Source organism: Amblyomma americanum, chromosome 2 (genome assembly GCF_052857255.1).
Source record: "Amblyomma americanum isolate KBUSLIRL-KWMA chromosome 2, ASM5285725v1, whole genome shotgun sequence".
NCBI lineage: Eukaryota > Metazoa > Arthropoda > Arachnida > Ixodida > Ixodidae > Amblyomma > Amblyomma americanum.
In genome coordinates this window covers 125,245,233-125,389,411 of record NC_135498.1, presented here as the reverse complement: position 1 = coordinate 125,389,411, position 144,179 = coordinate 125,245,233, and the positions used below count along the sequence as shown (strand labels likewise).

At 46.3% G+C, this 144,179-nt stretch overlaps 2 protein-coding genes across 4 annotated transcripts; one reads left to right on the top strand and one right to left on the bottom strand.

The window, feature by feature from the left end:
• Positions 1-23,928: 23,928 nt before the first annotated feature.
• LOC144121798 (2-Hydroxyacid oxidase 1-like) lies at positions 23,929-99,247 on the bottom strand. 3 transcript variants are annotated; one of them, XM_077655195.1, is made up of 10 exons: positions 98,948-99,247; positions 82,369-82,526; positions 76,349-76,604; positions 73,530-73,699; positions 69,826-69,917; positions 67,616-67,774; positions 65,532-65,601; positions 29,762-29,897; positions 26,241-26,418; positions 23,929-24,114 (listed from the first exon to the last, which is right to left on the bottom strand). In XM_077655195.1, exons 1-10 carry the CDS (start codon positions 99,130-99,132, stop codon positions 23,944-23,946), a joined length of 1,575 nt encoding a protein of 524 aa, XP_077511321.1. In that variant the 5' UTR covers positions 99,133-99,247; the 3' UTR covers positions 23,929-23,943. The 3 variants fall into 3 exon arrangements, with proteins under 3 accessions (XP_077511321.1, XP_077511322.1, XP_077511323.1); XM_077655196.1 differs by lacking the exon at positions 26,241-26,418 and having other exon boundaries at positions 23,988-24,114; positions 98,948-99,244; XM_077655197.1 differs by lacking the exons at positions 23,929-24,114; positions 26,241-26,418; positions 29,762-29,897 and adding an exon at positions 53,196-53,325 and having other exon boundaries at positions 98,948-99,243.
• Positions 99,248-103,722: 4,475 nt separating this feature from the next.
• Positions 103,723-141,120, top strand: LOC144119059 (uncharacterized). Its single transcript, XM_077651785.1, has 7 exons — positions 103,723-103,913; positions 110,464-110,683; positions 114,950-115,124; positions 116,645-116,835; positions 129,069-129,238; positions 133,764-134,194; positions 140,227-141,120. Exons 1-7 carry the CDS (start codon positions 103,783-103,785, stop codon positions 140,685-140,687), a joined length of 1,779 nt encoding a protein of 592 aa, XP_077507911.1. The 5' UTR covers positions 103,723-103,782; the 3' UTR covers positions 140,688-141,120.
• Positions 141,121-144,179: the final 3,059 nt, after the last annotated feature.

The window sequence follows — 144,179 nt, the reverse complement described above, 5'->3', positions numbered from 1 at the left end:
ACGTTCATCAGCAACTTACTACCTTCATCGGCTGCCTGGCACACACGTAATGTTCGGAAAAGTGTTCGAACTCAGAGAGAACAAAATAAATTAGCAAAAAATTCGCAACCTTCAAAAAATTATTGGACGCATATTCAGTAATAAATTTCACACTATGTTGTTGCAAGTAACAATACAAAATATCTGCTTACATAGCTAATATGATAACAGTTACGCTTAGCGATTTATGAATTGGAAATATTTATTTTAGGCGAGAAAAATTTTGAAGTTGAATGCCATCGCCGCCGGTGATCGCTGCCCCATAATGCCACGGCACTTCACGACACGATTGCGGCGCTGCTCGAAATCCTAACCACACCGGAGCGGTAGCCTAGTGCTTTGAGCTTCCGCCTCGCGTGCGGGAGGTGTGGGGTTCGATCCCCAATGTCGCCGGGTGCCCACCGCCGCCGGTGATATAATATGGGTAAACTCATTCCCACGGCCTGGTGCTCTGCTTCTTGAGGGTGAAATGCTTGAGAAATGGGTCCTTTTTGCCACCTAGAGTAAAAGAAAAATACCATCTTGTGTCATGGCCATCTTTGTCCACAGATACCTTTGCGCCATAAAAATTTATCACCAACAATATGTGCTTGCGTATTGGTTGCACTCCAGTCCACACACGCACACGCACACGCACACGCGCACGCGCACACGCACACGCACGCGCACACACACACACACACACACACACACACACACACACACACACACACACACACACACACACACACACACACACACACACACACACACACACACGTGCGCGCGCGTATATGACACAGCCCGGCGGAACGCTGTACAACGAATAGTTGCACCCCTATTTTGATAAGAAACTCTGGGAAGGCATGCAATTGAAGTTGCATATGTCGTCGGTTTGAATCCCTGCAGCAAGCTGGCCTCCAAATTGACTAGCACATGGAAGCTGTATGCAACGAGAGATCTTACGACACCACCCGGAACGCTTTACTACAAACGGTTACGTCCCATTTTCCGTACGATTGTCGTGAAAACTGGCGCCAAAGTGAGGTCGGCCGGTGGCGGGTTTAAATAGACAAACTACATGTGTAAGGGCGTCTGAAGTGGCGGTGCTGGGCTTGCTGTGTGCGTCATGTGGCCACCTCATGACGTCGCCCTGGTTCTTTTGCCACCGCTGGGATTTTCTCTGCCATCTGCGAGTACACGCGCGCACGCCGCCGGCTTTTCTCGTAATGGGACTAGTAATGCATTAAGAAGTGACCAGATGTACTGCGCGAACGCGGGAACACGGTGCCTGCATTCCGTCGTGTTTACTAAGCCCCGCAGGACAAGACCGGAAGCGTGTACTGACGCAAAACTCCAATCTTCATTTAATCAGGATGGAAGCAACCTTTTTCTGCGGCTCTCAGGATGCACTTTATTTAAGGAAAGAGCACAACACTGCATGTGCCTCTATAGCAGTCGCCACAACATGTCATGCAATGCAGTGGCATTACGGGACAACAGTCATTGGCAAAGATGGCATTCAAGTTACTTCTGGCAGTGCAATAGAGAACCATAAATTTTCTGGCCAAAATCGAGGAATACCGAGCTTGAACTCTAGTACGTACTGTGTTTATAGCGTCAAATTACCCTGATAGATGCTGAACGCATCTTCGCGCGTTGCTTACCTGCTGAAGATGTCGGAGCACCTGGGAGCGGAACTGGTCTTCAGACACCTCCTCCTCCCCTTTAGGATCTGTGATGCTTCCTTCGTTGTCAGCGAGCTGCTCGCAAGATCTTTCCGACGACTGCCCTAACGAGGTCAAACTTATACTCTTCTGTGTTGACGAGTAAGGCTTCTCCTGGCGGTCTGCAACAGAGTGCCCTTATTCTGTTAAGTTTTGCTTTCATGAACGAGTCCATTTTTGAGTTTATTATTTTTCTTTCCTTCTTTCCGGAAGAAAAACTCTTAAATAAAACGAGTATTTCAGATATATAAAGTTATGCAGGGTGGCACCATAGACAGGCTATTTCAAGCATCATGAGTAATGATGTGTCAGGTTAGCTGTAAGATAGTATATTCTTCATTACATTGGAATAAAAAGGCGGTAATTTTAAAACACAGTGTAGTAGCAAAATAAATATATCGGAGATCGAAAACTTTTCAGACAAAATGAAAAGAACAAACAATACCCATGTGGAAGATTTGCTACCCGTTTTTTCCTATGGTTCGAGTGTTTCTGCAACGGTGTGCATTGGACGGCAGAAGGAAGCCTTGGAGGGTGGTTTAGACGCATTTCAATCGGTTACAAACGCACTTGTAAACAAAAATAATGTTGGTCAAGTGATTTAGCTTGTATCATTAAACAATCCGAGAAAATATGACCACTATGACCACGAGCCACCCCCGGCACACATGTCAGCGAAGAGGAAAATGAGCACCAACGAATAGAAATGACGCTCAAAAGTACACAAACTTTATGAAAATTGTTTTATTTCCTTAATTAAACACCGGGAAAGCAATGCCTCAATCTTTTTGTTGTTGTTTTTTTTTGCATTTTGCGCTTAACGATCAGCCCCGTCAGTCCCAACGCCAGTGGTGTCTATCGCGAGTGGCGCTTGTCGGCTTAATTTCATGCTTTTTAATCGCGGCGTTTAAACATGATCTCGATCTAGAACGTACGTACAAGGTCCAAGCAGAACGAGTGCTATATGTTGTTTGTACAAACCCAATTTCATTGCAAATGCAAACATTTTCAGTTTCTACTTTGTACTGTAGATACTAGTCCCGCCCTTTTCCATATTTTTCACGACATTCCATGCATCACCTTCGTGCCTCAAAACGAAACATTTTCCTTTTTTCTACTTCGCGCCTGCCCCGCGTTCGTTGTTCAGGCTGTTCACGGACGAAGACAGGGTTATACCGGGTGACATGTGCACACCGCCTGCCCACTGTTCCACATGCTGTCGGCTTTTGTGTAGAGCGTTTAATTACAAAACTGCTATGCTGGCAGGAAAGCATTCCGGCATTGAGGGGTCGTGCAGCGTGTCATTTCGGTGAGATTTTTCTATTTACAAACGCGGTCGTTAACATTTCTGACGCGAACACGCATACGCAAGACTTAAAACGAGACCTTCATCGGTGCAAAACAAAGCACTTCATGAACACAGTGAAAAAAACGTCTGCACAAACCGAATGCCGAAGTCGCCGATGGCGATTTTTCTGCCGAAGGGCTGCCGAATTGCTGTACAGCCGCGTCCGAAGCTCGGTACTGCAGTGGTAACTTGTCAGTAGGCTGCAAATGCGCATGCATCTCAGTCCTATTTGTCCCAAGGCAACGCACTGAAACACATCCTGATCTGCCACACTTGGACCTAATCTTAATATGTTAAATATTCACGGGGTGCTTGTCTTCGGCAAAGCATACTGCGAATGAATTTAGCGCTTGCCGCGAACCACCGTCGCATGGAGCGTTGTTTTGTAAACGTTCTGAGGCTGATCGCGAATCGCGCTGTCAAGCTCATTATTAGCCTACCTACGCCCACTGAAGGATAAAGGCTTATCGCAATGACTTCCCCTTAAACCTCTTCTGCGCTAGATGCGACCACCTCATCCCAAAATACTTCGTAATCTAATCTGCTCAAATTCATTCTGCTGCCCCTTATTAGTTTCCTTTCTTGAATCCACTCAGCTAGCCTTAATGGCCATCAGCTGCTTTCTCTTCGTACTTCGTTAATAATTGGTTTTTGGTGGAAAGGAAATGGCGCAGTATCTGTCACATATATCGTTGGACACCTGAACCGCGCCGTAAGGGAAGGGATAAAGGAGGGAGTGAAAGAAGAGAGGAACAAATAGGTCCGTAGTGGAGGGCTCCGGAATAATTTCGACCACCTGGGGATCTTTAACGTGCACTGACATCACACAGCACACGGGCGCCTTAGCGTTTTTCCTCCATAAAAACGCAGCCGCCGCGGTCGGGTTCGAACCCAGGAATTCCGTCCCTGCGCATGCCCGTCTTCTTGATCTCAGCTAGGATGTCATAAACTCCTCTTTGTTCCCTGGCCAAGTCTGCTCTCTTCTTGTCCCTTAACGTTAAAGCTACAATTTTCTTGCGAGAGCTCGCTGCTTTCTTCGCAACTTCATTTTAGCCCTTTTCGATAGGCTCCGTCTTATCTGGTTCGATCGTTTTTTTTTTGCTACCTATGCACTTATCTGGGGCGCCATCAAAAGAAGAGCAGCCCTGGACTTTGTGTTAAACTTTCGATGAGCATAACGAGTGTTCACTGGTAAAACGAAAGATACAGTGCGCTTTTATGTGCGCGCCGAATACAGCTCTATATCAACGAGAGCATGCCGCGTTTTATAGCACTAGACAACTTTACTTAGGCTATGCAGTAAGCCTGCGCAAACTAATGTACATGCGCCGAACACTGCGTATCTAACCGGGTCTTGAGCGAATACATGTGATGGAAACGAAAGAATGCATGCAGTTACGATACGTTGCTGGTTGTATTTACAATCTGCCGGAACCTTGCGAGCTTATTTCGGACCAAATACAACTTCGCCGTTGCATTCCTTGGCCCAATAGCTCCTCAGAAGGGACGATCGTCTTTATTATCAGCCTCTGACCCATATGTCCAGGTATAATTAAGAGTTTTCTTTGCTTTTTACATAATCTGAACATTTTGAAGCAGTTAAGCCTAAGCATATGCGTCGTACGCTGTCGTCATAGCAATGCCAAGTGGCGAAGCCCTGTTTCACTGTTTCGTAAGCTATCGCTTCTTGCTTTATTTAATAGTAATCTTGCTTTAACAGAAGGATGTCTCGTTACGCAGTCACAGTTGTCATCACTGGTTGCATAAGCGCTTCTTCAGCCCAGCGCTGGAGCGCAATGGCTTATCACACTAGGGACCGCGATATCGCCAACGTACGTCCTTTAAGAGGCACTACAACAAGCACAATAAAAAAGTCACACATGGGAGTATTGTGCATGCACACTTGCAGCGTACGCTAAATTTTAAGTGCCTAGTAGCAGATCTGCTGAGAGCGCTCTAGGCTTGGATGCACAAGTACAAATGGAAGGTTGTCAATGCTGACTGCAGTTTACGAGCAAAGAATAGGCACTGGCAAGCTTCTTTTCATAACTTTACCGTTGGACTTGATAAAGCCCATTTGTGTGCGCGGCTGCGATGGAAGCATTTTGTTTTCTTAACAAAAAACTGAACAATGAAACTGCCCTAGTTACACACGCTCCGTTGTCTAGTTACTAGTGGCTGTGCACAAAGTTCGCTGGAAAGAAATGCACATGTTATGGGGTCAGAAAGTTACATCGTTGTGATGGCAGCGGCTGTCCCAGCTTGTGAAGGCAGGTTGCTACAATTAGAAAGCGTACTCGACCTGCACTATACGTAGGTTATTTTAACGATGAAAGCAGGTATCTAAACTCATGCTGCAAATTTGTCGCGCAACTCAAACCACTAAGGCTATGCCCCGTGCTTAAAGAGGCATCGCGATGTATTCCTCTGTTCCCATTAATCTAATTAATTGTATTCTTTGTGAGTTCGTACAACCAGGGTAAAACGCATATACTGAAATCAGAGCTGGCAAACGAACGTCATTATCATTATAAAAATCAAAATAACAATAACAGATAAAAGCGCATTTCACTCGCCCAGTTCGCTCAACAATGCTGAGATTCGGTGCTACCAATCGGAACAGCGCCTTGCACACATGCAGCGGAAGCTTGCATGCAATCGTTGCCTTGCCGGGGCATTCCATAGCCACGCATTTTGACGGTGTTGTCAATACTTGAATACTCCGTACACAGGGAAGGGGTGACGAACTCAACAAGGGAAGCTCCCCAATGTTTCTTTGTTAATAGCTGAAAACACAGCGCAAGGCACAACGACGAAAAGACGGAAGCAGTGAGAGACACTCACGGGCTTTTCTGTGTCTTTCACTGTTTCCGTCCTGTATCGTTTTGCCTTGCGCTATATTTTCACCATGCAGAAACATCTAGCCCGTCAACTCGCTCTTTTTGGTATATGACTGAAAAGCTAACGCCGGTCCCCCCTCCCAGCTTCGCCTCCTTTCTCCTGTCGTCCGGCGGTTTTCTTCACACTTCTGGGCAAGGTATGTCGAACAAGTGGGCCTGCATGGAGGCTCCCGATATCGACGGCTTTTCATTTTTTCCCTCTCTCCTTGGTGTTATTTGCACAGCTGTCCCCTCCACTAAGCGTTCAATCGAATCTGGAAGTGTCGTATACCCAACGTTATTCTTATTATTTTTACTTAGCTTTCACTTCTCCTTTTCGGATTTTCTGGGTGTACCAAAATATAACAACACTCAAAGACTTAATATTTTCTATCTCTTTCGTGAGTGCGAAGGAACCAGGTAGGCCCAAACTGGACACCAAACCAATTGCAAACGCAACTCCCAGTCTCTATGCCAGCTCATTTCCACTGCCGATTATCGCCGCGGCGTTGGAACACCATCAGCTTGAAACGAGCATTTCTGAAGATAATTAACTTTTAAATATTACGGTTTCGTTGATCTCATGGGACCTTCAGGCATCATAATGTCCCTTACATTGCGTTTTGAAGAATGAAAATCTCATGCTTGACTTACGTCGCAGGCGCCCATTAATAGTACTTACTTTGATTTTGTCGCTTCATGAGCGCTGCGGGTCATAATGGTCGCTGATATGCGGTGCGATTGGGTCTTCAAGTTGCATTGAGGGGAAATTTAGGTTGGCCTACATTGACTGAATACCGCTTTGTGAGAAAAGGAGGCAACTTTCTCTCAAAGCAGCGGTTCCAAGTTAGAAAAGAACAATGAAAAGGTAGAGCTATCGTCACCGCACGCCGTTTGTTGTAATACTCTATCCATGACGTCGGTGCTTTTCCTTCTCGGATTTCTGAGGCCAGATCACGCCATCACCAACATCCTGCCTGTAATATACAAGTTCTTTTCATTATGAACATTACAAGTTTATCCAAGTTATTGAAAATGTTACACATTTTGGTGCAAATCTGACAGGAAGATAGGCGTCTTTTGCTGGGAACGAGGATCAAGAGGGACAAACTTACAAAGAAAATTATGAAGGGCAGTTAAGACGGCTTCCGTGGTTTGGTTGCGAAAGTAGTCAATTTTTCATTTCAATATTATTTGTTTATATTTTTTCTCATTCTTTCTAATGACACCGGTTCACGAGCATACAGTCGTAAGGCAACGCATATACTAGGCTAACATTTGTTGCCAAGAACCAACGCGGATTTGTGATCATTGGCTTGTGTGCTCGCCTCGCAAGTCGAATATCCTGGGTTCGATTCGCCTTACTTTTAGAAGAAATTTTATTTCTATTTGATACCGCGCTGACGTTATCTGGGATTTCTGATACCACCACTGCTGGTCAACGCCCGACAACTTCAGGTTTCGTAGCTTATAAGCCCTGTAATGCTTTTACATATAAATAGATGGATATCCCCTGTTTAAGATCCCAGTACCGCTCTTGTGCTATAACATACCCGTTACAGCACAACGTTATAGCGCTTAAGCGATTGAGGCTATGAAAGTTCGCAGTGGAGGACTCCGGATAATTTTGACTACGTGCGATTCCTTAACATGCACTGACATCGCACAGCACGCGGACCTCTAACATTTCGCATCCATCAGATTGCGACCACTGCGGCCGGGATCGAACCCTCCTCTTTCGCGTCAGCAGCGGAGCACCATAACCGATCAGCCACCGCGGATTTTACTAGAAACTGCATGGTGTCACAGGGGGACGTGCTTGCATCCTTCTGTGATAGAACGTATATCACGCATTTTGTGCTTCCGCTCAGTTTCTTCTCGAACTCTGAGATTAGGTTCACGTGAATGAATGGAAATGACTATGAAACCAGGTAGCAAAATATACCAGTGCCGAAATGCAAAACAGTAGTGCATTAGATGCCTCAGTCTGAAATGAAGCGCATAACAGACTGGGAAAATGCAGGAATAGGGCTTCAGAGCCTTCAGTTATTTCACTCTAGAATGCAGGCCTTAATAACGCATTGAGGTTTACTTTAGTGCGGCATCAAGGTGCAGGTTTCTAAGGAGCAAGAGAGAGAGAGGTAGAGAGATTATGTTCCTCAAGTTGGCATCACTGATGAAAGTGTCAAGCAAGTCCACCGTTTATCGAAATAAAAGCATATCGCGTAGCAGTCATGCATTAAGAAATCCTTACAGCAATCGTGGGGGAGGCAGGCGACAGTGCCGGTGAGCTGCAGCCAGAGTGGACGTGTTCGCGCCGCTTCTGGACCACGTGACCCTGGAACACTTCGAGCGACACCTCGTCCCCAACGACGCTGAGCACTCGGGCGTCCTCTTCCAGGAGCCCAACGGACATCGAAGGCCGGCCATCGCTGCTGCTTGCGGCACTGCGGTTGGAGTCATGGTTTTCACCATGGAATGCACATGAAACCCGCATTGCGTATGTTTAGTGCGAATATAAAAATAAGGCAACGCCACCTGGTTTTCCTCTTCGCTCTTAGTTACATTTCACCTATGTGAGCCTCAAAATGATTTCTTGCTTTCACTTCGATGTTTTCATTTTTCATGCTGACTGGTTTAAGCTCCTTATACGAAGTTATACCTCCATTCGCTACGTGATGACGACTCACCATGCCAAATGCAGGGTTAAAGTAATCTTCGGGGTTTCTTTTAGAAATTTATGTAGAAAGGCACCGTCATTAGTCTCAGCTAACTCAAAGATATCGCACAATTGATAGTTCTGCTCTTTGTCTATTTGATGTCATTGTCCGGTGAAGAAATTCGATTTGCTGCGCATGTCCTGTGAGCCGTACTTGGAAAGCGCCTCGTTCAATAAAGCACAGTTGCTAATTCAGTCGTACCACTGCGGTGGCCTAGTGGCTTGAGCACCCGCCTCGCGTGCTGGAGGTGCGGGGTTCGATCCCCAGTGCCGCCGGGTACCCACCGGTGACAAAATGGTGGGTACAAGCTTTCCCCTACATGGTGTTCGGCTTATCTGGCGTGAAATGCTTGGAAAGTGCGTCTTTCGCCCTACCTTGTGCAATGAAAGCTACCTTGTGCCATGGCACTCTTTGGCCAAAGCAGCCCTTGCGCCATAAAAATTCATTATCTTAATCAGTTCAGTTGTAGGTGTGGGCATTCCTCCTCTTTTCCCTCGTCTGCTTTTGACTGTTTTTTCACCTAACTGTGTACCAACTGGCCCAGATCTGAACTCTATTGCAGAACTCTGAGTTGCTGCTCTCTTGGTGGTCAAGTGAAGGCAATATATCTAGAGATTTCAATAAAAAGTGGATTGCACACGGGAAGCTAAGTCCAATTTTATCCGCTCATTTCTGCTTTTCATGCCACGGCGTAACGAATCCCTTTTTTTAATGCATGGTGCACCTGGCCTTACGCACAGTCGAAATGGTGAATAATTGGCAAAAATGCATGCAGCAGGTGCGGCTTTCACAACGTGCATTTTCTTCTTAGTATATTACCGCTACCCTCGCCTGCCATTTACTCTGGAAAAAAGTCGATGCGGCAATTGCGGTTAGCAGATTGTAACATGCATTTGTCTTCACGAGAAAACCGTTTTATTTAGGCTTACGCTCCATGCAGCAGAAACCTTATACATGTTCCACCTTTCAGTACCTTCCTTATGAGGAGAACAGCACTGGTAAACAAAAGAACACATTACTCTAAAAGCGATCAAGAGATCATCGAAAGAGCTCTGCTTGATCCAGAAAACCAAAAGAGGAAAACGAGAACCAAAAAGAACAGCGCCTGTGTCAGCGTCCGTCTTTCTTGTCTGTGTTCCTACTACGCTGTAGTCATGAGTATGATGAAACAACAAGGCAGGTACTGTGTATTAAGTAAGTTCATTTCTAGTTCTGCTGGCCCTACTTTTCCTTTTCATCCGCGGCATCTTGTTCCCCACATAGCGGTTGGGCTGCGCAGATCCAGAACGTATGGCAGTCGTCGCAAGCTGCTACCTTCCCATGTCCTTATGTTCTGTGGCGGATTAGTTCCGTCTGTAGGTCGGGGCCACCCGTACCTGCAAGCTCCTGCGACCCGAGTGGCAACAGCAAGCATGCCAGTGCAAGGATCACCTTCGCCTACTTCTCAACTGCTCTCACAGCTGTGAGTGGCGCTGGCATGAATTACCCGCTCCATCGACAGGGCCACCGAGCTCCTGTGATAAGAGATAATACGAAAGCTGCGGCAAGGCCATCCATCAAAGGCGACGCCTTAGAAAAATGCAGTGCACACTGCTGATGATGTGCAGTTGCTAGCAGAAGTGCAGCACCTCCTCAACCATTGTCCAAAATTTGCCGCGGAGCCAAGAAAGAACGCCACTGAGCAGCTCGCGATGGGGAAACAAATATCAAGGCTGGCCCCTACAACTTAGGCCAAAAAGTGCGTCTCGGAAGGTGTTGACGTTTTGTTGCGTCGCCTTGGTCACGCAAGAGACTTTCTGTTTAATAAGATTGTTGCATGTAAAAAAACTGTGCCTTTGTTTAGGCCTGTCTTTCTTGTCCTTGTTGCTACTGCGCTGTAATCATCAGTATGATAAACCAACAAGCCAGCCACTGCGTATTAGCCAAAAGAGGCGACCAAGATTGCTCAGCAATCGCTGCAGACGACTGGATAATGTGTGAAGCACCGCATTCTTCCGCGTAAAGAGTCTGAAGCCTCACTGAAGTAGATTTGGTTTGGTTTGGTTTATGAGGGTTTAACGTCCCAAAGCGACTCAGGCTATGAGGGACGCCGTAGTGAAGGGCTCCGGAAATTTCGACCACCTGGGGTACTTTCACGTGCGCTGACATCGCACAGCACACGGGCCTCTAGAATTTCGCCTCCATCGAAATTCGACCGCCGTGGCCGGGATCGAACCCGCGTCTTTCGGGCCAGCAGCCTAGCGCCATAGCCACTGAGCCACCGCGGCGGCCCTCCTCACTGAAGTAGAAATTCATGAATAAAACACTATAAATTAGCACTGTACATGACTCGAACTAGGTTAGAGCACAAATATACCAGGGCGCTTTAACTTCGGCCAAGACATATGATTCGCTTATATCCCACATTACACTATCGGCGAGCTCGATTCCGCAGCAAAACCTCTTGGCCTGAAGTATGGGTACAGAACAACCAGTAAGAACTATTACCTTTTCATTCCATTTCACACTTTCCCATTGGTTCCTGTGCGCAGTGACGTACATCATAGAAGACATCTCGCTGGTAGTGAAAGGCCCATGGTGCCACTTACCTTTCAAAAACCAGTCTCGAGCCCATGTCATACTGGATAACAGGCGCCAACCACCCCCCCCCCCTTCCCCCAAATATGGACCACGATAGTCGTCTGACACGTCTGACAAGAGTTATCGCTGCCAACCACGTCTCGCGAAAGAAACTGGTCATTGTTTGTGCGACGAATTGGCACAGCGAGGTGCATGTGGCTCAGCCTCACCGGATGCGGTGGCATGAGTCTGACTAGCGGCGGTGCCGTGACCAGGCGGTTTTGTGTGATGGGTCACTTGTTTTCCCACCTACTTCCAATTCGATTCGTAAGTATGACGTCAAAGCCAAATCAAATAGAAAATGGAAGAGATCGTTATAGAATACGGCTCCTGGTTTTTCCCTCTATTGGTTTTTATTTTGGGCTTCGACCTTTGAGAAAATTTTCGGTTTCAGCAGCTGCAAGTGCCTCACTAAATCGCTATCCAGTACGATGATGTTAGCTGTAAGCCTGCGGCGTTCTCTGCTTACTATCCGCGCTTAGGGTAGAGTAGCCGCAGAAGTCTTTTTCTCTTGTGATTTTCGGATTGCCTGGTCTATGTGATAGTGGCATAGTGAAAGGAAGAAGGAGGGAGTCGGTGTGATACTGATACCTAAGAGTAATTTGAGCCTATAACGCATTCGTTTGGGCGCAACAAATGTAATGTGTTTAGCAACTGAACCGTGCCTATGACCGCTGTTCTCATTGTACCTTTATAGGATGCCCACAAAGTATTCCACGAGAAGTTCGTGTAGCTCTGTAACTATGGTGCCGGCACTGAATGCCGCGAGTCGACGTATTTATTACGGTGACGCCCCGCGAGAAATCTGACGCTTCGTGAAGTATACCTTTATGGCCTTGGAATTAACGTAGCGGGTATCCAGTGCAACAACCTTGAAGGATCTAATATAGAGTTAATCTAAAACGCACTCTCTACAAAGATCCTCACCCTCACGAGTTTAAGAGAGTAGGCTTTTGGACGACTCGGTCAGTCATTATCAACAAAGGGTAAAGCGCACACAGAAGGACGAGAATGGTACCCAACCAATGCCGCGCTTGTGCTGTACCCTTGCCATCTTTGTTTTTATGTGCACAGTAGCCTTTGTCGGTGACCCTAGGAGATATTCGAAGCGCTTTCTGAAAAAGTTAAGATGTAAACAGTAGCAGTTGGTGTTCATTCTGTAGCTCCAATGATCTTAAAGCTGGATGTCCATATCTTTCTTGCTGCTGTATTCACCTCATTGTCTCACAGTGTACGTAAACTGTAGGAAATTTGAATCTTTCATTTCCTACATTGTTAACACATGCTCCCGGTGTAGCTCTGCTCAGAAATTGCAAGCATACGATTTTCATAGCTGCGCCTATTCTGTGCACCAGGAACTAATTTGAACTCAGAAAAACTGTACACTCTGCTCAGAAGACAACCGTACTGCAGCGCAATGTTCAGGGCGAATCGTGCAGTCATCCGTATTGGCACAGGCATTCACGCGACCCAGGCTGACCACACAGCTATGCATCCTCGCTCTTGGACACACTGTCGTGATTAGCGTAAACCACGCCCCACTGTGTTCGCCAGTGTATAAATGAAGTCAATAGCCTCTGGATCCAAAGAAAGCATAATGGAATGTTTATGTTTGAGAAGTGCAAAATTACGTGAATATATTTAACAATCTATCCGAAAATAGAAAGGCAGGAAGCAGCACCTTAGCTCAGCTGGCAACGCACTACACGCAACATCTAGATGTCGCGTATTTTCCTACACTAACCATCATCCTCCTGACTGCTGTCTACGGCAAAACAAAAACATCTGCCATATTCTGTCTTGCTCCAGAAGCGTTCTCCTTAATCTTCGCAGTTTTTCTGTTATTTTGTGTCCATCTGACAGCAGACTTCTGCCGCCACCGGCTGCGCTTTCGTTGAATCCACTTCGTTACCCTCAACGAGCAACGGTAAATTTTGCCTTCGGATTTGATGCCCTGCCCATTGCCATTCTTTACGATTTCGACTACGATATTAATTATTAACGCCTGTTTGGTCCCGACCCACTCTGCTCACTTCATGCCTTTTAACCGTACAACTACTGTTTTCGTTTCCGTAGCTTGCCTTGTTGCCCTAAATATGAATTCAACCCTTGTCGCTAGCCTCCATGTTTTTACCATTTGGTGAGTACCGTTAAGATAGAGCTGTTATATACTTCCGTTTTGAAGGATACAGGTAAGCTGTGATCTGTGATATCAGGGTTCGCCAAATCTACTTTAGCACAATCTCATTCATTTAACTATTTCACTGTAATGGTCCGCATCGGCGGCCACTGCGTTGTAGGCTTCGGGTCACGCGGCCCACGGCGCCGACGACGGCGGCAGAGAGGGCAACCCTCCGGCGCTCGGTAACTAAACAACACCCGCAAGACATTACTGAACGAAGACGCCCCGCGCTGGGGGCACAGGGAACATGAGGAAAGAACCGAGACAAAATTGGAGGGGACACTTAGGCTCCGCCTTTAGGACGAAACGCGATACTGTTAATCAGTTAATGCCCATATATGCAGAATTTGCCATTACCAACTTCACATAAATGTCCCTGGGAGTCCTCATACCACTCCTGACACAGTCGTGCAGTGGTTAAACGATGCGCCACTGCCCTGCGATGGCATGTGCTGCCACCGGTGGCTCGTGCGACCCAAGTCGCTTTTCCCTTCCAGCCTCTCGCAATGAGTCATTAATTTAACTGCTACCTCCCAGGGTGGTTTGTTCCCTCACAATCCGGTGGGTTGGTTTTGATGACCCCATCAGGTCACGCGACCTAGGTTGCTTCTCCAGAGTGGCCGTTGAGCCCCCCTACGCCAGCCTATTTATCGCTCACAATGCCGGCAACCCCGACAACGCCGACGCCGGATTATCGGCGTAATGAGGCCTTTAACGCTATCATGTTAATAAAGGTGGTGATGGTGGGGGTGGTGGTGGATTATTATGGCGGCCGGGCATATGGGCATGTGTGCCCAAAGAGCGGCAAGGCCCAATATATTTTTATTCTACACAGGGTGGGGTCCAAGGCCCATTTTCCAAGAATTTCAACCTCAATAAGCCGAGCACCAGGCCAGGAGAAAGCTTGTACTCATTGTAACACCGGTGGGTACCCGGTGGCAATGGGGATCGAACCCCGCACCTCCCGCATGCGCTGTGGATGCTCAACCCCTTAGCCACCGCTGCGGTGTATTAAAGAGCTTTCTTACTGACGCACCAAATGTGTCGTTCTCTGCACACGCTGCATGCATGGTAAGAATACATTGTGGCGGAGGTGGAAACACCCCTGAAAGTAGCGCCAGCAGATGGCCCAGGTTTTGGACTGCGGTCGCCATATTCGAGCTTCCAGTGCAAGCCTCCTGAGAAATTTTGTATTAGAAGACAAAGTGAGCGGCCACAATGGAAGCTGCGTTTCGAACGTTTTCGAGTCGTCAGCGAGGTCCCCGATGACTCGCTAGTGGCGTGCACGCACTGGTCTACTTCATGGGGGTAAAGCAGACAATGTTCTGCTCGCCTTCAAGTTAAAAGAGGATCAGAAGAGGTCATACGACGATGTGCAGCTGCTGTTTGAGAAGCACTTCGTTTTTCGTGGAATTATCTACGAACAGGCTACGCTGTTCAGAAGAGAAAAGAAGGAGGCAAAAATAGTATAAAAGTTCCCAACGGAGTTGCATAAACTTGCAGAGCTACGCGACTGCGGCGGCTGCACGACGACATGAGGCGACCAAATCGTTCCAGGCATCAGAAACCACAAGCTGTCGGAAAAAATGGAGCTGTATGCATAGTTGACGCACGAAAAGGATACAACCATGGCACTCCAGTGAGGAGTGGCGAAGACACAAGCTGCAGTTTTATACAGAAATATTGAGAAACGGTGGACAGATTCGCCAAAACTCACAAACTAGCTGGTTCATCAGACAAGAGAAAGACATATCTTGCTCATGAAAAGGTGCTCCTTTCCTGAGGCTACGAAGAGCATACAGAAGGATGGTGTCCGGTGGAGAAGGCCGCCTGCAACAAGTTGCGCAAGAGAAAGCAACACTACTCCCGATTGCGCAAAGGAGAAAATGCAGTGCACGAAATCGTCACCAGAAAAGGTGCACTTTTTGTAGCCATTTCATCCGACACCCGAGAGGAGTGGATAACTACAATGGATGTTCACGCCAGATCAGTCAAGTTTAAAGTAGCCACAGCGGCACACGTGGTGGCAGACAACCAAAAAGAGTACTGAGAGGACCGGATCAGCAGCAGCTCAGTATTCTTGGCGTGATGGAAGCAGATATATCATATGCGACAAGACGTCAGAAGCCTACATCTACGTCGTGGGTAGTCTTGAAGTCCTCCTTTTGTGAAGGGAAGCGAGGGAAAGTAGGTATCGGCAGTCTTCTTGCAAAAGTCAGCATCAGCAGGAGCGTAACAGGCAAACCAACATGTGAGCTCCCAATGCTTTTCACTTGTTTTGGTAACGTAAACTTTGCATACAAGATCAAGCTAAAGAAAGCTGCTGAATGTTTCTCACTGAAGACTTTCTGTAGTGTACATGCCGCTTGCGTCAAAGACTAAACCAAAGCTGCGGGAAATGATCAAGCGTGATGTCATCGAGTCATTTGATGGGCCAACAGAACGGTGCTTTGGTATGGTTATCGCGCAAACGCCTAAAGGAGAAGAACTCATATGCGTTGTCCTCACAGAAGTAAGCAAGTTTGTACGGAGAGAAGTTCACCCTCTTCTGGTAAGTGAACATGTACTCAAGCAACTTGCTGGAGCCCGTCAAATTTTGAAACTTGACGCCAACTCAGGATTCAGGCAGTTCGATCTAGCAGTCGAGTTACGGAACCTCATGACCTTTATCACGCCATTCGGGAGATTCGGGTTTAAGAGGCTTTCATTTGTCATTAGTTCTCCATCTGAATTCTTCCAAAAGACGATGTCACAGTTCCTAGACGGAATAGAAGACGTAGTGTGTAACATGGACGATATCCTGATTTATGGCAGGACTTATGCACATGACAATGCCCGACTAAAAAAATGTTTTTAGTTATTGCAGAGCAAAGGTATTTTGTTGAAGAAAGACAAATGCGAGTTCAGCATACAATAAGTAAAGTTCTTGGGACACATAGCAGACCGCCAAGGAATCAAGCCTAGCCCAGCTAAAGTGCAAGGAGCAGTGAACATGAAGCGTTCTTCGAACACTCACGAACTGAGAAGCTTTTTTGGGAAGCGCAAATTACCTGATGAAGTCGGTTTTGAAATGATCCAGAACAGACTAACCGACAGTGCAGTTCTGGCATTCTTTCACCAAGAGACAAGCATGCAGTGGACTTTGCAGATGCATCATCCTCTGGACTGGCAGATGATCTGCGACAAAAGCAGGAAGATGGAGGGTACCAACCGATCGCGTGTGCCTCTCCGTCTTTGTCAGAGAGAGAGAAAGGAGGCGCGCACATATAAAAAAAGGTCCTGCAGTAGCCTCGGCATGTGAGAGGTTCCGGGAGTAGGTCACCTGCCTTTACCTAAAAATCGAAACCGACCACAAACTTTTGATGCCCATTTTTAAGACCAATAATCTGGTGACATTACCCCTCGATTACAGAGAATGAAGACCCGCATTGTGCGTTTTTCATACGATATAGCGCATGTCCCTGGCAATGATCGCGTCGCCGCTGACACGCTGTCTCGACGACCACTGGAATGTAGAGGCTACTCGCAGCACAGATAAGACATTGCAGTTCATAGCGGACTGCTAATGAAATCATATAGGATCATCATTCCGCAAGTAATCTGCAAAGAGATCCTCGACAGGATTCCCCAGGCCATCAGGAAATTCTCAAGTGCCGAGCAATAGCTCCCGAGCCTGTCTGGTGGCCGGGATATCAACCCGAATTGAACAACTCGTCCGCCAGCGTACACAGTGTATTAATTAAGGATCCGACATACAGGCATCAGCCACTCATGCCATCCGAATTTCCTGAGTGGCCGTGGGAGGAAGTAGCCATGAGTTGGGTCCACTGTAGAGGAAGAGGTTACCTCCTGGTCACCTACTACTATTCCCGCTAACCAGCAATTGCCCTACTCTCGAAGATGAGTGCGGCCGAAGTCATCAACATCAATATCATCAACCTGACTGCACCCAGTTCAGGGCAAAGGCCTATCCCATGTCTCTGCAATTAACTCTTTCCTTTGCCAGCTGCGCCCAACTTATGCCTGCAACCTTCTTTATCTCATCCGCCCACCTAACCTTCTGCCGCCACCTACTACGCTTGCCTTCTATTTAAATCCACTCCGAAGTGAATCGGAGATGACTAAGGTGTCTTCCATATTTAAACCAAATTTTATCCCCTCTGTTTCCAATCCAACAACACGGAGAGTAGAGTACTACAGAGATCGCGTCTCCCTGCATCGCACCTCTCCTGATTGGTATTTTACAACTTTGCCTTTGGAGGACCGCGGTCACTGTGCAACCGCTAAGCACATTTTCCAGCAAGTTTTTGCAAGTTTCAGGTACGCCACAGATTGTCAGCCACTGCTTATGCACAGGGTAGCAAGATTTCTAGGACAACGTAACGCTCATCTTTCAACAAATGTCCAGCCTCTCGATTCTAGCAGCCCCGAACCCGGGGACCAGGGTAAAGTATGCACAGTCACCAAAACAGGTTCTGGCCACCTTGATGTAGTACCTGTCCACTGCAGTTACAACTTGTTTTCACTTAAACCAAGTAACTTTAGTCCGCATCACTATTAAAAAACCTATGCTTCCTGAAATTTCAATTATCAGTGCCCGTTACGGAACCCCAGGTGGTCGAAATTTCCAGAGCCGTTAACTACGGCGTCCCTCATAGCCTGAGTCGCTTTGGGACGTTAAACCCACTAAACCAAACCAAACCAAATTACAATGACCCTTAGCTTAGTTTTACAAGCACACTCTTGTCTAAAGTGTTCGGCCCCCACGGTCTTTTCTGAGCGTCATAGGAAGGCCTTTGAAAGGATAGAACAGGGATTCTTTTTACATCAAAAATTTTCAACTTTACGCCTGTTTTGGATGCTCTATGCACCGGGCGAAACAAGACTTTTGAGAATACTGAAAATTTCTGAAGAGCGGCCTGCCTTCACGAATACGTCCTCGTTTTACACTTATCTTATCGCCAATATAATCTTGAAGACAGTAGAGCTTGAAAGGCAGGGAAGAAGCGGAGTGATAGACATTTGCTTTATTTCTTTATGTCGCTCGGTTTTAAGTGCTGTACTTTTCGTGACGAAGTACCCACAAGCACAAACAACAAGCTATATCGTCAATTAAATATTGCCCACAAATCCAAGAAAACGCAGACCATTTAATAGAGCATGCCATGGTTAATAAAAGTGAGCGACGGAGTGTCTATCCTAAGTACCTCACCTGAATTCGGTCGCGGCCAATTCCGAGGCCCGTTTCCTTGCGGCGGTCACGCGATTCTGCCAGTATCGGCGCCACTCCTCACGGGACCTGGAGGCAGGACCCAGTGCGTTCAGCAGGCTGGTCATCTCAGACCAGAGCCGCTGCCGAGTCTCGGGCCGCAACTCGTTGGTGTCTCGCCCCAAGCCTGTGTGGACGCACAGGAAGTCCAGCATGACCGCCCACTGCTCAGCGCTACAGTAGCCGCTGTCATTTGAGTACAGCTGATGAGGCAATTGAGGAGGCAATTTGCTTTCTTTGTTGTGCCCTAACTCGGACATTGTCGCCACCTTTCTAGCTTCGTCTTCGTCGCTGCTCTTGGGAGCCTGTTTGCTCTTTTTCACAGTTGCTGTGCTGCTTGGAGGGTACTCGCTCAATGTGACAGTCTGCTTTCCTGGCCTTAAAAGAGAACAGTTAAACACAAGAGGGAAGCAACGCATAGCGCGCATGCACAAACTGGGAACAGAAATTTTATTCCGGGGTACATACATGTACCGGCATTTCAAGTGAAAGCATAATTCCGAAGCACAGTCACGGCTTCATCTTTGCTATATAGACAAGTACAATCCGTTTCATGCCCCACTGACCCGACTGTTATGCTACATTTTTTTTTAGTTTTTCAAGAGTTCCTTTTCTTGTCACGAAAGCGTAACATACGTGCCGCTTACACATGACCCTCCTTTCCCCGATTCCATGCAGTAAGCTTCCTAGCACTCTCTTATTAGCTTCTCTCTCGATTATGGCGCAACTGCACTCTAATAGAAGCAAAGTGCGAATTTGTCACATCTGGCGCAATGAGATGAAGCGTGCAAGGGGAATCTGGCGCAAGGGGATGGAACGTGCGACTTCTTCGATTTCCGGAAAATGCAAGGTGCCAGTTTTATTTTTATCAGGCTTTCAAGAATGGCGCATTGTGGGACGCGCCGTTTAGATGGAATCAGAGTTCATTTTGACCAGCTGTAGTTCCTCACCTTTGCGACAAATCCACAGTACACGGGCGCTTTTGCAGTCGGCACACAGCCGCCGCAGCCGGGTTTCCAACTAGATATTCCTCGCTAAGAAAAAAAACGCACATTTCAACTACGCCATATTGGCGAATAGTCAGATGCTAGGAACAAGAAAATGTTCTTGGTGAAGTTTACTTCTAAGCAGCATATCGAGCTACACATCCTTCAGTGATGCCAGAAACCCAATACGTTAAAGATGTCAGAGAACCAGAAAATGATCGCAGTGTTTTAATGTTATATTGCTTCTGAATGATTAGATTGAAGCTGTTCCAGGGCTCAAAGTAGAAATAAGTTAGCTAAGTCTCATCACACTGGTGACAGCGTAACATCCTCTAGTTGCTGGCATATTTCGTCACACACAACATTGAGGCATGCTACTTTTCGATAACGGACATAGGTAGGTCGTCGTCCCATGTCAACTCGTTGGTATCGCTGACGGCGCTGCTGTCTTCGTTGCTCCATGTGACTTCACTTACGCCACGCTGCGGTAGCGCTCTCTCAGTTGCCTCGGTGGCGTTGGGGGCTGGGACAGTCACTGGTTCCGTCGGCGGCGCATCTCCCCCTCCACCGGCTGCGCCGCTGAAGTAGGAGGCGCCCGACACTAGCACGGCGAGGCTGATGAGGACGCACATGAAGAAAGAAGCCGCCGCTGCCTGGTGGCCGGGTTGACTGAGATCCAGTCAGTCTTTGCCGGGAGGCGAGTCATCGCGCCGGCGATTGCCAGCGTCAATGCCCACGTCTGGTAGCGGGGCAATACCATTTGCCGAAGGTGCCTTCGGTGACCCACGCACTATGCTCCGTAGCGCTTTGTCGTTGTTCTTGTTGTTGCCCTCCAGAGGATAATGGCGCGCAGGTTGTGCCGCCATTCTGTCTGTGGTGCGCTCTGCCTTGGTCTTCTGTTTCTTCCTGAGAAGGTGAACCCGCGTGATGAACATTGCCTCAGCATTCTTTGAAGAAATCGAAGTTCCATTTCTAGATCTGAAGGGGAATAAGGGAAGAAGAAAAAAATACCTTTATTATACGCGCCCAGAATTTATAGAACTTAGTGTATGCTCTTCCCCCGCTCTTTGCATTCCATGCCCAAGTGACGGAAGCTAGCAGTCAATGAAACCAAGGAGCATAGGTTTTTTTTTCTAAACCTTTTTCCTTCCTTTGTCTGCTAAAGTGAAACGAGATCCTACTGTACATTTCCAATCATTGCTTGGCTTGCCCGGCTCGGCTCAGTCCACCCCGTTTAGTTTCGTAAGAGCCTCACCGTGGTGGCTCTGTGACTTTTTTGTTCGGCTACTGATTGCAAAGTCAAGAGCTCGAACCCCGTCTAGGTGGCCGAATTTCAATGCAAGAAAAATAGAAAAACGATGGTTTTTCGTGCGATGTCAGTAAACTTCAACGAATACTATAGGTGGTCTAAATAAATCCAGAGCCCTGCACTATGGCGTCCCACATAGCCTGTGCGTCGCTTCTGGACCCTAAGCTACCAATTTACAATTTACTTTCCTAGGCAATGTAGCTTTCGCAAAGCTTTCTAGAAGACAATTGGGTGCTACACTATATCAAAAGAATTCATCGGCCCGCGGATGGACAAGCTTTTGTGAAACGACTGCTGTGCAGACGTTGATTGCGTTCGACGGCGGTTTCGCTTCCATGGAGACATGGTCGTATGCCACGATTCTTATGCGCTCTCAGCAGCATCCCCCAGACATGTTCGCAATAAGGCTTTCGGTTTCTGAATTTGCGAAAGCCTCATCAGCCAATTTTAGCACTTTTGCAGCGAAAGCTAAACTTGGCTAGAAAAATTGGCTGTTAAGGCTAGTCAGCGGCGCATTTCGGGCAAGCTTCGCTAGTCACTACTGCGCAAGCGCCACTAGTTGACCAAGCCGCAGGTGTTCGGCCTCATCGCCGCACCTTTCCTCAAAACCAAGTTTTCACGGTGCGCAAGCCGTGCTCGAAGAAACTCGAGCTTCAGCACCGCAAGTCTCTGCGCGTGTGCCTAGGCCTGCCCAAAAACTCGCAGAGCGCCGCAACGCTGGTCGAGGTTGGAGCGTGGCCACTTGAGCTCCAAGCAGCGCGCAGGGCACTGAATCAAATCGACCGGCTTCACCGCGCACCGGACGGCGGCTCGCTGCTGCAGCGTATGCGCTCACACCCGCGCTCACGAATGGGCGCGGCGCTGCTCGAGTATGAGCAGTTGACACAAGGCCCACCCCTCTACGGCTCCTGCGCACCCTGGCCGGCTGCCTCGGAGGTACAGCGAGAGATCGTCAGCATTGCGGGAAAGCGGAGCACATCCCTCTGTTCTGTGCAGCAGCTGGCCAGAGCCGTCATACACGAGGAGAGGACCATCTCCACGTGTACACCGACGGCTCAGTGGCCATCGACAGCTGCTCCCTTGCAGCGGCGGCTACCGTCGCCGCCCTGCGTCTGCACAGCCAGCAACACGCAACTTTCCTGGGCTCCTCCAACACGGCGGAGTTGATGGGGATCCGGCTCGGGCTGGACCTGCTGCTCACCCTCGGCCCTGCGCCACCCAGGAGTGCTCTGCTGTGCGACGTTCTCTGAAGCCTCCGGCGTTCTCTGAAGCCTCCGAGAACACTTTGCTACGGGTGGCAGGCGACGCACTGAAGCGAGAAAAGTTTTTTTTTTCCACTTGTAAGGGAAAGGAGGAAGAGATCAGCAAGTGGATATCATGAGAACAACCCAGAGGGTGGCTATCACGGACGGAGGAGTTTTTGACGCTGGCGAAGGAATGCGCAGCAGCAATTCGCAGCAGATATCAGACAAGCGTGCCCTTACCAGACACCACCCTTCGGTTGAAGTATAAAGAACTACAGAAAATAAGTCTGCAATGAAAGGGAAAGTAAAAAATGAGTGTGATGTGTCGCGTCATGCGAGGTAGAATTAAAGTCCAATGCAACACGTTTCCTACGGATCGGCCCTCCGACTGCCTGTCATTCTTTTTCATTGTCATGCAAACTAGAGGCATGAAAATTCTTGCGCTTATAATTTCGGCTTGTGATAGCATATGTGCTCAGTCATGCTACTTCGCACAATAATTATATGTCATGAGTCGTGACTATATAGGCTACTCATACTTTGTACAAACTCTATACACCTTACATTAGTTGTAAAGTGCTGAGTCATTATACGTTGCGAATAATTGTAGGGGACGCTCAAGCTCTGCCTTAAAACTACAAAGCGAAAGCGCAATGAGTTAATTCCCATATATGCAGAAGGTCATTCTCTACTTTATATTCATGGATACATGAATGTCACCATGCCTGTCCTGGCGCAGTGCTCAAGCGTTTAAGCGATGCGCCACTGCCCGGTGATTAGAGGTGCTCTCAGTTTGATTTTTCTGAGCGACCAATAATTGATTTATCTTCCGGATAATTTCAACCACCTGGGGCTCTTTAACACGCACTGACATTGCACAGTATAATGGCCTCTAACATTCCACCTCCATCGAAATGCTAGAGGCCCCGGTACTGTGCGACTTGAAGTGTTGTTTTCTGAAAAAATTATTTCTGGGGCCCTTTTTGTCTGTACCGTTAATTATTGAACTGTATTATTTTTGCACGTAACTCAATGATGAATATATGGTGGTCTCCAGAGGCACAGCAAGGTGCATTGCGCACCTTTTTGCGTTGACAACCGTTCAGTAGAGAACAACACATTTGCTCTCAATACCGAACATTTACAAGCGGCATTTTCGTGGTGTCGGACAAATCAGCGCTACGGTGCTGAGTTGGACCCGCGTTACAAATAGCGTACGCTACCAAGTTGCAATTCAGCCTGTAGGCACGCTGGCGCTTGAAAGCGCATGGAGACACACGCTGCGGTTAATGCCTGAGGAAGACAAGTAGAAAACACTTGGCATTATATGTTCTTACAAAATTGTCTGCCATCTCATTATTTAAATATAGAGTTAGGCATAATTCGTCTTGCTAACTGAGTAACTGGAACACCCTTCCACAACCTGTTATGGAAAATCTGTTGCCCAATTTGATGCCACCGCTCGACTTTAATCTCATTATATCGCATGTATATTGAGGCCTGGGTTCATTCTGTAAAGGCTAGTTTTATTGTCAAAATTTGTCGCATCTTTATCAAGGCCAACGTTCTATGTCAGTGTCCTCGCTCTCGTATTAAGTTTTCCAATGATAGCAAAATTGCGGAGGCCTTGTCTGATGAGTTTTCACTGGTCGACCCTAGTCGCTGAGACGTTCTGCGTTGAAGACGAGTGAACCATGATGCCACCGGATCCTTGGTGTCGGTTCCGAAGGCCATCGTGGTAGCTGATGGCTTCCGAGAGAGGTGTGGGGCTTTCGCTTCCGACAGATGTGTCTTTTCTTGTCACTTTTGACTGCTGCGTGACGTAAAGCGAAGAAGTGATTCAGGCATAGAACGTAAAGAATTTTAGTGCGCGTGGTGCTGGTTTTAATGCCAATTTTTATCGCGATATATAATTCTCAAAATAATAAACATCGTTATAAGCTGCAGTGCTACATGTGGAAGCCACTGTTGATTTATTCCTCTCTTTTCATATCCGAGACAAATATTGTGATTGCATCTTAATCGTCTAATGAGCCAACGTTCAAAAGTACGGAGCGCATCAAGCGCTCGGCAAACTGCTCAGTCGAGCATGAGAGGCCGCGTTGGTTCTCATGCATACGCGAAGGAGAAGGAAAGATTTTATTCGAGGCCAGCACTAAATCTATTCGTGCTACTGACCAGAATACTACAGCTAATATGCGCTTTGCGAAATCACCATTTCTATATTGCAAAGCAATGCGTGATTGAATGGAGCGTCCAGCGTCAACTGGAACTATCTCCTCTGGCATATGGCGACTGCGTCCCGAGCAAAGAACGAGTATGTTGTGGCACAGCATGACAAATAGCACGGGATGGTACGGTACGGTATGGTATATTGTGGTATATGGTATGACGTGGTATGGTATAGTATGATATGTTATCATGTAGTATGGTAAGGTATGGTATAGTATGATGTTATGGTATGGTATGGTAATCAGAGTTTAACATTTCTTTGTTCATCGCAGGCTTCGATGTTCATCACAGCAAGTTTCTACAGCCGTGTGCGTTTGGGCTAGCATCGTCTGCTGACTCCGCGGTCGGACACTATTTTGGTGATAGCCGAGCCGGCGTGTGAAGTTATTTGAACTTCCCAAAACACGGTCTGCAATCAGCTGACTCACATATGAACCGCCGCTGTATGCTCTATAGAGTTAAACCAGCGGGAACTGCGGTCTACTGTGCTAGGACCCACGTCTTATAGAGAACCTTTGAAGTGTCCTGGAGGTGATAGATTGCCGCAGCGCACGAAGAATTTTCTCGTTTGTTTTGTAAATATAAACGGTTCTACCATAACTTTTCCTTCAAAAACCTCTCAGCGTATTGTTGAACTTAACTATAATGCAAAATTCTGGATGTAAATTTCACTTACACAAAACACAGTGTCTCGCAATGGACGTTGTTGTGTTAACGTCTTTTTTATATTCTTCTCCTATTCCCTACCGGTGACCGCAGGGAACTTAACGGTTGCCTCCCGCCATTTCCTCTGGTGTGGTGCTTAAGCACAGGTTGTCCCGTTTAGTGGAAATTTTCTAATGTATTCTCTTCCATGTGACCGAAACATACATCCACCACGTCTACTGTCGGCGTTGTATCGTGACATCCATGTTAAGGACGCTAACGATGCAGTATAGCATTTTTTTTTGCACTCCATCAGGCTTTTCTTCCTAAGAAGAAATGCAATTAGGCATAACCACCGCGAAGCTCAGCAGTATGCTAGGAAAATCTAGAGTCTTAGTGACGTTCCGTCACATTCATAATCACCGCCTTTATAAGCTCCACATACAAGAATTTGAAGGAGACTCACCTGTACTTCTTCACAGCTTTTGAGTACGAGAAAAAATATTACAGGTCAAATTTTTAGCATTGCGTACATGTGAAGTTAAGTTGCGTTTTAATTAATTTGAATTTCGAAATACTAAATCGAGTACAAGGCTGCCAACTTCTGCGGTGAGCGAGGAGCTTGATGGAGTTTAAAGCACTGCCCAGCGTCATGTGAGTGCGAGGGCCATAGTATTCCACACGTGCTAGAAGCGCAGGAAATATGAGCGCTCCTCCCTCTCTCTGGGCCTGCTCGTTGGTTCGCGAAAATCGAACCTGTGGTGCAGTCATATTTTTGCTTTACACTTCGCCATCATTTCACACCGAATGCGCAGAGTTCTCGGGGCTAAGCCTACCGTGGTATCGTGCTCGAGACCCTGAAGAATGCCAAAGGAGAATGGGGTGGCGTAGTACTGAGAAAATTGTTTATATACTCCAGTTTCGCGTGGATGACCGCAGCCCCCTCCCTCAGCATGACCGGACTGACCTGGCGCTTTTGCCCTCACTGCTTCATATTTTCTGCCCTTGTTTCTCATATGGACGTTTGGTGAACGAGCGGTAACTTAACGCTGAAGTACATACGTGGCTCGTTCCAAAGACGAAGCACACGGCGGCTCCTACCAGCAGTGCGACCACGATGGAGGATACGACGAAGTTTTTTCTCTCGAACCGGTGTTTAAAGCCGGCAAAGTGAGCCTCTGGGTCACCGTTGTTTTCGCAGCCACTAAGCGGGCTATTCATCCTCAGCACGTACACGATGCTGCGGGATGGAGGAAACAGCGCATAAGCACAACTTTAGTGCGAAACGCGGAAGCGTTTCACACACGCTCGCTATGGCATGGATACTTCGTAACAAAATAATCACTCTGTAAGCCGCTCGATCACTCATCCCGCTGTGTTCGGGGCCTACAGCAGCCCTCTTCTGATTCCGCGGTATACTTTGAAGCTGTTATTAGGACGTAAGCCTTTCTTGGCTGATGAGTGGCGTGGACGGAACTTGTGCACAGAATTTGTAGACAGAGGCTGTACGCAAAAGTGTGCGCACGAACTCTCAGTCATAAGTTGTATGGGAATTAAAATGAAATACAAAAAATGACTAAGCAACAGTTGATAAGCAACATATATCTAATGAAATTTAGAAAAATAAAGACAAAAAGTAAGAAAACAAAACATCATAAATATAAATAAATCAATAAAGCAGAACTGAAAATAAAAAATTTTGCAAACAATAAAAATTGAAACAATACATTTTAAAAATTGAACAATAAATATGAAAAATCTACGGAGAAAGAGAGGTAAGGGAAAGGCTTTCGCATTACTGCTCTTAAGCAGATTTAAGTGTAACCCTGTAATTTTTTTAGAAAAAGCTTTGAAGCGACAGCAGAATTGCAGATGGCATACATTGGGGCCCGGCGCCAACGCTATGTTGAATCTAAGGCTGCACATTGGGCCTTTATATAAAGCCAATAGCACCACACCACTTCCATTCACTTCACGTCACCATTATCATTGGCTAAATTATGTCCACTTCAAGACAAAGTCCGCTCTCATTATCCAACCTTGCGCACCCTTTAAGTAATAATGGTATAAAATTACAAAAATCTGAAAATTAGGTGAGGATGTTGGCGGCCGCGGCACACGCTAATAACTTTGGCACTCGACACATGCCGCGGGCAGAAATATAGCTACGCAGAGAGCATGCTGAGCAGAAGTACAGACAGGGGCAATAGCAATAAAAAGACGGAAGAGGTTTATTCACTGCGTACAAAAATACAAAAACTGAACAAGTTTGTCTCTCTGGCCCTCGTATGCGAGTGTCCAGGCAGTCTTTTAAGCATCTGCGCGCGCGCGAGCGGATCGCGGAAATGACACCATGAATGAACGCTTCTGCAACCTTTGTCCGTAAAGTTTCAAGACTAAATTATTTTCTTGTCTAGAAATAATTCCTCAAATCAAATGTTGGTGCGTATGTGTAGCACCATCTTTTCTGTCTAACGTCAGTTATGTTAATTGCTGTGGCACCAACTAGATGGCATTACATGTAGAAAAATACATTGTCACTAGTCGTCTGCGCATTCTACTGTGAGTGGATGTGGAGATATGGACGTCCACCTCGAGCAGCGTGTAAGCATAAAATTTTGTGAAGCTCGGCAGGACAGCCACACAGACGTATGAGCTCCTTCGTGACGCTTACGGCAAAGACATATTATCGCGGGCGCGAGTTTTCGAGTGGCACGCGAGGTTCGTTTCGAAAAGAACGTCGGTGGAAGACGAAAAAAGGCAGAGGCGCTTTTCAACCTGACGGAATGAAAACAACGTGGCTCAATCAGGGAAATCGTACAGCAAGACTGCACCATTACAATCCGCATGCTATCAGATGCTCTCGACATCAGTAAGACAGCATGCCACCAAATTTTTAGTGAGAACTTGGGGAAACAAAAGCTGAATGTCAGACTTGTGCCATACTCCCTCACTCCCTTGTTCTCCGAGGCAGAGAAGGATGCTGCATTCGTCGACACCATCATCGCTAAAGACAAAATATGGTGTTTTCAAAACGTTCCTCAAACAAAGAGGCAGAGCGCCGATTGGCGGTCCACAAGCTCTCCGGTGTCGAGAAAGATGCGGCGACAGAAAACTAAAACAAAGACGATGCTGATAGATTTTCTTGATGCCAAAGCTGTCATACACCACGAGTTCGTCCCACGAGGGCAGAAGGTGAATCAGGAGTTTTATATCCGCGTGCTGCAACACATGAATGATGCACTGCAACGCCGTCGCCCTGACTTATGGGCGTCTGGACAATAGAGCCTGCACCACGATAACGCAAGGCCGCACACTGCTCTCAGCGTAACAAAATTTCTCGCCAAGCACAGCACTACTGTACTTCTCCATCCGCCATACTCGCCTGACTTCTCCCCATGCGATTTTTTCTTCTCTCCTCGTGTGAAGAGAGCCCTAAAAGGTCGCTGGATGGGGAGCGTGGAGGCCATTCAAGACGCCACGACAAAGGAGCTGATAGCCCTGCCAAAAGAAGCGCTTTCCAACTTTTTCCAAGACCTCAAGAAGCGTTGGAAGCTGTTTATGGACTGCAATGGAGACTATTTCGAATGGCTGGTGCACACATTATTTCAATGTTACACTCATTTTTTTTAATGGACTCAATCTCGGAACCTTACGGACAAAGGTTGTATGATGTCCTAAATATTCACCCACTCCCTATTGAAGCACACGGCTCCCTGTACGTCTTGAAAGACGCAAGATATAATTTCGTTCAATTGGTATATGCAATACTCCACTGCCCACGTTCTTCAACCTCCGTCAAGGTTGATTCGAACATAGCTCTATACGTTTTCGCTTCCACTCCCCAAAAGCTAGTTTCCTAAGCGCACTTTCGTGCACATGTGTCCGTCTGGCCCATTTTTTTCCTAACTATCGACATGCCTTTTTTACGGTTAGACAACCTTGGGACGGATGCACAGAATCGGGATGAGTGCCGTCGGCTTTCTTTCATGCTGGCTATAAAAAAGCCCAGGAAATCTGCACAAACGCTTCTAGCATGCGCGACTTACGCCGCGGGCCGCGCAGATCTAAACATTCATAATTACGTGGAAACGTGGAATCTCCGGTACATCACACTGATTTTCTGTGGCCGTCAGATATATTTGGTGTAAGCGCACGCAGCATATTGTAGGCCATACTCTTCAAAGATAATCACAATGTTCGCGCAGAATCGCTCAAAACTCTCCTCTCTAGTTTTCTTAAAATTGCAAGTTTAAGATTCCCCTTTACGTTTGCGGTGTTCGCTACTGACAGCCAACAAACAGCGCTAAATGTTGATGTCCAGGAATTCTTCTCATGCCATGCCGTTACTAGCCCCCCCCCCCCCCCCCCCCGTTCAAAACTGCTTACTATGTCATCAGCTTAGTCATGTAGGTAGCCGTGCTTCGGCCTTTATCACACTAGTCACAAAGCGCGAAACATGTCTGGCTCTGCGTCAATGCCAGCTCTTCCATTCAAGGCTTTGTTATTATTTAGGCGCGGCATTGATTTCCATCTGAGCACCGTGTATCGAAGTCAGAAAGAAATGCTTGTGCAGTGCATACCTGTCGCTATTTGCAGTCTTGCGCTCGTTGCGAATCCAAAGGCGAAGAAAATTCATTGCCATGCTGCTGGACTCCGGCACAAGAGGTGACCTCTTCTTCTTTCCTCTCACCTCGCATTCATGTTCCTCGCGGTGAACTACAGCAAAAAAAAAACGAATAGAATAGACGAGATGAAATAACCGTAGCGTTTTTGTAACTGTGCCTTGTTTTAGTCGCTTCGAAAGATTATTTTCTTTTGTCGCTCCTGAACTACACGAATCATCCTGGCAATGGTTACAAGATTTAAACTGAAACATTTATGCTCTCTAGCTTTTTCAGGTGCTCAGAAAATTCCGCAGTCATCGGATATCCTACACACCAGGGGATCTCTGGATGACTGGGGTGTGTGGCAATCAGTGTTCCGGTATTTGTGGTCGCCTCATTTTTTTGTTTTTCCTTCGTCATGCATGAAACCAAAAAAATGACCTAATGTGCTAGCTACGCTCTCAATTTTTAGATTTCCATGCGCTACGGCAGTAGCGGAAAACTGCACGAATATTGTTTTTTCGATCACGTGACCAAGAAAAAGACTAATGTGACGAGGCCGTGCAATTCCTCCTCGAGTCGTCGTCCTCAAAGGATAAATGGCGCGTACCCGCTACGGGGCATTGTCCAATACATAGGTGGCAACTGGCAGATGCTCAAAAGCGTCTTTTTTCTCAAGAATGCATGTAAGCTTCGCGTTTGTATTCCTTGCATTTCTCCGCCCCTGTTTAATCTGCTGACAATTTCCGAGAGCAAAACGTCGTCATTGTGGAAATACGTGGGCGCAAACTGAACGAGCCACGAAGAAAAAGAAGACACAGGACACGCGTGGTATTTGAACTGGTTTATTGGGAAATAGCCCGTTTCCTTAAACACAGCAACCAAAGTCCAAAAAAAACGTGATGGTAATCAGTTCTACACAAAAGCAAAAACAAAATTCAGATTTCCGGACATATTCTATTTCTTGTTTTGTTAGCGGTATCGATGGCCTGCTTACACAATTACCATACGATGCGATCTAGAATGCTTCCATCACCTCTCGTGAGTTGACGCGGATGACGAAACAAAACTTATGTACCCTTAAAATAAAGGCCGGCAGTTCCTGCATACCCGGCCGTGCTCAGCTACTCCCAACGAACAATCGTTCTTAGGCTCTCTAAGGCGGACGTTAGAACACCGTCCGGTCTGGCTTATATATAATAGTCCACACGAGAAGGCAATTTTGTAGACCACATCAGACTGAAACTGCACAAACTTTATTCTCTGTTTGAGCTTGCAGGTTCGGGAGTCATCATTAACCTTTTCTATCTTTTTTTGCACAAGAAGACATAATCTATCTAATCTTATCGGCGCGGAAAGGACTACATTGGCATCATATCTTTTTGCCACATGCTAGAACTAGCCCAACTTTCCATCTTATTGTACAACATTGTCAGACACAACTGTCTAGCTATGCTCCTTATCTTTGCTTGCCATCCTGCCTCTGAGGACCTGCCTTACCTCATTCGGCACCCTGTGCGAACCCCTGCCAATGCGCCCCCCGCCCCCCCCCCCTACCCCTGGCCGTCAAACTCATCTTTTTTTATGTTTACCTTTTCTCTATTGCTTCTTTTTGTTGTTTTTCAGGAAGACGCCTAATATTAAAACAAAATTGTTTTTGACAGTTCATTAACGCAGGCTGTGTATTTCGATGGCTGAACCCTGAAGGGAGACAGCGAATCAATTTTGCCAAGCAGAGGTCGTCACCATGTCGCCGCCCTAGGTCCCAAAAGGTCACAGACTGCTAATATTAATAGAAGATAATGCGCTTTAGAAACAAGTACGCAAATGGGCTTATCATTCAAAACTAAATTCAGTTGCATTGCCAGACAACCTCAGTTTCCTTCAATAAGCTTGCGCGCGCGTACGAAGAGTAAATATTGACGTTCTGATTTAAACCTTTATAAAATCCAGCTAATATAGACGCACAAATAGGATGGACACCAATGCCACACGCGCTATAGCTATTCCAAGACAAATATCACCAATTAGATCATTGCAATAAAGGGGCCAATAAAGTGCCCATTCAGTAACGAACACTCGCATCGAGCTAGCTCTCTACTTATCCAGCGCAGTCGGTTGTTGCCACTGCAGTACTCGAAAGGCCTTGAATTAACATACTGGCAAAGCACACAGATGTGCGCACGCGCATGCACACACGCACACACGCACGCACACGCCCGCATGTAGGCAATATTAGATGGCGCAGAACAACGCACTTTGCGCACGAGCAACTTGGCCGGCGTACTACGCGTTCGCCTTCCAGCACTGACGACATTGCCAGCCAAGAAAGGAGACACCTGAGGCAAAAAAGAAGCATCAACTTCGGTCATTTGATGAGCTATATCAATCCGTGCTTCTTATTTATAATGTACGAGAAAACGAGGTGCTCCTCAATGAAAAATTGTGGAAGTCAGTTTTACAGAAAGAGCAAGAACGCTATTTTTCGCTAAAGAATAAAAAAATCAATCTGCTGAAAACGGAAATTACCATAAGCACCTGAACATAACCACGAACATTACTGCTCCTTAAAAGTACAACTTAAAAAGCTTAATAAATTACAAGCTTGCAACTAATAAATATCAAAGGTTTAGTCTTTCAAACAACGACTTTACTTCGCTGCACTGTGATATGACTGTTAAACACAGAAAGCAAGCGGAAGGAAAACTTAACTCAGTTATCGCAACGGAGACTTGCGGGCTTTTAAAACTGCGAATTGAGCTCCTCCTTCGGACATATTGATGGTAGATGCAACTTTGGTTTCAGCGGACAAAATTGCCAAAGATTACAGCCTCTGATCTGTCATAGTCAATCTTAGATATCTAAGTTATTAATTTTAGTTTAGATAAACTTCTCTCCGCTCTCGACGGGGAAGGAGGAAATGCCAGGAGTACCCTAAGTTACACACGTGTTTAGGAAGTTATCATCAGAGTTTTGATTTAATATAAACTTCACAATGACAGGAGTGCTGCAATCAAAAGGCAACGGGCTGCTTGAGTACAAAAGTTTGTCACTAAGGTATTTATCATTTATGAAACCACTTTTTTTGTGCTTAAGAGCACGATGAAGGTCATGGCACACACTAGCAAACGCTGCTCCTTCTGGATGTTTTGTGAAGTTGTAGAGGAAATTCCACTAATTCAAGTGTGGCCTCATGTGCATGAATCATTCTTTGATTGACATCTTTACAGTGTCCACCGTTTCATGGTGGTGGTAGTGGGTTTTTTTATTAAAATAATAGTAAAAAGGAAGGAATACATTTTTGCTAGCCCCGGCATCTGCCTTCGATACTGAAGCACCTGGGCTGGGGCAGCGGAAATAAACGATAGCAGGCAGAATGGAGAATTGGAATGAAAGAGGTGAAGGAACAGGAAGAGAGGATAAGGGGAGAAGTAATATATACAAATTATTACACAATAAGAAATGTGTCCAGGTAGTGCGCATGATTAGTTCATAAAGGAGATATTAAAGCACACGCGCACAGCACTGTGTTAGCTACAACTGGAGTGGGGCGTCCAGTTATTAATCATGGAAGAAATTATCTTTACTGTTACGTCTTTAGTTGCTTCCCCTTCACCTTCGTAGCTGAATTGCCGTTTCTTCCGCCTCAACCGTGTATATCGTCTCCTGTCGGCGTCAGTGCCTATGCCTTCAGCAAGTGGCTTGCATGTCGTCAAAGACTTTTGTTGCGACAGCAACACTACGCCAGCCAGGCAGCCAGCTCGGCTCGTCGCATGGTCGCACTTCAGCCGCATGCGGTGGTGTTGCCTAGCAGAGCCGCAGCCACGCTCCAACAGACGGCGCCGCCGTCGACGCCGCTGCCGTCGCCGCTCGCTCCACCAGATGTGCTGCGCTGGGGTAGAGGGAGAGCAGGTGTCGCCTCGCGGGGTGTATATATATATATATATATATATATATATATATATATATATATATATATATATATATATATATATATATATATATATATATGCGCTTCGCCTCAGTGGATTCTAGTCGTTATGGAGAGCGCGAAAGAGAGACAACAACGAAAGATCGAAGCGCGGAAGAGACAACGCGCTCAAGAGACTGCAGAAGAACGCGCCGCACGACTCGAGAAGCGTCGTACCGAAGATGCGGCTGGAAGTCGTGCCACGTCCCGGAGTGACTGTTCAACTTCCGAAGAGACCGGTTTGAGTTCTCGAGAGCGTCGGAATGTGACGCTGAGTAGACAACGTGCCGAGGAAACGAAGCTTTCGCAATTCAACTAAGGCTAGCCAGAGCTAAACCACAGCCAATTTTCGTATCCAACGTAATAATGATAATAATTGGTTTTGGGGGGAAAGGAAATGGCGCAGTATCTGTCTCGTATATCATTGGACACCTGAACCGCGCCGTAAGGGAAGGGATAAAGGAGGGAGTGAATGAAGAAATGAAGAATGAGGTCCCGTAGTGGAGGGCTCCGGAATAATTTCGACCACCTGGGGATCTTTAACGTGCACTGACATCGCACAGCACACGGGCGCCTTAGCGTTCCAACGCCTCAATAGCTGGTAATTGGTAATTGGTTTTTGAGGAAAGGATATGGTCCAGTATCTCTCTCACATATCGGCGGACACCTGCATCGCGCCGTATGGGACAGGATAAAGGAGGGAGTGAAAGAAGGAAGGAAGAAAGAGGTGCCGTAGTGGAGGGCTCCGGAATAATTTCGACCACCTGGGGATCTTTAACGTGCACTGACATCGCACAGCACATGGGTGCCTTAGCATTTCGCCACCATCGAAACGCAGCCACCGCAATATCTGAAAATATATTCTGAGCATTCTCTTATCAGCTGTGTATTTGCGACAATGTCAGTTGTTTTGCGCAGCATGCTCTTGCTGGTGGCGGTAACCTGAAGCCGGATGTCCTACCAAATAACTGTGGCTATAAGAAACCTGAGGTATGTGAGCTGTCCGGCCATACTTCGTGCTTCGTGGCTCACACCGGCTACTGCCTACTGAGACTCAGCCACTTCAAGAACGGCGTCGTAGAGCTCAGCTGTCTGGTAACAAACGGGCTTCAGGCTTTTAACACTGCATTCACTCCCAGCGGGTGTCACCAGCAGGTTTTAAAGTAAGCCCTGCAACATGATGTCTAAGGGTCTTCCAGCGCTGAACAGAGAACGAAAACGACGTATAAGTCCTTTGAAGAATGCCAAAAAGAGTGACAGATTCTCTTGAAGTTGCTGCAGTGCCCTCATCGACAAGATTAATTGCATGACATCCGCATAGAGCAAAGATTATTTGGGATTCAGATTATCTGGAGTTCAAGAACTCTTGCTTGCACCCCTTGTTTTTTCCCTTCATGTATGCGCCGTTGTCGTAGTCTTGGCCACGACAATCTTCAACTGTGATCCCAAACTTTTTCAGCGCTGATAGAGCAGTTTCAGTAAGGCCCACTCCAGTGATGTCGCTCGCTGCTCTAAACCCGATGAAATGTTCTTGGATGTGAACCATGCCTTTAGTTGTGTCCAGGAAGCGAACTACAATAGACACGTAGTAGACATGCCTATTACAAGTTGTAATAGACATGCGAACGTTAATAGTGTGGCTGATGTCAGGAGTCCAATCCAAAATTACAGAAGAGTATTCTGTAGCATTCAAACTTTTTGTGATGTGCTTCACCACATGTGTTGCTTTCATGTCAATAATTTTATTCAGAATTATTTTTCCGCAATAGTGATCTGTCACATCTCGACACAGCACACCCCTCCTGTGCTCTTTCATGATCTCGTCGCATTCACCAAGAAGCTCCACTAATGCCACAAAGCTTCCACTGTTTTCTGTGAAAAGCCAGTCTGAGGCGGCGATGTGGTATGGTAAAGATTGGGTCCCATATTTAGTTCGGCGATAACGTTCAGTTCATGAATTATTTTGACTTGTGTTATGGATTTGATTGCTAATTCAAGGTTCAATATTTTAAGAGAATAATCATTATGCGTGCGTCATATCGATAAACCAAATTTGTGGTGTGCCGGGCTTGTGGTGGTGCCTAAGAAGGATGGAAAGTATCGTCTTGTGCTGACCTGACCCGGCTGCACCATGTGATTCTCAGGGAAGGCCACATCCTGGCAACCTTTGAACAAGTGTTTGGTCTCCTCGCTGATGCAGCTGTTTTTTCGAAGCTGGACGCGACTCCAAGCTTGCACCAAGTCCAGCTGTCGGCGGACTCGAAGGAACTGACAACTTCCATCAGCCCTTTCAGTCGCAATTGTTTTCGCCGACTACCCTTCGGCATCACCTCCGCCCCGGTGTATTTTCAAATACGCATAGCTGGAACTTTCGAAAGTCAGAATGATTATCTTAAATTATTAATGATATCCTTGTCTTTGGACGTACCCAGCAGCACCATGATGCACGACACAAGCAAGAGTTGACTCGTCTTGCAACTGCAGGCATCACCTTAAACGAAGACAAGTGATGCTTTGGGGTCTTCCAAGCTCCATTTTTGAGCGTCATTGTCAAGGCATCAAACCAGATCTAGGCAAGGTTGAATCTGTCCATACCATGGCGCCTTCAAAGACATTGCATGCGTCCGAAGTTTACTCGCGATGGGAAATCATCTTGCCAGCTTAATGCCACATGTCTCGGAAATCACTGCACCGATACGCACCCTTCAAACAAGAACAGTTGTACTTGACAGCTTGAACAGGAAGCAGCATTCACAAAAATCAATGAACTTCTGATATCCGACAGTTTCTTGGCCAAGCACCATCGATCTTACGCTACAAACTTCTCTGGTGATGCAAGCTCTTATGGACTTGGAGCAGTCCTGTTACAAACACAACCGTCTGACGAATGCAGGCCAGTAGCCTTTGTGTTGTGACAGTGCGCTGCGCGTCTCCGGAGGACCGCTATCTCTGGCGACATCTTCCATTTATGGGACCCCAAAGGCGCTTTAAGAACTGACTGTACGGCGCCAGGAATCGTCGGGTGTCGGGGGCTAAGACTCATAGCGGTCAAGGCCGACAGCCAAGCCGTCATCTTTTTTCCCACGCCAACAAGCATTCAACTGGTCAAGCACACACCCGCAAGAGTGACTGTGGCAACGGCCGAAGGAGAAAGGCCCAATCCGGTGCACTGTAAAAAATGTGTGCAAAATTAGATATTTTGCCGAAAATTTCATTTTCCGCACAAAAATCTGTTAGCGGCCAAGAACAGAATCCTGTTACACGAATAAAAAAGAAATTTTCTGTTCTTACAGTAGCTGCACCCGAAGTACCTGTCACGTGGCCCTCCGCTTTAGAAAAAATTGGTTTCAAATGCATGCAACTTATTGTAATTCAGTTTCTATATTTGTGCGCTGAAACAGCGAGCATAGGCAATTTTTCGCGTGGATTAATGTGCATTTTCTATTGTGCGGCCCTTTGCTTTGCTGAGGTCCTGGTCTCTTCAAGATGGTTGCCGTCGTGCAGACGCACAGCGCGTGCGTTTTCTGCACGGTTTTACCGACCGTACTGTTTGCGAAAGAAGGTACGCGGTGCCAATTTCTCCTACTTGATATGGACAATGTTCTAGACTACTTTTGCGAATGACTTGTGGACAGATGGTACTGCATACACCGTCGCCGGACACTCAACAGCACTTAGCAACTGAAAATATACCCTTATCAAACGGCGCTGCTTCCTTGTTGTCGAAGTAAACCCCAATCATTAGCCATCGCTACACCGCCTTGCCTAGCAAAAATATTTCTCCAGTTAAGTCAGTAATATGAAGCAGAGCGTGCATATGGCATGAAAAAAAAAACCAAATCAATTCGAATACATAACTCGAAGCGACAGGTAACTACTTTTTAAGGCAGTAGCATCACCAACCAAAATGCATGCCTAGCATCTTGACGGGTGCCATATATCTGACCAGGGAGCGCGCGGAGCGGGATCCCACTACTGGCGGACGTTTCCAAAGTTCTTCTCAAACTTCTTACGCTACCGTTCGTCGTACACTGTTGCGGGTAGTGTCATGCAGTTTCTCGTTGCATATAGTGTACATCTATTTCTCAGGTTGGAGGATAGCGCCCAGCAAGGATTCGTACCGCAGCCTTATGTTTCTGCGATGTTTTGCTCTCCCCGACCTTGAATATTGGTTTTTGCTGAACGGAAAAGGCGCATTAACTGTCTCACGTATCTCGGTGGACACCCAAACCGCACCGTATGAAAGGAATAATGGAGGGCCTGAAATAAAAAAAGGACGAAAGAGATGCCGTAGTGGAGGACTCCGGAATAATTTCGACCACCTGGAGATCTTTAACGCGCACTTCCATCGCCCAATACACGGGCGCCTTTTAAAGTGAAAGCTTTACTAGCCTATAGCGGCGCCGATTTCGCTGTGTCTGCACGAATGACCTTGAAGCGGCCTCAATTAATTAAAAAACAAGAAAATGGTGCTGTAGGTGGGAATCATGACAGTCATGTGTCATGACAGTCATGTTTAGCTATGGCAAGCTATGCATGTCATGGCAGTGCTGGCAAATAATGCTGAGACTTGATAGTCATGTTTGGTGACGGCAAGTCCCGTTCATCATGCAGAGTCAGGTTTGGCACCGCATGTCATTCTCAGTAGTGGCAGCCCTGGTAAATCAGCCATGACAGTCATGTTAGTCATATTGAGTCGTGTAGGGTCGAGGCAAGTTCTCGCAGTCGTGGTAAATCATGCTGATTCATGAGAGTCATGTTTAGTCGCTGCAAGTCATGGGAAATCATATTTTATATTTTTTGTAATTGCAAGTTATGCTAAATCAGGTTAGTGCAAGTCATATTAATCTTGGTCCGTCCCGCAAATAATTGTAAATCACGCTTAGTGCTGAAGCTAATGTTCAGCAAAGGCAAGCCATGCATATCATGGTAGTCCTGGCAAATAATGATGAGTCATGATTGTCATATTTGGTCATGGTATATAGTGTTAATAATACTGAGTCCGGTTTAACCTGGGAAAGTCATGCTAAGTAACAGGAAACCATGATGAGGCTTGACAGCCATGTTTAGCCATGTTTGCAAATCATGATAATTGTGGAAGTCCTGGAAAATTATACTGAGCTGTGATAGCTGCGATTGGTGTGAATCTAAGTGAGTTATGTTGAGTCAGGACAAGTTGTGACAGTCATCGCAAATCATGTTTTACTAAGTCATGGCAATCATGATAAGGTATGTTTAGTCATGCTGAATCATGATTCTCATGCTACGCACTTTATAGACTGGCCTCATCAAGGCTAGACCGGTGGCCGCAATTACTGCTGCAGAGAACGGGTTTTCGGCTGGGTCGAACCCTCAGTGCTGGCGCTCTAAAACAACCGGCGCAGTATGGCACACTGACTGAAGACTGCTTTCCTGCAACTCAGCTTCGGACCCCCAGTCGCTGTCGCTCTGTGAAGTGTACGCCACAGCAAAGCAGGAGTCGTGCACTCCAGCGCTGTAGTAGACGTTAAGTACCTCCCCTAGTTCCCTGTGCGCTTGCGCGGCTTCGCTTCAATGCGCGGCAGCGCCGTACACACAGGCGCTCCGCAGGCGCGGCCACGCTGAGCCTTGGTCGCACATATTTTGGATGGTCCTATACATGAACTATGGTTTATGACTATGAGAAACGCCGCAGTGAAGGGCACCGGAAATATCGACCACCTGGGGTTCTTTAACGTGCACTGACATCGCACAGTACACGGGCCTGTAGAATGTACATGAACTGTGTACAACCAACAAAATGCTTAATACGACACACCTAAGCAACCAAGCGCAACAACCACAGGGCACATTACTTGTACATAATAATACTACACACTTAAGCAAGGACGCACTAAAACAAGGTAATGAAGAACATAATACTAGGAGTTGTTGCCACTCTGGTTCAAATCTAGTCTGAGCATAAAATTTCTTTAGTTGAACAATCATTCTGCTGAAGTGGTCTCTTGTAGAAACAATACGTTCACAATGTCCGTTCATCATGCGCGTTTTCCTGAGGCTGTGTAGCCCAATCAGAAAGAACATGTCTGAAGTTCACCAACCAATGATAGTGCAGTGAGATACCGCACCGAATGCGATGTCAAAAAGTCTTTTTTTCTTCTTTGTCTGTTGCAAGCTATCCCAAAAGTGCATTGCATCTCTACAATCGATCAAACAATCACGACTCTTCGACTCTTCGAAGTGAATGAAGGCGAGTTTAGTGAATGCACAGATGTATAAGAAACGTATCTTCGAGGTATGCACTGAGGCGTGCATGAAAAATTGCATTAAGAGCATGAAAATTACAGAGTTCCCAATTAAGGGAGTAGCGAAGTACGTTTCCGGTGAATTTCCTCCGTGCATGGCGTGCGGCCGTAGTACCATCATGCGGCGCCCACTGAAGCCCCAACAGACGATGTACGGCGATGGTCCAGCAGTTGGCGCGCATGTAGTGAAAGCACCCTATAGTGGAGAGCAGCTGGGCTGGTTTATCCAAGGCATTGGGGTTTAAGGACAGTGAAGGGAAAGTAGATTTTAAGCGGGTAGAAGTAACCAAGCGTTTGTTATTTGATTGGTGGCTAAAATCAAGAGGAGTAAAATTTTTTAAGTCATGGCTAGATGGCTTGAGCCACCGCCAGATTTAAAGGGTTCAGCCTTATCCATCAATCCACAGTGAATACACAACGCGTCTAATGAATGCATAGTCTAGTGAATGAACGCATCTTCGATTCATTACGGAGGCGTTCATGAACGAGTGACATGGGCGGGAATGAAGACACAGGCTCTTCGACGAACTCCGATGCTGGCAGTTGTCCTGAACGCACTTAACGTTACGAACGCTAAGCTGCGTCTAGTGGCTAGATAAACCACAGCTTTCGCTCCCTAAGCAAGTTCAACAGTAATTAAAGCACCGTTAATTTTGAAGCGAAAAGCTCCCTACGCCAGCTTTTCGAGCCATAAGCGGGGCCGCAAGTTTGACCTTTGAATTTAGCTAGAGGTGAAACAAGGAAATGACGCCTGTCTCACTTATCTCGGGGAACACCCGAAATGCGCCCGTAAGGAAAGGAAAATGAAAGTTGGTTTAAGAACAGGAAATGACGCCATTTCCTATCCAAAAAGCAATTTCTTTTTCAATTTGCCTTTCTAAAATTGTCTGCAGGGTTTGCGCGTCGTTGAAATTGAAATTGGTTTTTGGGGAAAGGAAATGGCGCAGTGTCTGTCTCGCATATCGGCAGACACCTGAACCGCGCTGTCAGGAAAGGGATAAAGGAGGAACTGAGAGAATAAAGGAAGAAAGAGGTGCCGTAGTGATGACATGGTAACAGTTGACGACAAAATAGCACGCCTTTTGGCAGAGGTCTCAAGGCTCCGACAACACCGTGAACGGCTTGCACGCCGTAGACATTCAGCGGGATATGACACCGCCACTAGAAATGGTGAATCAGCACCGAGCATGTCCCGCCCACCAGATTGGTTCAGCGCTCCTCCCAGAGTACCTGCTACATTGACAGATAACTCTACAGCATCCCTGCTCCGCTTCATGGTTACCCAGTTATCCAAACTGATATCTCTTCTCTTGCAACGCTTGGAATACTAACCGATGATGGCGTGTTCCGGCATTTCTGGTGTGGTCCAGTGGAGCTGTAGAGGCCTCTCCACTAAAGTTGGGGAGCTCAAAACCCGTCTTCTCTTGCAGAAGGAGACCAATGCCTTGCCAGCAATTCCGGGCTTCAGTGGTCACGCGTCGCCTTCGGTGACTGACCATCGTGTGCACACTGATTCCCCTCCATGAAAGGTGTCCGTGTACGTTGACACGCGTTTCTCTCATGTATGTCTCTCTCTGGCAACCTGGAGCACCTCGTAGGAGGAGGTAGTTGCAGTTGCTGTAAAATTACCCAAGGCAACGGCTGTGGTGGTATCTTACTACGTTATACCAGCGGGTGGCGCTCTCTCTCGTATTAATCTGGACTGGTTGTTGACTGTGCGTAAAGAAATAACCCGGGTATCCAATTCTAGTCGGAAGTGCCATTAACGCCCCAAACCCAGACTGGGGCACCCTACTTCAAGCCCCCGCGGCAGGCGTGTGCGGGATGCCTTCGCGGATGCGTTGTTTATTCTTCTAAATCACCCCGGTTCAGCAACGCGGGCTATGCGTCACAGTCACAGTACCACATATGCTCCTGATCTGACGTGGTGGTCTGGCCCCGGCGTTCCCTCGTGGCACCTTGAGCCGGACTGTTGGGGGACTGACCACCATACTATCATCATCGGTCTCCATCCATCAAGGACCCGTCGATTACGCCTTAGGTGTCCTGTGGTCAATTGGGACACCTTTCGCTGTACCGTCGAAGATCTCTCTCTGCAGTCATCCAAACTATTTGTGGACTGCGTACAAACTGCGCTGAATAAGGCTACTGCTGTCACTTTGAATGACGTCAATCGCCTGGCGACGGATGTGGCTCTGCTTAACCGGTGGGCTGCTCGCCGACAAGCGGAGATGGCTGCTTCCCGAGAGTCGACTTCTGAGCAAGCACGGACAAGGCTGAATTACCTACTGCAAAGGCTCGCAGATATGAACGCGATCTCTCGCGACGGCAGTGGCATGCGTGGTGTCAACAGTTCTCGGACAAGTCATCGAATGCTGCTCTCTGGCGAACGTTTGGAACATGGTTCCCGTTGTCCTGACGCAGCGGCCACAGCATGCTTCGCAGCTAACTTAGCTCCGGATTATTTCGCCAGAGAGGCAGCACGGAAGTTCTTCCCCAAGTATGTTTTGTTGCCTCTAAGGGTCATAGGAGCCCTCTTGGCTGTCATTCCAGCAAATGTCGATAAGCTCCCATCTACAGCCGACGCCGAGGAAATTGCAAGCCCATTTTCCATGGCCGAGTTGCTTGCAGCAATAGATGAGGCCCGTCGGAAGGCTGCGCCCGGTCCGGACTCTATTCCGTACTAGGTTTACAAGAACATACGTTCCGCTTTACTTCCTCAACTCCGCGCCATCATTAAGAAAACATGGATAGAAGGCGTCGTACCAGAAAACCGGAAATCGACTATTGTGATCTCCATCCCAAAGCCGGGGAAGCCGCCGACAGACCTTGGAAATTTCCGGCCTATATCGCTTACACCAACATTGTGCAAACTTACCGAAAAAATGCTTGCCACAAGACTGTTGTGGTGGCTTGAGCACCATGGTTCCTACCACCCCGCCCAAATTGGCTTTCGTACGCCCATAGGTACAGAAGATAGACTGGCTGTCTTCGCGTCAGCGGTTCTGGCATCAACTCGCAGCCACAATGTACTTACTGTACTGGCCATGGGCATTTAAAAGGCGTACGATAATATCCGTCACGCTGCCATCCTGAAATCCCTTGACATGCTGCATTTCCCTGTTAGAGTGCGCAAATTTGTTAACTCCTTCCTTGAAGGACGACACTTTGCCATACGCCTCGGTGGTGAGGCCGTCGGATCATTTGTGCCTCTTCGCGGTGTTCCCCAGGGATCGGTATTATTGCCAACATTATTTATATTGCTCTTATAAGCCTTGCTTGGCTCTTACATGATGTCTCTGAGATTAAGTTCTTATCATATGCTGATGACATAACGGTGTGGAGCACTCACTGCGACCTGATGACTCAAGCAGCAGTCCAACAATCAGCCATAGATATTACGTCGACTTATGCTTCTTCAATTGGTCATGAGCTTACAGAGAGGAAAACCACATTCGTGTCAGTCCCGAACAGCTGGGAAGCCGTAAAATGGCTGCAGCACCAATTCGTCTCCATCTATCCGGAACTCCAATTCAAGAGAGTTCGACCGTAAAAATAATTGGCTTGACAACACACGAGTCAGGAACAGGTACTGCTTGGATTTCTCGGGCTAAAAAGCAAGCAATCCAGGTGTTGGGTCTGATTAGACGCATTGCTCCTAAAACAGGCGGAGCTCGCTCTCATGTTGCACGACATTTGGTGCGGGCGGTTGTGCAACAGCGAATCGTTTACCAAGCCCAATTCCAGCATTTGACGAGGGCTCAATGGGATCGTCTAGAAGCTGTTAATAGAGAGGCAATGAGCGTCATCACTTGCCTTCCCAGCATTACCCTAATCATGGCGCTCCAAGAACATGCGCAGCTGAATACACTAGATGAGCTGGTGCAGCAACGACGGGATGCTCGCTGCCTAAAGTCAAACCTTACACACGCAACGTACGCGCTCAAGGTATATGCTTCATTGCACTCCATTCTACAGCCGGCCCGCCAGTTCCCTCTCCCTGGAGTTTTGTGCAGCTAAGCGACAACAAACCAACTGGTCTACGTCGGCCACCATCTACCCGCGCGGCATCATCGTTTCGCGACCGAATTACAGAGCAGGACGCCAATCTTCCGCATGGCTCTATCGTTATATACGTCGACGCAAGCATCCAGGCCTGCGAAACAGCAACGGTAGTTTACTGTCCTTGCAAGCTTACCCTGAACAAAACGTCAAGGTTTCGCCTCTCAGAACCTCCTTCTTCTTTCTGTGTGAAATGCTTGCGGTTCAAGAGGCACTTTGCTCTGTGGACGCCCTTCCCATGCTGCCTACGGCCTGCATTGTCATTCGTACCGACGCCCTTCTCGTCACACGCCTACTACGACGAGTCAGTCGCACCCCAGAAATCTGCCAAGACATCCATCGTCTAGCGGCACGCATCCCGCAGCAAATCCGTATTGAGTAGGTCCCGCGTGACTTTCTGAACGCACAAAGCCGAGCAGATTCTGCGACCCGGCTTTCGACCCCAACCTCATCTTTGCCTCGAGTCCTCACTCTGGATGACACAACCCTCCTTTTAACAAGAAAGGAACACCTCCGGCGCCACACACGTGCTCTAATCCCTCTGTGTGCGGTAACCCTCCCCCGTGGTCTTACCCGTGCAGAGGAGGTTACGCTTCGGAGGATACGGGTCGGGGTTTTTCTAACTCCAGCCGTGACACGCAAGAGGTCGCAATCCCAATATTTATATCTCCGCCCCGGGTGTCCAGTCTGCAAGATCAGAGACAGGCGGATATTCACCACCTGCTGTGGGTTTGCCCGGCGCTGAAGCCGACGAGAATTCGGCACCTGGCGGCAGTGGGTCTCTCACCTGACAATCCGGATTCATATATCGCTTGGACACAAGGTCCACATCATCGTTAGATATTTGATTTCATTAGATCAGCGAACCTTTTTTTCGTTTATTTAAGCATCCTCGCCAGCTCTCATTTCATAACCATTATGCCCTGAGGCAATAAAAATCGCTTTAAAAAATACTGCTGTAATTATCACCAACGCTATATTAAATATATGCTGTCTTGTGTGAGCGCCTTCAACGTTGTTTCGAAGAAAGCAAGATGTTTAACAAATAAAAAAATGCCTGCTACTGTGTGTGTGTATGGCTATCCATGAAAACCGCCACTCGCTCGACCACAGACAATGCCAGGGAGATGCAGCTTTTCGCTTTCGATCGGGTTAACCAGAGCTAAACCACCAGAATTCTTTTTTTACTTTTTGCCTCCATCGAAACACGGCCGCGGCGGTAGGGTTCAAACCCGGGTTCTACGACTCAGTAGCCCAGCGCCCTAACCACTGAGCCACCGCGGCGGGTTATTTGTGTCGTAACTGTGCGTCGCACAGAGCTCCGGGTGGTTTTACACGAGTTCTTGTTGCGCAGAGTGTACATCCATCTGCTATAGTAGGATACAACCCAGGAACCCACCGGTCTGAATTCCTCAAAGGGCCCCCTTGCAGCAAATATAATCGCCGCAAGTTCATGACGTCGTTGCACTGCGAGAAAAAGGAAAGCAAAAAAATTTGCCGCCACCGTATGGAAGACGTTTAAGTAACGGGCGTTAGCTGCTTGGTTTACTAGAATTGAATATAAATGAGGTTAAATCGAGGTACACCAATGGAAATACAAATTTGTACGTTTATTTTTCTATATGACAAATACTGGCCGACATCTTGGATTTATAAGTGACATCACTAATCACTCACCATTTCGATATACTAATGACGTCACCAATCAATCACCATGGGTTGCTATATCGATTTACTATGCGGGCCGCCATATTTAATTCCTCGATCTTTTTATCCCAGAAGAAGAGATCAGTTTATCACAGAAGAAGAGATCAGAAATGAAGCAGTGAAACATCTATCCCCGTGCTCAATGCTCTATCTCATGGTGATCTTCACTGAGTCAGCTACATGGCATCCGCACTCAGTTTATCAAAGAAAATGACATCAGGAATGCAACAACTAAGCAGCTCTCCTCGTGCTCACGGCTATATCTAAAGGTGATCTTGGCTGATTGAGGTACATGGTATGCACACCAAGTTCATCACAGAAAAGGAGATCAGGAATTAAGCACTGAAGCAGCTCTCCTCGTGCTTACTGTTATATCTCAAGGCGATCTTCATTCAATCTGTTACACGGCATGCACTCCGAGTTTTTCAGAGAAAAGCGGATCAGGAATGAAACCCTGAAGCAGCACTCTCCGTCCTCACTCTTATATATCAAGACGATCTTAACTGAGTCAGCTACACGGCACGCACACCGAGTATATTACAAAAAAGAGATCGCAAATGAAACACTGAAGCATCTCTCCCCGTGCTCACTGCTATATCTCAAGGTGACCTTAACTGAGTCAGCTGCACCGAACGCACACCAAGTTTATCACAGAAATGAAGATCAGGAATGAAACACTATGTCAGCTGAACGGCACACACACCAAATTTATCACAGCAATGAAGATCAGGAATCAAATCAAACACTGAAGGAGCTCTCCCCGCGCTCGCTGTTATACCTCAAGACCATCTTTCCTGAGTCAGCTGCACGGAATGCACACTGAGTTTACCAGAGAAAATGACATCGGGAATGCAGTACTGAAGCAACACTCTTCGTGCTCACTGCTATATCTTAAGGTGATCTTGGATGAGTGAGCTACACGGCGTGGACACGGAGTTTATCAGAGAAAAGGAGATCAGAAATGAAGCACTGAAGCGGCTCTCCTCGTACTAACTTTTATATTTCAAGATGGTCTTCATTGAGTCATATAAACAACATGCTCACCCAGGTTATCACAGAAAAGAGATCAGGAATGAAACACTAAGCAACTCTCAACGCGCCCACTGTTAGATCTGAAAGCGGTCTTCTCTGAGTCCGCTGCACGGTATGCACTTCGAGGTTATCAGAGAAATTGGATCAGGAATAAAACTCTGAAGCAGCTCTCCTCGCGCTCACTTTAATATCTCAAGATGATCTTCACTGAGTCCGTTACACGGTATGCACTGCGAGTTTATCAGAGAAAAGGGGATCAAGACTGAAACATTGAAGCAGCTCTCCTCGGGCTCACTGCAATACCTCAAGACGATATTTAATGAGTCAGCTACAGGGCATGCACTGCGAGGTTATCAGAGAAAAGGGGATCAGGAATGAAACACTGAAGCATCTCTGCTAGTGCTCACTGTTATATCTCAAGGCGATCTTCACTGAGTCTGCTACACTGTATGCACACTTGTTTTTTTTTTAAAGAAAAGGGGATCAGTAATGAAGCACTGAAGCTGTTCTCGTGGTGACTGCAATATCTCAAGATGATCTTCACTGATTCAGCTAGACGGCACGCACGCTAAGTTTATCAGAAAAAATGACACCAGTAATACAACATTTCAGTGGCTCTCCTCGCCCTCGCTTTTATATCTCAAAAAGATCTTCACTGAGTCAAGCTGGTGTGGCTTGCGCGCCTCGGTTTCAAAGAAGGTTCTTCGCTCATCCTAATACATGTTCTCTCTTTGCCGAGAGCACTGCAAAGCATATGTACCATCCAAAAGGACTGACATGAAATTTCAGAAGTATTGATGCTTCCCGACTGGCTAGAAAAACAAAATTCGAGGGAAGTTAGCACAAAAAGCAACACGCGACCAATAAAGCATTTTTCCCGCTGTCATGCTCCTTTGTTATCTAACCATGGAAGTGTCTAGATTTCCTTACATCTTTGAATGAGCGCCTTTTCTAAAAAAATTATCAAAGAAGACTCCTCATGCATTTGGGTAACTGGAATAAAGAATCGCTTCAACAAGCCAGGGGAAAACGTATTACCGGATGCGGTTGGGCTGGTCCTGTTTCCGTTTTTGCTATTTTCGCAACAGTAATGGCAGAACTAAGATATTTCGTTAACACTGAGGAACAAGTTTTCTTGCTCCCTGTTTTCTATAACGTTGTGGCATTTGTAGCTTGACTGAGTATTCCGCTGTAGTGTCCCTTAACTTCCGTGAAACCGCATTTCCAAGAAAACAGCTGGCCATTCGCGAATCTTGTGCATCTGCGGATTTTTGCGAAGCGCTTGCCGACAACTTTTCACGGCTTTTCCTTTTGATTGCTCAGCCACCGCCGTCATTATTCGAGAATAAGTGTTTTCAGCAAGCGTCTACAGTAATAAAACGCCTCCTCTATCCTACACAAATGTACTCAAAGTACTTTTAGTTTATACGCAGGAATTTTTTTTTCAAGTTGCTCACATTTTGGTGGCAATGCATGGACTATTGTTTCGAACTCTGGGTCGAGGTGGTGAACCCATTTTTCATCACACTTAACAGATCGAGAATACAAGTCTCCTGAATTTTTCAAGCTGTAATAATTATCACGGCTACATACGCATTCTGCTTAGGCGTCAACAGTTCCGGCTGCCGCCAGGAACTTACTTTTGCACAATTTAAACATCATTAATGCCACTGAAGACCGCGGCTACTGAACGCTTATTTGATAAGCTATCACAGCAAAATTCTTCTAAAGTCATGGCCTACACATTAACGTGGTCATCTTCAATTAATCTACTAGCGTGTTTAAAATTCTAGAATCAAAACTTTACTTGGTGGTAAGGCTGCAATAACCGTTTCATGAATGTGTTTGGGTTTCTTTTTCATTTGTGAGTGCTTCCAGTTTGCAAACAAACTTCGAAATCTTTTTAATTCTTACCAGGCCGCAGTTTACGGTAGTTGCCATACAGTCACTTCCAGAGATTTAATCGAACTGAACTGCTAATGTGTGTTCATGTCTATACTGGTTTCATCTGCTCAAAGAAAGTCAGAAGACACTGACGCAACATACTGGGGTAGACAACTTACTGAACACCCATCGTATATGCCACAATTACTTTACGTTCTGTAGGTGTTTCTTTAGCGTTATGAACTATTCGTACGACCTCGTGATGCTTTAAAAATTGCTTTAACTGCTTGCTGGCATTGCTATAAAATGTCTTCATTGGTCGCTTACATCTTCTAGATAAGTTCTGCGCTCAGTTGTTTAAAACATGATATAGTGGGCCTTGCGCGATTTGTCGCAGTCAGTAGGCGCGTTTACACAACTTTTCACAGTGGTTTCATCAGTTTTTTGTTACATTTCTAATCATTTCTCTCAATATCAATTCATATTTTAGAATATCTTGAAAGATTAGAGGGCTGATTGCTGTTTTAACTCTTTCTAAGCATTCCTTCTCAATTTGGTCTGAATTTTTATACTCTCAAACTACAATTGCAATTCGTAACTGTTTATTTTTTTCTTTGTTCTCCCAATTTTAACACTGTCATTTGCCACATTCATCGAGATAAAAGAAGATTGTTTTGTTTATTTCTTCATTAGCACTCCCATGTTCGTAAAGGAAACTTCACATGTTTGTTTTTTGGTTTTTCTCATATGAACATGGAAACATATACACTAAGTAGGGTTTTCATGCGGCTGTTTAAAGAATTATTGGCCTTATTTTATGTAGTGAACTTCACTCATGCGGAGAACGACGATGGAGGGGTAGAAGGAAGGGGGAGGAGGAGGAGGTGTGACGTGGTAGCCACCGCATTGGGTACAGCTGACCATTGACGCCACGGCTGTGACATCTGTTTTCCGCAATTTCTTGCGCTGTTTCCACCGCTTAGTGCTACACGGATGGACAACATGCTGCGTTTACCGGGATGGCACTAAATATACAGAAGCGTTCAGTGCAGACATGTGACACTCCCTGGAATATGTAAGTGGGAGAGGCTCATTTGGACAGAAAGACCGAAATGTCGGCCTGCGGGATCATTATCTTGCCTACTGTCCTGAAAACTGAGTACTGAAAACAAGAGCAGAAAGAGGTTTAAGATGGGTGACAAAGTTACGAGAAGAAGAGCTCATATACAAGCAAATCAGTGGTGCGAATAATCGCAATCGCAAGTGTGCACCCGTGTTGCAGAAAACGTAAAGTCGCAAAAAAAATTCTAGTGTGGTTGACTAATTATTTGATCTTTTACCTTAAACGTTTCCTTCGAGCTTCATATTATATGCAGCTGCTGATAACTGCAACATTTGTGCCTTATTCATCAGGGCACATATACTTTAATCACGAGCCCTTCCCTTACGTCCCGGTAATTCCATTTCCCATATAATGACACTTTTTAATTCGATTAGAATTTTCATGCATATTTTGTGGCCTTTTGGCGCTAGTTTCTACTTCAACAAGCTCTGGCATAGTTCGCTCATCAGAGCACTGTTAGCGCGGCACATTCTCGTGAGGAATTTTTTACCGTTCACTAGTAACGATCCTTCTCTTTTCCAAAAAGTAAATTCAGCCAATCGCAGATCACCGTCTAAAGGACTTCTATCAGGCGCCACTCACGGCGCTCCACATATTTATCTTCTCTTACCCGACCACTGGAGGCCATAATTTAAAAGGCAGCGTCTACAGTAATAAGCAGCATATCGTCTCTCTGCACTGGATCATATTTTATCTCATCTTTTTTTATACGGTAAGGCGCAAGCTAACCCAACAACAGTTTCTTTATGATTTTCAATCAGGCAACATGAGCACTGAGAGTTCAGGCGGCGTCCACCTGACCCAGACCTCACTTTTCGATGCCTCTCGGTGCTTCTTAGCGGTCTCCGTCTATTTCTACAATCGGCTGGGACAAGCCATTTTCATCAGCCGAATGATTTAAGCTGCTAATTGAAATTTAAGCTAGATATATTCGCCAATTAAGTGAAGGTGAATAAATAAAATATTAGTCTGTGCTGCTCTAACTTCTGACACATTTAACTTGACACCACTCTTTTAGAGCGCTTCGCATTATATTTCAGATCATTTTTGTGGGGCATCTTATAAGCTCGTCTACACGCTAACATCTATTCAACGTTGAAGCGCCGACACCGTATACTTATAATGCAAAAGTGGGGGGAAAAGGATATTTGCTCTCCAAGCCATAGCTGCACGCAGCTATCACTTGAAGGGAATTCGTAGTAACAATGTTTTTCTGCCGAGAGGCAACAGTTGGTAAGCCTCTGATAGCAATACGGCTATTGGACTGAATAGTCTCCGCACTGTAAGCTGCTTTTACTCCTTGTTTGCTCAGGTCTTTATATATAGCCCACAGGCAGAACACATTTAATGTAAACAACAGTGCTTCCGGTGTCACAGAGCCGTATCTTTTCAACCACTGTTGTCCTAACCTAAGCTTGTGCCCCTGGTCCGCATCGTCTCGGACACCATCATCATCATCATCAGCCTTACTACACCCACTGCAGGGCAAAGGCCTCTCCCATGTCTCTCCAATTAACCCTATCCTTTGCCAGCTGCATCCACCCTTTGCCTGCAAACTTCTTAATCTCATCCGCCCATCTAACCTTCTGCCGCCCCCTGCTACGCTTACTTTCTCTTGGAACCCACTCCGTTACACTTAAAGGCCAGCGGTTATCTTGCCTTCGCATTAAATGCCGTGCCCAAGCCCATTTCTTTCTCTTGATTTCAACTAGGATGTCATTAACCCGTGTTTGTTCCCTCACCCACTCTGCCCGCTTCCGATCTCTTAACGTTACACCTATCATTTTTCTTTCCATGGCTCGCTGCGTTGTCCTTAACTTAAGCTGAACTCTTTTCGTTAGCCTCCACGTTTCTGCCCCGTAGGTGAGTACCGGTAAGATTATGCTGTTGTACAGTTTCCTCTTGAGGCAAATTGGTAAACTGGCACTCATGATCTGCGAGAGTTTGCCATATGCGCTCCACCCCATTCTTATCCTTCTAGTTATCTCCCTCTCATGATCCGGATCAGCTGTCACTACCTGCCCTAAGTAGACGTATTCCGGCACAATTTCTAGGCTCTCGCTGCCAATTGTGAACTGTTGTTCCCTTGCTAGGCTGTTGAACATTACCTTGGTTTTCTGCATGTTAATTTTTAGACCCATCGATCTGCTCTGCCTGTCTAACTCGTTGATCAAGATTTGCAGTTCACCTCCTGAGTGACTCAGCAAGGCAATGTCATCAGCAAATCTCAGATTATTTAGGTATTCTCCATTTATTCTTATTCCCAACTGTTCCCAATTCAGGCCTCGAAATACCTCCTGTAAACATGTGGTGAACAGCATTGGCGAGATCGTGTCTCCTTGCCTGACGCCCTTCCTTATTGGAATTTTATTGCTGACTTTATGGAGGACTATAGTAGCTGTGCAGTTGCTATATATATCTTCCAGTATTTTGACATAAGGCTCTTCTACCCCCCTGATTACGCAATGCCTGTATGACTGCTGAGGTTTCCACTGAGTCGAATGCTTTCTCGTAATCAATGAAAGCTCGGACACCGGCTGTGATTAATGAACTTGCTTGCTACATAGCAGCAAGAATGTCGCAGGCGGTGTCTGTGACTATTATAGGGGTGGATTATGAATTGTTTGGCGTAATAACCGAGTATTGCTGGATTCTGAACTCGAGACTTCATTTGGTACTCTAACAAGGGGCCGTATTCTATAAGCTGTCGACTTTCCTTTGTCCATTTCGCGTCCATCTGGTCCTCTGTCATTGGTCACCAAGATAAACCTGCGGCTTTCAAATGTCTGTGCAAAGCGAGCCTGTCATTGTGTGGTTGACGACCCGATCTCACCATTGGCTGCATATCGCAGCTAATGGCAACCAGCGCCTGCTGTTGACAGAGCGTTGCAATGCCCCTCACCATTGGCGGCATCTTGCATTCAATTTCAACCAATGGTAAAGTCCGGTCGCCATTCGCTCAATGGCGGGGATGCTTGCCACAGACGCTTGAAAGTCGCCGGTACATCTGAGCGACCAATGACAGAGGACTAGATGGATGTGAAATGGACAACGAAAAGTGAACAGCTCTTAGAATAAGGCCCCAGGTCCACTGTAATTTCCTGGTGTTCAAACAGCCTCTGCCTTTAACGGAATAAACATAAAGAGAATCTGCAGGCTGCTTTGTGGCAGTACGTGTCTGAGATGACGCATCGCAAAGGATACAGCGCCTGTTCGGCTACAGTGGCAGTTTCCCGTCACGCGTCTATAGAATTAGTGCATAGAAGCGAAGCAGTACGACTTGCAGTGGACACAGCACGCACGCAGTTTTCCTATTTTCAACTGCGCCCTATAGAACGATAAACAAACTTTTTGAGGGCAACCGTGTGTATTAAGGTTTTATTCATCAACGATCTGAAACATCCAATGTGTCACAACTTGGCGAAGTGCTCTTCTCGAACCACCAGGTCTGGCCTCAACTCCTTCAGTGAGCGGCATCCTGCAGATGTGTGAAGAACAGAAAGCAGGATTAATTTAGCTGTGCTTCCTGTTTTAGTGTTGCTCATTCAAAGAATAACCCTGTAAGAACTAAAGAAAATGTTATTTAATTTTCATCGGCGAAGCCGACAGCCCATGTGGTTACCGAGAGCAGCTGTGAAACATACAGTGCTGCACTAACAGCCACGTCAATAAGAATATTATTTGTATTTCGTCAAAAAATGCTACATGAAGTTTCGTATTACGACTTGAACATCAGTGCTTGCCGAAAGCTTTTGTTAGTCGCTGTGCATAGGTCAGACCTTTGTATTATTTCTATAGCTGTGGCGCTTAGTATCTGATCGTACGGCTCCAGCTGGCAAACAGAATTTGATTTGCGGTCTCTGCTTGAAAGTGATCGCAATGGCGCGCCAATTTGAAGGTTTCTATAGATGCTAAGTATTCTCTTCTGTCTCTTTATTATTTTGGTAGAGTTCTCTCACGTATGTAAAGAAAAATCGCTTGAAATTGTTATTGCTGTAGTTAGCGCTTGAAAAATCGCCTGTCGTTAAATACACTTATCACTCGAATGAACGCTAAACGCCTCAACAGCTCGGTCACCAACGTAACTAAGAACAAAGGGTAACCATGTCTTCAGACAAACTTGCTGTGCGCCAAACTTTAAGATCTGATACCTTACATACTACTCAATTCGGCTACTTCTCGACGCTTTTCGTATCTTGCAGTTCACGGCCTGTATGTGCCTCAGCCCTCCTCTATCAGTTAGACAGAGGAGTGTATTTCTGTAAGGACGCTGCTGAGGTGAAGAATAGCTGTCAAATTGGAAAGAAAGCGCTCGCTGAGGAACTTGGAAATTCACCATTTATAAACACCACCAAATAAAAATAAAAACAAATAATCAGGAATATTCCATTGTGCTTTCCTCTGCTTTGCTGACTGTTGTCGTCCTTCATCTGTATGTCACAACGAGACCCTCATTTCTTCACACTGTCTGCTCAATTATGTATATATACGACGGAAGCCAACAATCAATGAAACCAAGGACCATAGGGGAATGTTTCGATTTTTTTAAGTTGGTGTGTTGGTCAGTGGAAAAGTAACATTGCAATTATTTCATGGCTGAAATGAAATTTCATAGAAAATAAAAGAAAAATAACTCCATGCCTCCTGTGGGATCCAAACCCATGACCTCCTTATTTCTCGTCCGGTACTCTACCAACTGAACTTTAGTGGCGGATATCCAGTCTAATACTTTCGGGGGCATATATGATACATGTAACCTAAACTTCTCGGTATATATATATATATATATATATATATATATATATATATATATATATATATATATATATATATATATATATATATATATATATATATATATATATATATATATATATATATATATATATATATATATATATATATATATATAAGGTAATAACACTTGACCAAACCTCTGGGCCCTTTTAGAGAAATGTTATTTCACTTCAACGATAAAAGTTTCACTTTTATTGGTCATATTAGATTTCATGCATACAAGTGGTTTTAAATGGCAAATATTTCACAATACATAAAATTCTCCGCATATATTGTGCGCTCATAAGTGTTCATGTCATTCCGTAGTTCAGTGAGGAAATTCGCAAACGTGCTGAGTTGACCTGCGCAGGCTTCCTGGCATAACTGCGTGCCTTGAAACTTTCAGAGACAGATTACCGACTTTCTTGCGCCAGTTTTCGCTACAACATGTTCCACAATAGTCTTGCTCCACTATTCCTGAGGAAGAAAATGAGGCTTCTGCTCAAAGGCTAGCTTCAGAGATTTTTTGAACATTTTTAGCTGCAGTAATCACATTCCTTAGAGAGCCCTTGCTCCGGTACAAAAATGCGTTATAAAAATACCCAGTGCATGCATTTACAGAAGCAAAGAAACCGCTTCAACCGAACGATGACGTCACGACAGACAGTCCCATGGCGTTACAGATGTTGTCAAAAAGCCCATCAAACGCGCATTGATTGGCTAAAATGGTGACTAAGTGGAAACTTCAGTCATTATTGATCTGATAATGACCAAAAGCCAGCTCGAGATATTGTCCTTCAGCAAGCACAGAGCAAATACCGCCGGCTATGCTTCCAGTGACGTCACACACGCAAGGTTGCCGGTAGAAATCTCCGCGATTGAGACCACGAAATAGGAAATTTTAAAATTCACTTGCGCGTCAACAAAGCACCACCCTGCTACGAAATTCGGCACTAGGGTCCAGAAAAATGCAGAGACCCTAGCGTAAAGGTTTTCGTAAAATCAGAAGAGGTAGAAAGAACACCGGTGTAGGCTTGCAGGCTGCAAGCCTACTACATAGCAGACAAATGCAATAATTAGTATCGCAATTTTTTGTAACTGCATGTATGGGGCTGTGAATTTTTTCAATTTACGTAGCTTCAGTATTGCAGTGTGCGAAGTTTCGCGGATTAAAATTTCTGCGTGCCTCTCGACATTGTGTAGGTCGACAAGTATGACAATGCTTTCAAAAATAGAAAGAGACAGCTCTGCAATGAAAAACAGTATTCAGCCAGCGTGAATATTCGCTGACATGCTACTCTGCTTAGAAGAGGGAATAGGGAGTAAATATAGATGTAGGGTGCTAGAAAAGAGTGCGGTCATTGAAGAGGGTTGTAACGCAATAATTCACTGCATGGTGGCTTCTTTGGACGAGACTCAACTCAAGTTTTGTGCATGCGTGCGGGGTGAACAAGTGTTTGGGCAATTTAGAATATGTTTAAAACACCAATAGCGTATAAATAGAGAAATAAGAATATTATTACGACCAGGGGTTCATTCAGACCACGACGGGCGACTGAAACCAGCTAGGTTTGCTTGCCGATTTCGAGAAATCTTCTGCGTAGTTCAGGTGTCCAACGATATATATGAGACAGATAGTGCACCATTTCCTTTCCCTAAAACCAATTATTATTATTATTATTATTATTATTATTATTATTATTATTATTATTATTATTATTATTATTATTATTATTATTATTATTATTATTATTATTATTGCCGATTTCGAGACATCTTCTCTGTAGTCGGCGGTACTGACCAAATAGAAGAGGCATCGCCTCTTCATGGGCGTCACATTTACCCCTACGCAGCCGAAGCGCGCGGGGCGAGTTGAAAAGCAATGCGCGAGTGGTAGGGCTTCAGCCGTGAAACGTGAGTCACTACAGTTTGTGCAGAACGACAGCCGCTTGGCGTGAGATCGCTGTGCGGTAATTGAGCTGCCTAATGTGCTCAAAGATAACGCACAGTCCATCGTAGTGGCACAGCAGCTTGTGGGACAATCCCCCATTTCTGAAAGGTCACCACAACAAGACCAAATCACCAGGGCTGTAAGTGACGTGACGCCGGTGGGCATCGTAGCGCGGTTTGGACCGATCTTGGGAGGCGAGGATACGAAGGCGGGCCTCTTCGGCGAGACAAAGTGTATCAGCGATGGAAGGATCTTCATGAGGCTCGGCAGAAAATGGTATTATGGTGCCCAGGGTGCAGCGTGGGGGCGAGCATATAGTAAAAAGAAGGGGCTGAAGTCAGCAGTCTCATGGCGCGCGGTATTGATAGCACAGTTAATGAACGGCCAGACGCTGTCCCAATTTCTGTGTTTTGAATCAACGTACATTGACAGCATGTTATTGATCGTTCGGTTCGTGCGCTCAGATAGCCCATTCGTCTGGGGATGGTAAGGCGAGGAATAGCGAAATTGCGATGAGTAGGAACGGAGAAGCTGCCCCACGACGTCAGCGCTGAACTGCCTACCAAGGGCACTGATGATAACTTTTCGGGGTCCATGACGGAGAACTATGAAGCGCAACATAAAAGAGGGCACATGATAGGCTGTAGGCGAGGGTAGGGCTGCCGTTTCGCAACACCGAGTAAGGTAATCGACGCAAACCACTATCCAACGGTTCCCATTATAGGATTTGGGAAATGGGCAAAAGAGGTCTATGGCCCACTTGCTCGAACGGTGCGGCAGGTTGTGTTGCAGGGTGAATCTGACCAGCAGCAACGCTAATTGGACGCTTATAACGTTGACACTGAGTGCAGATGGTGATGTACCGCTCAGTCGTGGCCCGCATTTTCGGCCAATAGAAGCGTGTCTGGGTACAGTGGAGCGTTCGCGCCGGCCACAGATGTTCAAATGTAGGGTCGTACTGCATGGCCTCCAAGACAGAGGTGTACAGGCTCTTGGAAAATACGAGGTAGCGCTTGCCTGCAGAAGAAAACTTTTTCTTTCATAGGAGATCATCTCGCACACAGAAGTGGTTTTTACCGGAGGATTGAATCTCTGCTGTTCCGCTTTGAATGTGGTGAAATCATGAAGAAATGGTGACACTGACGCAACTCAGTGGTCGAAATTATCGATTTTCGACTCGGTTTCAGGGAGGGGCAACCGCGAAAGGCAGTCCGCGTCAGCGTGCTGGCGACCGCTTTTGTAGGCGACTGTGTAGTCAAACTCTTGTAGCCGGAGAGCGCACCGTGCAAGGCGCACACACGGGCCACGAAGTTTAACGAGCTAGAAGAGGGCATGATGGTCGGTGACGATGGTGAACGGGCGACCGTAGAGATACGAACGGAAACGCTGTGTGGCGAAGACGACGGCGAGGCATTCCTACTCAGTGACCGTGTAATTGCGCTCCGGCTTTCTGAGCGAGCGACTTGCATACGCAACAACGTGCTCTTTGTTGTCGCAGCGCTGGACGAGCACAGCGTCGAGGCCAACACCGCTGGCGTTGGTATGAATCTCTGTGGGGGCGGAGGGATCAAAGTAGCGAAGTACAGGGTGGGACATGAGAAGGAATTTTAGTTGGCAGAAGGCGGAGTCGCACTCAGGGCTCCGCTTGAAAGCCACATCTTTCTGAAGCAGGCCTGCCAGCGGGTATGTGATATCCGCAAAGCGATGGATGAAGCGACGGATATATCGGCTTAAACGACTCGACAGCTGCAGTCTTGGCTGGATCAGGTCTGACGCCGTCTTTGTCAACGAGGTGTCCAAGCACTAACGCTTCGCGCGCACCAAAGTGGCACTTTTTAGAATTAAGCACAAGGCCAGCTTTGCGCATGCAGTCCAGAAGGAGAGCTAAATGGTCGTTGTGCTCACTGAACGTCTTTCCGAAAATAACAACATCGTCAAGGTAGCACATGCATATCTCCCATTTCAAACCACGGAGTATCGTGTCCATAAATCTCTCGAAAGTGGCGGGCGCATTACAAAGGCCGAATAGCATTACATTAAATTCATAAAGGCCATCAGGTGTAATAAACGCTGTTTTCTCCTTATCCGCGTAATGCATAGGGATTTGCCAATACCCCGACCGGAGGTCAATAGAAGAGAAGTAGGACGCTGAAAAAAGGCAGTCGATGGCATCGTCGATTCGAGGAAGGGGGTATACGTCTTTTCTTGTGACGGCATTTAGACGACGGTAATCCACGCACAAACTCCACGATCCATCTTTTTTTTCGAACAAGGGTTACTGGAGCAGCCCAGGGACTCGAGGACTCTTGTATAACACCTTTGCTTAACATCTCTTGCACTTGTTTATTGATCACATTGCGTTCAGGCGGAGAGACTCGGTAGGGCTTTTGTCGGATCGGATGTGAGGCGCCAGTGTCAACCCTGTGCAGGGTCCGAGACGAGCGAATGGAAGATGCGCCGCCGGACTGTGAAAAGTCGAACACACTGGAGTGTCGCCGAAGGATGGCCAGCAGAGCACGGCGCTCATGCGTGGAAAGCGAGTTGTCGATCATGCAAAGAAACTTTGACTCGTAAACATCTGGTGCTGATGCGCCCAAGGCGGCGGTCGCCAAGGCAATGGATACAGGCGTGTCGTGGCTGCATGACGCAAGCTTCAGGCTTTCAGGCAGAACTACAGATTCTGTCGAACAATTCACTGTCCAGAGTTCAGTGCTTCCGTTGGTGACGGAAACCATAGAATGATGAACCAAGGTATTCTTCTTCATGCAGGTTCGGCTCCACAGTCGCATCAAACACGTGGAGTGTGTTATCGGGCCAGGATACCGGTAGCCGAAGAAGGAGGCACGACAGTATTTCGGGTAACACAGAACACACTCTCTACACTGCACGAGCCTTTACCGCTACGACACTGCCTCCAGCTTTCCGCACTCGTCGATCTCCATCACCCCGACGCCGCTCCTCCCCGCCTCCGCCGGAAAACTATTCGGCGCGACTGATGGGGTGAGGTCGCTGGAAGTTTGCCGCCGGAGGAGATACCCTGCACCTCCAGCAAGACGTTACGACCAGGGGTTTATTCAGACCATGACGGGCGACTGAAACCAGCTTGGTCCGCTTGCCGAGCACGAGACATATCAACCTCGCTCTTCTCATCTTCTGCGTAGCCAGCGATGAGCCATGAGCCCTGATCCATTTATTAAACCCAGCACAACGCGACTAACAAGAAATCATCACCTGGAACCACTAACACCATACAAAGCTAGGGTCGATGTTTTTAAATACTCATTCTTTCCGCGCACAATGCACAATGGAATGAACTCCCGCCTGATCTACTAAACAACATCAAAGCCTTTGACAAAATTGCTTGTTGACAGTTGCTGAGTGTTTGTTTCTTGTTCTGTGCCATGATTTATATATGTTCTGCAATGTAATTTGTTGTGTTTCATTTATGCTTTTTTGCCCCTCCTGCCAGGATCTATTTAAGGTCTGCAGTATACTGTTAATAAAAAATAATAGTTCACGACCTAAAATCGAATGGCCCCCCACTGTCCAGCGCTACACAAACGAGCTCCTCGATGCAAATGAGCGACGAGGAACGCTCCAAATTCAAAGTGGAAATACAACAGATGATACAGCAAATGATGCAACTGATGATGCATCAGGTACAAGGCCGACTAGCAGAGGTGAGAAGTGCCTTCCGCAAACAAAAACACACAGAGAACATCAAGGAAAAGGCATACCACCGCCCTGCGTTAGCAGCTCTTGCCAATCCATCTACGTTGTTGTTGTTATTGCCTGAAAGATGATGGCACATATCCACGGTGTCCCAGGAAACGAACGATTCCACCAGCTCAAGAACTTAAATTATGGCTAACACGAACCAAAGCAAACAAGACATCTTAGACATATGGCATTGGAACTGCAGGGGCTATCGCAAGAAAAAAGGCATCATCAAACAATTCATTACCTCGCAAATGACGCCGCCTGACGTTATCGCACTTCAAGAAACGGGCGCGACACCCACTCTCACGGGATACACATGCTACGACAGCCATATGACGGGAAAGACAGCGATATTAGTGAGCAAGGCAGTCATAGCCATCAATCATGACAGCATAGCCGACACTGACATAGAGCATGTGATAGTAGAGATCATGCCGAAAAATAAAAGGAAAGGGGGAAGTGCATTCATAGTCAATGTGTACAGCCCACCGAAGCAAAGAAAAGCAAATTTTTTTAACTTTTTCACGGTGCCCAAAAACTGGTGAAAAACAGTACGCTAATCATCTCGGGGGACTTCAACGCCATGGACAAGAGCTGGGGGTACCAAAAAGCCAACATTAAAGGTAAAACACTAGCCTCACGGTTGCAGATAACTTCAACTGCAACCCGCTCACCGACCCAGCAACCCCTACCAGAGTTGGCAATAGAGTCAGCATCGACACCTGCCCCGACCTCACATTCGTAAGAGGAATCGGACAAACACAATGGGAGAACCTATTGAAAAATTTAGGCAGCGACGACTACATACTCAAGACGCAAGTAACCTCGGACAGGCTGAGACGCCAGTTGGCCACGGCAAAAATAACGGACTGGAATGCGTTCCGAGAAGCATGCGGCAGCAACCTTAACGATAATGGTATACAGTCGATAAAGGAATGGGGAACCATGCTAAGGGATACGCAAGACAAGTACACCAAAAACATAAACCGAACGGCGCAAACACCCGACGTGGACGATTGGCTACTCAAACTATGGAATGCTAGGCTCAGTCTCATCAGGAGATGGAAAAAACAAAAACATAACAGGAAACTAAAGCTTAATATCGCCGAAATTACAACGAAAGCAGAGGAATACGCTTCGTAGCTGGCAAAACAAAATTGGCAACAAATCAGCGATTCTCTTAGTGGGACGGTAAGCATGACACGGACTTGGCGTCTGCTTCGTTGGTTCCTTGATTCGACTAAGACAAAAGTAGAAAACACTAAAGCCCTCTACCGATTGATTCACCAATTCGAGGGCACTGAAAACACTAAAGCCCTCTACCGATTGATTCACCAATTCGAGGGCACTGACTTGGAACTCCTCGACAGAGTGCGCGCTAAATGCTTTGGTAGCATGAACCCGCCAACCTATACAGGGGAGTACCGGGGAGACAATAACGCTAATCTCGACAGACCCATAGCATGAGAAGAGGTCTACGCGGCCATACGAAACGCCACCAGAAACACGGCCGCGGGTGCGGATAAGATCAATAACGGACTCATCCGTAACCTCAGCGATGAGCTGGTCGCTGAACTGACCGACTTCATCAACAAGCATTGGGAAGCTGAAACAGTCCCCGAGGAGTGGAAACGTGCCGAAGTGGTCATGATACCCAAGCCAAGCAAGAAACTGCAGATAGAAAACCTCCGACCGATCTCGCTTACGACATGCCTGGGAAAACGATACGAGCGAGGGATAACGCAGAGACTTCAACACTACATGGAAGGCAACGAACTATTCCCTCACTGCATGTTCAAGTTTAGAGGAAAATTATCAACTCAAGACGTACCCCTTTAATTATATGAAGAAGTACTCCGCAACGTTCCTAGAGACGGAGAAAAAATAATAATCGCCCTAGACATCAATAGGGCGTTTGGCAATGTGAGCCATGAAGCAATCCTTATGGGCCTGCACGACCTGAACTGCGGGCGAAGGCTTCACTGCTGCGTCAAAGCCTTCCTGTCAAACAGAACTGTAACCGTCGGTATAGGAGAACTTCGGTAAGATAAGTTTCGAACGCCTAACAAGGGAACACCTCAAGGGTCGGTCATCTCGCCCACGCTAATAAAAGTGGCCATGATCGGACTGGCGAAGCAACTAAAAGAAATCAACGGCGTAGACCATGCCATTTATGCCGACGACATCACGATATGAACTAATACTGGCTCACACGGCCAGAAAGAGGATAGGCTACAAGAAGCGGCCACCTGCGTGGAAAACTACGTCAAAGCAAGAGGGCTAGCGTGGTTGACCGAAAAATTTGAGCCCCTACTGGTGAGGAGAGGAAAACAGAGCCGAACACTCCCTACCAGTAAAGAGCTTCGATTAAAAGTCTACCTCGAAAGAGAACCAATACCAGAGAAGACACTCATACGAGTCCTAGGGATGTGGATACAGTCAAATCAACGCTGTACTCGTACCCTTGAGCTATTAAAGGCATCTACACTTCAAGTGGCCCGCATGATTACGCGCATGTCACACGGCATGCGCGAAGAAGACACACTCAAGCTGGTCAGGAGCCTAGTGGTCAGCCGGGCGACGTACAGTCTCCCGTACTACAACCATATCAAGGATGAAATACAACAGGCTGGCACGATTTTACGCAAAGCGTATAAAATCGCGCTTCGTCTACCCCATAACACCTCAGCTGAAAAGCTCTTAGCCTTGGAACTGCACAACACGTTCGAAGAACTGCAAGAAGCACAGCACGTCGCCCAAATGAGAAGACTGCAGAAGACCCCCACCGGCAGAGTTCTCTTAAAAAAACTGGGCTACACCGAGCAAATTCAGGAAATATTGAGAACCGAAATAATCCCTCATGAGTACCGCAGCACGCTCAGGGTGGCACCTATACCAAGAAATATGGACCCCAACCTCCACAAAGACCACAGAGAGGCAAGGGCCGATCGCTTACAGAAAACACACGCATCCCAGGATACAACAGTGTACGTGGACGCTGCCACATACGCTATGACCAGGGGACAAGACACCAACAACGCAGTGGCAAATGTAGTCAGCTCGGAATTACACGTTATTACCAGCGCCTCATTGAAAGACTGCACGATAGCCGAGGTTGAAGCGGCGGCCGTCGCTCTAGTGGCAGCGGAGGACGATCGGATTGGGCGGTCACTGACAATTCTGACTGATACACATGCAGCCTGCCGCAACTATCTTTGCGGCAGAGTCGGTCACAGAGCGCTACGCATACTCCGCTCTGTAGACTGCAAGACACAACAGACAGATGGAGAGCCGATCAGACATAAGATCATCTGGGTACTGGGGCTCACGGGGGTGGCAGGAAACCAAGACGCCGACAGGATAGCTCGAGGATATACTAACTACGAAGCATTCAACATCAACGCCCTTGAGGAATCCCTGCCTGTACCTCAGGAATACACGACCATACTAAACAACTACAAAGGCAGCAGGATGCGGTACCCACCATCGCCGAAATCCTTAAAAAAAGAAGAGGCTGTCACATGAAGACAACTGTAAACGGAGTCATATCCAAACCTAAACACACTAAGTAAAATCCACCTCAAGCTTTACGAGAACAAGTGTCCGTGGTGCCATGAAAAACGTACACTATATCACATAACATGGGCATCTCAAAAAGTCGACGTCGTTACAATTATACCAAACCCAATTGCGGAGTAATGGGGGTATGCTCTCCAGCGACTGCCGCGATGACCAGATCGGTCTGATACGGCGAGCTGAGCTGACTGCAGCATCCAGCGGAGCCTTGGAATAGAGGCAACCGACCGCTTCGGAGATGTACTCAACTGAACCGCATAAAAGCACTTGCGCTAGCGCTCATTAAAGTTATTTCATCCTATCACTTCAAAGTTACATTCTGCTCGAACACATTTGCGCACATAAATTGGGTTTGGTACAAGATTCTTTCCACAGTGCGCGTGCGCGCGCGCGTGTGTGTGTGCGCGTGTGCGTGTGCGCGTGCGTGTGCGCGTGCGTGTGCGTGCGTGCGTGCGTGTGTGTGTGTGTGTGTGTGTGCGCGCGTGCGTGCGTGCGTGCGTGTGTTATAAACCTGCGCTTTTCAACGGCTAAACTTCATCCCTAATTTTCCAGTACACGCGTTTGTTAGACCTTATTTCACAATTCATAACTGGACCCCAGCGGGCACAATGTCGCCAAACAGTAACGCGACTTCCCAAATCTTTTATGTGACGCCAAGCTTCCAAACTACAATCAAATATTCGCACCACGTGGACGTGTCATAAAAGCCTGCCTACCTCGAAGCACGTGCTGCGACAACAGCAGCATCCATCCGTGATGAGCCGCCTTCCTTGGGAGCTCCTGTCAGATACGCTCGTTTCGCCAATACGTTCACTACCACAGTGTGTTTGAAGGAGGACACGGATGTACTGTACCTCCATTTAATCTCATTCGTATCAATTCTACTAAACCAAACAGCTAACGCTCGTTACTTCAACGCCTTCCAGACGGTGGCGGCCTTTTTTTCTATTCTAACAAGAGCAATAGTTGTCCTCGCTGTTATCGAAATTTTGTTGCGATATGTGTTGCAAAAGCTCTGTTAGCGAGTGATTGTCAGAGTCCCCACGTGGGTCGCCGTCAGGAATGTAAGGTTACCGCTCCAACTGAGGCTGGCACGTCGTTCGCTAGCAAAGAGTATGGAAAGAGTTCGGAAATGCAACCTGGAGAGTAAAAACGTCTGATCGTCCTTAGTCTTATAAGACCAGAAAGCTCCGTAGGAGATAAAGAGATGTCGACTCGCTGCTACTACTGTATCCAACAGAACGTCTAACATTTCTGATGAAATAAGGTATGAATGTGTTAACCACATTCCAATGAAAGTGCCTCAAATAATGCTCCCGTTTCAAGATGCCAACATCCAATCGGTGAACAATATTGATATGCGAGAAATGCAGAGTACATCCTTGTATTTATGAAGATGGGCCGGCAAACTGCTTTTACCAGTATCACAAGGAGTAACCCTGTATTCCTAGCGTGCACTTATGTGCAGACTTATTTTTCAGAGAAGTAAAGATCGCCTAGGCAAGCTTCTTGTACTCGTGCTATCATTTTGTCCTGATGACTGCATATCAACAGTCAAAATTTAATTCGCGCAAGCAGATGCAGCACTGGACAAAGATAAAATCGAAAGCTCAATGGGAAGCAAAGATTTTCGTCGCGCTTTCACAACGCAGTTAACTCACCCAGCAGGCCCATGGCGCGGTCCAACTCCGAGCGAAGAATGGCCAGCACCTGGTCCACACCTTCCTTGCCCTGCATTTCATATTAAGGTCCGTGCGACAGACAGGGAGAGAAATGCTCAGCACACCAATATTACCATGCGGTGACAGCAAATGTCACTCTATTTCAACGTACTCCATTCCATCCGATGCAGGAGCTCTGATGGCCAGCGTCCATTAAGCTGCCCTTTGCCGCAAGTGCAAAGTAAACAACGAAGGCAAAAAAAGAGGAAAAATGAACGCACCTTTCTCACTGCACTTGAGAGCTGCAACTGCTTGGAAAGCAGACAGACAGAGAGATATTTGAGGCATATGGTGTTGATAACGCTGGGGACAAGTGCAAGTGCAGCCTGTCAAAAGCTCTCCAGATAAAAGAGTTTGCTGACTGGCAAGAAGCACGCCCTTCAACGTGTTGTGATTTTCCGTGTTTTTTGCATTGCTTGATATCTTGGATGAGAAGGAAGAACTTTAAAAAACTGAATTTTTCCCGAATGCGCTACTGCGATTCGTGATTCTTTCCTCTGCGTGTTCAACAAACATCAATTTATGTCTAGCGTGTGCCTGTCGGTTCCTTTTCGCTGCCCGTTTTTTTTTCGCTCTTGTTACTATGGCGCAGCTAGCTACTGCAGGCTCTTTCTGTGTCCATGCAGCTGTAGTTAAAGAATGCATGATTTTTTAGGTAACAAGAAAAATGTCCTTACCAATTCTAAAAAAATAAGGATAAAACAAATAATAATACAGGAGCTTCCATCGCTTAAGGAAATTATCAAAACTATTTATCGTATTTTTGTGTTTGAGCAGAAGGAGACCCTCCCAGTCTTTCATTCGCCTTCACGAGAGCAAACATTTGACATCTACAGCTGAGGTTGTTGCAAAAATGCAACTATGGCCCTCAGTGTTAGCGTGAGGAAGCCTAATGAACTATTGCTTTGTGGTTCTTGCTTTTCGTATTTGGGATGGAATCAGAAAGCTTAATAAATACATATCCAAGCCTACTTTGAAACAACTACAAGAGCAATTCTCATCCATTTAGCTGTAACATTCGTAATAAATGATTTATAAGATTTAGTATTGTACACATTACCTATGATTATGCAAATGTAGGTTTCAAGACTGTGTGTACTCAACTGTCGGCTTTTTGATTAAAATATTACTGCTACAAAAAATTTATTCATAGTACCTGCAGATATGCCTTTTAATGTTTACTTCTGAATGAAATAATTGTCTCGTACTTCATTCGGTATAACTTTCTTTAAATTCAGATTTGATTTTACGTGCTTTGTTCTGTATATGCAACTTCTTCAATGTATTACTTGCTACTGTATACCTTGTTACATTGTTACTAGGCTTGTTTTTTAGTCATCTAAAGTATATATAGCATTTTATATTGCGTAATTGTTCTTCATGAGTCATCGCCTACTGTCTTATTGGTGGCTTTATGGTCCTGTCAAGCTGTGTAGAAAAGCCATTATCTTTCCCACCATTATCTTTCTGGGAAATAAATGGACAATGAAATTAAAACTGCCTGCCGCAAGCTCATCATATTAGGACATCCTCATCACTGCTTGAATCTGGACTAAAAATTTAAATAAACAGCACAGCCGTATTTGGCGATTACAAAGTGCAGCCGGAATGAAAAGGATTTTCCTCGATCATAATAAGACCTTTTTTTAAGTCTAGATACCGGTTTCAAGTTAGACATCCTTTCGAATTCTGGTCTCGGCATCTTATCACCACTGCTAGCTACTCTAAATTTGTGTTGAGAAGCTCATTACTACAAATTTCCAGTCTCCGATACGAAGTCCTTGACAGAAGTCAACACTGAACAAAGTTTCCTTCTAAGCCATGGAGTGGAGCTTCCCTAGCATCCGTGAAAGACATGGCGTCGAATTAAAGTGTTGTTCCTTGAACCACGGCATCACTTTCGGGGATGCTCTTGGGATAGAGAGTCCGTCTCAGCTCCTTGCTCAAGTCAGTGCTGTGAACCCTCAGTGAGCTGAATCGAATAAGTGCACACTGAATGCGGTGTCATCTGCACATGCACGTACCCTGTATGCCAAGCCCCAAAGCGCAGGCCTGCCGACGAACACTGCCCGTGCTCCAAGGCACAGCGCCTTGGCCACGTCGGTGCCACAGCGCACTCCTCCGTCCAGGTACACCTCGCAGCGTCCGGCAACGGCGCGCACCACCTCCGGCAGGCATTCGATCTGCGTGAGGACGCGGCACTCGACTTAGCCCCACAGGCTTCCTTCTTTGTGTGCTGCAAAACAGGGGAGCAGCTGAACTGAACGACGCTGTTAGTGTTGCTTGTTAGGTTTCGTCTTCGTTATGGATCCTCTGAGACAATACATTTGCTTGAAATTCCTCTATGTGCGCTCGTCTGCGTCTCTGGAACGTCAACACTGCAAGACGTGATTGTTACTTCCGACCTCACAGCACTCTAGCTGTGCAACAGCTCTTGCTGAATTGCCGTAATGGTGGCGTCCTTTTTTAGACTTTTAAAAGAATGTGGAATGTACACTTCACGCTTGTAGCAGCATTGCTTTCTCCTTCCAGCATGTGAGGAACGAATGTATAGTTAGCGCTCAATGATACACTTTTGAAACGTTTGATTGAATCGGCTACAACAGTTTAAGTATAAATCATTGATCCGTTTGCAATCTGTAACATAAGAAATAAGGGGGCACTTTGTTGACCTAAAGTGCGGTGAGGCGAAAGCCTATAGCGCGATGTAGCTGCCTGTATCAGTGATGTGTGTTTAAGATGTTAATTAATTACACAATTTCTTGTGAATATTAAATGCTGGAGACACTGGAGGACGTTTGGGAGGTATCCGTCTGATTCGACACCTTTCTGAGAACACTCTGCGGCGTCCTAGACAAGAAGGACTACATAGGCGTTGGCAGGGAGTAGCGTACTCGTTACCACGCTCGGCTGCGGAACAGAAGGATAGTGGTTCGAATGCAATCGTGCACAGAGATATTTTTCTTATCGAGTTGAAGAGCGTAACGAATCGACGGACGGTATGACGTTACATCCGTTGTCAAGAGTTCCGGTTAGCTATGTAACGAACGGACAGAATCTCGACCGGTAGTATGAGCTATTAAAGGCTTTCGCCTTAATAAATACTGTCTCGGCATTATAAGTATACCTAAAGCACAAATTCGGCCATAAACGAGCAAGAAACCATTCCTGTGCGCTTTGCAACCTATATAAATAAACATTTTTCGTCATCATCATCTTTGAATGCGACTACATCCTGACAGCAGCGCCAGTCAACCTTGCAGCGCAATGAAGCGGAAAATAATATTCTCTAATCCTTCATGAGATGGGCGCATTTGGGGAAATAGTGCGCGAGTAGGAAAGCGGCTTTCGCTTGTTCAACTTGGCCAAAAATTTCTTTCCTCGGCCTGGGTGTCTGATATGTAAACGGGAGGACATTGAAGCCGACATTCGCCACTTACTCTGGGGCTGCCCAGCTCTAAAGCCTACAAGGATCTGGCACCTGAAGGTAGCGGGTCTTTCGCCGAGCAACCCTGCTTATTATATTGCTTGGACGCAGGGACCATACCAGCGCTCACTACTGGACTTCATAAAATCAGCTAGCCTTTCTTAATTATTTCTGCATCCTTCATCACACCTCCGCCCATTGACGCAATAAATATGAGGCAATCCTGAGGCAATAAATCTCGTTAAAAAAAGTTGAAGTCACAGTGAGGGCGCGCTGGAACAGGAAATTACACGGGCCTTTGTTCACAGCAAAACGGATATCAGGTATATTAGCATGCCGTCACTCTCATTGCAGCGTGGCGATATGAGTTTTGTATGACAGCGTTTACATTCATCTGATGACTTTGGGCATTTAAACGCTGCATTCCGTATCAAATCCTATAAAATGCGCTCCTAGACTTACCTTGTTCGTCCCTCATTTTTTCTCGTTCATTTTTGCGCAGCCAATACATGACATTATGGCTTAAAACTTCTGGAGTGCAGGGAAGTGCTGGGCTCACCTTTCAATTTCTGACTCCTTCTTTACAAGCGTACCGCTCTGTGTTTTTGACATCCTGAGGCAATGCTCACAAGCATGCAGTAGTTCTTCCTGGAGCATCGCCTCTAATTCCTACAGAGCACGCGATCCTATTGTCTCAACATTACCTCTGACACCTGAAATTTTTATGGGGGTATAAAGCCGCCCAATGGCATCATTTTAGAGCGCCCGAATGGGCTGCTAATTAGTGAGTGCAATGAAAATGCCCACCGTTGAAGGTTCTCCGTCGATCTGTCGAGCGCCATGGTTGGAGACCAGTATAGCGGCAGCACCATGATCAAGAGCTTCGATAGCATCGTCAGCTGGGGGAAAAAACATTGCGAATGCTTTGGTCAAAGCGTTCTCATGCTGTCATTTGGTCAATTTTCATACAATGATCCAATTATCATCTATCGTATGTCTGTCTAATTTGACACCTTCTTGTTCACGAAGACGCAAGCAAGAGTAAGCTAGCATTTTAACATGGTATTGAAATCAACAAGTTCGCACCGTTGGCGAATCACGAGCCCACATAGCTCGGCGTTTATCTCAGCTTAAATAAGAATGGTGTGCCCGCATCGCACACGCACCCGATGCACTAATGCCCGGGCTTCATCCTCATCTATAGTTTCAGACTCTCGTCAAATGATGAGGTGGCTGATAACGCAACGAGTCTCAAAGGTTCCGCCTTCTACTCGTACGCTTGCACTTTTCGAAGGCAGATAAAACATGGCATTTGTGTGCTTTGTTCCTCTGACACAAAACTTTCTTTCAAACACAGCACACCTGAAGAGCCCGAAACAAGGCGTGATGTGGGTATGCACCCAAATAAAAAGCAAAGATCACTATGAGCAGGACACCTTTCGTGTGTTAGCAAGTTCACTCTGAATGTCTCCCACAGGTCGCTGACGCATAGGTTTGGATTGCTAAGTGCAAAGGCCCCGCCCAGTTCTCTTGGCAGAGTATATTCGAAAGTCATATCAGTGCAAAGTAAGTCTCGGAGACACAAGCACATATAGTGTTATATCCAATAAGTTTGAAGTAGGTGCTGCCTTCTAGTTATTCAATGTTTACAGTGTTTACAGGGGCATATCCTATTTGCCCATGTCTTACATTGCTAATGAGAAAAGAATCGCCGTGACGGAATTTGTATTTCATACAGAGCCCCGGTTATTTCGCTTCATAGAGCAGCCCTTGGCCGAGGATGCAGAGTGCCTTTCGGTCTTTCCTTCAACTGCGGAACGAAATTTTGAATCTTATTTATTTATTTATTTATTTATTTATTTATTTATTTATTTATTTATTTATTTATTTTTTTATTTATTTTTTTATTTATTTTTTTATTTATTTATTTATTTATTTATTTGTACATACTATCAGTCCAGCTGGACTAAGATAGGAGTGGGTACGACATCAAAATTTATAAACGCAGGCCAGTACGATAAAACAGCAAGTACAGTCAAACACAGTTCATAAAATACAGTCAATGTAATGTAAAAATTATGTGCACTCCTGCGTTAAATATTTGCACATGAGGGTAGCAAATTGCTCTCGGGATTGGGCATTCACAACGTGGTTAGGAAGGCTGTTCCAATCGGACGATGTGGCAGGAGAAAAAGAGTATTTAAAACAGTCTTTAAAAACTTTTTCTACCTGGACGTGTTTATTATGTTTATTACGAGTGACGCGTGTCTTTGCTTCGTTAATGTATTGTTCTTTCTTAACCAAGACTAAACCATTTATTACGCAATAAAACAGAGTTAGTCGTTTTTCTTTTCGTCTGTGGGAAAGAAGAGGCACATCTGCTTGGGCATAGAGAGGGGGCACTGAATCCAATCGTCGATACCGGGAGAAAATGAAGCGTAGCGCCCGTCTCTGTATCTGCTCAAGCTTAGAGACAGACTTTTTTGTGATATGGGTCCCATATTTCGCATGCGTAATCAGGTAAAGGCCGTACAAGCATCTTGTACGCTGTCAGTTTTGTGTCCGTAGAAACCTCTCTTCGAATGAAATTTCGTAACTCCTTGGCCTTTCAGCGAAATACTTCGTCCAGTCTCTTTGTTCTGCTCCACCGTGCCACTAAAAAAAAAATCAGCCAAATGCGCATTTCACTGCAGCTCAGTATTTTAAGAATATTGAGGTGTTAGGCAATATAGAGCGCACGAAGTTCCTCTGCATATGAGGAGGCCAGAGCATCTTGCATATTAAAAAAATTGTAGAGCACTGCATTCTGCTGCATTGGAGAAATGTGAAATCATTTGCTTTTGAACGCAACCAATTGCTTTCGCAAGTCGTTGTTGCCACGTTACACTTATCACGTGACCCTTGGATTACGTCGGTAACTTTTTGAAAGTCATTGCTGTCACGCGACACTTAGCGTGTGTGGCCCTTGGATGATGTCATCAACTTTTTTTGCAAGTCATCTTTGTCTAACATCAGTACACATCCTCAACACACTTTACCGTCGTACACACCACAACGCTTTCACTTCGTGGCCCTCTAACACGCTTGAACCAATGGGCTTGAAGCTTGTTAAGGGTGAGTGCGCTTTCATGCAGTAAATAAAAGAAAGATCCTTCTTGGCGTAAGCGTTTCGTGCCCGCCGGCACACAGAGGGCTTGGGTTCGAACCGCAATGCCGACGACTTTCTTTTTTCGAATGGTCATGCTCGTGCGGACACGTTCTGATGAAACGCTCTGCTTGCAAGTCCTGTACACGCCTCTCATGAGACAAGAAGTGCTTTTGAGTTAATTAATAGTGGTTTCGTGCTAGGCAGTGATGCACATTCAATAATCTGGTGTCAGCTGTCGGCTTCTAATATGCTATCTAAAATCTGGCAACAACTGTTCTATTTTATTGCATGTGTAGCCTTGTTTCCATCGTTAAAAGCCGATTTTATTCTTTTAGCGCGTACCTTCATGCACATCGCATAAAATACAGCGTGTCTTAAGCATACTTGGCAGTGTTACGAGGAGACTGAGACTGGAGGACTGCAAGTTGAAGTTCTCAGAAGTATTCAATAAAAATGTCACTAGAAATATCAGAACACGCGGGCAGGCATCAGAAAAAGGCACGTATCTGCATATCGCTCACTTCTCTCTTACCCAGAGCACTGGATAGAGCGGGAATATTGGGTGGGCTACTCATCTTATCACCTAACGTCGACAAGTTCTAGACATGATACTTTGTTTGTTTTTTTTGTTTCCTGTTACTTGATTGCAGGTCTGTACAGAAAAACAGGAAGCCTGAGGACTGCAAAGTGAAGTTTTCAGAAGTATTCAATAAAAAGATCACTAGAAATATCAGAACACGCGGTCAAGAATCAGACAAAGACACGTAATCTAAATATCGTTCCCTTCTTTCTTACCCAAAGCACTGGATAGTGCGGGAACATTGGGTGCGCTACTCATCTTGTCACCTAACGTCGACAAGTTCCAGAGGTCATGCTTTGTTTTTTTTCTGTTACATGATTTCAGGTCGGTACAGAAAAGCAGGAAGCATTATTGTCAAAGCTTTCCACGAGTAAGAGTGGTGCTTGATTTGTCAATAAATCTGCTGCTGTACGCAGGAGTGTCCAAATACTTGAAGTTATGAGATGAACGAGTTTCGGCCCTCTTACGCGTAAGACGGTTTGATAATTCGGCATCCGACCACATACGCAAGCTCTGGCTTCACCTTCCATGCGAAGTCATAGTGCAGCCTATCGGATTACTTCAACATACTTATAGCGAAGCCATTTTCTTTTCCGAAATGAGCGTCTCAGCAGTGTAGAAGGAAGCATTGCGTCACTACTCGTAGCTCTGCCATAGACCAGATAAAAAATTGGCTGACACTCACATCAATATATTTCAGCAAGCTTTTGTAGCAGGAAACCTTTGGATCATGGCTGTTGTGTTGTCGCTTCGTTGGCGATAGAGACATTCGAGCCTACTCACCTCTCAGAACTCCCTTGACTATAACTGGCAGGTGGGTGATGCTTTGCAACCAGTCTAGGTCTTTCCAAGTAAGAGAAGGGTCAAAAAGCGTGGACGCATACTCCGCCAAGCCGGATCCTCCTTTGGCAGCAGTCACATTTTGGAAGTCGGCTTCACTGAAGTTCGCCATCCTACGTGAAACATGATTACGAGTAGATTGGCGTGCAAAAAGAGGAAGCGTTACACCCGTCGGGGCATTAATCTCATGAATAAATACTACGTGAACCACCGGCGCGAGGGTGGTGCATAAGAGGTTTCTTACATGGCTTCCGCCCTCAGCATTCGACCACGTTTCTACGTGGCGCTGGCTGTAATACAAGGCGTACTACGTCCTCCGCTTTGGGCGAGAGTGGCGCTGCTGAACACTGTCAAGGTTCGGTTACACTGCACATAAACACCCCCCCCCCCCGAAAAAAAAAGCAGAAGATTGCACAGCCACTACCGTAGCTCAGCTGGTAGAGGAGCGGACGCGAAATTCGGAGGTCGTGTGTTCGGATCCCACCAGCACCATGTGGTTGTTTTTTCGGCTTTTATGAACCTCCCAATAATTAAAAACAACAAATTAAAAAATAGAGATCTCCTATGCTCCTTGGTTTCGATGACTGTTAACTTCCGCCATGTATGTCATAACGAGCGCCTCTTTCCATTCCTTTGTCTGCTGAAGCGCTGCGTTAGGTCTCATTGACGCTTCCAGAGGTTTCATCTGCATACCACTGAGACAACTACCAAAGATAATGGTGGGAGGGCAGCAGAATGGCGCATGTTGAATGGTTTATAGTGGCCTTGGGACACTCAGGCATAGACAATATTATATTCTATACCTATAATTCGCCTCGTCGAAGATCTTGTTTGCAGTGTGCGCTATGTTGCAGGCGCGAAAAGACTCTCAGAAATGAATACATCATTTCGACCTCATTACACGTACAGGTCTCGACAAATTAATAAGGCGCACGCTTCAGCATGAAATCATTCCTCGCGCTCTCCGCAGAAAAGGTAAGAAGGTTTCTTATGTTGTACGCAAGTCCATTAGCGGCATTTGCTAGCTTAAGTATCGAGTACCTCTTAATTTTTGACGCGGGTTCGATCCCGGCCGCGGCGTTCGCCTTTCGGTCTAGGCAAAATACTATTGAGCCAGTGGACTGTGCGATGTCAGTGCACGTAAAGAACCCCAGGTGGTCGAAATTATTCGCAGCCCTCTACTACGGTGGCCCTCATAGGCTGAGTCGCTTTGCGACGTTACACCCCATAATACCTAACCGAAGGTAATTTTGAGCCGTTGGCCTACGTATTCGTTCAGTAAGGCCGCCTAGACGTCACCGACGAATTCATGGTATGTGTTTTCATATGTTGGATGCCGTATATAAAACTACCACTAAAATTCTATTCTCATTCTCGTTTTTTCTTGAGTTACTCTCAGCTGCACAACGCTGCAGAAATAGAGCTTCGGCAATTTCGCCCATCAAATTCAAGCAAGGACTGATTTTCTTAACGTTAAACTGAAGAACTAACGCAGTTCTTAAGTCACATGAAGGGTTAAAAACCACTGCAGCGTTTGTAAGCCCTCAGCGATGTTTCTTAACGCGTGTATACTCTCGAAGTTGGAGATGTTCACTTCCTCACCATACACGATATCCTGAAATACAGTCCTAGAAAGAAAGCGGCCGTCAACTGATGCACATTGGCAGAGATGGCTACGACCTGTGTTACGATGTAAGAAACCCTTTTCGCAATGCGCAAGTGGTCTTCGGCTAGTCGGGCTGGCATGACAGCAGGTTATCAGATTTGAATATTTATCATTTCTTAAGCACTCTGGCTAGAATATCCACGAGATACATGAAAGGCAAGAATAAATTGTTTGAAGCATCATTGGGCATACCTCTTTCACTACCGTCGTTCCAAAGGCACCGATCACCGCTATCAAGAAACAAAATCATAACTTGGAGCATTGTGACCCTACTCGTTAATTGATCACAATTCTCCAGCACAGTGAAGAGCCTTTGACATTGGTATGGTTTCTGATACGTATAGCCTAAATTTTGAGCTCCTTCAGATCGAAGTAAAATTGAGCCCAGCTGCGGCTTCAACACTTCTTGTACGACTTTGTGAGATAAACAGCGCTGCCGACGAGACCATTGGACATCTCATGCTTAACATATCGGATAGAGCGCCAAATACTGTGAACTCCCTGCAGAAGACGATGCTCATACACTCTGTGGCTTCCTTTCTGACGACAGTTTACTTACCGGTAAGACAAATCTTGCAAGGCGGCATGAAAAGTTTATTTTTTCGGCTAAAATAGTCCTAAAGATATATACTAACCATAATTTTAGACATTTTTCTCTCGGCCGCAAAACTTTTTGCCTTTGCCTGTCTCTTAATCGTCTGTATATTTTCTGCATCTCATCCCGGATGTAATCACCAGTAGGAAGTTGATGGGCCTACCAAGTAGGGAATTTTTTTATCTAGTATCATCAATAACGAAAATCACTACAAAGAAGAACTATCTTCCCCCTACTTGTATTGAATTTTTGTAGCTAAACTGCATCACTGTGTACATTTTCCTCCTAAGTTCTCACTACTGACAAGCGTCATTCATGCGGGAAGAAAGAAAATAGTGCCATTAGATCGCCTAATTACATTAAATGTTACAAGCAAACGAAATCAACCGCATATCTGACAGCACTGTTCTCCTCGGATTGAATTTACCATAGTTCATGCTTCATTGTTGAATGTCAAATTCTGGAGCAGGACTGAGGAGAAAAAGCAGAGTATTGACTCACTTGAGACCAGGTGGCAGTTCAAAGTTGTTCTTGACGTCCGCTACCCTTTGGCCAAAGTAAGGCGTGTCCACGGTGAGTACCAACGCAGAGTATCCGGCCTGCTCGGCGCGCCGGACCAGCCCACGCGTGACGTCACGATCCCTGTACACGTAAAGCTGGAACCACCGGAGACCATCCGGGGCAGCTTTCTGCACATCTTCCATAGACGTGGTCCCAATGGTGCTCACGATCATCAGGGTTCCGGCGTCGCGAGCCGCTGCAATTGGTTGATAGTGATGTGGAGTGTTATATATAGTTCGCAAAATAAACGTGTTCAGTGAATGTGTGGTCTAAAGTGAACTGACTTTACTGCTCGTCGGATTCTTCCCGTGCTTTAATAATGTAGGAGCGAAAGTGTGCAGAACTTTCTCAAAATTTTAAGAATACATGCTGAAAATGCGATGGCCTCAAAGTCTCAAGTCCGTTAGGTCTACTCTTCGCCCTCGATCGCTGCTGCTCGCCGCATGCGCTGAGCCTCTGCATCCCCTGATGCTTCATCCTCAGCTATGCACTTGCGTGGCCGCACTCACCGTTTTAGGGGATTTTCCACTACGGTAAGTAAACCCGGCGATGATTCTGGCTCCATTCCAACCTGACACGCTGAGCTGTATTGACACGCCTGTACACAACCAATCGCAACTGTCAACTGGCCCCGACTCCACCACAGTGCTTGGCCATGTAACGTCACCAGCGCACATGCCGAACTGCCAGCGCACATAACTGAGCCATTATGCGCGGTCTCAAGACGTCACACACTTTGTCGAAAAATCAGCGCTCGGTCATATCTCGTGATCCGGCGACATCATCACTTTCTCAACCAATCAGCGAATTTTGTGACCAACGACGCTTCCTTTTTCAAGACTAACCACGCCGTGTTTGTTCCGCGATGAGGCTGCCAATGTTTTCGTAACAACAAGTTTTTGTATATCTGTATGTGGAGCGGGGTGCAGATTGGATACGCATCTCATGGCAGCGGTTAGCGGTTTCCAGTTGATATCTTCTTTAAAGTGCGGCCAAATATTAAGCTAAAATTGGAGCCCTCCGTCCATCGCCCCCCCCCCCATGCCTTTTTCCTCCCCTACGTTCAGATTTCGGCGTCGTATGACCAAAACTTAGTGAACAATTTACACCTTACTGCAGGAAACTTAAATGCTAGACATAAAGAAGGCGACATTAAATAGAGAACACATGTGCGCTGATATCCAAGCTGAAATCAAGTTCAAGAGATGTCCTTGACCGTTAGATAGGTCAGTTATTTTTATAAAGCAGCCCAAAAAAACACCAAAGACTAGGCAAAACCTGGAAGACACAGGCAGAACCCCAATGACAAGTTCCTTAGTGCACCAAAAAATAGAAGACTTCGCTCAGCCGGCTGCAGTCAGGCAGGGAGAAATTTTGCCGGTTCAAGTAGACATGGCTGGCACAGCACAGGGCTCATAGCAGATTGATACGAGTATACTACCGTCATGCGGAGAACATAAAATATCAAATGATGGTCCTGTATTTCGGCAAAGAGGGCTTATCTACAGAACAAGCATTAAATAGCAAAAGCCTCCCTCAATCGCGGCTCTCCATCCCGCTCATCTGCATAAGAAGGCGATGAAAAGTAAGAATCAATGCTGAAAATGAGGAGATGAAAAAGAGCGTGTTTCTTTATGTACAGGCCAGAGCTTGATTTCTGAAACCACGATTTCAGCTCGGTCAAACACGAATGATTCTCGTGGCTGCTGACTCAAAGACCTCTAAAGTAACCCTGTGATTGCGCCAAGCAATATTCATGTGCAGGCTTGTTGTTAGCAACTGCCACATAAGAGGCCCCATAGCGTTTCACGACGTTGTAGGTCGGGCCGGTACAAATCATGTCCTCTTTGTGTTATTAAGAGACTGGTAGTGCTGGCAACATGAGCTTCTCACTAAGCCGAGAAGCTTAACGTAAGCTACGACATTCACAATCCCATTGTGAGTCTTACGCAGCGAATATGCATGGGTGGAGTCTCATTTTTGGGGTCCGGTGAAGTACAGGTCAAATTTTAGGACTGTTGGCAACCAGGTCAAAAACGCCTGAAGCGTTCTGGTCGTTTTGCTCAGCCCAGGCTCAAGCGTAACCAAGCAGTGACAGTACTACACAAGAGAGTAGGTGTCGTTCTTTCTTTTTTTCAATTTTTAAGAGCAGTGGACCTGCTTCAGCGGCGCCTTTGCTTGTTGTCCATGTCTTATCGTCAGTGAGCGCGTTTTTACTGCACTTGGTATCCACAGAAATAAATTTGCGCAGGGGTCGCCCTCACAATACCAGAGAGGTTATTGCTATCTCGAGCAAAATATATTCATAACGTGTTTAGTAGCTGACAACGCTGGCTTCCCGTCGCATATTTTCCTATGTAACACTGGTCAATGTCGGCCGTACCGTGTAACTTTTGTTTAGATTTCGTTCGATTTACGCTCTTGTTCCCCGCCTTACTGACTGGTCTGCATGTCTAACTGAGCCGCTGGTAAATGTCAGTATCAGTCAGCTGAGCTTTCAAATACGTGGTTCAAATGTCTGGCTCCCTCTGACATATCGAATTTGGTCGTCAACTAAGCACCGAATAGTGCTTAGTTCATACGTAATGGAATGCGCTGCTGAGGGAGGTGACATGGCTGAGCCGTCAGTGTAAGTCCGTTTTATCCGTGATCTGACATCAAATAATGTATATAAAAGGTGACCTGCCTGAGTAGAAGAAATGAAAAAGCGCAAGTCACGCTAATCACCAAAATTTCAGTATGTATTAAATGATCTAACCACACAAATGCGCAATTACCACGGTTATCCGCTAAGACAGAGGTCGAGATGTAAACTTCTTCGGAGCCATGCTCTTAATGCTCATGTCAGGTCAGGTGCACGGCAAGAGCTTCTGAGCTGTATGAAGGCAGGCCCACGCATCAAAAGTTATGGCGGGCACTGAAGGTCCTTGTGTGCTGTGGATGCGAAAGCATCCTTTGACCTAAAGGCTTTTACATTGACAGCCTTTTACCTGAAGTCATTTACCTAAAGGCCTTTATCTTGGATACCTTCACTCTAAAGGCCGTTGACCTAAAGGATTTTACCATCAAGGCTTTTATCATACCCATTGTCTTTAATGACCCTCGTCATTATTTAGAAACGTTCCTTATAATTCCAAAACCCCCACTGTCAGCAACTATCACTATAACTAACTATCCCTATCTCGAACTGCTACTCCCTCGTCTAAGGTCTTTGCATCATTGCCTGAGACCCCCAATTACTACTCCATAGTCTCGCTGACGGTATGACATTTTGCTGCCACTTTGTCAACGTTGCTGTGCTTCATTGCTGATGAGCCATATGACGCTTTAACATCAATATAAAACGGCAGCGTACTGTCTTGTGCCATCTGTTTCCGCACATCTTGATAGGCCTTACATGTGTGCAATGCTTATAACCTTATAACCTTGGACGCCCTCACTCAAGCACCGGCAGCACGAGTGCAATGCAGGGGAAACCAATATAGTGAAACACATGCAGCCCACCAGGTCCGGTTTAACATACAGATTCCCCAGAGCTCTCAAAGTCTGAAATATCTCGGCACAAGTGTCTTACCCTTATTATCACGAATTTCTACCATGCATGGCTGTTGCTACGACTTGGTTCCAAAGAACCCACGCCGCTGTTTCCGCGCACAACTGCGGCTCCGTTCGACAGCAGCGGCGACTGTATACGCGTGGGAATTAAGCTAATGAAATCATGAAAGCAAACTGCAAGGCCTTTTCATGAGCACGATCAATAAGCCGACGTGCGCTCCTGTTCGCTACGTGACAGCATGATTGCGGAGTGTGAACGTAAACTCGAACGGCAGAAGATATCGACCCACGGCGGTTTCGGGAACCATTACTGGGCATTTCGCATTTCCTGCTCCCATTTGTGAAGTGTGCGCGCGCCACGCCTACTACAAGCCTCGTGCTGATCGATTCCATTTCATCTTGATAGGATGGCGCTCTTTTAAAGCGAAAGAGTGAAGGAAGCCGCTGGGCGGAAAATTTGGCGTTGGCGTTGTAGTTGTTGGCGTTGTGAGCGAAAAATCTGGATTGGTCGAAAAAGTGTCTACGTCACGCGTGGAGCGGCCGATTTGAAAAGTCATTAAAACAGTGGAAAACTGGTGTTAAAGGGTCGAAACACGGCTCAAACGCTATTAGAACATGTGAGCAAATAAAGTAAATGAATTGTGCTGAAAAGACAGTTGGTGTATTTAGTCGGGAAACGAAACTCTGACCTTGGGCTCTGCAAGAACCACATGATAGGCCACCACGCCGAATAATAACGGCCGTCGAAATCTGTTTCGTCAGCAATGCGCTTTGGTGCGGGGAGTATGTGCTGCCCTGGAAGAGCCGCCTAGCTGGCTCCCCCATCTGGATGCATGTGTGTGCCTCCCAGACATTTGATGTTTTGGAAGGTGGGGCCGTGCAGGGGTATGGTGGCCTGGTGTTTTCATATCATTTCATTTAATTTTATTTTCTTAAAGGCCCCATGACTGGGGTATTACATAAGGGGTGGGAACTAGTAAAAAAAATCATTCTTACAATTGTTCATAATTTTTTTTTACATTTTCAATGAACATGGATGAACAGGTGATGGTGGCAATGTCGCCTCGAAAGCCGTAAGCATGCTTACATTGTTTGTTTGGGCACCATTTTCATGCAATAAAGAAAAAAGTCACGCAAGCGCGTTCGCACACCTTTGCTAAGGCGGGGCAAATATACCAATTGTTCACCTAAGATGTTCTGCCATTTCTAAAAATAAGCTTTTTGAGTTGGAGGAGGAGAAAACATCTATTTCTCCACTGTACTAAATTGGGAACAGGAGGTGGGTATGGGTGTTGTGCTGGTTGCAAGAGGGCTTTCTTCGGCAAAGCTATATGAGCGGAATAGCGCTTCAGAATGCTGCTCAGACGTGCTAATTAATAGGCAGCTTAGTTAATACTAAAAGTGAACTGTTAACAATCTGTTAGTCTCCTTATTTATTGCGAGGCGTGCCACCCACAGTAAGTAATATCCATATCAATGTCTAGATATTCGAAAACGCAGTTACCCTCCGCGCTGTGCCTAACAAATATTGTCGACATCGGGCTAAAATACATGCGCTTTCGAAAAGCTTTCAGGCAAATCGACCCTCCCAGTGCATGCAGCTCTTCGAAATAGCTAAATATTTGTTGGGCCACAGCGCCGATGTTCACCGGCTGAGGCCGTTTGCGAAATGGTATTGTATCTTGCTACCACTAACTACAAGCAATTATGACTCTCCCGCATACTAAAGCAAACAGCTTTATGCCTGAATGCACTGCACGACACAAAACTTCGCGTCCTGTCTGGCGTCAGTGTGAAGCGGATGAATTCAGCCATATTTTGTATGGTTCTACATGAACTCTGTGATAGCTTCCTCACTGTTTAATGAACGTTTAATATCTACATTACTGAGGCGTAGAAACTACACTTTTGCCCACATATGCCATGGAAACTTCATGGGAGCCGACGCAGTATTTTCATAAGCAAACTAGAAAATGATGTGAACGCGCCTCTCAGAAAACGTGGTACTGCACGGCAAATAGGAACGATGTCATCGCATTCTTTTGCGCTCGAATATTTTACAGCACCGTGGAATATAAACACAAGGTTTCTATTATCTGCCGCACAATTTCGCACCATTCTTCTTAGTTGTCATTGAAAGAGGCAAATGGAAAGAATGTACGTCGCCGTTAGTAGACGCTGAGACAGAAAAAGTGGAACTCTGTTCGTTTTAATGAAGCGAAATGAGCAACTTCCCACAAGAAATATAATACGTTCTAACTCAATACTTTGCATTTCTCACATCTCTTGCTTTCCGCTAGTGTCGATTTCTACCCAGTACTCCCTACACTGGCTGCGCCTAACTATGCCCGACCACCCAGCGGCCTCTCGTGTTCACCACACGCGCGTTGGTCTCGCATGCTCACCCTTGGCCGTGGCTGCCTCTCCGTCCGGGTGTGCCATCCTCTGCATGGCCGTGGGAGAGATGCCCACGGGAAAGGAGAGGCGCTCCCTGCCGCCCAACAACGTCACACTCAGGTCACGACGGCTTACATCCCGCAGCATCCGTGGCAGCAGGCGCAGCCTGCGACAGACAAAGAGGAAACGGCTCCAAGATTTGCAAAAGCATGAATGGAGCCGCCCCGAGCAATACCAGCACATGAAAGGTAGAGAGAACGGAGTATTGGTAGGGACATCGTTCACATTGCAATGCGCTGCGGCAACATTGCAATATGCATCTCTTCTGTAGCAAGTGTACATTATTCAATGCGCCGATCAGTGAAAACGATGCTTCATGAGTGAAGAGAATATGTGAACTTATTCTTTTGTGCTGTGGCACCACAACTCGCCCAGTTTTCAACCCTTTTGTACATTATTTTTTGTTATTTACCCATCGAAAAAGGCGGAGGGTGGGGGGGGGAGTAACGTCTTGTGCGTTTCTGTAGTTTCGAGTATTTCACAGTACCAAACCAGCCCTACACATGAAGATTATCCTGCGTGTAACGCTAAATAAATATAGGATGTTTACGCTATTTTGACCAAAACGCCACACTCATCGCGAGTACTGACGCGTTTTATGCTTGCGATGCACGTTGCGATTGCGCAGTCTGAGGCTCCACCTAATACTACCATTCTACAGCAATGTATCGCACGCACTACATGATCACATAGAGCCCTTATACCATTACAGCTGACATTGCAACTACGTCCTACGCGTGCTTGCGCTCATCGGTGCGTATAGCTCAAAGCTAGTGCCTCTGATCCGAAACTGTCAAAGGCGTTCCTCCCTCCTGTAATCCTCCTCACTAACCCATTACACGCAAAGCAACAGCACAGCGCAAGCGCTATCGCTAAAGAACTGCCGCGGTGGCTCAGTTGTTAGGGCGCTCAGCTCCTGAGGCGGAGTACTATTAATAATAATAATAATTGGTTTTTGGGGAACGGAAATGGCGCAGTATCTATCTCATATATCGTTGGACACCTGAGCCGCGCCGTAAGGGAAGGGATAAAGGAGGGAGTGAAACAAGAAAGGAAGAAAGAGGTGCGTAGTGGAGGGTTCCGGAATACTTTGAACCACCTGGGGATCTTTAACGTGCACTGACATCGCACAGCACACGGGCGCCTTAGCGTTTTGCCTCCAAAAAAATGGCCAGGCTTAGCTTGGTTACGTCAAGAACGCGTTGCATATCTCGATGGAGTTCTGTGCTGCTCCGTTGACTCGACAAGCTATTGACTCGATCGCCATTGAAACTGCCCGTGTAGCAGCGCTCGATCGCCTTTGAGTCGATAGACTATCGGTTCGAGGGCCCTCGAAATGCCCGTGTGACAGGGGTATAAGACTGTCCCGGCGAAGGAGCGCAGCTCTTTTATACATATGCCGTGACGTCAATCATAGTGCAGCGCCCCTAGCGGGAGGAGCGGGAGTCAGGTGGTGGCTGCGGCCGCGCGCGACCGCGCGAGTTGGGGCCTAGCTTTTCCTCCGGCTGTCGTGACGCCACGTCACGTGGTTTGGTGGCTGCCCGGCCGGGCCCAAGGGCTGAACTGAGTGATTGCAATATGCAACGCATAAAACGCAACTGCCGCGGTCGGGTTCGAACCTTGGAACTCCGGATCAGCAGCCGAGCGCCCTAACCACTGAGCCACCACGGCGGGTGAGCCGGAGTCCCTGAATTCGAATCCGTCCACGCGGCCGCGTTTCTATGGAGGAGAAACGCAAGCAAGAAACTATTTATGAGAAGGAGTGATTGGAGCGTGTGCGGGTGGAGACATCAGTCCAAGACCCCATTGGCTTGGGCTGACGAATTGGCGTTGGCAAGGAAAGCCTCTACGTCCGTCATCCAAGGCGACGCTAGTCAGCCGCACCTGCCACTGTTCCGAGGCCGCATTTTCACGCTTAAGGTGTTTTGGTTTGTGAGGGAATGTCCATGTAATGTGAGTGAAGGCGAAACGCCAAAATCTTCATTGTGCTGTGCGATGTCAATGCACAAAATTAGCCGAACCTATTCCTCCGGAGTCCTCCACTATGTAGCTTCTTTCTCTCTTCCTTTCACTTTCAGCTTCCGCCTATCCCTTACGGCGCCGTTGAGGTCTCCACCGAGTAGTGACACTGTTGCTGCGCCTTTCCTCTCCTCAGAACCATTTTTTTTCGCCAGAGCTCACTCGCTCTTTCTCTCTCCTTGCCGAAACTTCTCATCCACCCGCTACACACCATATTGTGTGCAAAACCACCAGAGTGCGCTCGGCTACTGAGCCGGACAGACTCTAGAGCCGTAGTAACTGTGCTTAGGTGGAGGCGAAACGCAAAAGGCGCCCGTGTGCTGTTGCGATGCCAGTGCTCGTTAAACATCCCCAGGTGGTCGAAATTATTCTGGAACTCTCAGCTACACCACCGCTTTCTTTTAGTCCCACCTTCCTCTTTTGCCTAACGGCGCGTTTGAGGTATCCATCAAGAAGGCAGAGAGAGTTACTGTGCCATTTCCTTTCCTGAAAAACCCCAAACCACCACCACCGCAGACACCGCAGCGCGTGTGGTTTCTTGCTGCTCAAAGTTTGTCCCGTCCAGTTAGCGCATTTTTTTTAACCATTACTATTCAAACACTAGCCCAAATTTCTGCTTTCAGAAGAAAACGCCGTGATGTAACCGGCGCTCCGACTCCAAAGCGACAGCAGGAGTGCCATCCATCAGCCACGTAGCCAACCATGTTGGGAAGAACGTTTGTACCGATCAGGTGGTGCCCGACGGCATCACGGTGCCATACGTGAGCCCATGGCGGAAGGCTAGCAGAAACATCTGCGGCTGAAAAATGTGGGCATTTCAAATAAAAACTCCAAAACTGTAGCTCCTACTCTGTTTGCTCCGAAACAATAAAAAATATAGTAGGCGTATTTTTCACGCCAAGTAGTTACAAATATAGACGGGATATAAGCCTCAAGTTCTGCCAAAATTTCCAACCTGAAATGCGCCACTCTACTCGCCACACAGCCTCTCCTCTCTTATACGTCCATGGGCAAAATACTGGTTAGTTGTGTTCGTTGTGTTGGGTGTTATGGCACATAGGCAACTAAGGCCATCATGCGTCAAGCTCGAGGCATGGGTAAATTTCCTGGGTTGTTTTATAGAAATGTTAAAGATCTTCAGTAGTTTAAAGTGCTCGAAAAGTTAGAACTACCCCGTAAGGACCAAGAAAAAAAAATTTAGAAATTGGTACAATTAAATACATTAAAGGGCGTCGGGTAACCTCGGCGGCTCTCCTTGCCATGGCAAGGATCTCGAGGCTTCCAACTGATCAAATAAAGGCCTCAGCCTTCTTCTCAGAGGTGAGAAAGTGGCTGAGGTGTACTAAAATTCAACACACCAGTGGGTAAAAAATTTAGTTTCTCGAAAAATCAAGTTTTTCTAAGAAAACTAAAAACGCACGACATATCAACAATAGCATTGTCTCGTAAAACAAACGCAGGATGTAAAGGAATGTATTCATTATAAAATTGAGTAAAGTACTTTTTCCTTACTTCTTCTAGTTTTGCACAGGAGAATAAGATATGGTTAACCATAGCTTCATATCCGCATTCTTCGCAAACAAGTCTATCCTGTTTTGTCAGCAGGAAATTGTGTGTGAGGTGCATGTGTCCTATAGGAAGACGGCTGATAATCATTTCCTTAAAGCGTTCCTTGTGGGTGCAGGATTTCCATTCACCTAAAATTGGTTTTACATTGTGTAGTTAATTTTTATACTTCGTTGATCCACCCAGGCTGCCATTTCTGTCTTATGCTACGAAGAATTAAGTTAATTAAATCTTTGAACGGTATATTAATTTTCTTGGTTTTCTTATCATGAGCTTGAGCAGCGCAGAGGTCTGCTCTTTCGTTGCCTTTTATGTCGATATGGCTAGGTACCCAGAAGTGTTTTATATTTTGTCCTTGAGCTATGGCGCTTATGTTGTGTATGTCACACAGGAGCGGATTGATTGCAAGTCTAGAGTGAAGGGCTGCAAGTACACTTAGCGAGTATGTGTATATAAGGATGTGTCCGGGGTTCTCGTTCACTATTTTTTGTACAGCTATAGAGATGGCGTAGCATTCGGCAGTGAAAATGGAGGCACACTGTGGAATCCTATTTCATTCCAATTCTCTTGTACCACTGCGCTTCCAACGTAAGCGTCTGTTTTTGAACCATCTGTATAAAAAGCTCTGAAAGTTCTGTACTCTTCCTCGAGTGCAAGAAATTCTTGTATTATATGTTGTTGGGGAGTTTGTTTCTTCCGGGCGTGTGTAAAAGTGAAATCGCATATTGCAGAGAAACTGTACCATGGAGGTAGTGGATCTCATCTTTGTGCAACACCAGGTAATGTGTTTAGTACGCCAATATCCTCGCACATCTCTTCAAACCGCAAAAGCAGTGGCCTGGTAGCATGGGGTTTGTTGTTATAGAGTACACTAGATGGGCCCTTTGTAGCGATTGCATGACATAGATGCTTCTGCAGTGAACGGATCTATAGAATGTATGAGCATGTCCGCAAGCTTCTCCTGTCACTATGTGGTGGTTCGTTAGTTTCAACATAAAGACTGTTTATGGGTGTCGTCCTGTATGCACCAGTGGAATGACGCAAACCTAAATTATGCACTGGATCTAGGTGCTTAAGACACGATGGTCTCGCTGCCCATAAACTATACATCCGTAATCTAAGGTCGAGCAAACAAGAGACCGATAAATATGTAAAAGGCATGTTCTATCAGAACCACAGCGTTTCCGGGAAAGTACTTTAAGTATGTTCAATGACCCAGAGGCTTTCTTTTTCGGAAGATTAATGTGAGGTAAAAATGTCAGCTTTTTGTCGAAGGTAATGCTTAGAAATTTTACTTCATTTTTTATAGGTAGTTCGATTTTGTTTAGATGTAAACTGGGGTCGAATTGTAGACCTCGTTTTAATAAGAACAGGACGCCCACTTTTTTCTGTGAGGAGAACCAGAATCTATATTTTTCTGCCCATGTCTCTAGTTTGTTTATTGGAGGATGTGCAAGCTATTTGAAGATCGTCGACATAGACTGAATACATCATAGACATCGGGATTATTTTGTTAGTTTTTATTTTTAATTATTTAAGCATACTGTAAGCCTAATTAGGCTCTTACAGGAGGGGACAAAATAATGGGACAGTTATACAAAGCAATAGCATATCAAGTATAACATACACAAGACACAAAACGCGCGCTGCAGCAAGATAGATACAGCTAATAGGATGATAACAAATATACAGTGAGTTTAAGATACCATGGACTGTCCATAAAAGTTCATTTGAATACAACTAAAACACTGGAAAAAATGACGAAACCACGAAGAGATACAATACCATCAGGTCAACATGATAGTCAAAAGGCACAAGTAACAAAAAACACTCGCGGTGAATAGCGCGAGAGATCGCAGAACATTTTTTAATATTGTAAATTCTGTTTTACATAGAATGACTCTACGTTTTCCAGGAAGATATCAAGAGAGACGTCGTCCATGAATTCGTGAGGCAGATTATTCCATTCTTCAAAGGCTAACAGAAAAAAATGAGAATTTATATGTGTTGCATCGCGCAGGGATGGGTCTAATGCACTTTTCATGGTTTAATCGCTTTGAACGATGACAAGGTGCCTTGATGTACTGATTTTTATCAATTCCTATAAGATCGTTGTAAAGAAGAAAAAGAAACTTCATCGAAGTTACGCGTCGTCGACAAGCAATAGTAAGGATACGCGCTGTAGCTCGCAAAGATACGCTGTAATGGCGTGAGAAGCAGGAATAAATAAATCGAAGGGCTTTATTTTGAATTTTTTTCTAGTTGTTCTCTGAGGTATGATTAATGAGGGCTCCAAATGAAGGTGTCGTACTCAAGGAGGGGCCTTAGGAGGGTAATATAGGCGGTTAGCTTTACATGACGGGGAGCTGCCGACAGTTTTCTACGGAGATGGCTGAGCTGTTTGAATGCTTTTGCACACGTGTTGGTTATATGAATGTTCCAGCTTAGCTTGTGGGTAAATGTAAGGCCTAATTTATTTCACCATATTCACCCTCATTATGTGAGATCCTGATAAATTGTAAGAATATACAAGAGGCACTTTTTGTGGGTAAATGAGATGGAAGACGTTTTGTTGATATTAATATCCATTCTTCATGTTTCGCACCAATTCATTTTTACAATAAACAATGTCGCGTTTAAATACACCTCTGAGGGACCCCGTTCTCTTGAACGAAGCTCCTGGACCGGGTTGATCCTAGGCGCACTTGAAATAAGCCGTCGGAAAGGAAGTCATTCAGGCAGTTCAACATCCTGCCGCGGATACTTAGGTCCCCTAGGTCGCGGAGGATCCCAAACCTCCAGGTTGTATCATACGCTTTCTCCATATCGAAGAACACGGCAAGACAGCGCTGTTTGTGTATAAAAGCTTCTCTTATTGTGTTTTCACGGCGAACTAAATGGCCTGTTGTTGAGCATCCCTTTTTATAACCGCATTGATGGACATCAAGAAGTTCGCGGGATTCAAGGACAAATGTTTGTCTTATATTCAGGACACTTTCAAATGATTTGGCCAGACAGCTTGTAAAGACTATTGGCCTATAGTTACAAGGGGAAGTTGGTGATTTCCCAGGTTTCAGGAAACGCAATATCGCTGCTGTTTTCCCAGCCTTAGGCAGTTTTCCTTCTATGAATATTTTGTTAAAGAAATTCAAGACTGCCTCTATGGCAGTCTGAGAAAGATGGGCAAACATTTCGTAGAATATCTGATCGGGTCCTGCTGCGGTTTTTTTTTCGTTAAACAGTACTCTATTTCTTGGAGAGTAATTAAATTGTTGTATTGTTCCTTTCCCTCAACCCTTATTGGAAGTTTTTGTTTTCCGGCTATATTTTGTGTTTCAGAAATAACTGCGTATAGTGAGACGAACTGGAAACTGCAGCGAGGTGCTCCGCCAAGATGTCTGCCTGTTCCCTTATGCTTGTTTGTGTGTCAGGTGTTGTTAGAAGAGGAACTGTGAACGGTGAGAAGTTTCCATTTAATTTTCGAACCTGCTCCAACATTTTTTTATGTGATTTCATTATTTATACACGAAACATATCTCTGCCATGAAGCTTTCTCGGCACTGCGGCGGACGTAGCGAGCTCTGGCTCTTTCTTTTTTAAAATGTACGAGGTTTCCTTGCGTTGGGTACGTGCGGCATTTACCCCAAGATCTATTTTGTTGGGTTTTTTTTTTTGCTTCCTTGCATTGTTTTGTCCACCACACTTTGTGTTTTTACCGCACCACTCCTGAAGACTGAGGAATAGCTAAGTGTGCGGCAGTAATTATACAATTCGTGAACATTTCGTTTATCCCATCGACGCTGCGGTTTTCTAAAACTATATTTTCTAAATTGACTTGTGCTCTAAAAATTTTCCAGTCTGCTAAATGCAGCTTCCTACGTCGCAGTTTAGTTGGGATGATTTCTGGTGGAGATGTCAAACTTATTAACACAGGAAGGTGATCGCTGCCATATGGATTGTCAATGACATTCCACTTAAAATCATTAAAAAAAGATGGTGAACTAAAAGACAAATCTAAACAGCTCATATTGTGCGAGGCTGGAGAGCCGTATGCGGGATTTTCCGTGTTTAAAAGATATGTATTATTTGAGAGCATAAAATCTTCATTTGTTTGCCCCCTAGAGTCGCAGCGTTCACTTCCCCAAAAAAGGGAGTGAGCGTTAAAATCGCCCACTACCAGATATGGCTCTGGGAGTTCATCTCTATATTCTTGTACATCATGGAGTGTGAATGTAAAATGTGGAGGAATGTATACAGAACTGATTGTTAGTGTTTTGTAGCTGACGGTGCTGACTGCAACTGCCTCAAATTTTGTTTTGAGTTTGATTTCTTGAGTTCGGATGCCGCTTTGATCGACAATCGCGACGCCTCCCAAGAGTGTATTTGCCAGCTCGCGATCCCGTCTAAAAATTTGATAATGTTTCAAGATATGCACATATTGCGGACCAAGATTGCATGGTCTCCTGAAGACATAAAACTGTGGGTAACATTGACCCTAATATATGTGTTATGTCACTGTAATTCCTCATAAGTCCTCTACAATGCCACTGAATTAAAAAAGTCATGTTTATTTTTTGGGGTGAAAACGCTAAGGCGTGTACTTATGCTCTGGGCTCGTTATGAGGGGTCTGTCTTTTTTCGCTCAAGAGAGCTGTTCCGCCGCTGCAAAGCAGGCGGACTGGGAGTTATATCCATCACCTCGCCAGTGGTGCTGGAGGATCGCGCAGCCGCGGTTGTGTTAGTTTCAAGCCTCCCCTGACGGTAGGAAGTCCTGCGGGATGCCGACCCATGGACCGGCGCTCCCTGCTTTGGCAATGGCACGGCAGCTTTCACTGAGCCTGCCTGGAGCGTGGATGGCCCTGCCATAGGCTCGGTGGAAGTGGCCTCGGCAGGTGCCGGACTGCTGTGTGGTGCTACGCCCCTGCGCACCACATCAGCGAAGTTTGGTTTCGCTGTGAAGGAGAGTGTGTTGGCAAGCGCAAAACGCCTTCTCGCTTCTTTAAATGAAATGCTTTCTTTGGTCTTTATGGTGATGATTGCTTTCTCCTTTTTCCAGGACGGACACGCCCTGGAGTACGCAGTGTGCTGAATGCGAGAACCAGGTGCTTAGTATCTATTTCTTTGTTGTCCTTGCGGATTTTAATTCGATACACATCTGTGACATTTTGGTCGCTGAGACCCTCTAGCATTTCTTTTTCGGTTATATGAATGAAATCGTTTTCCGAGATGACACCATGGACGATGTTGAGGGATCTGTGTGCTCTTATGGAGACTTGGATGTCTTCAATAGATAAGATGTCCGAGATTTTGGAGTTTTGGATATGGTCAGATTTCTAGTAAGAATTCGCCACTGGCCATTTTCGATAGCTTATATCCGAGGCTCAAGGCATCAGTTACGCACTTTGATACCAGAAAGGGGGATAGAATTGTTTTCTTCTATTGTACTATGTATCACATGAAACTTTGGGAACGTTTTCTTTTGGGGAATAAGTCTGTTGCTTCGTTGCGCCCTCTTTTAAGGCAGCGATCTAGTTTTGAAAGGGGGAGCCACAAAAAAAGTAGTTTTTCGGTCATGGTGCCAGCCACCCACAACGAAGTCCAACAAGGGGACGGACGGGACAGGGACTTGCTAGCAAGCCCTGCCCACGCCAGCTGTGCACCCAAACTATAACCAAATATGACACAACTCAGGGTAGTTGGCCACACAAGGTTAACCCTCGCCACCTATGAAGAGTGAAAAAACTGAGAAGAGAGGAGGAAACAGGAAAGTTGTAAGAAAGAAGATAGGAAAGAGGAGGAGAGGATAGGATAAGGCGACTGCCGATTTCCCCCGGTCGGGTCAGGCCGGAGGTGCCGTCTACAGGAAGCTGGGGCCAAAGTGGTGTGTTGCCTCCGCCGAGGAGCCTTAAAGGTCCAAACCCTCAGCTTCGGCTCAACCACCAGGATCCGCTTTTCCCCGGACACGGCGATGCCACGCACAGCTATGCGCGGGTGCTCGGCTCCGTGGTGATGCACTGATCACCATCATCCCCCTGCGGGGATGTCCCTACGGATGCTCGGGAACCCGCGGTGTCACCGCTCACCAACGCCTGTAAGCTGGAGACGCCCCCCTGCGGGGGTTGGGCAAAATGCAGTGGCTCTTTGTCGTGCCGCAGCTGTGCCCTAGCTGTTCAGATAACGTGCCGCAGCTTTTGGCTCTTTATAAGTCGCTGTCCCCGTGGCGACACTACAAGTCAAAGGGATGCCTGAGTGAGCCCTGAAAAAGGCCGTCGTGCGATGCTAAAAACAAAGTTGCTTGTTCAGGGTCAGTAATAAAATGCGCGCAACTTCCATCCTGGCCTGCCGGGTCAAGCATCGCGCTGTAGTCACACCAAACAATTTATTGTTTGTGGTACAGAGCGAAGCAGACGAAAGAAAAAGTTGAGGATGACACAGACGAGCCCTGACTCGCAGCAAGTTTTTTTATTTTTTAGTGTCGCATGAATCTGTTGCATAAAAAGCGTGTCTTTCTCAATAAAAAGCTGGCAGCGAGTCAGCGCTCATGTGTGACATCTTCTACTTCGTCTTTCGTCTGTTTCGCGTTTCACCAGCCACAATGAACTGCTATTACAAACTCACCCAGCTATATATCCTTCTTCACGTCTAACACTCAAACTGTAAAAGGCCGAAAAGCCTGAGCGCTAGACGATATAATGATGTGACTAGAGCTCAGAACCGAGCTGGGAATGCAATCGAGGTCTTAGAAAAGGGCGGGAACTGCTTGTCCTCGAAGACAAGACTACATCCTTCAGCATATTTTTTTTCCGGTAATTCTTCTTACACACATGTCTCTTTCACGCTTTATTGCGTTAAGTTTTAACCGCTATGGTACTGCCTCTTTTCTGCTCGTTAGAAGTATTACCCAGGCTTTCTCTAAACTGGCACAAGGCCGCTTATTTGCGTGCTCCACATCTGACGAATCTAATCACTTTATAATACCAGTGCACGATGTTGACTGATACTTAGCGCTTATCAATGTCGTCGGCTGAACGGCACACGCGAGAAGCCACGGAAAGTGTTCGCTTTGAACTCGCTTAATAAACCGAAGATCAGCGCTTACAAAGCAGGCAGAAATAAAACAGAAGGAAAGGCCAAAAAAACCACGCCACTCTCTCCGGGCGTGCTCTCACAGCATGCGCCGGTAAATAGCAGGCTTCCTATGAGCCAGCATGAAACATGCGTTGCACAAGCAGTCCACTTCTTTTTTTCCCGGATGGAAAGAAAGCTCTCGTCGTACCTCTTTGTATATGGCTGCATTGCTCGCTCTGATCTCACTATATGCATACTGTATTGCACTTAAGATTTCGGAATTTAGTGAGCGTTAGAATAACGAACCGAGTTGAAATTGCTTCGGGTTCCTCAAAGTATTTTTTTAATTAATTTCCATAAAAACAGAGTTTAATGAATTCGATTACATTACAGCCCTTATCGAAAACTAATACGTTTGGAATATACGGCGGGATATTTATAATGATTTGAAACGTATTATATCTTCATGAATGCGCTAAAAATATGCCATAAATGCTTCCTGAAATTTTATGCTTGGTATTCGAAATATATTCTTATGATTTTCCAAAAATACGTCGCTTAAAGCATGCTTCCAGCACGTTTCAAACACGTGAAAAAATTTGTATGTGGTTTTAATATTTTGCCAATGTACTAGCAGTGTACTTAAATACGACATTAATTCGTCTGAAGTATACTTAAATTTTAAGAAACGCGCAGTCCTTTTAACCATATTTGAAGCACACTTTTAACTGCCGTAGAACAATCTAATGCTCGAAATCGTGTTTCGGGAAATGGCCTTTGAATGTTGGCAATGTATTTAAAGTGTACTTTCGCAAATACGACATTAATTCATCTAAAGTATACTTCAATTTTAATGAATGAGCTGTCCGCGTACACATGTTTGCAGCACACTGCAAGCTGCCGTTCAACAACCTGGAGCTGGAAATCGCATTTCGGGAAAATGGCATTTGCATTTTGGCAATGTATTTAAAATGTGCTTTCGTGAATACAAAATTAATTCGTCAAAGTATACTTGAATTCTAACAATTGGGTAGTCCGCGTAAGCATATTTACAGCATACTTGACGCTCCCGTCTAACAACCTAGTGCTCGAGATGAAGTTTCCGGGAACAGTGAAAACTCCCTTTTCTGTCGTCCATTCGTTTATGCTAACTTCCAGCAGAAAGACAATCACCGCTTATTTAAATTGCGTGTGACATCGTGATAAGATTATGCCGGCAAGGGCGCCATGCGCGCTTCCGGGCCCGAACATGCCAGCGAAAAGGACCCCGACTGGAGGAGCCGACCGTCTTTCATAGACGCCCATGTATGTTTTGGTTGACAGTTCGACTCCTGACTGGTGCCTGAAGCAAGTTACGACTAACAATTCGTTTCTAGATAGACCGCAGATTCGAACGCGACCACTCCGACACTTCTGCGACAATTTGAGGGCCCACAGTCTTTGCGCAAAGAGCGCCTCACCGGGCAAGATAATGTGTCTCCTCTCGGCGGGTATATATAAGCCAAGCCAAGTATCATGCTTGTTGGAGCAGTTCCTGTTTGCTGACGTCGCTTTCCGTCGGCATTTCCTGTGTGGCAACATCTTTCCCGTTTAGGTCCCGTCGCGAGACCTTCATTGTCATGGGCTTTTTGATGACATGTTTTCTCTGGGATTGTCTGTTTCCTTATATTTCTAGGAAGTTCAGTCATTACTTCTGCTGTTGACAACATTGATCAGTATTATGAGGTGCATCCGACTAGTGCACCTTCTTTTAAGCCGAAGTGAATATCTTTTTCATGTATTAATTGGATATTTTAATATTTTATGTATTTATTCTATATTTATTATATTTTTATGTATATTTCTAGTACATTTATAATGTATATTAACTATGCTAAGCGGACGGAAAATGCATTTCTTGATGTACACGCCGGTCGTGTGACTGCTTGCCCGCAGTTGCGTGCGGGCTCGAGAAAAGTCGGGCAGTCGTTTGTATGGCATCCTGTGGCGCCCGTGACCCTTTGACTATGTGCGCAGTTGAAAGTGCAGCTACCCTTGCTCTCCGAGTGAACTTCTGCAGAAGCACAGTGGAGCTCACGCAAACCCCGACCTCAATACCTTACCTCCTTTCTTCCTGTGCCCTCACCTCTTTCATTTCATTTCTCCATTCTGCCTGCTACCCTATACTTCCGCTGCCCCAGCTCAGGTGCTTCAGTATTGATGGCAGATGCCGGGGCTAGCAAAAATATTTTCCTTCGTTGTTTATTATTATTTTTAATAAAACCACTTACTACTACTACTGCACTTGTAACAATGTTCGAAATATCACTCCTAGCACATTTAGAAAGCATTCGTATTCTAATTCAAGCATAGCGACAAAAATTAAAAATTAATACACTGTGTTCGATATGGATTTTTAGCACAGCATTTTTTCGCTACAAGCTAGCTGTGTCTTTTTAGCCAGATCTAATGGACCACATTTAAAAGCGACGAATGATGCGGCATTAAAGGCCATTGCGCTCAAAAAACTAACAGGGGGATTAGCACTGCTTAAGGCACGATTCAGCGACAACTGTTTTCGCTGTTGAATATAACGTCGTGCAGTCGTTTTCATTTGTCTTCATACTGTGCGCATGCCGCCTGTATGCTGCCACCCGTACATTGTGTTCGCGCCAGTCAGCGGGCGCCGTTGCTATGTCGCGTTGCAATTACGTCATGCATGACGTCACTGCAAGCGGATCAATCAGCGCGGCGTGTTGTGGGGACGTACTGCGTACGGCCTCTGTATGCTGACCAATCCGTAATCCGTGTGGCCCAGCTTTACGCCGACTGCGCAGAGCCGGAAATGTGCCCTTAACAGCTGTCGCTGTAGGATCCCACCGACACTACTGCTATGTCCGCGCATGCTCAATTAATTCTACTTCTGGTGTGGCCACGGATGGTGCTCGAGCAATTTTGCGCAATTGGTTTAATCATTCTCGGCTCTCTCGTGTTTCGGAACGAGCACACAAGGAAGTCTGGCACAACTAGCAATAGCACGAAGGTTTAAGCTCATATATTGCAGAGTCATGGCCGAGAGCTGCCCTGAATAGTTTTATATGCAAGAAAGCTATTAATTCTAGTTTTTAGATCCCTATCATTGTCGAAATTAAACTACAGCATTCATATCAACACAAAAACGTTTCTTTCAAAAATTACTTTAAAAAACTGTTTGTCCTATACATAAAACACGAGTTTTACTGCACTCCTCAGTGTATCAAGATTCATGTGCAGAAAACCAGAATCATTCTACTGTCATTCGTTGCGATATGCTAGAGGAATGCGCGAAAGCAGTCGCAGAAGAAACAAAAGCTGATAAGATAATCTTTAACGCTTATTTCTATGCTTTCCTCGTTTGGGACATCATATGCATTTGCTTTTGGTCGCAGAAATGAGCACTACAAGCAACGAAAGCTGTGATCGTCTGATCTCTCTTCTTCACGGTTCTAGTTTGACGGTGGTGCTACATTGTGGAAAACCCACGTAATTCGTGACGTGCCGGCAGCATTGGAAGTGGGATTCACCCACAATTTTTAACGACCACACATCAAACAGACGTGCTTTTCTAAACGTATACCGCATAATCGCTATGTTTCGGCAAAACGACACATGATCGCCCAAGGATTACGAAAAAAATAAATTGAGGTAATGAAAATTTTAGCGAATTGGCCCTTTTATTTGAGGCGTAGCCCCTCAAATGAGATTTGTAACATATAATAGTCCCCAACATTATTGAGTAAAGATATGAAGAACATAATATTTTATAAAAAATATTTCTGGTAGGAGGACGGAATAGTGCATTTGGATTGCATCGCAGAACTTTTCACCTGAAGCAGTTGCAACGTATGAAGGCTTCTTATGCTTGATTTGTCTCAGACTGTATTACAGTGTTGAAAATGAGAAAGTAGTAAATAGATATGAAGCACTACCTTTACGCTAACTGTAAGAAAATTCCTAAAGTGCAGCATTAGCTGAGGTGACCTTTGAAGGAATATATTTTATACAAGTATTCCAAAATTGCTCTAAAGTTAACTCCTCGTGTTTTTACGGGCTTAACGAGCTCCACAGCCTGACTATTGCGTACGACTACGATAGGTCTTAACATTTTCTAGGTCATGGCCACTAGCTCGTGATCGTCAATATCAACACCCGCGTTGCTACCAGTTCAGGACAAAAGCCTCTCCCGATGAAAGCCCGCTTCAGGCTTGTGTCAGCCACAGCCACGTTTTAGAAAAAAATGCCTTGAGCGGGTCAGTTTACTTCCCCGTCTCCCCTCCAATCACTTCATTTTTCTTCCCTTGAACTTGCCTCGCTCGAACTTCAACTCGCCTTAATCTTCAAATCGCCTAAGCCCTCTTACCGAAGCTGCTTTCATTCTTTGAAGAACCACGCTGCGCATTCAAAAGAGACAAACACAGGAAAAAGGCCAAGAAGACGGAAAGATAGCAAGAGCGCTTCTTGGCCTTTTTTCTGTGTTTGTCTCTTTTGAATGCGCAGCGTGGTTCTTCAAAGCAATGCACCAACTATCCCAACAAGAAGTTCTTCTAAACTGCTTTCATTCTGTCAGTAGTGTTGCAGGCGAAACTTTTCCTTTATGATTAGCTGCGTTGCTTTAATCTTACTGATAGCGCCCTGTTAGGCTCCAGTGTTCGCGGGATTATATCTTCCGTATAGGCTGTATACTGTCATTTTACGCTACGGCACCTGCTTCTCTCCTTCTTTCACTCCCTCCTTCATCTCTTCACTTATGGCACAGTTCAGCTGTCCACAGAATGTAACGAAATTACTGCGCCTCTCCTTTCCACAAAACAAACTTCTTATAATCTACCAGGTAGAGAAAGCAGCGGTGCAGGACGCGCCCTGTACCGCTGGTTCCTCTACCTGGTACCATGCACCAACTTGCCCAACAAGCTGCGCTTCTGTAGCACTAAATAAAGAGACGTTTGTTTCAGTTCTAATTTTTTTTTTGCTTAAACATGTTCACTCGAGCACTGTGGTAGCTCAGTAGTTAGGGCGCTCGTCTACTGAGCCGGAGTACCCGGGTTCGAACCCGACCTCGGCGGCCACGTTTCGATGGTGGCGAAACGCAAAAGGCGCCCATGTGCTGTGCGATGTCGGTGCACGTTAAAAGATCCCCAAGTGGTCGAAATTATTCTGGAGTAAGAATGAAAACTTTTTTGATCCAACCGAGAAAGGGAACTCGTCTTCTGTTTTTCTACCTGCCTTCACGGCGTAGTTGAGGTGCCCATTGAGAAGTGAGACAGTTACTGCGCTTTAATTTCTTCAAAACCAGTTTTCATTTTCTATTCACTGCATGCAAGTGCCTACTTACCCCTAATGCCTCTCGGTCCTTAAATTTTGAAGCATGTCATTTATAAAAGCTGGTCATCATCAGCAACCTGGGAATCAATTTGAGAACAGATAATACAGGCGAAAGCATGAGGGGGCCGCGCTCGAGTAAGTCCCTTTTATGCGTTCGCATTAGGACGGCACGGGTTCAATTTCCTTCAGGACTAACGATTGCCCAAAGTTTATAGGCCGAATTACCCATTTCATGGGAAATAGGTGCAGCGCAAAATCAGACTAAAGCAGCGAACAGGCACATGTCCGCTATTTTGCGCTGCACCGTGTCCTGTCAAATGCGCCGACTAGCTCAGACAAGTACCCTTTTGAAGTACATTTCACAGCGCTTGTGTCTGTCCACCCATTCAGTCGGGTCTATTTTGCGCTATACCCTTTCCTGTGAAATGTACCGACTAGCTCAGCCAAGTACGCTTTTACCTATTTCAGTTTTCATTTGAGCAGGGCAACTCAGCACCTGTGGAGCCGGGCTCCCGTCGTGGATGGTGTACTCACCTCCGAAACGCCCGGGTGTTCTCCGCCAGCGTCTGCTGCTGGTCCGCCCCGCTCTGGTAGTAGCCCCGGGCGTTGGCGTTCATCCGCGCCACGCCCAGGCGCTCGACATCCGCGAGGGTCACCACAACACCGTCGCCAGCTTCGCGTTCATCACGCGCGCAGGTCGCCGTCCGGCCGGTATCCATGGTGCGGCGCTCACTAAACAGGCCGCGTCGTCGCGGCGCGTCTCATAGAGGGCCTTATCTCTACCTGCGTCGTCTGCTCCCCTTCTGGAGGGTCTGGTTCTCTCGACGTCGTCTGCATCAAGACAGCGTCGATAACGGCTCACCCTCCAGACCGAGGAAATCGCCAGTTGCCCGAACTTGTCGCTATCTGCCCCCAATCATTTGCTCCTCCTTTCTTTTACTGTCGTGAGCGCGAGCATCACGGCCATCAGAAGCTATTCTTTTTTCCGTTACTGTGCTCTTTTCACTTATCTATGATAAGCTGCCAAGATGGCACGAAATTGGGAACGACAAAATGTCGGTTTTTCGCAGCCAGAACATTTCTCTTCCACGCAAGTCATGCTTTAGTGTATTTTCGACTTTCCTAAAGACTAAATTCAATTCGGGCTGTACGGGCGCCAACTGACATATGCACATCGTTCAAAACATCGGGCTTCCCCTAATGTAGTAAATCAGTTCTTATTCTTAATGCGAAAGCAGTTTTAGCCTCATAACCTGAAATATGCGGCTGTGTGGTTAAATCTCTGAAGATAGTCACGCCATGCGGGAAATGGGAAGGCATCAACAAGACTTTGAATGACAGTGGAGAAATACCAGGAGAAATAAAATAAGTATTCCCACGACTGGGTTTCGAACCCACGGCGGCGCGAACAAATCCACTACTCTGGCCCCTCTGGCCACTGCACCGAGAGCACTACGCTATCGCCGCAGTTTTTTTCTTTATTTCTTACAAGTACACCCAACCTGACAAGCTTCAAGCATGATATAACCAGGTCGCATCCAGCAACTGTCATACGCAGCCACACCAGCATCCAGCTCTTACTTTGCCGGCATATCAAAATTCCTTGAAAGCACGAACTGTTCGGTGAGTTGGTTTTGCATGAATAACGTGAAGGCGCATCGGTGCACGGGCTATGAAGAGAGCAGACTTTTTTATCATACTAGAAAAGAGCAACTTCATCCGCACAAACCAAAATCTTACTTTCTCATTCCTATAGTGAGAATTAAGCTGCCAATTGCTATGTTCCTGATGATATTACGCCACAGAGGACTTTTTATCATACTAGAAAAGAGCTACTTCATCACCACAAGCCAAAATCTTACTTTCTCATTCCTGTAGTGAGAAGCTGCCAATTGCTGTTTTCCTGATGGTAATACGCCATAGAGGCTCAAGATATACAACGAATAACAAAAGCAATAGCGGACAGCCCCGTCGAATAGATGATTTAAGCGGAATAGGCTTGGTAAACTTTTTATTTAAAACCAGTCTTGTAGTGGCCGATTTCTAACATATTTCTATGCCTTTAAGCAAGACGTACAACGTTTGCACTTTCCAATGTATCAAACAAAAAAATCATGACGCAGCTTATCAAAAGCTTTTGTCAGATCAATCTCATTAACAGCCACATGACTGACCTCATCTGACACTGTCTCTAACAAGGAACGTGCGATATAGATATGGTTTTGGATACTACGGCCTAGCTTAGCACCTGCCTTGATGGAAGTTTTCAGTCCAACTTGTGACATGGGCTTTTTGCCTCGCACGTTCTACATTGGTCACACCATACTAACTCCGAAAAGTACAGATGCAGATCGGTCGAAAACGGTCCAAGGGTATCGTTCCGGTGTCCTTGCGCAACGTGGATTATAATATATCTGCGAAGTTACTTTCTTCGCGTCTGCAACTTGTAGCATTAGATTTATAAGGGCCGCACCAAGTGTGTGGGATCAAAAGGCCGTAGTATTTAAAACTACGCTATCACGCCTAGCGTTAAGCTGCAACACACTTTCGTGTTGTGCATTTCACGTCGTAGCCTTCGTCGCCTTTCTTCTGTGCGCAAGTCACGAAAGGAAAGGAAGCGCGCTTTCAATCGCGCTTTCAGGTACGTGGCGTTAGTATCCACATAGGAAAATGTGAATTCGCACAATATTTCCTGGTTAGCAATGCTAAACCAGCAGCAATTTTTTTAAATCTAGAAATGCATAAACGCTCCACAAAAAAGAAAGCTGTGACTCAGGCACTTTCATGAGCACTCACTCCTGTGCACATAGAAGCTCTAAACCATTCACACGCGCGAAAGCGCACACATTTTAACTCTGGCGCCATTCTCAAAAATACAAAGCTTGACTTCTGACAGAGGCAAATCGATTGCAGTGATGTCTGTGGCTACCTTTTTTCTAGTTACAAATATTAAGTAGGGCAACGTTTCAATTAGTGTTAGTTTCGTTTATGGGGGTTTAACGTCCCAAAGCGACTCAGGCTATGAGAGACACCTTAGTGGAGGTCTCCGGAAATTTCGACCATCTGAGGTTCTTTAACGTACCTTGACATTGCACTGTACACGGGCCTCTAGAATTTTGCCTCCCTCAAAATTTGACCGCGGCGGCCGGATCGAACCCGCGTCTTTCGGGTCAGCAGCTGGCCGCCGTAACCACTGAGCCACCACAATGGCTTTTCAATAAATGTGAATACCTAAACAGACACATTAGTTATAAAAACCCAGATAAAAACTTTGATCTATCTATACTTTGCCTCTGGCTCATTGCAGCGTACACTCAATCAACAAAAATTATTTCAGGTATTGTCGGTGACTTTTTTCTTCTATGTGCGCAATATATAGGCCAGAGTATAATTTTATCAAGACATAAGCTCAATTCAGATAATTAATTTTGAAATGATCATGACAAATCAGTGTCTCATGCGGAGCAGTTCTGGAAAGGGCACTGAAGGTCTCATCTCGCCTCTGAATTTACACCACCACCAGCACGAGCAAAGCTTGAGAAGTACTCCTGAAGCTGCGGAGTCACGTTTCACACCTTAGTTAGCTTTTTCAGCTGCCCGCCACTTCAGTGCTTACGCTTGTGCTCCCTTCGTCGCCGACGGGGGCCACGGGCGGTCAGGACCAGGCGCCACAAACGCCTCGAAACTCCTCTCAGGAAAACTACATGAAATTGAAGCGCTCCCTAACCGGTCTCAACTGCACTTCTCCATATGTACTTGCTGGCGACTTCAACGTCGACGTCACGAATCACAAGCAGTTCGTACACGTGGCATGAGGTGACGCCACTCTCAGAACAATTCAAGCGGTGTCGACTCCTTAATGAGAGAAGGTCATAGAACGGGTTTTCAATGGGTGCGGCAGTTAAAGAGCTGTTGCGCACCTAAACGTACATATTCCTGACCACAAAACAGTCATAATCAGGAAGGAAGCAAGGAATGGAAACGACAGAAGGCCAATAAGCGCGGGTTTCAGGCACATAATATGCATTCTCGTCATTTTCTTTTGAACCGCGAGACCGCTATATTGAAAAAATTATCCATGACTGTCGTAAACATGCACTGAATTCTAACGGTAGCTGCTTATATGCATCTCCTTTCATTTGTGATTGCCAACGCTGGCGCTATGATTCGCCGTAAGGCCATTTCTGCGCGCTATTATATACACGAAAGCATTTGCCGCTATTGCAAGTTATGTTGTCCTGAAGTTATACGTCGAAATGGCCCACGAGGTCAACTGCCTCGATTTTCATCACTGCGCGACCACAGTTCTCATTCTTTTTAAAGTTACGATTACGTTGTTACTTCCTGAAGCTCTCTAATCCCTCGAAGTGTATGGCCATAGCCAATATTATCCGCTTGTCCCATTACAGCGCGTTTGAATTTTTTTTAATTGTTTCTATTGATGCTTTTTCTGCAGACCTCTTGCTAAATGCGTGTACTCACGATTAGTGGTTAGTTGTGGATTGAGGAAGTAGTTCAAAAGCGCACCAAAAGGCTCACCCCTACCAAATATAACGAAAGAGGAGCAAGAGAAACAAGAGAAAAATCTAATGAAAGATGACGAAGTCAGAACAAATTTTTAAAACATCCGCGGAGAATTCAGTTCTTGCAAAATCCTCTCGTTCAATTAGGGCTGCCGTTTACTCTTCCTGTCCTCCTCTCCTTCGGTGCACCCGTCAAAGGGCATGCCATTACGCAGGTGTGTCAGCTTCTTCACAACTATATTATTGAAACGGGGAGGTTTTTGTGTTAACTTTTCGATGCCTTTACTTTCCTCTCAAATTTATTTTCTTTTTGATTAATTCTTTTAAATTTAGTTATTCAACCCACACCGCTTTGTTTCCTCGATTTTCATTCCGATTTCTAAGATCTCTCAAAATTCGTGATTTTCTTTTTCTATCAGATTCATCTATATTTACGAGCCACTTAAGATAAACCTGGATGAGTTTTTTTCCTGTTTGGATCTGCACCAAACCCTGGCCAATCCCCCACCGTGGGTATGTGCCGTCGTATTTGAGGCAACAACTACAACAACATCGGCAATTTTTGAACGACGTTAACCGGGGAATTTTTTCGTTGCTGAAGATAGCGTGAGCTGAAGCAGCAGGATAACTGATAACTGGTAATGGGTGAAATGCTTCGAAAATGAGTCTTCGACCCCACTTTGAGAAATGAAAAATACCTTGTGCCATGGCGCTCTTTGGCCGTAGATGCCCTTGCGCCATAAAAATCTATCATCATCACCAGGAGAACTGATAGAAGAAGACGGCCAGCCGAGCGTGGCATAAGCAGGTTCCAAAGGAATTGGGTGCAAAATTACAGCAGCTGGCATGGCCACCCTGTGGAGCGAGTCCCCCCGACAGTCCGACTACGCGCAGGAGAGCGCCGAGGCCTTCGTGCTGGCCAAGAACGGTTACATGCTTGGCGCCGAGATCGGGTCGGGCTCATACGCCACCGTCACGTAAGCAACGAGGGGCCTCACATTGCATGGCTGCTGTGGGGGGTGGTCAAGGAGACTGAAATGTTGCCACAGCGTCTGAATGTTGTCCACTCGTGCGGAACCATCGCTTAAATTTCACTGCTTATGTGCGTGCGGAAGTGATACAACGGAGCTGATATGCCGGCTAAGGCGTGCTTTTCGCCAAGCAGCATATTTGCTTTTTAATCACCCTGGTTTGCTTTTAGAGTGATCTGCAAAATCTAATTTTGTGGGGCCGCACTAAAACCTGCAATAGAGGTGGGGAGAACTGATATAAAATGCTGAGCAGCGCCCTCGCGACTCAGTGGAGTGGCAAGTGCAAGATTTTGGACAGTACATCTTAACACCTGCAGCAGGTCATCAGAATCACTACACATCGAGTGAAGTGCGGTGCAATAAAACTAAGAAACAAACAATGCAGCCTAGTTACGAATGGCAAAGCCTTTCTCTGAATGTTTATTTTTCTGTTTTGCAATCCGCTTACTCTTGATTTTTTGTGTCAACTTGCAAGCCCTAAAACGTCGTCACCATTGTTGGATTACTGAATTCCAAAGCATTCTCCAAACTAGAGCAAGTGCATTAGAAGAAATACCATCATGTTTTCTGAAATTTTCAATGCACCTTCGGTCATTCGCACAACGTTCACGCCATCCATCAGATGACACAGGGATGCGCAGAATATAGTCAATCCTTATATACTGCATAGCTTTCACAGATTACGAGAAAGCATTTCGCTCAGCGGAAGTTTCACCCGACATGAAGGCATTGTTAACCAGGGTGTAGAAGAGGCGTATGTTTGAGGACTGCAGAATATATATAGAGGCTGCACAGCCACTGTGGTCATTCATAAAGAAAAAGATAAAATACTAATCGGGAAGGGTGTCAAGAAAGAAGACACGATCTCACCAGCACTATTCGCCCCGTTTCTACAGGATGATTTCAGAGAACCGGACTGGGAAGAGTTGGGAATGAGAGTTAATGAAAAATACGTTAGTAATTTCCTTTTCATAGACGGCATTGCTTTGCTAAGTAACCCAGGGGACAAATTGTAAAGCATTATCGTAAGCCTAGGCAGGCAAAGCAGAAAGGTGGTGCGAAAAGTTAATATGAAAAAATTTAAAGCAATGATCAAGGGTCTCGGAAGGGCACAACAGTTCAGAATGGGCAATGAAGCATGTGATTTATCAGGGATTACATCTACTCAGGGCAGGTAGAAAGAGAAGATCCGGACCACCAAATCGAAATAGCTAGGAGAATAAGAACGAGCTGGAGTCCTATTAACAGGCATTTTCATGTCAAAAAACCGCCTCACCATTATCCCTCAGGAAGAAAGCACACAGCAGGTGTATCTTTCGAGCACTCACCTGTGAGGCGGAAAGTTGGAGGATAACAAAAAAGATTGAAATCAAGTTGTGGACAGGGCAGCGAGCTATTGAAAGGAAGGTGATGGATTCAACCTTAAGAAACAGGAAGAGGGCGCAGTGGAACAGGGAGCAAACGCTATAGGTAATAACATTCTAATTGAAAACAAAAATAAGGAGCGTTCATTGGAAGGGCATATACTGCGAAGGCAAAATATCTGAGGAGCCCTTAGGGTAACCGAATGGACTCAGAAAGAAGGTAAGCGCAGTAGGGGTTCGGCAGACAGCCAGAGGATCGGATTAGGTCAGAAAGTTTCCAGAGATAATCTAGCCGCAGTTCGCACAGGAATGGGTTATTTGAGATATTATAGAGATATTTCTCCTTCAGGGTACGTAGAAATGATTATAATAATATTTAGCATGCTCATCATTTGTTATTCCACTGCAAAAATATTTTTAAATTTTTTCTGAACGGCCCACCGTTTCTGCCACTGGGAATGTCATCTGATATCCGTGCTCCGGCATGACCTCATATTTATAAATCAGTGCTCTTTCGACGCTTGTAAAAAACAGACGTAGAGTTCCCTAAAGTCTTGTGTGAGTGCTGCGTAGCTGTGCAAGCATACACGAGGTCTCGTTTGTTCTAGCGGCTGTACTGGAGGCGTTGCCGACCGCCCCGTTCACTGCCAAAAAAAAAAACAGACATATTTTCTTGCAACAGTACGTTCTCCTCTATGCCCGATCAATAATGTCAACGCACGTTTAAGAACTCCAGATAACCGCAATTAATTGGAGTTTTTTTATTCCGGCGTTCATCAGAGCCCACAAGCAGCTTTGGGATTTCAAACCCGCATACCGCACCGTACAATACTGTACCGTACCGTACCGTAACTTGCCTTGCCATACCGTACCTTACCATACCAACAGATCTTGGCCTGAAACAACGTTTAAGCAGCGCAATTGCTTTCTATACGCGACGCAACGGTGATGTAAGATAGGCTACGTAACTGTGATGGAATGACGTCATGATCCTGTGCACCAATGAGGAAGCTGTAGCACGCAAACCGGTGGGAACGAGGAATGAATCTTTATTGCAAAGTGCGCCGGTATCTATACTGGCAACTCCTGGCCTGAGACATGCACAGTGGTCGCCTTGTGCGTTCGTGTAGCTAACGATGCATACTGCCACATCTCAGCACCGAAAAAAAAAAGTTGTGGCTCCCTACGCTGTTGAGTGCACATAAGAAGCCAGTCTTCAGGCATTACCTGCTGAGTCGAACTATCGCCTGGCGGTTCCGTTTGGGATGGAGGGTCCTGTATTTCTGCTTTTGTAGTTAGTTCTTAGATGTTCTCTTGTGCGACGCAGTTGTCCGTTGCCAGCATCCATTATGTAGGATCTCGGCGCGTTTGCCATGCCTACAACCACCGCTGGGGCCCAGGTTTTCTGTAAAGTGTCATCTAGTCTAGCACTGGCAGCCTCGTTCTAGTGCGGCGGCCCATCAGTCTTTCGGCTTGGGACTGCGGAAGGTAGTCTCTCGGCGCATTTTTCCATGCTAGCAGTGCGTCGCAAAATTCAAACGTGCCAAAAAACATTTTTTAACATCCTCTTTAGCTCTTCAACAGCACGGTCTACCATGCGTATAAATGAGTAAAAATCTAGTAGTAGTAGTACTCGTTGCCCCCATAGTAAAACAAATCCATGCCAACAGACTGACAAGGTAAACTAGCCACCGCATGACTAAGCATTTGAAGCTTTGCATTTCTGTTTTTGCATTTTTGGCATACGGGGAAATAAATAGCAAGTTCCTGGCTATCAAAATTCATGTTGGGCCAGAGCATCACCTGTCGGCCTCTTGCCTTCATTTCCCCTTCTCCCCCGTCAGCTGGATGCAGTAAGTGGAGGTCTTCCGGGCGCTTGGCTGGCGAGATAACCAGCTTGGTGATCCGAAGCAGGAGGCCGTTCTCGACATGCAGTTCGTCGCGGTAGGCCCAAACCGTTCGCAGGGCATCCGGTACTTATAGTCTTGTCTCGGGCTACTGTGCTGTAGTAACAAAGCAACTGCGACTTAAGTGCGTCTTTTTCAGTTTTTTCTCGGATGCTTCGCAGCTGCTCGTCTGCAACAGGAAGAGAAGAAACAGCACTGACTTTAAACTTCTCAGTTTCTTCTACATGTTCCACTTTACTCGGAAAACGTGCGAGGGCGTCAGCTAAGAGAAGTTTTTTCCCTGGCTTGTACTTAAACATGATTGGGAACTTCTGAAGTACTAGCTTCATGCGATGGAGGCGTATCGGGCATTCACACAAAGGCTTCTTGAATATCATTTCTAGTGCTATGTGATCTAATTCGACCGTTACATCCACTTGTCCGAATACGTAATCTTGAAACTTTGCACAGCCATTGCCGATTTCCAGTCTCCTTTCAATTTGCGCTTACCGCTGTTGAGCTGCGGTCAGCGAACGGAATGAGTAGGCGAGAGGCTGTCCGTTTTGCAAGAGCACGGCCTCCACACCGAATTGGCCACCATCAACGAACAATAGGACTGGTTGGTCTTGCTGAAAGTATGCCAAGACTGGTGCTTGCATGAGGCTGGCATGGAGCTGTTGAAAACCATTCTCCTGTGGGTCTGACCTAATCCATGATATGTCTTTCTTTAAAAGCTCTAAGTGTAGCAGACCAAGCGGTCATATTTGGCACGAAACGTGACACGAAGTTCACCATGCCGAAAAACGCTTGCAGCTCCTTACGATTCTTGTGTGGCGGTACTTGGATGTCGTCCACTCGCTCAGGGTCCCGGCAGAGTCATCCTTTGCCGAGTACATGGAGCATGTAGCGTACTCGGGGCTGCAAGAATCGATGCATTTTTCTGATCGGCTTCATGTTGGGTTCTCTGCACCGCGTAATCAACTTTGACAGGTTGCTATCGTGCTCCTCGTGAGTTTTTTCTCTAAGATGTGATCCGTAACAACGGCTGCACCAGCAAGTCCCTCTACTACTCCGTGCATTGCTCGTTGAAAAACTTCCGGAGCCGACGCTATGCCGAACGACATCCACAAAAACCTATATCTGCCATACGGGGGGCTCAAGTGAGCTCCGTTCGTCCAATTTGCCAGAATACGGACGACGCGTTCAAAGAAGAAAAGTGCCTCGCTCCATACAGACGCTGTAATATGTGTTATAAAGTTATGTGGTAACACTCCCTAAGGATAACCTTGTTCAAATCTGACAGATTCTAGGCATATGCGCACTTTTTTCTTTTTTTACCCGCACCACCACCATGCGGCTTGACCAAGAAGTTGGTTCAGTTAACTTCGCTATGACTCCGTCACTTTCCATTCTTTGGAACTCTGCATTCACGCGATCTTGAATGGCAAAAGCGACTCTTCTTGCGTGTTTAACGATACCTTGAGCACCGGCCTTCAGCTGGATGTGGTAGACAACGCCCTCAAGTTCTCCTAGGCCTCGAAATAAGTCTTCAAATCCCTGAGGATCATTACAGCCGACCGCATCAATTGAACCTATGCGGCTTATCACTCCAAGACGTTCAGCAACCACGCAGCCGCTCAGTGTCACTGGGACCTCGGGCTTCACAATAAAAAAAGTCTATTTCCGTGCACTGTGCTTTGTGGATAATGGGCAGCCTAATCTTTTTTGGTGCAATTCCTCTGCGGCCGAAAAACGTGCGCATTGTAGCGGAGCATGGCTGTGCGGGCAGGGATGTTATGCGCCTTAACATCGCCTCGGGCATTACAGAGCAGTTTTCACCGGCGTCAATCTTGCACCTTGCAAGAACTTGCGATAACGACTCCTGAAGACCAGCGATCATCCCGATCTACAGCATTGACGTCAAGCGTTTGAAGAAAGAGTTCGCCCTATGTTATGTGAACTTCTTGTAAGCCTCGTCCTTTCTTGTTCGGTCGTGACAGCGGCATTTGACATGCAAGCGGGAAATCGTTGCTGCCTCCACATTTGTTGCATTGTTCACCCAGAGCGGGAAAGTTTCCACTCTTGTGTTCATCGAAACAACGTCTAAAGCAAGCGTTTGCTTTTGATTTCACGGCATTTATTCTAGCAGAATATGCGTCCTGCATTTAATTGAAGCTTTCTTTGCCTTGTTCGCTAGCACGACAGATTTCGACAGCTTTGGTGTAAGACGCACTTTCCAACACGAGTCAGTGCTGCAAAACTTTGTCTCTGATTCCAAGAATAATTCTTCTGTGCAAAATTCAAACTTCTAGTGCGCCAAACTCGCAGTGATGTGGAAGGGTCCGAAGTTCTATGAGCCAATCGTTGAACGACTCTCCCTCTTGCTGGTTCCTGGAGCCAAAAGCGAAATTCATTGAACGTCAGGTTCTTTGTTGGCTTGAAGTGGTCCTCAAACTTCTGCGTGAGGATATTGATGTCGTGCTTGTCGGCGTCATTCCCAAACGTGAAAGTGTATAATAATCGCGTGGCTTCTTCACCAGTTGCCATAAGGAACGTGGCAGCTTGAACCTCCTTCGCTTGCTCTCTCAGCTTCGTTGCCGTTGCGTATAGGTCGAACTCTTTCTTCCAGAGGCTCAAGCTGTGAAAAGCGTCTCCCGTTGTGTGCAGCGGTTTCGGAGGTGGAAGCATCGATGACGTCATTTTTGGCCAACTTTCGCGGCCGTTCCTGCTGGGCCAGTTTCAGCCTGTCAGGTTACGCTTGCGATATGAACGACGGTACCGAACCGCCACGCCCCCCCCCCCCCCTCCCGTTCTTACACCATGTAGCTCGCAAGCATGTGGGAACGAGGAATGAATCTTTATGGCTCGGCTCTCTTGGGCTGAGACATGCGCAGTGGTCGTCTTGTGCCCGCGTGTAGCTTATGGGGCACAGTGCCGCAGAAGTGTGCAGCGACGTCATCACTGTTGTGCTGTTGATCTTTGTGGGGCGTTTCAATTACCCCGCGGCGTAATTTGGTTGTGAGGTCACGACCCTCTCGACCAATACGGATTTTCTAGGCACAAAGCGCCGGCTTTTCTGCTCAACAGAACCCTTAAAGCTATCGCGTTAAAAAACACTGATGTGGACTTGCACGTCGCAGAATAAAGTGGCGGACGCGCTCATGCCCGTTAGGGCTTGGCAGTTGCGCACGAAGACCTTTTCACTGACACATTCAGCAAAATATGGCGCGTTCTCCTTTTACGTAGGATGGTGGCAAAAGACAACCTCGCCTATGCCTGCAAGATAGTGAACATGGCCGAGACGTCGCGGGAGTACCGTACCAGGTTCCTTCCTCGAGAAATAAACATCATGGCGCGCCTCCGCCACCCCAACATTGCGCGAGTCTTCCAAATCATATGCGAAGCCAGGAAGGTCTTCTTCATTATGGAGTTGGCCACAGCAGGTGACCTCCTGTTCAAGATACAGGTGAGCCCATCGCAATATCCTTTTGTAACGGAACACCAGATCGTGGCAAAACCCTCCGAGCTGTTCTGTTTTTCGGGTTGATCTCTCATATGTCGTCTCTTGTCAAGGCTTGGGTGTCAGGTGTATGAAACAATAGCGGCAAGCATCATTTGGGGATAGATAAATGAATTCACGGAGCCTTTGGGTATTGCGGAGGACGACATTCCCTTAGCCTTAGAAGCGGCAGTAATGAAAGTAATTCGAGATTCCATTGGAAACTTGGAACACTTGCAGCACTAACGATCTCAAACATGTAACACTGTAGGTACACAAAAAAAGCTTGGCCCTCGGTATACCCCAAAATACCTGTTTACAGTCCATGGACAAAACAATTTTTTACTTCGAAATTTTTCGTTCTATGGACTATAAAGTATTTTTTTTCAAAATCACCTTCTATAACACACGTTGTCTTCCACAGTTATCAATATCAAGACGTTTTTTTTTAGTCATACTTGCTCTATGTACGCGTTTCTTGCTATTGCGCAGTTTACAAACTCTGTTCATGATTAGTGGGAGTTGCATCCACCTTCATTTGAAGAATATCGCGTGACTTCTTTCTACCACCCACATTTAAAATAAAGCACATAGGTTATTATTGCCCCTTGACCTCGTAGACGGTGTGCCTGAAATAGCGCCTTTCACTATACTGTATCTCGGAATCGAGGAAAATTGAATGCAAATTGCAATGCCCTTCTTATGTAAAAAAAAAAGATTATGTTGTGGAGACAGAGCGCAGCTGTCTTCCACGAGGAGTCACTTATAATGAAAGGTTAGTGCCATTATTCGGCTGTATTTTTGCGTCATGACATCATGCTTTCTATTGCGCTAGAAGAAGACTCGTGTGGCTTCAATCTAAAATTACCCGTTAACTCTGAAAACAAAATGATGTCACAGTTTGTTTTTTTCCTGCCGCAAAATGTTTTCTAAGAGAGGACCACCATGTGCACTTTCACCTCACTCTAATTTTCAATGCACTATACGTTTTTCATTACATACAGATAGAAGGTGCAAGAAAAGCCTGCACTTCACAGCTAGAACGCGCTCCCAATCACAATGATCCATGACGATTTTAAATGTACAAATGTTTCACGCTGTAATTTTTGCTGCAGATCAGATTAGAAAATCCCGGATTAGACTTACATGACAGCATTCTGCGACAGGTACTCCGTGACGTAAAAAGCAGGTATAAATACAAAAATGAAGAACGTAATTTACACTCAGATTATGACATGTTCAGGAAAGACACGGTAGCGCATAATGCGAACACGAACGTAGTGAGGGAACAGGACAGACTCTCACTACGTCTGTGCCGGCCTTTTCCTCGACTGTGTCTATCCTGAATATGCACCGACGCACACAGCTACAAGTGCTTCTCAGATTCTGAAAGGATCCTGGATTTTGTCATACTGAGCAACTTTAAGAATATTTTAAATCGTACTATATCCCCTCAATTTTTTCCAGTTTCATGTCCCAATGAGTACTCCGTTTGTGTGTGTTCTAGGTGTTTTCATTACTTGTTCTGTTTAAGTAAACACCATTTTCATTTCATCAATAGATCACACTTGGTCGAGCATATATTTAAGCTATTTCAAAAGCCCAGGTAAGCTCCAAATATTTGTGAAATTAGTTGTGTCATATATGCCAAAAGGCGTACTTCATGCATCAGACAAAAAGCCAGTAATAAATTATGAGCCTAACGGTAAGGATTAACTCGATTATTTTTACATAACACCTTTTGACGTGACCACGTCGATAAAACCGGACTGGTGTGAAAATTTTAGATATTACTGCTGGTTTGTACATATTTTCCATTATTTAACAGGGGCTGCTAATAAAACTGCGCAGTACTGCATTTTAATTCTTCATTTTTTTTGTTCTGAGTTTCGTTCGCAGTTTGTATTTCTATAATGCCAATTTTTATTAGTTTCCGATTTGTGCAAAGAATGTTCACTTTGTTTCCCTAAATGTAACAGTCAGGCCATCGCATTCAGTTGAATATATTATTTTAGAGAGAAATTGACCTCTTCGTTATAAACGCCGCTACTCTCACCCGTGATATATAAAAGCGCGTCATCGGCATTAATATATTTCATCCGCAGATATTTCACAGCTCACAAATCGCACAGAACAGTGCATGCAAATCTCTTAAATTGTATGAAGAGTTATATTTTTTTCTTGTGAATCATGTCAGCTGACTGGTCTCTGAAACTTTTAATTCGGTGCAAAGGCCTGGCCAAGTTTTTCAGGATTTTGCATCGGGTATACCTCTTTCTGTATAAAGAAAAGAAATAAAAAAATGGTTCAGGAAAGTGGTTTTAAAAACGTTCTCAGCAGCAACAGCACTTTGCACGATCGGAAATATTATTCGATTTGTTGGAAATGATCACGGTCACCTAATTATGACTGGATACCTTAGAGCCCCGCAACACACTTCAGGTAATTTTGCCGAATTCTTTTAAGTGTACTAAATTTTTATAGCGAAAATCTTTTCAGAACTTCTCCAACATCTCAGACACATTGTCCTTGACCACGTAACGTTTATCACAGAATACCGTAAGTCTGCTGTTTAGTAGCTCGTCAAAGTGTTCTCCGCAGATAAAAAAGTCTGTCACTTTCTAAGTAATCCCCCGTGCTGCCGCAGTAGCTATGAACTTCTTCTGGCGATAACCTGACCACTGTGGGGACGAAGAGAAAAAGCGATAAAAACGTAATTTCTGTATGCATGCCCTGAAGCGGAGGCGTGAATGACGTGAGAGAAAATCATGTGACGCCATGACGTAATAGCATCAAACGACAGGTAAAAAACATAAAAGGTAAAAACTGGATTAGTTAAACGAGAAAGTAGTAGAGTGTAGAACCATATCGAAACTGGAAAAGGCGGATCATAGAATAATCGCTCTATGATAACTAAAGAAGCTAGATCAAGGTCCCCTAGAATGCGCAGCTACAAAAAGAATCAAGGAGATGACACATGTGCGGTGTGTGGTAAATCTGTAGGAACAGTTGAACTTCTTACACTCGAATGTGGTGGTATCCATCCGTATGTCGATGCAGGCACAGTAACGCTCCCTGAGGCCCTAGTGCTTGGAGATAACAATGGTCATGTGAATGAATCTGCTGAGGAAGTTGGCAAAAAGCGATTGGAACACTAGTGTCTCAAAAGCCGAGAAGTGACATAATGTGACGCCCATGAAGAGGCGATGCATATTAATATTTGGTCGGCATCGCTGACTACGCAGAAGATGAAGATAACGAGGTGGATGCGTCTCGTAATAGGCAAGCGACTGAAACCAGCTGGAGCCCGCTTGCCGAGCACGAGACGTATCCACCTCGTTTTCATCTTCTGCGTAGTCAGCGATGCCGACCAAATAGAATGAGCATCGCCTCTTCATGGGCGTCACAATATTGTTAGAAGCGTGGGATTAAAAATCTACTTAATTAAAATAGCGTATGTAAAGACTGATTTAAAACACCGTCCAATAAATCTAAAGAAAGAAAAGGCGATCATGGCGGCAACTGCCACCACCCCGCTCCCAAGGGGACGCTCCTATCTTCCATCCATCCGTCCGTCCGTCCGTACGTCCATCCATCCATCTATCCATCCATCCATCCAGCCATCCATCCATAGCGCCATCAGAATTCGCTTTTATCCTATTAAATAAAGTATGCTGTAGGGCCAGTTGTTCAGACATTTTCAACAAAAACGTAGCATAAAACACCGTCCTGTCCTAGTCTTTCTTCGTCCCGTCTTTACGCTACGTTTTTGTGAAGGATTCGCTTTTATGGTTCCACAGAGTCGCTTTAGGGATGTTGATTAACCGGCAACGGTTCCTGCTTTAAAAATAAAGTTGACGCTCACGAAATCGAATATTACTGTTACGTACACTATCTCCTCCATAAAGAGCCACTACGGTGGCTCAGTGGTTATACGCGCTCGGCTACTGACTCAAAAGACGCGGGTTCGATCCTGGCCGCGGGGGTCGAATTTCCATTAAGGCAAAATACAATAGGCCTGTGTACTGTGCGATGTTAGTGCACGTTAAAGAACCCCGGGTGGTCGGAATTTCCGGAGCCCTTCGCTACGGCGTCCGTCATAGCCTGAGTCACTTTGGGACGTTAAACTCTCAGAAAACAAAAATCTATAAAGCTCTTACTTTAGTGTTTGTATGGAGTCAGGACGCGTTAAATTTGAGTAAGTAGAAAAAAGTGTTTTTTTTCTCTTCCTAGAGCACAGGACGCCTTCATGAAAGGACTGCACATCACATATTTGTCCAGCTTGCATCCGCTGTGGCCTATCTGCACCGTCACAACATAGCACACCGCGACCTGAAATGCGAGAACGTGCTGCTTACCACCCAACTCGTGGTCAAGCTGGCCGATTTCAGCTTCTGTAGATACTGCAGTAAGTTCTCTCATTGTCTTTGATGTGTGGCTAAGCTTTGTCCGCCACGCAGTGTCGCCATCTGTAGCGCAGTACGGTCCCAGTTCACACCCTATTTCCACTTACTTTACTTACCCGACCAAGCAGTACGCTTTTCATCAAGGAAATATTCTGACGAACAAAATTGTCTTACAAGTTATGTTTCTGATGAAACGCAATTAATTGCGTATCTTGTAACATGTCAGAGCACAAGGTTATAAAAGCCAGTATGCGCCGCTTTGCGAATGGACACATCACTGGGCTCTCGTATGCACATTTAGACCGTTCGCGTATGGATAGTAAGGTGAAACGTAGAAATAAGGCTCTTTCCCGCACCGCAACTGTATTCTGGAATATCATTTTCTCTTAGTCTAATCACTGGCACACTCTGTGTTGGTAAAGCCAGTTTTTTTTTTCTTTCGGAGAGCTCCAAGTGCACTCGAAGCAAAGGGCAATACGCCGAAGTGACACCTACCCCTTTTAAAATGATGTCAGATTGCGTCCCTAAACACGACAAATTTATTTCTCCCTTATAACCTATAGCAATTCATCGTTCCTATCGTCATCTGAGCAACACCTATGTTGCGAGTTAAGATGCTTTGACGTGGCGACAGAGCCACTTCTGCCGTATCTACAGGAGACCTTACATAATAATAATAATAATTGGTTTTTTGGGGAAAGGAAATGGCGCAGTATCTGTCTCATATATCGTTGGACACCTGAACCGCGCCGTAAGGGAAGGGATAAGAGAGGGAGTGAAAGAAGAAAGGAAGAATTAGGTGCCGTAGTGGAGGGCTCCGGAATAATTTCGACCACCTGGGGATCTTTAACGTGCACTGACATCGCACAGCACACGGGCGCCTTAGCGTTTTTCCTCCATAAAAACGCAGCCGCCGCGGTCGGGTTCGAGCCCGGGAACTCCGGATCAGTAGTCGAGCGCCCTAACCACTGAGCCACCGCGGCGGGTGAGACCTTACAGCAATACACAAGATATGGTCGTTACAACAAAAGCCCAAGAAATCTGGACCACCGCTTCAGATTTGCACGGCTACCACTAGGGGCCGAGTGGAGCTGAACACATCAAATCATTGCGGGAACTTCGAATCATCGGTACATCCTGTAACTTTCTGTGGACGTCGAAAACAGTTGGTGAGAACGCAGAGAGTATTTTAATGGGCCAGATTTTTCATCGATGAGGAAGGATCGACCGTGATAATCACCCTGGTCACGCAAAATCTCTCGGGACCCTGTAGTTTTCTTGATATTAGATGTTTAAAATTACCTCAGTAGAGTGCGCAGTGTCCGCTGCTGGCGGACAACAGATGGCTCAAGTTGCGGGTGTCCAGGAAAGCTAGGCTCGATATCTTTCGTTACAGCACGTTTATGCCCTGGTTTACTACAATAATGCAAGAATCTCGCCATTTTGAGAAAGTGCTCGAGCAAAGCAGCGCCCAGGCGAGCCATATTAAATTAGTCTTCCCCGCCGCCTTTGCGCTTTGCAGACGACCCCGTGGTACGCAAGAAGAAGGTGTTAAGTGAGACATACTGCGGGAGCGAGGCATACGCCCCGCCCGAAGTGCTGCAGGGTGTACCCTACTACCCCAAGAAGGCCGATATGTGGAGCTTGGGTGTCATCCTCTACGTCATGACTACTGGGGCGCTGCCCTTCGACGACGGAAACATCGTCCGCCAGGTCCGCCAGCAGCGGGTCACTGCTGCTCCTCATGCTTTATATGATAAATATGAAACGAAGGCTAAAAGAAACAAATCATGGTTATAATCTGACGTACAGATTAGGAAGGAAGTGAACTGAGCAAATGCTTGCAGGTTTAATGTATGCGGACGATATTGTGCTATTAGCATGCAGATAGCAGGAAGATTTGCAAACTCCAGTTAATTGTTGTGGAGGCGAAGGAGACACTCTAGATTTCAGTTTTGTCGCAACTAAGTTAGGTCTGATGATTTTCAACGATACAACTGATCCGGTGCTTACAATACAAGGCTATGAAATGCCCAGAGTGGCCAATTACAAATATGTCGGGGTGCGGGTAAACAAAGGACAGATATACACAGAACAGCACGAACAGTTTCTTAGCGCAAAAGGGCGAAGAGATAGTTTAGAGAAAACTGACGCCAACCGATATTTTAACTTTATCCAACGTTTCGGGTTCAACTCGGTCCTTTCTGCAGGGGTGACTAAAGTGTGCCAGCAGCAGCGGGGTGCTGCCTTCGCTCTTCCTTTGTTAGCACGTGGCACAGTCCACTATCGTACGCGGAGGAGAGCGTTCCTGTAGTCCTATTCATCACCGCCTTTGTGAGCCGGATGTGCCATGACTCCACATGTCGACTCATGAACAGGTTTGGCTCCAAGGCAAGGACGCTCACCTCTACGAAGGCTATCCGGTGGTCGGCGCGCTCGCAGTGTTCGGCGAGGGAGTTGGATCCTGAAATCATTAGCCGGATGTCCTTTTTGTGCTGCCTTATTCTTTGGTGGAGGTTTTTTGTTTCGCCGATGTATGAAGCCGGGCGCTTTAAACTTAGGATTTTGTAAACGACACCCGGTTGTTTTTCTCTGGGGACGCGGTCTTTCGGTCGTGGTAAGGAGCGGCTTGTTGTCGAAACAGGTTCGTGAACCCAACTAGACGGACTTCCGTCGAATATGTTTTCGTTCAAGGGTGAAGAGAAGCTGGATTTATGAAACATAGGGCATTATTACGATACAACAAATATTGTCACGCGTGAATGCCGGAGATCACTGATCACAAGAGACAGCGGTGGGCTTCGACGAACAGCCTTGACCACAACTCCAGATCGCTGTCACTTCCACTTCCTCTTTTTGATGCGGCGCGTGCTTAAGGTCAGCGCTAAGGGGACATGCGGAATGCACTGTGTCACTGGCCTCCCGGAAAGAAAGAGCATCATCCCGATGCGTAGCCTGTGTGTTTAAAAAAAAAGTTCACTAGGGGAAGCATGATGTGCGCACGAAAGTCCAGCTCTACCGCTACCGCTCGTAATAAGGGCCACGCGCTCGAACTTCTCGATCCAGTCCTCCGGGTCATCGCCGCCTGGAAAACCTTGAACGGTGGGTGGCTCACGTGGCTGCTGCAGCACGACGGACGGCGAAGGGATGGCATCCGGCATGCTGACGGGCGTTTGTGTGGACACTGATGGTCGCGCTGAATCGCAGGTCAGTGTCCTCACGGTCGCCAGAGACTGCAGAGACCCGAACTCTGGTTGGAGTCCTTGCAGCCGCCTGCTATCTTTGTGGGTGACGTAACGTCGACTTTAAAGGGTTCAGACGGGCTAGAGTCCGGGCTTCCTGGAGGGGCCCTGGCCATGGGGTGCGCTATCCAGCACCTCCACCAGGGTGTCACGCGTGAATGCGGGAGATCACTGATCACAAGAGACAGCGGTGGGCTTCGACGGACGTCTTCAGATCACAGCCCCAGATCGCTGTCACTTCCACTTCCTCTTTTTGAGGTGGCGCGTGCTTCAGGTCAGCGCTAAGCGGACATGCGGAATGCACTGTGTCAATATGAAGTACTGGAAGGTATTTTGGAAAAGAATAATTGTGCCTGGGCTCAGTTTCGGGAATGCAGTTTTGTCCTTGAGGGCAGAAAATCAGTCGAGATTTGAATTAAATCCGAGAGCTGTTAGGCCACATTCTCACAGCCAGTTTTCCGCTTCCTCCGTCACCTCCGTCGCCACCGGAGGGGGATGATTTTGGACGAGTTTCCCCCCCAAATCGGGCGGCCGGTGCCGCTGGGCCTTCTCTACGTTTCTGTCGAGCGGCGGCGACGGAGCCCCACCCCACAAAAAACGTGCCAGTCACAGCGCGAGCTCGCCTCACGTGACCCACGGCTTGCTTGCTGCGAGCGAGAGATGGCGCTGGCGAGCGTCCCGGCTTCGGCGGCGGCGATGCGTGGGTGCGCGGCTCCCAGTGCCCGGCCAAGCAAGCCATCGCCACAGGCCGGGCTGCCAGCGTCATGAGCCTCCGGGACATGAACGTTTGAGTGCAGTGGGGCCGTGCGGGTGCCCAAGGACCTGCGCATTGTAAACTCCCCTGTGTCTAATAAAGTTTCCACCACCACCACCGGGCACAAGAAAAGAAGCCCCCCCCCCCCTTTTTTTTTCTTTTCTCCGTCGTTAGATGCACGTGTCTTGCGCCCTGAAAAGCGCCCACTGCCAAGGAACAGAGAGCGGATGACGGTTTTATTTCATTTGGCAATATACGAGGCGTTCCAGGTAAACGAGTCTCCGATGAGTTTAGTGTTTGCATTGGGCGCGGGATATACGATAAGCGAATTGGCATCTGTTGCGCTCAAGTAGCACCACTGCTGTGTATTTGGATTTCTCGCGCTACCGGTCAACGCGCAGGCGAGCGTTGACCGGCCAAGACAGAGACAGAGCTGGAGCGAAGGAGGGGGGGGGTTTTCCCGGAACCCCACAGAGGTCCCCGCCTAGGTCTGAGGCGTCCTCACCGCCGGGCGAGACGGGTCTGGACGCTCGCGCGATGCTGAGAACAACTAAGCGTAGTGTACGATCAGGTGCGGGCGCGGCGAGCAGACGCCGAAGCCCGAGGACGGGCATACCAACGGCTCTCGAGAAGTGGGCCGGGTTAACGAAACGTAGGTGTGCTTACAAAAGGGATGCTGACGCACGTTCAGAGGCAGCAACGACAGGCTGGCGCCGCTTTCCAGATTTTGGGGGGACGCCTGTCAACAGTCGGCACGAAGACAAGTAGTTAGTTACTTGCGGCTGTAGCGGCTCGGTTGAGGTCGATAATTGTCTTAATGCTGGGAGCTGCCAGGTCTCAGAAAGCCGGCGACACGTGAGAGTGTCTTTGATGTATTTTCGTGTGTTTCTCTTTTGACTTGGTAAGTTTGAGCAATACTGTGGAAGTATGGGGCGTGGCACGTAAACCTAGTGAGCCAATCATTTCGAGGACCCGTTCCCGGAATGCCATTTTTTAAAGCAATTTTGATGTTCTTATCGTGCTGCGTATTTTAGGGAGAGGGGTTTGAACCTTGCGGAACCTGGAAGACATGCCATGCAGTTTGTATACAAATCATGTGTTAGTTTGTTGTGATTGTGTGGTGCCAAATGTGGGACAGGCATCTAGGTTTCAAAACCGGGCTCCGGAGCCTGAAAAATTGTTCTGGGCTAAATTTCGATCCCTTGCATCTTCGCCGATTTCAAGGAGGGAAGATTTTCCCTCAGTCAGTTCCACGTAATCACTCGCCGTTTATTCTGTTCTAAATATGTGAATTCCTGTATAAAGATTCAGTTTGCCTTCCTTCAGTCAACTGTTGCCTGACCTCGTCTGTTATACCGCCTCGGACGGCGGGGCACCTGTTGTGGAGCCTGAAGAACGAACCTTAACTTAGACAAAACCTTAAAAAAAACCCGGCCCGTGGACTATGGCGAACAGAGGGAGTTCGGGACGGTAACGAAGTGGGGGACGGAAAGCCTGTTACCAGGTTTAAACCGAAGAGAAGGAGATGGCTGATGAAAAGAACAGCCATTCAGGTGAAGAAGACAAAAAGGAGGATAGAGGTGACGGGGCAGATAAGATAAAGAGAAGAAAAACAAACTCAAATAAAAACAATGCAAAGACAGTAAAGAGGATCAAAAAACGCGAGATGACAACAACGGAGTAATAAAAAAGCGTATCATAGGAATAACATTGGAAGAAGAAGTACGGAAAGCTGAGCAAGTTGGTTACTACTATCCATGGTAAAACGGCTCGCAAAAACACGAGGACGGAACAAACACGACGACACAGGCGCTGTGTCGAAGGCCGCAAACAACCCGCCGAGCTGACGACTTTTAGCCGCTTCCTGCGATGAAAGCTGCGTTGAAACCCCGTTTACTTGTTGCCAGCTTTTAGGGCCTCATTGATTCAATTAGCCTATACTGGTAAAATATTTTTCAAACTGTTTTGCTAGCCTGATTCTCGAACGTTAGTATAAAGAACAATCTAGCAAGCCCTGACAAACCATTCCTGTATTGATAACAGAGTTCATTACCTCTTACATATGTTAGATTTCGTTCACATTGGCAAGAATAATGTGGCTGCAGTGCGCGCAGCGCTTTAATAAAAGCTTGCTATATTCGTATAAATATGTTTTGGTGCTGTACGCGTGGTGTTTCGCTGTAAAAATGTGGAATTGCGCAAAGTTATTCAACCGACTTCTAACTTTTGGCACCGCTTGCGAAATCGCATGTTTGTTCTCCGATAATAAACAAGCAAATCAACGCGCAAGCAGACGACAGACGACTTTCGCCTCACCTTCGTCATCTCCTTCGGACTCCGCCACCGCCGTTTCTTTTTTTTTTTCCACGCGTGAGAAACGTGCGATAAGCGAGCACTCGCCCTAACTGGTTTGCCGGTCTCCGGCGCCTATTTCGATTCGAACACCGCGCCGCTCCGTTGCCGCCGCAGTTTTCGGCTCCGTCGCCACCGCGCCGTAGAGGAGGCCGGCTGTGAGAATGTGGCCTTAGAAGGTTAGCACTAGGCGCCCACGGCAAAACCACAAACGAGGAAGTACCGGGGAATATGGGCTGGGCACCGTTCGAAGCACGGGAAGCTCCAAGTAAAGTATTACATGAGGAACGCGTGAAGAAATTTAACGATAACAATTGGGCAGCTAAGGTCATGAAATACATGAACACAAGGAGCGTTGACTCATAGTGACGGAAAAAAAAACTAGGAGACTAACCAGATACTATGCAGGACTCAAGGAAAGAGAAAGAGCATTAAACGACAGGTAAAAACGCAGAAGGTAAAAAACAATGAATTTAATGGCAAAGAAATGTATTGTAGAGCTATATCGACAGTGGAAAAGGCAGATCAGGAAGAAATCGTTTCATGGTAACTCGAGGCAGTGCCCTACTCTTTTAATCTATATCAGGGTGTCTTAGAACGCGCAGCTACAAAAAGAAATTTAAAGAAGATGACGCAGGCGTTGTGTGTGGTACATCTGTAGAAACAATTGAACACCACATGCTCAAATGTGATGATATCAATCTGGATGTCTATGCAGGCACAGTCACTCTCCCTGGGGCCCTAGGGTTTACTGATAACAGTAGTCATGTAAATAAATCTGCGGTGGAAGTTAACAAAAGGCGATTTGGAGATTAGTGGCTCCAAAGCAGAGAGGTGACATTAGGTTAGAAGTGTAGGACTGAAAACGAAGTTAAAGAAAATAGCAAATTTCAATAGCGGTTTATGACGCAGTCAAATAAAAAAGAAAAAGCCGAGCATGAAGTCAACTGGCACCACACCGTTTCAAAGGGGACAATCCTGTCTTCCATCCATCCGTCACACAGTTTGTAGGTCATTGAAGACCACTTCCTTCAATGTTTTCTATTGGTAAAAACCGATTCTCTGGCTCATTCCTACACTGTCGACGTTTGTCAGGCACCCGCAGAAGACGCAATCAAAAATTTTCCGCCTCTTGGCTCAAACACATGACGTCAAAATTAAACAATACCCCGTGATCACCGTATGGAAATGAACGGGCAGCGCACCCAAGCGCCAGGGATCCGCTCATCCAAGCCTACTGACGCACCGCATTTCGCTTGCGAAAACGGCCGGTGGTATCAATACTTGTATCACATGTCTAGGCCTTTTTTAGCTTATAAGCTTCTTGAGTGACGGCAGCATCTTTGTCATTAGATTGTGGTAATCTATCTGCACAGGTGAGCATCGGTTTGTCCGCAGAGCCCCTTCAATATGTTACCCCTACAGCGGAAGCAAGGCAGCTGACTGGCCTCCATGCACCCTATCTCCACATTCTTGCAATCCCTATCAGCGGTGATTTGTGTAGCGCCCCCTCATTAGCCTGTCGTTAGATTATAGGAGCAAAATGTACGGCGTATTAGTCTGGCGACAACAACCTTCTCAGATCACATTGTGGTAACCAAAGAATAAAACTGTCATGGCCGCATTTGTGAAACTATATGAACAACGGGGCGCTCATAAGTACCAAAATGTTCGTTTTGAACAGACTTCAGTGTATGATGGGGCAGTGCGTCGTTGATTTTATGTCTCTTTGGCAAGCTTCTCTGCAGTTCTACGCTGGCGATTCGCACAACCTCTTCTACGAGCTTTACAATCCTTACAATCCGAGCTTTACAGACCACTAGAGCTCGTGCTAATAGTCCACTAGCGCCCGTAGGGAACCTCGAAGTTCAGCTTCACCATTTTAGGGTGATGACAATGATATCATTTTGTTTCCAAGGCTAAAATTATTTCAGGCGCCTCATCATTATTCAGAAGTAGCGGTCTTTAGGCCACCAGACTACTCATGTACTTTCCGGGCATAAGACTCTAGCTCAAGACAGAAATTTACCATTGGGTAAAGCATAGAAATATCTTCCTTCGAGTCGCTTCCTGAGCTCCAGGCAATCCTCAAGAAACAAAGTGACGCCTCACTACCAAACGGTTGGCAACGCCCTAAACCGACTGCCTGGTGCGGGGGCATCCTGAGTAAGGTGCCATAAAGAAATGTGCGAAAAACAATGCGGTAAATCTGACTTGTGAACTCGTGATGCCGCGTAGGGACAACACTAAATCTTTCAGACCAATTACGATAACTTCGTTAACATATATGCTGCAACACAGGTAGTGAAGCTAAAAATGCAGACATGGATAGGAAGTTGTCAAAGGCTGTGAGAACTTCAGAACGGGTTTAGAAGCTGTTGGCGCTTAGATAACAGCCTGTTTGTACTTGGGTAATGCATAGAAATAGCTTAAGGCAGAAATCAGGCCTCTGTTGTTAGCTTTCGTGGGCATAAGTGGGGCGTACCATGACGTAAATATATAAGGAGCTCCCGAGGACCATACTCAAAGAATAAGGTGGGCTGCTAAGATTTTTAAATACACAGAAAGAGCTTTGGCTCCCACTAGCGTAAAAGGACTTGGAACTAATCGGTAAGCATGCGGGAAGCCAGGATGAAGAAACAGAGAGCTTCAAACGACAGGTCAGAAATGTAGAGGCTAGAACCTGGATAAATTCAATGGAGAAAAAACTGATCCTAGACCTGTATGGCAAATGGAAAAGGCCAATCAAGAAGGAATCGATCGGTGATAAGTAATGAAGCAGCGCCCTACTCTTTGAGGCTAAGTGAGGGTGTCTTCGAACGCGAAGCTACAAAAAGAAATTTAACCGCGAAGATCACACATTTGCAGTGTGTGGTAAATCTGTAAATTTTACTAGAACATGGTAGTAGCCTTCCAGATGTCACTTTCCCCCAGGACAATGGTTTAGTGAACAGAAAGGTGTTGTGAATAAATCTGCGGTAGACGTTAGCAGAACGCCATTGGAAAATTGGTGGCTCAAAAGCAGGGAGGTGATATCAGGATACAAATTCAGGATTAAAAATTGATCAAATGCAAAAGTAATCAGAATATGTATTTGAAAAAATAGCGAACATATAAATAATACCCCTATGTTTGACAGATTGTTTGGAGAAATATAAAGCAGAATAAATACTGAGCACGGTGGCACCTGCCACCAGCCGGTTTCAAAGGGGACACTGCTAACATCCATTCACTCATCACGGAGTCGCGTGACGTTTCCGTCCTATATCCCCTTCAGCCGCTCGGTACACATAAGTGGACGCGACCTAAGCCTCCTCATATTTTCGTACGCAAGGCGAATTTCCACCTTTGAATACCGCGCTCATGCCATTTTGACCCTCCTTGTCTATAGTGTTCCTGTATATGCTCCCGCAGGGAGCAGAGTTGCGCGTCTGTTTTCCCTTGCCGCTCAGAACGCCATTCGCCGAGAGGCGGTCACATGATTTTCGTGACGTCAGTTGTCCAATTTTCCGCGGGGAAACGGACTTCACATGCGCAGTGCCGAGCGACCCCTCGTCAGCTCGACGTCCCACGTGAGCCCACGCTGTCGGCTACATTCCACACATTTCCTGTGCACACCTCTGGCGTGAGGTTTGGTGTTCTGCTGTGGTAGCGAGCCACACAGTCATCGCAAAACAGCAGCAACCGCACTGGAAACGGCAAAGCGTTTTACGGACTGCCATTTGGAAGTTCGGAGGCCGAAGTGCGTCGGCGATTAAAGTGGCTTTTAAGAATGGGCCGCGTTAAGCGCAACCAAATATAACTTGATAACTCAGATGAAAGCATAATTCTTTTTAATAAAAATTAGGTAAGCTAATAATATCAATGAGAAGAGTACTTTCAAGGTCATTTAAAGATTCTTCATTTAACTGCATTTAGCAACGGGGTACATTTTGTGAAATGTTTTACGCAAGCAATTGAGTTTGAAATTTTTTCGTTAAGTCAGATTCGCCTGTTCAACGCATTGGTGTTGCTTTAGTTTGACTGCCTGTAAAAAGCTACAGAATCATTTCAGTGTGGTTCTAGGGAGATGCGTTTTTATATTTTCCGTGCATAACTCGCAGAGAACACGCGGGGGTGCTAGTTGTGAAAAAAGTGATTCATCGCAATACTCTATTTTTTTTCTCAAGACGCGCACAGAGGAAGACAGGACGGTATAGACGCTGTCCCATTCGGAACGGGACTGCTTGTTCATCTGAAATTACTTGTTCCAAAAAAAAAGAAGCTCGCAGGCCGTTTCTAGTATTTTTCGTCAATTTGCCATGACTACAATTTGCTGTTAACCTTTGGCGATTTTTTTTCATGCTGTATGCATACTCTCGACAAATCACAATTAGTTTTCGGCGTTATACGTTAAAGAAATTGCGATGGAGTGCAATTTGTACGCAAATAAAAAAACAAGCCCAAGCGCCCTACACAGCGGATGACCGCAGCCCCTGTATGCACGAGCGGTGGCTTTCCCGCACAGATTGGAACATGATGGCGCACCTTCGCGCAACTCTGCTCCCTGAGGCAGCATATTCAGGAACACTATCCTTGTCAAGTTTGTTGCGCCAACTCTTGCAGCTACAGCGAAATGCGTTTGTAAAAAGAAAAAAGAAAATATGTGCATCACGTTATTTTTTGGCGTGACGAGTAAATAACGTTCCTTTTCGCCTTTCATCTTTAAATCGTGTATCATGCAATTTAGGGCTCAGAATGTGTCGATAGGTTAATGCAGAAACGGCACACCAATTTTCATTGTCACAGACGAAGAAAAAGGGCTGCAGTAGACGTTCAGAGTGGCGCGTCTGCAAATGTGGACATGGCGCCTGAATGCCGAAAATATAAAAGTTGTGTTTGCTCCCCAGAATACGCCGTTTTTTTTTTTGTACACGTATGGTAGGAAACTGGCTTACTCCTTGCGGGCGTTGAAAACTATACTTGTACAAACTGAACGTTGAACGACTCCAGCGCTAAAGCGTTTTTCATGAAAATAGCCGATGGAGAAGCACTTCCAAAGAAGTGCGGCCGATCGAGCAATGAAGGCCCGCAGATGGTCTCAAAGAAACGCCACTTAGCTGAGCCGCTGCCGGCAAACACAACGCACTATGACCAGTGCTTCAAATCAGGGAGGTCTGGGACTGGGAGGTTCTTATGCCCCTACCAATATTCAAAAAGGCATCTGAGGCCATTTGTGCTAGATTGTAGAACGCTTGAATGCGAAGGAAGCAACATTTTCAGTGATGGTCAGAACATTTTTTTATCGTTTTGAAAATTGCGCTGCGATTTTTAGCAAGAATCATTACATTATGTATGAAACCCGATACGGAGAAAAATACAAATTGGCATCACTACACAAAGGAGGTTCAAAAAGGGGAACCCGTGCCCTCGCACCATGGTCAGTTCGGAGCTGGCCGCTAAGCTACAAGGCTACAAAACAATAATCAGCACATTCGTAGAGCGAAGGGACCGTTTGTTTCAGGTCTCTGACATAAACTGACCAAACAACTACCTTTAAAAATAATTTCTCATTTTTCAAAAACCATGTGTAAAGCTGACCGCAAGATGCTATCTCTCTCTCCATCTCCACCTGTGCTTAGATCACTCGAGAAGCCTTCGATGCAGCCGGACTTGAAGCATTACTTATGATGGCCGCAGCCATTGGCCCAAGCTTCTGTACACGTTAATTACACAACGGTGCCGACGTGAAGGCTGCACATCTAAAAACCACGTTCGGGGCCCGAAATACCGAATATTCCTCTGCCTGTCGTCACTGAATGACTGCTTTGATCTGTTTTATAAGTCATGAACTGGAGAATAATTCCCTGAAACATATTCTCACAGCTAAACATTCATATCTAACGATCAGTTTGCAAAGGCAAGCAGACGTAGCAGTGTAAGTTAATGTGTTAGGTTTAACGCGCTATGTGCACAAATGTGCGCGCGAATAAAATATGCTAAAATATGAATATTTTTGCGTAATTTTTTGCACATCACTTCTACTTAGTCTACTGATCGTCGTTTATTCAAAAGAAGATTTTCCTTTCAACATTTAATTGGCGCCTGAAGGGCGCAGCGACAGAGTTGGCGCGTGCTTCATGCGTTAGCTTTCTAACAGTTTTTTATAAACGTTAAAGAAATGACGACGCTCTTGTTTTGCGCAACACACGTATCGCGCAAAGCCACCACCAACTCTGGCAAGCAAAGCAGCGAATCTCACGCGAGTAGCGGGATGACCAAAATCAGCCAATTCGCCAGTCTCTAGTAGGAGGCAGAGGATGACAATTGGTATTTTTTAAGACAACTATCCTCCCAAGCAAGTGTATGCTGTCTCTTTTTTCATTTTGACGTTTTTTTTTCTCCTTAGTGGCCCCAAAACTTGATGACAGGCCGACCTGGGGCAGTTCTCTTGTTTTGCTATCTCTTTTCTATTGAAACCTGACAGCGTTAAAATTGAGAGTAAAAACTGACAACTTAGTGTACGTGGTCCAGAAATTGAGATCAATGCATTTTTTTTAATATTGCAAATGACCTGAAAAACAAACCGCGCAGCTATATACTCTGTGAATCTTTTAAGACGGCCCGCAGCGTCTGTAAATTAACTATTGCGACTACCCCATTCATTTATCATTTATGCAATACGAACAGTTTGCCCCACGTAGGACTAACTACATGAAAGACGAGTTTTGAGGGGATAAAAACATTTGAGGAAGCAAAATTGGTGAAGCATGCCGAACACCACACCCGACTTCATCATCTGCAGGTTCTTCCGGGTTAACATTCTTTTGCAAATGCCATTAAACTTGAAAGAAGAAGAGGGTACAAAGCTGATATCAAACCCCTGGTCAATTGGCTTCACCTTCATTGAGATGCCTTGTATACAGGTAGGACCACAAAAGGCTTATTTTCTTTACCAACGAAGTATGGTTGTCCGTCTCTAACCCTCGGACAAGTCCCGGCAACACCAGTAAATAGCCTCTGCGGGTATGCACAGCTACTAAGCCGACCCGTTCGCAAGCGTAACCTTATATCTGTTTTGTGGAGACAAGGTCTAGTCAGTTGCTTGCTTCACACAAGACAACGCAAGTCCTCTTTTTACCAGCTTAGTGTGCCCACAATCATAAAGAAAGATGCCTTTCTCAGTTGTGGTCTTGTACAACGAACAAGTGTGGTCACTCGAAAACTCAAAATTATAGTGCAGAAAAACTGATGCTGTGTGTCCGAAGGCCAATCTGACATGAACCCATAGTCCACGAGCGCGAATGGAGTCAGAGTACCTTCAGTTCTCGCTTCCGAGTGGATGTCGTGAGGCAAGCAGTTCAGGAAATCATAGACGCACCTGAATGACGTATTGACACCGAATTTATTTAGTAGTGGGTGTTGCCCATGGTTGCTTCTGGTGGAATAAAAATCCCTTAACACCGACGCAATGCAAAAGCCAGTGTAAATTTAGTCCCTTTCCAATGAGCGAAAGCTCGACACCAAATCGTCGCTCATCACGAAAACGCCTATTGGTGAGTGTCGCGCAGAATTGACGCATGCCTTAACCACTGGAGAAATGGGCGCTCTCTTTTCAGGTTCGCCTTCAGATGAATCGCGTGATTCGCTTCCCTCGATACCTCGAGTGCACGCACCAGTACCGGAACCTGGTGCGCCTGTTGCTCGAACCGGTGACCACGCTGCGAGCAACGATGGGCGTAGTCGTCAAGCATCCCTGGCTCTTCCTCTTCCCGGATCCGACACACATGTGAGCCCTCTGCAGCGCGAGCTGAATTAAACCTTTAGCTGTTGCCCAAATCTGCATTCAGGGTTCAAACGCATCGGAAGTGCAGAATTTCTCTTTAGGCAGCCGCTGCACTACCACTGGTGAGACTTACAGAATTTTTAAAAAACCAGTACAAAGGGAGTGCGCGCTTGATCTGGCCATCTCATACTTCTTTGCCTTTGGAAATTTAGAAAAAAATGGCTGTGGTTTAGCTCTGTTTAAACCTGGAGCAACGCGATAAGTACAGTTGACCGAGTGGGACTTGCTCAGTTTAATTGCAAAGTCAGTCTTTCGCCGCTGCGTTTCGCTGGGCGTTCCTTCTTCATCTGCGTCCCTGGATGAGGATTCACTCTCTCTCCCTCTCCTCCTCTCCACTCCTCCCCCACTAGGTTTCGCCGGCGCGCCGCACCACCGGCAGCTGCCACGGTGGCCACGGCGCCGGCACGCTGAAGGCTCGAAATGCTAGCGTAATGTAGGCGTGCGGCGCGCACACCAGCTGCGTGTCCTGACGTCACTCTGCGCATGCGCACAACTGACGAGGCGGGTGGCGTCTGCTCCGCCATCGGCGCAGCGGCGAAGCGCGCGGCGCGCACACCAGCTGCGGGCTACGATGTCACTCTGCGGATGCGCACAGCGGAGCGGTCGTGCCACAGCTCAGCGCGCAGCCACGCTGACCTCGCGAAATGGCTAGCGTAGTGTAGCTATCGCTACAAAAAGCATTCTGAACCGTTCTCTAAGCTGGCAAATTTCGCTTGATGCCCTCCATGATACCACAGAAAGTACAAAAAAGCCAGATCACTCGGAATCAGAGGAGTAAAAATGTCGTGGAGTCAGTAAACAGATAAAACGTTTAGAGAAGATAAATTGAGTTTTGATGCGCAGAAAATCTATTATCATTCTTCTTCCACTCTCCGATCTATCCCTATTCTGATTCTGTTTCAATTCTGAGCCCTTCGTCTTTCATTTCTCAATCTACTCCATTTATGATTCTATTTAAATTCCGACCAATGCAACTACTACAAATATGTCACATGTGTCACATTGATAGATCGCGGCAAGTCCTCATACCACAACTGGTGCACCAGCGCAGCGCTTAAGCGATAAGCCACTGCACTGGCAGGTGTCTGTTTCAAACGCAGCCACCGAATAAGCTTGTGAAGCCAACGTTGCTCTTAACTAGCAATGAGAGAAGGAATGCCTCACGCAAACTTCATTTTTTGTAGAGAGAGTTTTTCAGGAGCCTGTATATTTTGCACGCAGGCCTGTTGTTCCCTGAATCATTTTCTTCTTAGTAATTTTCTTTTTTTCTGAGTCATTCTTCGCCCGGCGTATCCCTCCTTTTCGCTAAAAATGAAGGAGAGAGTGACGGGGCCAGAGGCGCGGAGGACGGTTTCCATATGCCAGATGGAAAGAGGAAAATCCCCTTAACGCCACCTGCCACAGTTTACAGGCGTCGAGGCCGGACGGTTTCCGCCTTCATGGCCTTCCTAAAGCTATCGCACTGAAGATATATATCGAGTCATTACACGCCCGACATTTAGCCATGAATGCAGTATTTTAACTACCGCCGGTAAAAAGTAGCAGAGATGTGAGGGGAGCTAGCTCTCCTCAAACAAGGGGGCGCATACATCCTTGATGGCGAAGCATTTACTTCTCAAAGTACAGATATGTAGCCTGTAGCAGAAACTATGATTAGATCATCTTCTAATTTGCAAAGTGAAAAAAAACTGCACAGTTTGCTTCACGATCACTGGGCTGGAAAAAGCTTCGGCCGCGATTACGACGTTGATATCATATCCCAAGATGTCATACAAGCAGAGCAATAGGCAATTGTAGTCACCATTCATCACCTTGGCAAGCGGAACAACTTACTTCATTTGTAATCCCGCTTATATCTCACTGCCTATGAACTTTTGGAACGGCAACTGCGGCTCCTAAGAGCGCATTTGCCTCTTCTGGGAGAGTGCATGTCCTTGATAATTAAACCAACGTGTGAGTATCTGAGCCTTCGCTCAGGCTGAGGGTCCACTTTGATCGACTTGAAAATGGTTTCAATGTTAGTTTCTGAATTAAACAAGCTTCTATTTCTATCTGAAAATGTTTCGTTTTCAACTTTAGAGAAAAATAGGCTGGCAGCCTTTAGTGCTCGCAATTCGGTGTTCCCACATCGTACCTGCGTGCTCTCTTGAGGAAAACATCCGCGGTTTCTCAATTCTTTAATAGCTCGTCACTCTGAAACGAAGATCAGCAGCTTTACAGACGAACTGGTATTCCTTCCACGACTGTGAGTATAAAAACTGTCGTTTCATATGGCAGCTGTTTTTAACGCGAGAGAGTTGGTAATCCATGTCGGACAAAATTTTTCAGCGTCGGCGTCATCGACCAATTGAAGGCTCATAGCCCGGTGTAATGTGAAGCCTGCCAAATCAGTCACGTGACCGTGTGACGATATCAAAACTTTCAGCGGATTGTGAGGAGACTTTTCCCCATGGCAGGTGCCATTTAAATAAATGGTCGCGAGAGGTGGCTCGGAAAGAGCAACTTCGGCCTCGCAAGCCCCACCCGTGGCTGTGCTTGAAAGAGCCACCTGCCGGGGCAGTGCCGCATCGCTTAACCGCTGCACCACTGATCCAGGCGTGGTATGAGGACTCCTAGCGATCTATGAATGTAAAGTAAAGAACGACAAGTTCCCCACATATTGGCATTAACACATTAACGCTATCTTCTAATAACCTTAAGGTGGAGCTTAAGGTTCGCCTCCAGTTTTTTTCTTTTGGCTCGTTCAGGATCTTGTTTTTATCTTTGAAAGGGGGGGGGGGGAATTTTCATTGTGAGGGGGCAAAGGGAATGCAGCTGTTTTATAGCTAATCGTACTCTTTCATGAATCAAAGGACTTTCTTCCGTACGTTAGGCACGTTTACAAGCCATTTCTAATTGTACTGATTTACTAAACTATTCATAACTGTCATATACTAATGAACTCTAGAGTTAAATGTGTCATTGCAAGTGTACTTAGACTTCAGTGATACTGGAAAATTTTGTGGCACTGCTCTGTGCAACAGTAGACGATGCAAAACCCATCTAAGTGCGCATTGCGGCGACCTCTCAGAAATCTGAACGATGCGAGTCACAAAACGCCGCGTAGGCTACGTACAGTTAAAAGCAGAAAATAAGGATATCCCTGTGAGGGTCTTCCCACACCGGCTGCGCCGTCAACCATATCGCGTAAGCACAATACCTTCAAACTCCGCCCTAACACCCCCCCCCCCCCCCCCCCATGGCCCGAATATGTGGCGCTGACAGTTACTGTACACAGACAGTAAGGTTCCATGTCTGTTTTCTGAAGTGCGTTAAAGGAAGCGAGAGGGAAGATAATGCTCCAATAAATCTGCGAGGGGCTTCTTTGTGCAAGGGGAACGCAGCCGTGCTTGCTAATGTGATTGCTGAGTGTTTTTCATAGGTTCCATGAAAGACACGCGTGTGCAGGGGCAGGGGCAGGAACGCGAAAACATTAATAATGGAACTAAACTTGCGAAATATTTGCCTGTCTAATGAGTCTAAAATATCAGCAACGTCTGTCTGTTTTCTCTTATGCCTTCTTGTACCCCGGCCGAGGCAGCCACGTTTTCCTAAAGGCGAAATGCAAAAGGTGGCAGTGAGCTGTGCGATGTCATTTAAAGAACCCTAGGTGACCGAAATTAATTCAGAGCCCTCTACCGCCAAGCCTCTTCCTTCTTCTACTGTCTCCTTCATTCTTTTCCCTGACGACGCTGTTGAGATACCCCCCCCCCCCCCCCCCAGTGTGAGATAGTTACTACGCCTTTCCTTTCGTCATAGCCGCCACGGTGGCTCAGTGGTTATGCTGCTCGGCTGCTGACCCGAAAAACACTGGTGCCATACCGCCCACGAATTTCGATGGAGGCGAAATGCTATAGAGACCCGTGTACTGTGCAATGTCGATGCACGTTACAGAACACCATGGGGTCAAATTTATACGGAGCCTTCACAACGGCGTTCCTCATAGCATGAGTCAGTTTTGGGCGTTAAGCCCCATACCTTTCCTCGTAATTCTATTTTGCATTTTTGTTCAACGCTTCCGGAATATTTTAGACGTAAAAAGATCCGAATTAGTTCCGACATTGAAGTTTATGCCTGGTAGCGGCTCTGTTTTTTTTTCCCTGCGTGATGGTTTATGGTGGTTTAACGTCCCAAAGCGACTCAGGCTATGAGGGACGCCGTAGTGATGGACTCCGGAAATTTCGACCACCTGGGGTTCTTTTACGTGCACTGACATCGCACAGCACACGGGCCTCTAGAATTTCGCCTCCATCGAAATTCGACCGCCGCGGCCGGGATCGAACCCACGTCTTTCGGGCCGGCAGCCGAGCGCCATAACCACTCAGCCACCGCGGCGGCTTTTTCCTGTGTGATCTTGACCTTTAAGATTAGGCTTTCATGGGGCTAAGCTGGCTGCTCTAACAGTCACGTGGCACCGGCGCTTTCGCAGATTGACTCGGGAGGTTGACCCCCGTGTGACAAGTCCCCAGCTGAGCGGCCCCCTCCTCGTCGGCAACCGGCAGCAGGAACAGGCGTTCGTACCGCGCGCGCCTCCCCCTGTGGACGAGCGGGGCGTTCCTCTTCCCACGCTTGACCGGAAGGCGGCGGCCGAGAACCTGCGCGACCAGAGCGCCGCCGCCTCGGCGCCGACGGGCAGCGGGACGTTTGGTCACGAGCCACTTTTCCCGGCCGACCTGTCCGAGAGCTTCGAGGAGGGCAGCTTCGAGGACGACAAAGTGCACCACGTCCACCCAGTGCGACGGGACTCGGAGGAAGGCCTCTTCGAAGAAACCTCCATGACGACGACGGCCTTCGACGACGGGCAGCGCCACGAGGATCCCAGTCCGCCCAGGAAGCAGCCGCCCTTGCAGAACAAAAAAAGTAGGATGCGAGTCTCGTATCACGAGGAAATTCTACTAAAGGTTTTTGTAGCGATAGCTACATTACGCTAGCATTTCGCGCCTTCAGCGTGGCCACCCCGTGGCCACCGTGGCGGCGCCGTGGCTGCTCAGGTTGTTGGTCACGTGGTGCGGAGCAGCTGCCGCGCCGGAGAAACCGAGTGGGAGGGGAGGGAGAGGGGGAAGAGTGAATCCACGTCCAGGGGCGGAGATGAAGAACAAACGCCCAGTGAAACGGAGCGACGAAAGAATGACTGCAATTCGACTGAGCGAGTTCCACTCGGCCAGCTGTAGCTATCGCGTCACTCCAGGTTTAACCAGAGCTAAACCACGGCCATTTTTTTTAATGGGACATCGAGCACGGCTAGACAAAACTTGTTTTCTTTACTAAAATCGATTTATGCAGTTTTCTGGCTATGATGAGGTTTTTCCGGAACTGAACAAATAATTTACTCCTCACAATATTTACCTACCAAAGGAAGATTTTTGCTTCCGTCATTCCATTCAAACTCTTGACGTCAAGACCAAAAGGACTCCGTGATAACCGTTTGGAATTAAATGGGTGTGTAGCCTTGTCTCAGGCATCGGCGACAAAACTTCTTTGACGCACTGCAGTTCGCTTGCGAAACCAGCCGGTGGTGGCCATACTTTTATATCTTCTAACCTTTTGTAGCTTACAAAAGCTCCGTTTTCAGTTAAACCAGCTTCCACTCAAACAAGTAATCTGTCGACACAGTATAACTTCAACCGACCCTCAGTGTTACTTTAGAATAAGAGTTTGCATCAAACCTGAGGAATTCAACAAAATTATGATGAATTTCGGACTTAGTTTTTTAATAGTACAGGCTTCTCATAACATTAGCGCGAGGCACCGAAAAGTCACGTCAACCTCTATGTCGTCAGCCTGACAACGCCTACTGCAGGTCAAAGGTGACTCCCATATCTCCCTTATTCCTGCAAACTTCTTAATCTCGTCTACCCACAAAAATTTCTGCCGGCCCCTGCTACACTTCCCCTTCCTTGGAATCCGGTCCGTAACCCTTAACGACCATCGGTTATCTCACCTTCGCATTACATGCCCTGCCCAACCCATTTCTTCTTTTTTATCATGTCATTCAAATGCCATTCGCCAAAGTGTGGTATCCTGTTATATACCGGAATGATCAGAGTATAAGCTCCGCAAAAGGGAAACGCCCCGTGGACATGCAGAAGTGGCTCCACGAAGTTTCAGATGAGGAGCTTTCGGATGTTCGGAAAGGGACCACTGATGCGATACGCCAGTTCAAATGAAGCGTCACTCTTATGCCGCAGCGGTGGCTGAGTTGTTATGGCGCTCGGCTGCTGACCCGAAAGACGCGGGTTTGATCCCGGCCGCGGCGGTCGAATTTCTGTGGAGGCGGAATTCTAGAGGCCCGTGTACGGTGCGATTTCAGTGCACGTTTAAGAACCGCACGTGGTCGAAATTTCCGGAGCCATTCACTAAGGCGTCTCTCATAGCCTGAGTCACTTTGGGACGTTAAACACCCATAAACCGTAGCTTCACATTTACGTGCGCCTCTGTAGGAGCCTGCAGCTGTTGCATGTGATTTGAAAACCGGTCATACGATCTGCGCCCATCATTTGTTTTTAAACGCACTTGGCTTATAATGAACTTTTGTGCAGACACCCGGCATAGCTGCACAATTACATTGGTGCAGCGAGAAATGATAAGATAAAACAAATGTAAACTCAGTAAACAAAAATATTCCATTTTCAGCACCACCGTGTCCGTCTCTGTAATTGCTCTTTTATCGATTTCACCTTTGCGTCAAGTTCAAACCAGGCACAAAAATACTATCTTGGTTTGTTGCTCGCATGAAGCACAATGACGACCACAGCCCAAAGGCTGGTATTTTATTTAGTAATTTATTTGGAAAGACGGATTTTTGCCTGTGCTGTGCATACGGAGCTGCTGCGTTCAAACAGTCCCGGCCAGACGTTCGGTCTCCAAGAGAATTTCGCGCTGAGGGGTCGTCTTTTACATGGACCGAGCGCGTCTGCTGCAGCACAATTCTTTTATTTGTTTGAGTAAATTGATTGTATATATTTAGTCCATGCCTTAAAGGAAGTCTGAAAGGAATGCTGAGCGAGCGAGTAACGACAAGATGAATCAGGTGCTTAACAAGTGATAGAGCAGCACAGAAGTGAACTTCCCCCGTTATGCTGCCGATACATGACATAGATTAAGGTGCTAAAGTGAATAACAAGAAGCAAGCCTCTCTCGCACCACAAATGTATCGCGGGTATAATCCAAATTGTAATATAAAAGATGTGGCCCTTGCGCAATCGAGATTTTTCCACCCGAAGGTGGAAAGAAAAAAATTGTGCGAATGGCTACTAAAGCGACCCACAGCCGGAGGAGCGGCCAGGGGAGACTCCTCTGATCTCCCCTGGGAAGTAGCAGGTTAGGGTGGGATATGGTAAAAGGAGAATAATGGTCGGGTTATGGGATTTAAAATATATTGAGGACAGCGGAATTTTACCGTATTTCTGATCCCTTTGAGCTTCTTCCCATGCCTCCGAGAGGGCGAGCACTCAAATCTCAGTCGATAGTGCGTCCCTCTGCCTCCACGCGTACCTCCATACCACAGAGAACGTATGCCGGTGTCTCCGACCGTCCAAGATAGGGTAATCTAACAGGAGCTCGACCGAGATCTCCTCCCCCAAGCCAGGTTCCGTCACCACGAGAGTCCAACAGTACTAAGATGGCAGAGTTTTCACACCACCCATTCTTACTCCAAGGTTTTCACTCACAGCGGGTACCTTTTCACGGCTTTCGCTGCGTCGCACCACCGGCGTTCGCCCCTGACATAGACTGTGAAACTCGTACCATTTGACTCCAACGACCTGGAGTCTCATTTGGTGTCCGCAGTCCGCATCTCAAGCTAACACAATATATATCCGCACGGGCCTCATCAACCGGATTCGAAGCAGGCTTTACTTAGCCTGTCGAGGTTTTGAGGAGCTTGATGTCTCTCTGTGATTTTGTCAGCTCTACTAACCTTTACTCTGCAGTAACCGTCGGGTTTTTGCGAGTTTCGGGGCTTACTGGCCTCCCGAGTGGGCTACTAATTCTGTCACTATTGCCGTCTTCGGGCCTAAGGACGACTTCCCAAAAACCGAGGCTTGGTTCTTCCAGCTGCATGCCCCGGCATGGCACCGAGCTCTTCGGAATCGGAAAGCAACGCGTCCGCGGCTGGTTGGTACGCCTTTCGTGCCGAGAGGAGACCGTGCGGCTTATTTTTGGCGTATTCAATTTCAATGCGCCGTTCTACTTTGGAGCCGGATTCCACGTGCCCAGTCCGTAACCCTTCGGACCTGCCCACAAACGGGCATTGTGGGCTGCGACACGCTCACAATGTCGCGGAGAGGCCGCTGCGCCGTGACTAAGTGTGTACTTCTACTGCGCACTCAGTAATGATAGCTGTGAGATTATTTTTCATTACTTAAACATTAAGGTCATCTTCCTCAGTTAAAGTCGAATCTCTGTTCTGCAGCGAATTCCTGAACTTCTTCTATAGTTCCTTCTTATCGCTAACAAGTTAATAGGCTTCCACGTCACTGGTTTCTTCCGTTCCCTCTTCAAATGTACGCTAATTCGAGACCTTACCAATCTGCGGTCGCTACAACGCACTTTTTCGAGGCCCTCCACATCCTGCATGACACCAGGGTGGGCGCATAGTATGAAGGCTATTTCATTTTTAGTGCCGCCGTGGTGGCTCAGCGGTTATGGCGCTCGGCTGCTGACCCTAAAGACGCAGGTTCGATCCCGGCCGCGGCGGTCGAATTCCGATGGAGGCGAAATTCTAGAGGCCCGTGTACTGTGCAATGACAGTGCACGCTTACAAACCCCAGGTGGTCGAAATTTCCGGAGCCTTTCAGTATGGCGTCCTTCATAGCCTGAGACGCCTTGTGGCTCTCAACCCCCATAAACCAAACCAGTTCAAGTTCCTCGAGGTGACATGCATACCGTTATGCCCAATGCGCACGTTTTATGCTTATCTGTTTGTCAGTGCGTGCAACAGTGCGGGAAAAAGTTGCGGATACTGCCGTGTTCATTTCCAAAGTATACTTTCTAGTTGCTCCTAAACGCCTCCAGAATTTGCAGGTCAGCCTCTGAACATGCTTTTTAGCGTGACGCCGCGACACTTTTATTAGACTCTCGAGTGTTTAATTGCCCTTCATGACTAAGACCGGATATTTTTGTCGGTATGCTGATGTAAGTGTTACGTTGGTGCTTTGCCTTCGATCTTCCTACATTTCTCTGTGTTTTCCTAAAATTTTCTCGTAAAGCAGTGATTTTGCTCAGTCTTAGTTATATTTAACAGCTCAAATTCTTATTCATTTCTGAACAACAGTTTTGAAGTGCACCTAACCTAGAGCGGCGTTGTTCTGAACGACGAAAATGGCAAGCCGTTTCATCGAGAATTAAAATAATCTGCATGGCTGAAGTCACGATGTCAAGGGTGTGTTTTTGTTTCTTTTTAAGGCTTCGGAACCGTGCGAAAACTGACCAAGAATGGTTAGGAAAACCCTTGCAGCACTTCTACGTTTTGACGTGTGGTGTTGGAACACTTTCAATCTTTTACATATGAAAAATATCTGCAATACTGTTACCTTGTGTTCAGTCATTTATATACGTGAGCCCACTTACAGAACAATGATGGGGCGGTGGTAAGAAGATTGGTGCAGACAGCTGGATGCGAGAACATAGGGAAAGGGCCCGTTGTAGAAGAAATGAAGTTCACAAGGGTGTTGTTGCTGGCTATTTTTGCAAAGATAGCAACAGTAATGCTACTGCATTCAAAAAATTTTTGACCGCGTAGAGGTAGTCATTACTGCTAAAAAAACACTTCGAATCCGGTCATGCTTAAAAAGAAGCAGGCAAAGTACGAGAGAAAAATTAAATCATTTTAACGAAAGCTAGACTATTGTTCCAAAGTCTTGACAAAAGAGCATCAGAGTAAGACAGGTACAGTGACCTATAGGAATTCGCGAAGGAGTGCACCTATCGGAGCCAACTGCCACGACACATCAGGACAACCAGAAATTGTCAAGAAGATAGAACAGATTATTGTAAATTTGGAAAGTAATGTGATGTTAGCCACCGATTTCATGAATATTCATTTAAAAAAATCTAGGTAACAGTTGATTCCTGTCGGTACTAACATGTGATGGAAATTCTGGCGACTGAAAAACCATTAAGGAAGATTAAGTACAACGAGGGAAGCTACGCAGTATAAATCGAAAATTACTAGTGCTAAAAAACAGAACGGAACTATTGTGCATTTTAAAACAGACGGGATTTCATAAAATCTTAGCATAACTCCATGTACAAACGTTGCTTTTCCCCCAGCATGTATTACAAAGAACAGGCAGCTGTTGTGTTTTTACAAGAACAGAGTTTGGTTTTGTTTTATGGGGTTTAGCGTCCCAAAGCGGCAAAGCCTATGAGAGACACCGTAGCAGAAGGTTGTGCATAATAGCGACCACCTGGGGTTTGATAGCATACACTTACTTGGCGCAGTACACGAGCCTTTTTAACACTTCGCCTCTATCAAAATACGACCGCCGCGGCCAGGATTGAGCCCGCGTCTTTCAGGTACTCAGCCGAGCACCATAATCACTTAGCCATTTCGGCGGTTTATAACAGAGTGAATTTAAGACTGAAACAAAAAATGTCGCTAGAGCGAAACAGTGTGTGAAATGGGCTTAGAAGCTTGCTGGGGACATAATTGACACATGAAAATCTGCTCAGAGCTCAACTGACACTACTTGAAGAAGCCTTTGCGAGCAGTTAATTTTACCTGGATACAGACGATGCTGATTCCTAAAGAGAATTTGAACGAGGCAACAAACCGACATTATGAAAGTTGGGATGTCACCTGGTCCGTCACCGTTTGACCCGTGATAGTCGCCATTTCCTTCCTGTCAGGAAGTAATGACATTAGGGCACCTGCCTTTTTTTCTCGGCAGAACCGCAGAGCAAGAAGGGCCAGCAGAACAAGGACGAAGTTCGCGCCTTCTTCGACTCCCTGAAGACCTTGTCCACCGAACACGAAACCACGAGCCAGCAAGTTCAAGGCCGGGGCAGCAGGCAAGGACAGAGTTTCAGCGAAGGCTACACCTATCCCGGGCAACCGGCCGACGGAGGTCAGGACCAGTTTGCCGGACAGCAGCAGGCGCCCTATCCCGGCTACTATCCCGCTGACGGGGACGAGACCGTCGGGCTGCGTCTGCCCCCGCTGGGCGGAGACGAAGGTTACACAGAAGCGGCGCCTTACGGTGCTGGCCAGTTCGCGAACGTCAGGGCTTCCACAGATGCCGGACAAGGGATGATGTCCCCGACTTCAGGCTACGCGTCGCCTGACTATGGCGCGTACGAACCATCGACGCAGCAAACCACCACTTCCTCTATCCCCGGCAGACGCTATTAGTTAAAGGCTCTGAAACGCTTCCGAACATACGGTGTTTCAGTGAGAAAATCTAGCATCCTCGATTGGCGCTTCTGTTTTCTATATTCCTGTTACTTACGCAGCAATTTTTTGTTCACGTCGAACTTCTACGTGCATGTATCTTTGAGGTGTAGTTCAATTTTCGCCGAAGCCTCAAGTTCGAAGGAACTTTCAGATGAATGCCAGTTTATTCGGAGACATACGAACAGTTGGGTCCTTCTCAATCCAATACGCGTGTAGATAAATTTTTGATCAAGCAATGCTATAGAACAAAAAACTTAGGTTCGTTATTTGCTTTTCTTGCTAGGTGCGTTGCAACGTTTCGTAATCACGGCGTGGGAAAGCATTGCGAAAGTCACCTTCCAAGACAACTACTGCTCAGGTGCGTTGTTGCTGATGTGAAATTAAAACTACCTGCGAGGCCGTCTAAAAAAATTCATCCTGCTTTATTTCTTTACACATATAAAGGCAAAACACCGTCGCTGAGGGCAAGAGGAATGTAATGAGCTATTGGGTGACTAAACTCAGTATACTAGGTGTTCAAAATTATGCTTTACGGATTTTGAGAGCGTTAGCTCTTATCACGTTTCGAGATTTCGTTAGGTCTGCTACACCCTTGATCACATCGCCGTCTGCGGTAGCAAATACTCATCACGTTTCGAGATTTCGTGAGGTCTCCTACCACCCTAAGATCAAGGCACTATATGTGGCTGCAACTAGAAAACAGCGAATCTCTCATTTAGACTTTTATCGCCATCTACAATAGCATTGTAGAAACAAATGCCACGTGCCAATTAGAACGTCCCGATCCAATATTGTGGATAGAGGTGGAACTAGGTGAGTATGATGTCAGGGAACAAAGTGCCGGCATAGTTTCGATTTCTCCAATCTAACATGGCGGTCATTAAAATTAGTTGTGCCCTCTCATTCCTTTCTCCTCTCACCAAAAAAATCCTAAAACGGGTAGGAAAACTGTCCCGTTGCGGGATCGCCATGCATGTATACATTCGTTCTACTATGTATGTATACATTCACTCCGACAACAACGGGCATCCATCCGGGGACAGTTCTATACAGAATATGGTAGGGAAATAAAACCCTATGAGTTGTGGTATAGAAATAAAACCACAATTAAATAATAGGTAAACATTGTATGCATGCAATTACTAATTGAAGCGTTACCATATCGCACCGCAAGCCGAATTTTAGGCCTGCCTCGACCCCCCAAACGAAGCAAATTTCGTTTGGGACGTATCTTGAGTGGGTGCAGCTCGACAATGGGTAGACGTGCATCGTAACTTCTCTGATAGATGGCACTAGGCGGCGATCATTCCGCTAGGCGGCGTGCGTGCACGCGTAACAATCCACCCCGTTTCAAATGGTATTTATTATATTCCGTTTCTCGAGACGAGCGGTGCGTTCTTCCGCGCGTTCTTCATCTAATAAACCAAACAGCTAACCCTCGTTACTTCAACGTTTTCCAGACGGTGGCGGCCTTTTTGTTTAATCTAAAGACGTCATTACCGTAAATGCGTTATGCTGCCAGGAGGACACAAAGCCTGGGGAAATTGTAACCGTAACCTGAGTAATTAAGTGCAATTACATTTGTATTCGCTGCAGTTATCCTACATGTTTGTATTGGCTGCAGTTATCCTACATGTTTGTATTGAAAACCTTATGGCAAGACGAGACCGATTTGAGTATGCACTATAAGTCGCAGGCCGCCATCGCCAGTCCGCGCTAGTATGAACCTCATTCTTCCCGCCATGCCCAGTACTATCGCCGCAATGCCCATTATGAATGACACTATAAATGATGGTGGCTTTTCTGTTAGCATTCAAAGATTCTTATATTTTTATAATTTTAGTAACGTGCCTGTATCCCGTGTTATGCGCCTAAAATTTCAGCCCAAACCGTGTAATTATGCATGTGAGACCGTGGAACTCAGCATGAGGCTCCTCCCTGGTGTGACGCTGCTCGTGCTTACGACGCTCCGCGTGACAAGAATGTGAAAATGCAGGTGACGGTGATAAATTTTCGTCTTTGCGAGCAAAACCGAAAAATCACAGGGCCAGCAGTCTGCTTATTTAAGCAATTGCTTCTAGAGTCAGCGATAAGACGTGGTGCCGCTTTAGATTTCGCATATGGACAAGCGCAGCGATTTCACACTGCTGGCCAAGAGCGAAAGTTTATAACTATCACCTGTAACTAAGTCAGGCGAAGCGTCATATGCAACAGCAGCATCACGCCAGGAAGGAGCTTTATTCCGAACGCCGTGACCTCGCATGCGTAATTACACGGTTTCGACTGAAATTTAAGACGCGCATATATATAGGAAATAGGCGCGACACTAAAATTGTGCAAAATAGAATAGTCTTTGAACGCCACTGCCTCTAAATTTTAATAAGCATTCACGCTAGCTGCAGCGAATAAAAAGGTAATTCAGAAACTTTAGTTATTAGTCAAGTTACGTTCACAATGTTTTTTTCCACCTGGCCGCATAACCCATTTACATTAATGACTTTTGTGTACTGTTTTCCGAATTTCTTATTTAATCCATAAAACCTACTTCCAGAGACCCTTTAAAGTGTCACCATTTTGATTTTATCGCTAGCAATAAGCTGAACTCGTGGAATACATCTTCAATCTCCGACTTATACTTCATATTCTCGCACCTAGGATGACGTAGACAAACTTTCACGGGTTTCTGGATAAATTAACACCCTCTAGATATTCTTTACATATCACGGACGAGCTTGGTCGTCCGCACAAGGCTATAACCTTCGTGTTATCCCCAACCACCAATTCTTCGGAGTTTCATCTGAGCAAATAAACCGGTATTTCAACCTATTTTGACTCTCCGTAGCTCATTCTAAGCTTCTCAAGAGAAGTGCGACTATTTAATGTGCGAACATCAAGTAAATGTGATCAGATCCTAAACACCGATACATTCCACAACAGACGGAGCGAAACTTTGCCCCTACCACGTGCAACAATCCTCAGGAGGAACAGTCCCATAGTGAGCTGAAGTAACTAGCAGACTGATAAAGAACCGCAGACCAACAAACCGACGCAGCAGTTGTCCATTTCTGTGCAGCAGATAATGTAAAATGAATTTTAGCATTGCCGCCTTGAGATATTTTTGGCTCCTGAAACTCACTGCGACGCTAAAGCACGATCGCGCGTGCTTGCTTGGGAAAGTTCTCAATCAAGGAAGTTGTCTGTGTTACTTTAACACCACGAAAGACAGTGCATGTAGCACACAGAGGGTCATAGAGGTTCTCGCTCACAGAGGGTCTAATTTCCGTCGCCCGTTGTGAAAAAATACAACAGCGACATCACACAGTCCCTACCCTTTATGAACGTCTGGTCCCTCCGGCCTCCTCAAATTCTACCTTACTCCTAGTACAACGCCCTTCACATCGATGACAGCGTTGTCGAGTTCCGATGCACTGAAACTGACATGTTGGTGGT

Bases quoted from the DNA above. Each gene is read 5' to 3' on its own strand.
- LOC144121798 (XM_077655195.1), bottom strand. From the start codon at position 99,132: ATGGATACCGGCCGGACGGCGACCTGCGCGCGTGATGAACGCGAAGCT. The intron at 73,700-76,348 runs GTGAGTCAATAC...TGTTTCACGTAG, and splicing joins GAACTGCCACCTGGTCTCAA to GATGGCGAACTTCAGTGAAG. The intron at 24,115-26,240 runs GTATGTACTTCA...TACGTCACGCAG, and splicing joins TCGTCTTTGGAACGAGCCAC to CAGTCAAAAGTGACAAGAAA.
- LOC144119059 (XM_077651785.1), top strand. From the start codon at position 103,783: ATGGCCACCCTGTGGAGCGAGTCCCCCCGACAGTCCGACTACGCGCAG. The intron at 116,836-129,068 runs GTCCGCCAGCAG...CTCTCTTTTCAG, and splicing joins ACGGAAACATCGTCCGCCAG to GTTCGCCTTCAGATGAATCG. The intron at 134,195-140,226 runs GTAGGATGCGAG...TTTTCTCGGCAG, and splicing joins GCCCTTGCAGAACAAAAAAA to AACCGCAGAGCAAGAAGGGC.